This window comes from Dendropsophus ebraccatus, chromosome 8, assembly GCF_027789765.1.
Source record: "Dendropsophus ebraccatus isolate aDenEbr1 chromosome 8, aDenEbr1.pat, whole genome shotgun sequence".
In the NCBI taxonomy this organism is placed as follows: Eukaryota; Metazoa; Chordata; class Amphibia; order Anura; family Hylidae; genus Dendropsophus; species Dendropsophus ebraccatus.
Window position 1 is genome coordinate 13,356,755 of NC_091461.1, and position 142,569 is coordinate 13,499,323.

At 43.5% G+C, this 142,569-nt stretch overlaps 1 protein-coding gene and 1 long non-coding RNA gene across 4 annotated transcripts; one reads left to right on the forward strand and one right to left on the reverse strand.

The window, feature by feature from the left end:
* The first annotated feature begins 34,330 nt into the window (after nt 1–34,330).
* CLCN1 (chloride voltage-gated channel 1) lies at nt 34,331–110,596 on the forward strand. 3 transcript variants are annotated; one of them, XM_069979826.1, is made up of 23 exons: nt 34,331–34,389; nt 72,841–72,979; nt 73,130–73,261; nt 73,854–73,982; nt 76,411–76,544; nt 77,967–78,044; nt 81,283–81,361; nt 81,980–82,105; nt 82,625–82,709; nt 82,792–82,893; nt 83,140–83,224; nt 84,174–84,320; nt 86,695–86,764; nt 86,874–86,984; nt 89,644–89,857; nt 95,017–95,150; nt 98,060–98,259; nt 101,630–101,702; nt 107,965–108,047; nt 108,199–108,234; nt 109,030–109,134; nt 109,314–109,400; nt 109,695–110,596. In XM_069979826.1, exons 1-23 carry the CDS (start codon nt 34,357–34,359, stop codon nt 109,986–109,988), a joined length of 2,676 nt encoding a protein of 891 aa, XP_069835927.1. In that variant the 5' UTR covers nt 34,331–34,356; the 3' UTR covers nt 109,989–110,596. The 3 variants fall into 3 exon arrangements, with proteins under 3 accessions (XP_069835927.1, XP_069835926.1, XP_069835925.1); XM_069979825.1 differs by lacking the exons at nt 34,331–34,389; nt 81,283–81,361 and adding exons at nt 42,746–43,242; nt 80,186–80,264; XM_069979824.1 differs by lacking the exon at nt 34,331–34,389 and adding an exon at nt 42,746–43,242.
* On the reverse strand, nt 81,708–118,977 carry LOC138799065 (uncharacterized). Its single transcript, XR_011364214.1, has 3 exons — nt 118,916–118,977; nt 118,431–118,521; nt 81,708–82,084 (listed from the first exon to the last, which is right to left on the reverse strand). It is a non-coding gene; the product is annotated as an uncharacterized lncRNA (long non-coding RNA).
* Between the last annotated feature and the right edge of the window lie 23,592 nt (nt 118,978–142,569).

Below are 142,569 nucleotides of genomic sequence, written 5' to 3' on the forward strand. Positions count from 1 at the left end.
GGAGCACAGGGGGGATTATTACTATGGGGGAAAACAGGTGGGATTATTACTATGGGGGGAGCACAGGTGGGATTATTACTATGGGAGGGCCAGAGGGAGAGGAAAAGGAAATTGACGCCTCAGATCAAAGAAGGGGGGTGGGGTACACAGGGGGTCTATACTATGGGGGGGCTACACGGGGGGAGGGCTATCCTATATGGGGCTATTACTATCTGGACTGCACAGGGGGATTATAACTATGGGGGGGGAGCACAGGTGGGATTATTACTATTGGAGCTGCACAGGGGGGAATTATAACTATGGGGGGAGCAAAGGGAGGATTATTACTATGGGGGAGCACAGGGGGGATTATTACTATGGGGACAGAGCACTGGGGGATTATTACTATGGGGATAGAGCACAGGGGGATTATTACTATGGGGATGAGCACAGGGAGATTATTACTATATGGGGGCACAGCAGGGGATCCTATATACAGGGGGTAACACTCGTACCTACTGACATCACTGCACACAAAAAGTGGAAGTTGTTGTAAAAGTGTGGAGCCTAAGATGTTTGTCTGGCAGGTTCTGAGGAGATGAATTGTACCTGGAAGAAATCTGGTGGTCTAGGCCAGAAGGAGAGGAAAAGGAAATTGACGCCTTAGATCAAAGAAGACGTCACCTGTGAGTCACTAAATTGGGGGGGGGGGGGGGGGGGGGAATGCTTTTAGCAAGTTTCGCCCTGTAGTCCAAATTACCTAGAAACAGCCCTGGAGACAGAATGTCTGGGACTTGTTTATTTGAGCCGTCTCAGACGTGAAGGGGGAGGAAGGGAAGACAAAGGGAAAAGCTCACACACAGATTTCTGTGTCTTCAGCAGAAAGCATGATGGGGGTAATTATACAGTCAATGAGTATGTATTATCTGAGGTCCATTAAGCTCATCAGCTGATCGCTCTGAGGCCTAGTGTGAACAAAGCCATATCCAACATTATATTAAAAAAAAAAAAAAAAAAGAGTAGACATCTTGCTTTCTTCTTTGGTGTCATACAATCATGTCAAGAAAGGTGATGGAAGGACAGAGGGGCCCCCCGTATCTTACCACCCAGATGCTGCTGTCATCCTTCTGTGGCATCTAGGGGGTTAAATGGCTTAAATTCTCTCTACTACACTACAATCATACTACACTATCTGACATTGGGATATACCGTACAGGAAGGGGTTAAATAAAGCCGGATACATTATAACAATTTACAGGCTTTGTATCTATTTGTAACAAATTGCAAGATCATCAGAATTCCTTAAAGCTACAGGCCTCATTTAACCAGTTTTCTGCCAGATATAGCCTCTGGTTTACCTGACCTCCGTTTTGTCAGGTGTCTGACGCCTCATTTCATGGTGATCAATTACTTCTAGGAAATGTCATTCTACTATAGTGTTGCCATATTTCTTTTAGCTTCCTCTTTACCCATGTCCTTCTCAATTCTGTTTGTGTTCCTCTAATTTTAAGGGTTTCTTAGTTCACCCTACGTAGGCTTTGGACATGTGCGATGTTCCTAACAGCAACTTTATAACCCTGTGACTGGCCTTTATGCTACCCTAATGTCCCAGCAAATGGTGTGTGACAGGAGAGCTGACCGTACAATGTGAGCATTTCAGAATATTAATTATCCTTAATCATGGCTAAAAACAACAACAAGTAACGACAATGAGCATCTATCCACATCATCATTGTGTATATACCTATAGTAAAGACAAACAATAATAGTTTATAAATAAATATAGTTTTAACCAAACATAAAATGTTGGCAATTTGGGTGTAAAAGGGTGATTTTCGTTGAGTGAAATGTTCATCTATTGGCGTCCTTGGATGAACATCACTCCTAATCATGTTTTGTTCAATCACTAATGTTGCTATCTCACTAGGAGCTAATTCCTCCCTCACCCCACTTCCTCTCCATAGGCTTCCATGGGCAGCTGTAACCTGATCCCACAGTGAGCTGATCCATCTCAAAATGGAATTCACCATTTTTTAAAAGAAAGAATGAAAAGATTGTCATGAGGGACTAAAGGATCCTTACAAGTTGCAAAACAGGCATTTTTCTCTAATAAGATATATTACATTGTTTTGCGTATTCACTTGTTTTATGCAAAGATTGTTAAAAACAAAACAACAAAGACCCTTTAAATATCACTGCCATTGCCTCATGAATGGTGGAACGCAACATTTCAATAATTTGCCGTGCTTGGAGCCACTAAAGTTCAAGATTGTCAAACAACTGGAAATGTTGTCTTTGGCATTGTTGTATTCCAGCACTCCCCTACTGAACCAGTGTTTAGACTCTTTAAAGGGGCACTCCAACATCAGGTAAAAAAGGAAAAAATGATGCCTAAAGTCAAACCAGACTAGCTGCTGTATTCACTGCCTGCTCCTCTGCTTGTGGCATTGCTCGGCATAAGGCAGTATATTATAAAGACACATCATTTCCCCAATATATTCCAATAAAGATATATATGTATGCACAAGCCAAAAAGACAGGAATGGCTGCACATCGCACCCATGGCTGACACGAAAGCTTATTCAGCTACATTTAAAACCAACATCAGAAGTTAGTATATAATTTGGCCAAACCATATTGCCTCATGTACCACGTGCAGGTCTTCTGATACACATGAGTCCCTAACCAAAAAACATCACTGTGCCGGTCAGCGACCACAATCCCCACAAAACGTACGTAAGATATATATGTATATAACGGGAGATGGTGATGTAAACTGGAGGAGCTCCTAGAGATGGTGACATCACTCAGGAGGTGCGGCTTGTGCTCAAAGATGAGATACAGCCAGACCTCCTATGACAACGGAGGATGATCATAGAGGGAGGAGCCAATAAGCTGGAGACAATACCTGAAGATGACAGGACAACACAACTTCCTGTCAGGGATGAATCATGTAAAAGGACACTGAAGCCGGTGCTATTAATGATATTACTATATTAGTGACTTATATGTCATGATTCATTTTCTGATACCAGAGTACCCCTTTAAGACTAATGCTGGATTAATAGGAATTCCAGGGCAGTCTTTATTAAAGGGGAACTCCAGCAATTTTATTTTTTTTCAAATCAACTGGTGTCACAAAGTTATACAGATTTTGAATTCACTTCTAGTTAAAATTCTCAAGTCTTCCAGTACTTATCAGCTGCCGTATGTCCTGCAGGAAGTGGTGTATTCTCTTCAGTCTGACACGGTGCTCTCTGCTGCCACCTCTGTCCATGTCAGGAACTGTCCAGAGCAGCAGCAAATCCCCATAGAATACCTCTCCTGCTCTGGACAGTTCCTGACATGGACAGAGGTGGCAGCAGAGAGCACTGTGTCAGACTGGAGAAAATACACCACTTCCTGCAGGACATACAGCAGCTGATAAGTGCAGGAATAACTTTCTGACATCAGTTGATTTGAAAGAAGATTTTTTTTTTCACTGGAGTTCCCCTTTAATGGACTCTCTCAGTAGTCGGTGTAATGTGGGGCCAGCTGTATTTACACGCAGCTAAATATACACGTGAGGAGTGAATGATCTTCCTTCGTTTTCTACATGAACGACCCAGCGCGGTGGCATTTCCTGAGTTGGCACCAGGGCCCATCCACCCTGATGCTAAGATGTGGCATTAGATGTTCCAGTTACTCGGCTCCGCTGATATGGATAGTGTGCCAGCTCTGCGGGGGGCAGCACTATATATAAAGCCGCAGCATGCTTCCACTCAGCATGCACGTTTGCAAAAACAACACACTACCCCGTGACTCTGATCAGCAGAAAATGAGAACAGGGAAATCATCAGAGGCTGTTATAGCAGAGCTATGTGTCACAGGAGGCTGTTATAGCAGAGCTATGTGTCACAGCTGAAGCAGGACTGAGATATTCATAAACAGCACAGTATTCTTCTAGTTTACAACAGTTTAGTTTTACAGATGTAGCAATGAGTCAGGTCACCTGAGTGTCCTAGTGGGCAGTATTATAGTAGTTATATACACAAGGTCCAAGAAAATATCAGGTGGCTCTGCTGCAGCCCACAAAGTGCACAGTCCGCATGGGGTGACTTTTGGTAAGCAGTTGGGTAATGGTCAGGAGTGTTAGAAGTATACAGTGGTGCTCAGCTTCAGCTAGGTATATAGTCCATAAAAATCTCTCAAGTACAGAGAAGCACGAAAAAAGACGTGCAGCACTCACCAGTAGTAGAAATCTTCTTTATTTCATATCAAAAAAGATAGTCCTGGATCAAGGCAAAACAATCAGCCGGTGGGCTACAGCATGTTTTGAGGGAACTTTATTTAGCTGTAGCCCGCCCTGTCAGTCCAACATCTGACTGTTTTGCTTTGATCCAGGACTATCTTTTTTGATATGAAATAAAGAAGATTTCTACTTATGGTGAGTGCCGCATCACTTTGTTCGTCTTTTTTCGTGCTTTTCTGTACTTGAGAGATTATACTAGTTATATTCTTGTATATAGTGGACAGTATTATAGTAGTTATATTCTTTTATATAGGAGCAGTATTATAGTAGTTATATTCCTGTATATAGGGAGCAGTATTATAGTAGTTATATTCTTGTATATAGGAGCAGTATTATAGTAGTTATATTCCTGTATATATGGGGCAGTATTATAGTAGTTATATTCTTGTATATAGGAGCAGTATTATAGTAGTTATATTCTTGTATATAGGAGCAGTATTATAGTAGTTATATTCTTGTATATAGGAGCAGTATTATAGTAGTTATATCCCTGCATATAGGGGGCAGTATTATAGTAGTTATATTCCTGTATATAGGAGCAGTATTATAGTAGTTATATCCCTGTATATAGGAGCAGTATTATAGTAGTTATATTCCTGTATATAGGAGCAGTATTATTGTAGTTATATTCTTGTATATAGGGGGCAGTATTATAGTAGTTATATTCTTGTATATAGAGGGCAGTATTATAGTAGTTATATTCCTGTATATAGGAGCAGTATTATAGTAGTTATATTCCTGTATATAGGAGCAGTATTATAGTAGTTATATTCCTGTATATAGGGGCAGTATTATAGTAGTTATATTCCTGTATATAGGAGCAGTATTATAGTAGTTATAGTCTTGTATATAGGAGCAGTATTATAGTAGTTATATTCTTGTATATAGGAGCAGTATTATAGTAGTTATGCGGTTCACGGAAGAAAAAGAGCGCTGCACCTCACACCTATGGCTGATACTAGTGCCGCTAGGCTAAATAAAAAACACATCAGAATTTTGTGTATGAATTGATCAAGCCATACTGCCCCATGTACCTCGTGCCGGTATCTGATACACATGGGTCCCTACACTAAGTCCACACCGTGCCAGTCAGTGGCCACCAACCCCGCAGGCGCGCATAGTCAGGATTTGGGAGCCATGGGACGGCCCTGCGACCCCCATGCCACAGGACCAGACCCAAAAACACCACACCAGAACCCGGCCAGCACCGCCGGCGGAGAAGGTCGCCCCCAAAGAGCACAAGTCTGGATGAGGTATTGCGCTCACCATAGCTGCTGCCTAGGGGCACCAGTATCAGCCATAGGTGTGAGGTGCAGCGCTCCTTTTCTTCCCTGAACCGTATTTTGTTTCTCTCTTTTCTCCGTGTATTGCACTCCTCCTGGTTAGACCCACATGACCGCAATTAGCAGGAGACACCTGAGTGCACATGGTTTTAATCCCTCCTGTCTTTTCCCATTCTGTTTGCTGCAGCTATGGTGAGCGCAATACCTCATCCAGACTTGTGCTGTTAGGGGGCGACCTTCTCCGTCGGCGGTGCTGGCCGGGTTCTGGTGTGGTGTTTTTGGGTCTGGTCCTGTGGCATGGGGGTCGCAGGGCCGTCCCATGGCCCCCGTTCCCTGACTGTGCGTGCCTGCGGGGTTGGTGGCCACTGACTGGCACGGTGTGGACTTAGTGTAGGGACCCATGTGTATCAGATACCGGCACGAGGTACATGGGGCAGTATGGCTTGATCAATTCATACACAAAATTCTGATGTGTTTTTTATTTAGCCTAGGGGCACTAGTATCAGCCATAGGTGTGAGGTGCAGCGCTCCTTTTCTTCCCATATTAGGATATGTCTGTGCTCACATGTCTGGACCCTATGTCTTCCCCATTCTGTGAGAGCAGCAATGGTAAGTGTAATACCATATCCATACTTGTGTCGTTTGGGGGCAGCCTTCCCCGCCGGTGGTGCTGGCTGGGTTTTGGTGGGGCTTTTTGGGTCTGGTCCTGTGACATTGGGGTTGCAGGGCCGTTCCATGGCCTCCCTTCCCTGCACGTGCACGCTTTGCGGGGTTGGCGGTCGCTGACCGACACGGTGTGGAGTTAGCGTAGGGACCCGTGTGGACCAGAGGACCTGCGCGGTGGTACACGGGGCAATATGGCTTGATCAATTCATATACAGACACTCTGGTGTTGATTTTTAATATAGGCCTAGCGGCATTAGTATCAGCCATAGATGGGATGTGCAGCCGTTCCATTCTCTCCAGTTCGTATTATAGTAGTTATATTCCTGTATTTAGGGGCACTATTATAGTAGTTATATTCTTGTAAATAGGAGCAGCATTATAGCAGTTCTATGCTTGTATATAGGAGCAGTATTATAGTAGTTATATTTCTGTATATAGGAGCAGTATTATTGTAGTTATATTCCTGTATATAGGAACAGTATTATAGTAGTTATATTACTGTATATAGGAGCAGTATTATAGTAGTTATATTCTTGTATATAGAGAGCAGTATTATAGTAGTTATATTCTTGTATATAGGGGGCAGTATTATAGTAGTTATGGAAACTGGAGAGAAAGGAACGGCTGCACATCCCATCTATGGCTGATACTAATGCCGCTAGGCCTATATTAAAAATCAACACCAGAGTGTCTGTATATGAATTGATCAAGCCATATTGCCCCGTGTACCACCGCGCAGGTCCTCTGGTCCACACGGGTCCCTACGCTAACTCCACACCGTGTCGGTCAGCAACCGCCAACCCCACAAAGCGTGCACATGCAGGGAAGGGAGGCCATGGAACGGCCCTGCAACCCCAATGTCACAGGACCAGACCCAAAAAGCCCCACCAAAACCCAGCCAGCACCACCGGCGGGGAAGGCTGCCCCCAAACGCCACAAGTATAGTAGTTATATTCTTGTATATAGGGGGCAGTATTATAGTAGTTATATTCCTGTATATAGGAGCAGTATTATAGTAGTTATATTCTTGTATATAGGAGCAGTATTACAGTAGTTATATTCCTGTATATAGGGAGCAGTATTATAGTAGTTATATTCTTGTATATAGGAGCAGTATTATAGTAGTTATATTCTTGTATATAGGAGGCAGTATTATAGTAGTTATATTCCTGTATATAGGAGCAGTATTATAGTAGTTCTATTCTTGTATATAGGAGCAGTATTATAGTAGTTATATTCTTGTATATAGGAGCAGTATTATAGTAGTTATATTCTTGTATATAGGAGCAGTATTATAGTAGATATATTCTTGTATATAGGGGGCAGTATTATAGTAGTTATATTCCTGTATATAGGGGGCAGTATTATAGTAGTTATATTCTTGTATATAGGAGCAGTATTATAGTAGTTATATTCTTGTATATAGGAGCAGTATTATAGTAGTTATATTCTTGTATATAGGGGGCAGTATTATAGTAGTTATATTACTGTATATAGGGGGCAGTATTATAGTAGTTATATTCCTGTATATAGGGAGCAGTATTATAGAAGTTTCTCAGTGTATAGGTTTCCGGGTTCGGTGCAGTTTGCAGGTAGTGTCGGGATTACATACACAGTGATGTCAGAGCCTGCAGACCTGTGTCATCGTTCTTCCCCTTTTCTCTAGGATTGCGTTGAGGGTTGCTGGGTATCTTGCTGTTGTTCCTGTGAAGTTATTCCTCATATCTCCGGGGTGACAGCTTTGTGGAGTCGGGTTGATTTATAGCCATAATTGATGTCCCATAGATCTTATAAATCAATGCGGCTCTTACCCAGCATGCACTCTAGTAAACACTTAAAAACTCATTGATGTCTAAGCCACTGCGGCTATTAACCCTTCCTTATTCACTGATTTCCATTTTTTTCTTATTTTTATAGACATGTATGGCATATTGAAATGCTGTTCCTATCACAGATGTCTCTTTGTTGGGCGTCCACTTGCATAGATCTTTACCAGTTGTGCAGATCCTTAAAGTGAACCTGTTTATTGTGAATCTCCGTTGGATGATGGGGTATATGCAGGGACGGGACATGGAGTTTTGGTGCCCTAGGCAGAGAAGGCAAATGGCGACCCCCCACCCACACACACACACAGACACACAGGAGCATGCTGGGAGCTGTAGTATTACCATAGCCATACAGGATCATGCTGGAACTTGTAGTTCTACCACAGCCAAACAGGATCATGCTGGAACTTGTAGTTCTACCTAAGCCACACAGGAGCTTGATGGGAGCTGTAGTTCTACCAGGTGGATGCTGGAAGTTGTTCTACCAAAGCCACACAGGGGCATGATGGGTGTTGTAGTTCTACCACAGCCACACAGGATCATGCTGTGAGTTGTAGTTTTACCTCAGCCACAAAGGATCACGCTGAGAGTTGTAGTATTACCATAGCCACACAGGATCATGCTGGGAGTTGTAGTTCTACCACAGCCAGACAGGAGCATGCTGAGAGAGTTTTAGTTCTACCTCAGCCACACATGATCATGCTAGGAGTTGTAGTTCTACCACAGCCACACAGGAGCAGGCTGTGAGCTGTAGTTCTACCTTAGCCACACAGGTGCATTTTGGGAGTTGTAGTTTTACCTCAGCCACACATGAGTACTAAGACACACACACTCACTCACAAACTCCATTAGCATACACAGATACATACATATACTCACCCACAAAGCAGTAGCAGTGAAGGATCAAACTACTCATCTGTCTCTGTTGGGAGGGGGCGGGGGTTGGGGCATCTGTCTACCCCCTCCTGCTTGGCTCCAGACATCATGTGACATTGGTCAGAGGCTTATCTTCTGAAGACAAAAAGAAGAGAGGAGGAGAGCAGGTGCCTGCCTGACGCAGCGGGGCTGGAGCCTTCAACAACTGTAGGGCAGAACAGAAAAGGGATGCTGCCGCGGGTGAGGTCAGGTGGGGGGATTTTTAAAAGTGGTTAAAATTGCGCCCCTTGTAATTCAGCAGGAGATGGTGCCCTAGGCCATCGCCTACCCTGGCCTACCCTTTGTCCCGGCCCTGGGTATATGGAGCTCAGACATTAGTGGATCTCAGACTGGTAATACTCCATAGTCCAAGGTGGACAGTGAGTCCTAAAGACATCAACCCTCTCAGGCCCACCTATTGACTTCTGCCTTTAGCCATCCTCGTAATGTGCAGCCCTCCAGCTGTTGCAAAATTTCCCATGATGCTTGGAGCGCCAACAAAATATTCTCACTTTATTGGGCTTGTACCCTCTTGGTATATGTTTTATTTATATGTGAATTGTTACTTATATGACTTTCTCTTTTGTTACAGTATTCATTATTATTAGAGTTAGAAAATGTTTAAAGGGTTTTTCCCAGACATTTTCATTGATGTCTGACACCCCCCATCATTCAGCTGTGTGGCAGAGCTATGCCATTTGAATATAGAGTGAAAGGAGCTGGAAGCAGACAGCGCCATAAATTGTGTAGTGGCCATGCCGGGTTACTGCAGCTTAGCACCTATCTCGCCAAAACTGCAAACTGGAATCTGATTGGTTGCTAGGGGCAACTAAGCCAGTTTCACTTTACACCATGTTTGATAAATCTCCCCCGATTCATAACCCTATTACACATACTATCCACCTACTTTTGGACCACCCTGTATATATATTTAGACACAGCTCTATACTTAGGTTTATCAGTGAGGTTGCAGCATCTGGTTTCTGTGATTCATGAAATCCCGGCACCCTTCCTAGTGGAGCCTTCTATGACCCTACATCGGTGAGCGGGACCAATATGGTGCGTGTAGTCCTCCAGATAGATACCAATAGAGGCACCTACAGCAGCTCCAGGGTAGATACATGTAGAAGTTTTAGTCAAATCTGATATAAAAGCGCCACCTTTCTGAGCAACAACGGTACAACATAGCCAGACACCCTACATACAGGGAATTATACATAGAAAATATGGGTGGACTCTATAAAAAATAATATTTCTTTATTCACATTTGGGCTATGTTCACACTACATATATTTTCGTAAAACTATGGCCTGATTGCAACAATGGTCGTGATTAATACGAAAATATACGTGACGTTGCTGCCTATGGTAATATATATATATATATATATATATATATATATATATATATACATACACATAGTATAGACTCCAGCTGGGATCCCTAGTGCCGCCGCAAGAAACTGACAAGTCAGTTTTCTGCTGACGCTATTCATTGAATAGCTGATGCACGAAACCCTGTCGGTGCACACAATGAAGCGCGAGGCTCCGGCCGCCTGCTGCATAGTGTGCAGTGGAGAGTTCTGATGCGGATGCACATGGATGCGCCCGCATCAGAACTCAGCGGCGCTAAAGATCACTGCAGTACCGGCCGGGATGATCTTTTCTGAGACCGGCCGTTATGTGACCTGGCCGGGTCAAGGAATGGCCGGTCTCTTACACCCATCCCATCACACCGATCTCAATATATATCACCGGACATGCATGACTTCTCTCACCCATCGTACTCCAGCGGCTCCCCTGCACTCACAGTCCCGACGTACGTTTTGTAACTTCCTCAGGGAACCCTATATACGTATAAGGAGATGGGACTAGGGTGAGCTTCTTTCTTACATCTGTTTGTCAACACAGAGGCCAATGTCTGTCTGACTTATAGCCCTATTTCACGGAACGATTATCGTTCATAGACTCGCTCCAACGACCGCTCGTTAACGAGCACTTAACGTTTTTTTTAAGCGAACGATAACACATAATACGTGTTGGAACGTGAACGATATCTGTAGTGTAACAATTTTTTTGCGGTCGTTGCATCGTTACATGGTCGTTTAAAACGTGGGTAAATGTAGGTAGACATTTCAAGAACGACTAAAGATTTTTTATTCAACGAAAAGATTAGTGAATTATTGTTGAAAGACCAACGATTTTTTTTCGACATGTTGAAAAAAAATAGTGAACGACTCAACGAAGATTTCGCTGTTGTCGTTCGCTCGTTTACAGCTATTCCACAGAACGAATATCGGTAACAAACGGTCGTTTGAACGATTTTATGAACGATAATCATTCTAAAAAGTTCCGTGGAATAGGGCCTTAAGCTGGAGCTGCTTACTATAGCGCCCTCTACCTTCCTGCTGAAAAGAGACTGGGTAAGCTCCGCCCGCCTTCCAGCGGTATCCTGCACTGTTGTGTGTACATGGTACATACATTCATAGTAATAGTAATAGAAAATGGGTTGAATGAAACATCATAAAACAGGGATCCTAGTAGGACAATGCAATACAGAAAATACAGTCCTATCCAGAAAATAATTCATTAATGAAAACATTATAGGAAGCCCCCTTAAAGGGCAACTTTTTTCAAATTAAGTGTTAACAGAAAGTTATAGAGATTTTTAATTTACTTCTATTTAAAAACCTCCAGTCTTCAAGTACTTATCAGCTGCTGTATATCCTGCAGGAAGTGGTGTATTCTTTCCAGTCTGACACAGTGCTCTCTGCTGCCACCTCTGTCCATGTCAGGAACTGTCCAGATCAGTGGAAAAACCTCTCCTGCTCTGGACAGTTCCTGACATGGACAGAGGTGTCAGCAGAGAGTACTGTGTCAGACTGGAAATAATACATCACTTCCTGCAGGACATACAGCAGCGGATAAGTACTGGAAGACTGGAGATTTTTAAGTAGAAGTAGCTTACAAATCTATATAACTTTTTGGTACCAGTTGATTAGAAAACAATCCCTTTTTGCTGGAGTACGTGCTTTAACTCAGTGGGCAGTACGGTGGCTCAGTGGTGGCTCTCCCTGATTGAAGGGGCTTCCTCTGGACTTTAGATAGTCACTGACGACTGACGATAATAAAATTTTTACTAATAAAAAGTTAAATGTTTTCCACATTTTTAATTCACGCTCCATCCGCCCACCACCCAGGGGCTCAGTCCAGGTTCTTCTCTATTGATTTAGCATTAATCCTGGGGAAGGTTCTGACTTTGGAGCTTATAATACTGGATGTGATGCGGACGTCACTTGTTAATGTTTTATCTCCGGTCGGCCTCGCTGGGGGGCCGGGCCGTCCCTCCGCACATTCCTGGATGATATCATACAGCCCCTTTCCCATAGCCTTCCCTACATGATACATTAACCCAGGAGCCCTGGCATGTCCATGATGGATGCCGACCGATCCCTCTGTGAAGCCGCCTATTCCCGTCACCTCTGAGAGTAACATTCCCAGTGAAATAAACAATGCTTTCTGCTGGGCTCATTACCGCCTCCTGGTGGCCAATGCACTGCGGGACGGGAAGTGACAACAGGACTGAACGCGTTTCAGGCCTATAAAACTGGTTGTCACTGCGACCATTACACTGGTTTTCTATTCATGGTTTTCTACGCACAACTGTCAAGAATTGGCGAACCAGATCAATGCGACGTATCATGGGAGAGATTTATCAAACATGGTGTAAAGTGAAACTGGCTCAGTTGCCCCTAGCAACCAATCAGATTCCACCTTTCATTCCTCACAGACTTTTTGGAAAATTAAAGGTGGAATCTGATTGGTTGCTAGGGGCAACTGAGCCAGTTTCACTTTACACCATGTTTGATAAATCTCCCCCCTTGTGTTTACACTACATCTCCCACTATGCAGTGCAGCAGACATGCTCTGTGCTGTAAAGGAACTGAACAAGCAGGGGGTGCAGGTGTAAACACATTGCTTATAACAATCACTGATTGACACTATCCAACTGATCAGTAAATAGCTGTCTGCAGTAAAGGCATCGTGGATGTAGCAGAGCTCAGTGTGTTGTTTGAATATACAGTATATATAATATGTGATTTCTTAGGGTATGTGCACACTGAGGAAATTTGACGGAAAATCCGTTGCAGAATTTGCCGCTCTCACGGGCGGATTCCGTCATCTGTCTAAAGGATAAACACATTAATTCTTTAGAAGAATGAAGGAATCCGCCTGTGCATAGAATGGAGTCTATGACACGCACGCGCTACGGCACGAGCGTCGAATTCTGATTTTCTGTCAAATTTCCTCAGTGTGCACATACCCTTACATAGAAACTTTCAGCATTATCTCAGCTTTGATAAGATTAGGATTCAGAGCTGAAGTAACGATTTCAGCTCTGCTACATCCACGTGCGAGATGTGATACCTCGCCGTAATGGACACTATGACAGTTCTCCATAGGGCTGCGGGACTGTACGGCATAGTGACACATGGTTATTCCTGGGTGCCCATGTGACAAGTCGGATGTCTCAAATGACAAGTGATGTCTCGAGCAGCAGGTGACGTCTCTTGTGACAACCGGATGTTTCCCTGCACTACCAATGTTAGTGCCCCCCCCCCCCCCCTTCTTCAGGCACTTAATGAGATCTCTGTAGAGGGTCCTGTTTTAGGCGGGGGGCTGAGCAGATCTCAGCAGCATAAGAGCTGGTACCCTCCACTGCCTCTGGTTATGCCTGTGGTTGATGTGCCTACCAGAACCCTCACATACCAGCATACCCTGGTGAGTGCCATATAAGATGCATGGGGGGGTTAGGGGGTCCTCCCAGGTGCCATGAAGATGGGCACCCAGGAACATTTACCCTCCGTGCCACAGCTGTTGCAAAACTACAACTCCCAGCATGCATTGAAAGCCTTGACGTTGGAGAATATGCAGTATCCAAACAGGGATATTCCATTAGGACAGGATCTTTGGTCCGGTGCTGACATGTGGATGTAGCAGAGCTGAATTTGCCATTAAAGTTTTTGGAGTTGAATGTCTATGAAATGTAATGGTTTTATGCCAGTGGTCGTTTGCCAGCAGTCCCATGTAAACTCATCGTGATGTTGCCCTACGTTTTTCCAAATGACCGATTCGTCTCTGCTGTGCGGAGGCTTCTTTTAAAGCTTGCACTACGTCATCCCAGTTTAAGTTGTGTTAAATATATGAAATTGTTGCGCGATATGTAAGGAATTTGTACAATTTTATTCAATTTATTTTTTTTGTTGTGTGGTTGTTATAGCAATTATTATGTAAAAAAATAAATAAATATATATATATATATATGATAAAAAAAAAATATATATATATATAAATATATATGTATATATATAATGTGTTTAAAAACCTCACTACGCTTAAACTCCACCCCTTTGACACTAAAGCCACGCCCCTTTGCCAGGAGAGGTACACAGCCTTGTAATAAAGTCTTCCCATTGTTTCTTCTGCAGAAATCTGTCACTATGTTATCCAGGGTTATCACCACTCTTTGTGTGTGATAGTGCATCTCAATTTCAGTTGTAATACCACACTTAACCTGAGGATAAGGGTGGCGCTGTTCATGGGAGAGAAAAAAAGCAGGCTCTCCAGGATTAGTAATATATAGCTGCTTTTTTACTCCAAGAACGGCGCCACCCCTGTCCTCAGGTTAAGTGTGGTATTACAATTAAAATAGCCAGGATTTTAATTGAAAATAGAAGTTTTACAAGAAAAAAATATTCCTTATTGGAAGAAGCTGGATGACAACCAATTATAGCTCTTCCAGTGATTGTCACTCTGCCTGTCCAGCACCCTGAATTGTAAATTTGCCTGGAGATGAATACCCTGCTGTCACCTTAGTAAGAAGATTTACCATTCAGGACTCTGGAAAAGCTGAGTGTATGGAATTTCAGACACGTTTACAAGCACATGTGATCCTGCTGGCTTCTATCCGTGCCAATGGTCCAGGAAGCTTGAAGATACTCTGTACCTTATTTATAGGAGGGATGATATAACCGAAGAGGATGTGTGCCAGGCAGCTGCAGGAAAGCCTTTATTTATTTATTTTCCTGGATTACATGTGAAATACACAGAACAGGGCGATGGTATCCAGATATGTGTGAGTGGTGACCCTGGGGGCCTGCTGGGATTTGTAGTGCTGGTGGTCACAGTACCAGGAGAGGGAGCTCCGGCTCACAGTGACATTGCGGTGCATTAAACCAAAAACGTCTTTTTTTTTCCTAATCAACTGGTGCCAAAAATTTGCAATTTACTTCTATTAAAACATCTACAGTCTTCCAGTACTTATCAGCTGCTGTATGTCCTGCAGGAAGTGGTGTATTCTTTCCAGTGTGATACAGTGCTCTCTGCTACCATCTCTGTCCATGTCAGGAACTGTCCAGAGCAGCAGCAAATCCTCATAGAAAACCTTCTTCTGCTCTGGACAGTTCCTGATATGGACAGAGGTGGCAGCAGAGAGCTCTGTGTCAGACTGGAAAAATGCACCACTTCCTGCAGGACATACAGCAGCTGATAAGTACTGAAAGACTGACTTTGTTAATAGAAGTAAATTAAGAATTAAGAATCTCTGGCACATTCTGATACTAGTTGATTTGGAAGAATTTTTTTCCCACTGGAGAACCCCTTTAAATGGTGGTAGCAGTTGGGGTACTCCCAACGGTAGCATGTCTAGCAGTTGTGATGCCCGGGAGTGTAATAGCACATGTGGGGGTGGGGGGCTTTCTAGCTGTAGTGCAGTAAGACATCTATGGGGGGTGATAGGAAGACTATGCACCACTGAGCTCCACTGTATACTGGCGGATTCAGGTGTTTAGGAGAATGTGATGTGATGGCCAGGACAGTCCCGGCCGGAAGGCTGTGCAGGTACCAGAAATGCAATGAGGCCCTTGTACACCTTATCCTCAGTACGCTGCAGACTTTCCCATTTTATCAGTTCCCAGAAGGGAAGCCCCCGGAAAGCTCTGATGATGTAACATTTCTTATCTGGATCGTTACCGTGAGTGACAGGTTACATTTCCGGAGCTTTCTCTGGGTAATTCACATCTCTATTGAGTCCTTTCCTCTATCTGAGCTTCTCCAGAATGGTGGTAGCACTGACAGCTAATGCACATGGTCATTGGGGCGGCTGTCAGCAGCACCACCACTCTGGAGGAGGATCAGCAGGAGAGTCACAGACAGGACCAGTTTATATAATGGAATCATCACCAGTAGTTGGTTACAGTAACCAAGATGGGAATGATCAGGGACAGTAAATAGTGCAGTAAGGATAATGATCATGAATTGTAGAGGTTGTAGAGGGTAGGTACCCCGTCGCCGCCATCCCAGGTGTCCTACAAAGTGTCTATGGCTGAAGCAGTCCCTCACCATCTTACTTTCTGTATAGTCACCCATTTCTGGTGATTGTTCTGTCCTTGGTGCGTCGGCCATTCTCAGGACATACAGGAACGTTTCATAAAGAGCAGTATGCGGCCTGAAGTCTTTGGAGGGTCACCTCACCCCTCCTCCCTGACCGTCCCGCGGATTATTAGGAATATTATAAGGGATAATCTCCTGAATGAAGAAGCGATGACAGAATTCTTATACGTCTCGGATCGGACACTCCAGACGCTCCGGCCCCGAGTCTTCTTCTTCTTTCAGATATTTGCTTTATCTCAGTCCCGGTGCTGTCGGTGGACCACACGTGGCACAATGGACTCAGAGCCTCATATAGTCATCAAGGTAGAGTATGTATCTTCATGGTCCATGTGGTGTCCTTGGCTTCAGGTCTCTTAGCGGACTGTCTCTTTGGTGGTTACATAGCTGTCTCTTAGCGGACTGTCTCTTTGGTGGTTACATTGCTATCTTTTGTTACATTGCTGTCTCTCTGATGATGTTACATTGCTGTCTCTCTGATGATGTTACATTGCTGTCTCTTTGGTGATGTTACATTGCTGTCTCTTTGATGATGTTACATTGCTGTCTGTTTGGTGATGTTACATTGCTGTCTCTTTGGTGATGTTACATTGCTATCTTTTAACAGGCTGTCTCTTTGGTGATGTTACATTGCTGTCTCTTTGGTGATGTTACATTGCTGTCTCTTTGGTGATGTTACATTGCTGTCTCTCTGATGATGTTACATTGCTGTCTCTCTAATGATGTTACATTGCTGTCTCTCTGATGATGTTACATTGCTGTCTCTTTGGTGATGTTACATTGCTGTCTCTTTGATCAGGGCCTGCACCAGCACAGGACTTACCCAGGCAAATGCTGGGGCCCACAGAGGGAGAGGGGCCCGGTGTTCTGATGTTCGGCCCACTCACTGTAGTGCAGAGTGAAAGCTGAACATCAGAAGACACAGGAGACTGAGCAGGACCTGCACAGAGATAGAAAAGGGTGAAGGACCTGATCACATGACCTGAAGGTCCTCAACCTCACAGTGTGGAGATCAGCCTGACAGAAGAGAGAGAATACTGAGCTGTAAGTGCTGTGTGTCAGTGTCAGTGTCAGTCTGTCAGTGTGTGGAGTGTCAGTCAGTGTTTTTGTCAGTGTCAGTAAAGTGTGTTTGTGTATGTTAGTGGTGTCTCTAGTGATTGTGCATAGTGGATGGATAAGGGGCCCGCTGAGGTTCTGTTGCCCCAGGGCCTGTAAAAACCTGACACGGGCCCTGTCTTTGGTGATGTTACATTGCTGTCTCTCTGATGATGTTACATTGCTGTCTCTCTGATGATGTTACATTGCTGTCTCTCTGATGATGTTACATTGCTGTCTCTCTGATGATGTTACATTGCTGTCTCTCAGCAGGCTGTCTCTTTGGTGATGTTACATTGCTGTCTCTTTGGTGATGTTACATTGCTGTCTCTCAGCAGGCTGTCTCTTTGGTGATGTTACATTGCTGTCTCTCAGCAGGCTGTCTCTTTGGTGATGTTACATTGCTGTCTTTCTGATGATGTTACATTGCTGTCTCTCTGGTGATGTTACTTTGCTGTCTCTCTGAGATGTTACATTGCTGTCTCTTTGGTGATGTTACATTGCTGTCTCTTTGGTGATGTTACATTGCTGTCTCTCAGCAGGCTGTCTCTTTGGTGATGTTACATTGCTGTCTCTCTAATGATGTTACATTGCTGTCTCTTTGGCATACCTCCCAACCGTCCCGGATTTCGCGGGACAGTCCCGTTTTCGGGGTTCTGTCCCGCGGTCCCGGAACGGCCCCCCGTGTCCCGCATTTTAAGTGGCCCCAGCGAAAAAAACAATAAATCAGTTACTCACCTGTCCTCCGGTCCCAGCAGCTCCTCTCCCGGCAGAATGCGCACTCCCGTCATCCTCCGGGGCGGGCAGCGGGGGTACAGAGTCACTAACTGTACCGGAAGTGACCTGCTCATGAATCACTTCCGGTACAGTCAGTGTCTGTATACCCCGCTGCCCGCCCCGGAGGATGACGGGAGTGCACGCTCTGCCGGGAGAGGAGCTGCTGGGACCGGAGGACAGGTGAGTTACTGGTTTATTGTTTTTTGCCGCTGGTGCCACACTAATGGGGGGATTGGCTACTCTGTGGGGCGCTATATGGGGTATTGGCTACTATGTGGGGGGATTGGCTACTATGTGGGGCACTATATGGAGGGATTGGCTACTATGTGGGCACTATATGGGGGGATTGGCTACTCTGTGGGGCGCTATATGGGGTATTGGCTACTATGTGGGGGGATTGGCTACTATGTGGGGCACTATATGGAGGCATTAGCTACTATATGGGGGGCATTGGCTACTATGTGGGGCATATTTGGGGGATTGGCTACTATGTGGGGCATATATGGCGGCATTGTTTACTATGTGGGCATATATGCGGGGATTGGCTACTATGTGGGGCATATATGGGGGATTGGCTACTATGTGGGGCACTATATGGGGGATTGGCTACTATGTGGGGCATATATGGGGGCATTGGCTACTATGTGGGCACTATATGGGGGATTGGCTACTATGTGGGGCATATATGGGGGCATGGCTACTATGTGGGGCACTATATGGGGCATTGGATACTATGTGGGGCACTATATGGGGCATTGCTACTATGTGGGGCTCTATATGGGGGCATTGGATACTATGTGGGGCACTATATGGGGCATTGGATACTATGTGGGGCACTATATGGGGGATTGGCTACTATATGGGGCACTATATGGGGGCATTGGCTACTATGTGGGGCTCTATATGGGGGCATTGGATACTATGTGGGGCACTATATGGGGCATTGGATACTATGTGGGGCACTATATGGGGGATTGGATACTATGTGGGGCACTATATGGGGGATTGGATTCTATGTGGGGCACTATGTGGGGGATTGGATACTATGTGGGGCACTATGTGGGGGATTGGATTCTATGTGGGGCACTATGTGAGGATTGGATACTATGTTGGTCACTATATGGGGGATTGGATAGTATGTGGGGCACTATGTGGGGGATTGGATACTATGTGGGGCACTATGTGGGGGATTGGATACTATGTGGGGCACTATATGGGGGCATTGGATACTATGTGTGGCACTATTGGGGGGATTGAATACTACGTGGGGCACTATAATGGGGGATTGGATACCATATAGGGCATTTTTGGCGGGATTGGATACTGTATAGGGCACTATTCAGTCAGCAGCATGTGGTGACTGTAGGGGAGTGGCTATGGAGGGTTGATATAGGGGCGTGGCTATGGAGGGTTGCTATGGGGGTGTGGCTATGGAGGGTCGCTATGGGGGCGTGGCTATTGGGACCGCGGCGCACATGTCCCTCTTTGCTCTTTGCAAAAGTTGGGAGGTATGTCTTTGGTGATGTTACATTGCTGTCTCTCAGCAGGCTGTCTCTTTGGTGATGTTACATTGCTGTCTCTCTGATGATGTTACATTGCTGTCTCTTTGGTGATGTTACATTGCTGTCTCTCAGCAGGCTGTCTTCTTCTTCTTTGTATACCTATAGCCTCGTGGCCGCTTTCTGAACTGTTTACAAGATGTTCAGCGGTCTTCAGACAGTTATAGCCCCCCCCCCCCCCCGGCTCTTCTCATTTGTTGCTTTAGTAAATAAATATATTCCGACACAGCATCATTATGGTAGCGGAATCTCTTTTATTAAAATTCTGCATTGTGACCGTCCTCGGTTATTCCCCCTGGTAATGTAGGAATAAAGTGACAAATACCATCCATTCCACAAAGTCACCAAAAGGTGGCGCTGTAGCAGTAACTGTATTTTATTTGCAGTAAAGTGTCACTGTCGTGAAATTATTTTTTGCAGAAATCAATAGTCCAGGCGATTTTAAGAAACTTTGTAATTGGGTTTATTAGCCGAAAAATGCATTTTTATCATGAGAAAGCAGTTTGAAGCTCTCCCCCCTGTCTTCATTGTTCTCCTATGGAGAGAGCTAAATAAAAGACCAAAACAGGACAACAAAGAGTTGATCTACAAATACCTCAACCTTTATCTCTCTGACAGTCAGCACTGACCTCTCTGAGCTCTGATTACAGCTGTCACCCAGCTCCGTGCCTGTAATCCTCTGTTCTCTGCTTTCTGCTGTCAGCTAACTCCCTCCTCCCCCCTCCCCTCTCCCTAGAACAGACTGGGTACGTCTGATGCAACAAGTCACAATTTCCTGATTTGTTGCAGTGGATGGAAAAGAGGAGGGAAGGGGGGGGGGGGGGACCTGGGAAAAGGCTTTTTAACCCTTTAAGGACAAGGCCAATTTTCGTTTTTGCATTTTCGGATTTTCCTCCTTGTGTTTAAAAGGCCATAGCACTTGCATTTTTTTACCTAGAAACCCACGAGCCCTTATTTTTTGCGTCACTAATCGTACTTTGCAATGACAGGCTGAATTTTTGTATAAAGGACACTGCGAAACCAGAAAAAAATTCAAGGTGTGGTGAAATTGAAAAAAAAAAAACGCATTTCTTTTATTTGGGGGGAATGTGTTTTTACGCCATTCACCCTGGGGTAAAACTGACATGTTATGCATGTTCCTCAAGTCGTTACGATTAAAACGATATATATAACATGTATAACTTATATTGTATCTGATGGCCGGTAAAATATTCAAACCATTGTTAACAAATATACGTTCCTTACAATCTCTCCATTCCCAGGCTTATAGCGCTTTTATCCTTTGGTCTATGGGGCTGTGTCAGGTGTCATTTTTTGCGCCATGATCTGTACTTTTTATCGGTACCTTGATTGCGCATATACGACTTTTTGATAGTTTTTTATTACATTTTTTCTGGATTTGATGCGACCAAAAATGCGCAATTTTGCACTTTGGGATTTTTTTGCGCTGACGCCATTTACCGCGCGAGATCAGGAATGTGATAAAATAATAGTTCGGGCGATTACGCACGCGGCGATACCAAACATGTTTATTTATTTACTTTTATTTAAAACCTGGGAAAAGGGGGGTGATTCAGACTTTTATGGGGCCATACTGGCAGCCACACTGCGGGGGTCCCGATCGGTAAGTGACAGGGGACTCCCCCTGTCACTTACACTTAAACGCCGTGGCGTTTAAGGAGTTAATGTCACGCTGCAGCTCCGGAGCGTGCTTCATAGCTCAGGACGTACTGGTACGTCCAGGGTCGTCTGGGGGTTAAAGAGTATGCTATGATATATGCAGGGAGAGAAGGGGGCAGCAGCGACATCCACCCCCCCTGCCGTATCTCCATAACAGACAATACTCACAATGTAAGTCTATGAGGCTACATAGTGGGAATTAGTGGCCAGCCGGGGAGTGGATCACACTGCTGCCTCGCTATCTCTCTGGCTATGTCTCCTCAGCAGTGAGACCCACTGTGATCAATAATGTTCCATATGTCTGATAACCTGTCAAAAGTTTACTTTTTGACAGGTTCTTTTTAACTTTATTCTCTGGGTGTATGCCACAATACTATACTATGTGTATCTATGGTCACAAAGTTGCCACTGTAGCAGTAACTGTATTCTATTGGCAGATATTAAAGTGTAACTGTCTTTTAATTTTATTTATTTATTTATTTTTTTTGCAGAAATCAATAGTACAGGCAATTTCAAGAAACTTTGTAATTGGGTTTATTGGCTGAAAAATGCATTGTTATCATAAAAAAGCAGTTTGAAGTTTTCTTCCCTGTCTTCATTGTTCTCTATGGAGAGGGGAGGGGTGGAAGGAGATGAGGCACCAAAACAGGACAACAAAGAATTAATTTACAGCTACATCACCGAGCTATCGCCTCTGACAGTCAGCACTGACCTCTCTGTCCTCTGAATACCGGCTTTCATACAGCTTCCACTGTGTAATCCTTTGTTCTCTGCTGCCAACTAATCTCCCTCCTCCCCCCTCCCCTCTCCATAGGTTACACAGAGTCGAAATTTCCTGATAATGAGCAGTGAATGAGAGAAAGGGGGGAGGGGCTGGGGAAAGTCTTTTTGAATGCAGATAATGGCATATTTGCCTAATAAACCCAATTACACAGTTTCTTAAAATCGGCTGAACCATTGATTTCTGCTACAGGTACGTTTAGGATCGTCTACGGGTGTTCAGAGCGGGGACGCGCGGTCCCGGGTGCCGCATGTAGCCTGGGACAGCGGCTATTAGCGGGCACGGTCCGATCGCTGTGCCGCTAATTAAGTAATCACACTCAGCTGTCAAAGTGGAAAGCTGCATCTGTTTACTTGCTTGAAGCCTTCCCTGGTGTCTAGTGGGGTGGATCGCCCCCTCGGGACGTTGTCCCGGAGGAGCGATCCACACATCCGGGACCAGCCGGGTTCTGCGCCATTATGCTGTTTCCGGCTCGGCACTCGATTGCTTTCGGCTAACCCTAACCCCAGGGAGGAATAACCCTAACCCCAGGGGGAATAACCCTAACCCCAGGGGGGAATAACCCTAACCCCAGGAGGAATAACCCTAACCCCAGGGGGAATAACCCTAACCCCAGGGGGGAATAACCCTAACCCCAGGGGGGAATAACCCTAACCCCAGGGGGAATAACCCTAAACCCAGGGGGGAATAACCCTAACCCCAGGGGGGAATAACCCTAACCCCAGGGGGAATTCTAGTATAAGTGTCAAAAAACAAACAAACTGTTATTATTAATAAAAAAAAAGTTTGAATCACCCCCCTTTTCAAATGTTATAAATAAAATAAATAAATAAACATGTTTGCTATCGCCGCGTGCGTAATCGCCCGAACTATTAATTAATCACATTCCTGATCTCGCACGGTAAACGGCGTAAGCGCAAAAAAATCCCAAAGTGCAAAATTGCGCATTTTTGGTCACTTCAAATCCAAAAAAATTATAATAAAAAGCGATCAAAAAGTCGTATATGCGCAATCAAGGTACCGATAGAAAGTAAACATCATGGCGCAAAAAATAACACCTGACACAGCCCCATAGACCAAAGGATAAAAGCGCTATAAGCCTGGGAATAGAGTGATTTTAAAGGGAACCTGTCACCCCCCGTGCCGGGGTGACAGGCTCCCGACCCCCCGTTAGAGCCCCCTATACTCACCTAATCCCGCCTGGTCCCGGAGTCCAACACCCATAGAGAATGACAGGAGAGTCCAGCGCTTCGTCATTCTCTATGAGCGTCGGACTCATCTCTCAGCGCGCGCGCCGGGCTGCAGCGGCTGAGATCTTCATCACTCGACCACCTCCAGAAGCGGGACCCGGCGGGATTAGGTGAGTATAGGGGGCTCTAACGGGGGGTCGGGAGCCTGTTCCCTTTAAGGAACATATATTTGTTGACAATGGTTAGAATTTTTTACAGGCCATCAGATACAAGAAAAGTTATACATGTTATATATCATTGTAATTGTAACGACTTGAAGAACATATATAACAAGTCAGTTTTACCACACACAATGGTTTCACAGTGTACTTAATGCAAAAATTCAGCCTGTCATTGCAAAGTACAATTAGTGGCGCAAAAAATAAGGGCTCATGTGGGTTTCTAGGTGAAAAATGCAAGTGCTATGGCCTTTTAGGCACAAGGAGGAGAAAATGAAAACACAAAAATTGAAATTGGCCGGGTCCTCTAAGGGTTAAGGCTTTTACGGATGCCGGGGTGATGAGGTGTTACTTCCCAGCTCCGCAGCCTCATTGCTCTTTGCTGACCAAGTGCAGTGATGGAAAACGTGGCTTTCTGCACAAAGAACAGAAGGGGGGCATATTGAGGGCTCGTAGTGTGATTTGCATAGCTACAGCGCCACCTAATGCTCAGATTCTGTACTTGTGCCCTGAATAGAAGTGTTAATAACAGAAGAGGGATGTGCCACCATTTATATATTTTTAGGTAGGAGGGAGGATACTTAAAGGGATACTCCGGCCCACCTTACTTCCTGCAGCTCTGCTGCTGGAAGTTTGCCATTACGGTATGGCTGCATTCCAGCTCCGCCATTCTGTGCCGTGACTTCCGCTGCAGTGGGCGTCTCCTCCTCGATCTACAGATGAGGGTATCTTTAGATGTTTGTGTGCCGTGCTCTAACCATATTCTCGCAATGCAGGAGTAGGGCACCCAAGTGTCTGAAGATGAGGGCGGCACATGGTGTTAGAGACACCCACTGCAGCTGACAAAGAACGACGACGCTGGAACGCAGCCGTAACATCACACTTCTGGGGACACGGCCATGCTGGGTGCCAACCAGTGTGACATCTGTAATACCATGCTGGGTGCCAACCACTGTGACATCAGTAATACCATGCTGGGTGCCAACCAGTGTGACATCTGTAATACCATGCTGGGTGCCAACCAGTGTGACATCAGTAATACCAAGCTGGGTGCTAACCAGTGTGACATCAGTAATACCATGCTGGGTGCCCACCAGTGTGACATCAGTAATACCATGCTGGGTGCCAACCAGTGTGACATCTGTAATACCATGCTGGGTGCCAATCAGTGTGACATCAGTAATACCATGCTGGGTGCCAACCAGTGTGACATCTGTAATACCATGCTGGGTGCCAACCAGTGTGACATCTGTAATACCATGCTGGGTGCCAACCAGTGTGACATCTGTAATACCATGCTGGGTGCCAACCAGTGTGACATCAGTAATACCATGCTGGGTGCCAACCAGTGTGACATCTGTAATACCAAGCTGGGTGCCAACCAGTGTGACATCTGTAATACCATGCTGGGTGCCAACCAGTGTGACATCTGTAATACCATGCTGAGTGCCAACCAGTGTGACATCAGTAATACCATGCTGGGTGCCAACCAGTGTGACATCTGTAATACCATGCTGGGTGCCAACCAGTGTGACATCAGTAATACCATGCTGGGTGCCAACCAGTGTGACATCTGTAATACCAAGCTGGGTGCCAACCAGTGTGACATCTGTAATACCATGCTGGGTGCCAACCAGTGTGACATCTGTAATACCATGCTGAGTGCCAACCAGTGTGACATCAGTAATACCATGCTGATTGCCAACCAGTGTGACATCAGTAATACCATGCTGGGTGCCAACCAGTGTGACATCTGTAATACCATGCTGAGTGCCAACCAGTGTGACATCTGTAATACTATGCTGGGTGCCAACCAGTGTGACATCAGTAATACCATGCTGGGTGCCAACCAGTGTGACATCTGTAATACCAAGCTGGGTGCCAACCAGTGTGACATCAGTAATACCATGCTGGGTGCCAACCAATGTGACACCAATGTGACATCTGTAATACCATGCTGGGTGCCAACCAGTGTGACATCTGTAATACCATGCTGGGTGCCAACCAGTGTGACATCAGTAATACCATGCTGGGTGCCAACCAGTGTGACATCAGTAATACCATGCTGAGTGCCAACCAGTGTGACATCAGTAATACCATGCTGGGTGCCAACCAGTGTGACATCTGTAATACCATGCTCGGTGCCAACCAGTGTGACATCAGTAATACCATGCTGAGTGCCAACCAGTGTGACATCAGTAATACCATGCTGAGTGCCAACCAGTGTGACATCAGTAATACCATGCTGATTGCCAACCAGTGTGACATCTGTAATACCATGCTGGGTGCCAACCAATGTGACATCTGTAATACCATGCTGGGTGCCAACCAGTGTGACATCTGTAATACCAAGCTGGGTGCCAACCAGTGTGACATCAGTAATACCATGCTGGGTGCCAACCAATGTGACACCAATGTGACATCTGTAATACCATGCTGGGTGCCAACCAGTGTGACATCTGTAATACCATGCTGGATGCCAACCAGTGTGACATCAGTAATACCATGCTGGGTGCCAACCAGTGTGACATCAGTAATACCATGCTGAGTGCCAACCAGTGTGACATCAGTAATACCATGCTGGGTGCCCACCAGTGTGACATCAGTAATACCATGCTGGGTGCCAACCAGTGTGACATCAGTAATACCATGCTGAGTGCCAACCAGTGTGACATCAGTAATACCATGCTGATTGCCAACCAGTGTGACATCTGTAATACCATGCTGGGTGCCAAAAAATGTGACATCTGTAATACCATGCTGGGTGCCATCTGTAATACCATGATGGGATACCCAACTCTATATGATATAAATAGTGAGGGACAGTCCTGTTGGGGGGATCTCCCAGTATAGGACGGGAATCTCCTGCTCTGCGGTGACGTCTGCTGATCCTTCAGGGATTTGAGCTGTGAGGGATCTGCAGTCAGTATAACGCTGAGTCTCAGGTTGCAGAAGTCCCAGCTCAGCCTGCAGCTATCAGATTATCCGGAACTTTCCCTGCTCTATTTCCAGAGCCCCTCACCACCATGTCCCTCATCCGCTCTGTATTTCCTACTCTACTATCTATCTCCTATCTATCTATCTATCTATCTATCTATCTATCTATCTATCTATCTATCTCCTATCTTTCTATCTATCTATCTATCTATCTATCTATCTATCTATCTATCTCCTATCTTTCTATCTATCTATCTATCTATCTATCTATCTATCTATCTATCTATCTCCTATCTATCTATCTATCTATCTATCTATCTATCTCCTATCTATCTATCTCCTATCTATCTATCTATCTATCTATCTATTCAAAAGGATCGCCCACAGCACTCCAATACGTGATAAAGAAACAGTGTTTATTTAAACATAATGTGCAGCACAGCACAACAGTTAAGTGCGCAACGTTTCAATGACCTCCGTCATCTTTTTCAAGCCTATCTATCTATCTATCTATCTATCTATCTATCTATCTATCTCCTATCTATCTATCTATCTATCTATCTATCTATCTCCTATCTATCTATTTATCTATTATCTATCTATCTCCTATCTATCTATCTATCTATCTATCTATCTATCTATCTATCTATCTCATATCTATCTATCTATCTATCTATCTATCTATTATCTATCTATCTATCTCCTATCTATTATCTATCTATCTATCTATCTATCTATCTATCTATCTCCTATCTATCTCCTATCTATTATCTATCTATCTATCTCCTATCTATCTATCTATCTATCTATCTATCTCCTATCTATCTATCTCCTATCTATCTATCTATCTATCTATCATCTATCTATCTATCTATCTATCTATCTATCTATCTATCTCCTATCTATCTATCTATCTCCTATCTATCTATCTATCTATCTATCTATCTATCTACTATCTATCTATCTCCTATCTATCTATCTATCTATCTATCTATCTATCTATCATCTATCTATCTCCTATCTATCTATCTATCTATCTATCTATCTATCTATCTATCTCCTATCTATCTATCTACTATCTATCTATCTATCTATCTCCTATCTATCTATCTATTTCCTATCTATCTCCTATCTCCTATCTATCTCCTATCTATCTATCTATCTATCTACTATCTATCTTTCTATCTATCTATCTCCTATCTATCATCTATCTATCTATCTCCTATCTATTATCTATCTATCTATCTATCTCCTATCTATTATCTATCTATCTCCTATCTATTATCTATCTATCTATCTATCTATCTATCTATCTCCTATCTATTATCTATCTATCTATCTATCTCCTATCTATCTCCTATCTATCTATCTCCTATCTATCTATCTATCTATCTATCTATCTATCTATCTATCTATCTCCTATCTATCATCTATCTCCTATCTATCTATCTATCTATCTATCTATCTATCTATCTCCTATCTATCTATCTCCTATCTGTCTCCTATCTATTATCTATCTATCTATCTATCTATCTATCTATCTATCTATCTATCTATCTATTATCTATCTATCTATCTATCTATCTATCTATCTATCTATCTCCTATCTATCTATCTATCTATCTATCTATCTATCTATCTATCTATCTCCTATCTATCTATCTCCTATCTGTCTCCTATCTATCTATCTATCTATCTATCTATCTATCTATCTATCTATCTCCTATCTATCTATCTATCTATCTATCTATCTATCTATCTATCTATCTCCTATCTATCATCTATCTATCTCCTATCTATCTATCTATCTATCTATCTTTCTATCTCCTATCTATCTATCTATCTATCTATCTATCTATCTATCTATCTATCTATCTATCTATCATCTATCTATCTCCTATCTATCTATCTGTCTGTCTATCTATCTCCTATCTATCTATCTATCTATCTATCTATCTATCTCCTATCTATCATCTATCTATCTCCTATCTATCTATCTATCTATCCAGTGTCGGACTGGAGTGCCTTGGGCCCACCAGGGGAAATCATTCTTAGGGCCCACCCTTCAGCCACCATACTTATCTATGGTAACATTAATAAGGGTCCAGTTACACGGCGTGATTTGGGGCAGTATGGGGCTGCAAATGATTGCTAATCAGCAGGGCAGGAATACATAGAGATGTGCAGCCGACAGCAATGATTTTTACAGCCGCACAAAAGATCAAATCAGCCGACTATGGGGCATTTGCTTGTCAGCTGATCTCTGACACTTTTACATGGGGCTTCCTAGGAGCGCTTGTTACCGATAATTGGCCGGTGTAATTGGGCTATAAGACAATTTCCTTTGTATGATAACACTGTATACTACTGTATGCTACCAATAGCACCAGTATATAAAGAGCAAATATCCCCACACATATTACCGCCATACTATTACTGACCAGATCCTGTATACTGAGACTGATTTTACCAATAATACCAGTATATAGGAGGGAAATATTATCACCATACATATTACCGCCACAATTACAGCCATACTGTTACTGACCAGATCCTGTATACTGAGAGTGATATTACTAATAATACCAGTATATCAGAGGGAAATATTATCACCAAACATATTACCGCCATACTGTTACTGAACAAATCCTGTATACCAATAATACCAGTATACAAGGGGAAAATATTACCGCCACACCACAACCAATACCATCACTATATTGTTACTGACCAAATCTAGTATACTAAGAACAATAAAAAACTGTACCGGATTACAAGCAACAAATACCACCACATACTGACAAATACCACCACATACTGACTAATACCACCACATACTGACTAACGCCACCACTGCTACTGACTAATACCACCACATACTGACTAACACCACCACTGCTACTGAATAAGATTCACTGTACACAGATCACCATCACCTCACCCAGTCATATAGAGGTAGACACAGCTCTACACAGGCTCTATACACCATATACATTACAGTGCAAATATATCAGGTGACTCACAGGGGACGTCTTTTCTGATCGGAGTTCTTCCCTTTTCATCTTCTCCATTCGTCCTGGGCCATAATGAGAACTTCTATGAGCCACGAATCCACAGAATCTGCCAGAGAAACATATTAGGCTCCTCACTATGTCACCATCCTCATCTCTCTACAAACTGCACATCTGTATTGGCCACTGTACGCCCTCACTCTATATATATATATATATATATATATATATATATATATATATATATATATATTCCTTACAGTATATGGTCCCCCCTCTGTTGTCCCCCTTATAAATGGCACCCCATATTGTCCATCCCCCATATAGGTACCCCCCTTATGCTGTCCATCCCCATATATATAGCCCCCTCAAGTTGTCCTTCTTCAATATAGATATCCTCATGTCCATTCACCCCATATGGCCCCCTCATGTTGTCGATTCCTCAGTAATAGCCCCCTCATGTTGTCCATTGCCCCCTATAGCCCCCTCATGTTGTCGATTCCTCAGTAATAGCCCCCTCATGTTGTCCATTGCCCCCTATAGCCCCCTCATGTTGTCCAACCCCCCATAGCCCCCCATGTTTTCCATCTCTCCATAGCCCCCTCATGTTGTCCATCCCCCCATAGCCCCCTCATGTTTTCCATTCCCACTATAGCCCTCTCATGTTGTCCATCCCCCCCTATAGCCCCCTCATGTTGTCCATCCCCCCTATAGCCCCCTCATGTTGTCCACCCCCCCTATAGCCCCCTCATGTTTTCCATCTCCCCCCTATAGCCCCCTCATGTTGTCTATCTCCCCCCATAGCCCCCTCATGTTGTCCACCCCCCCCTATAGCCTCCTCATGTTGTCCATCCCCCCCTATAGCCCCCTCATGTTGTCCATCTCTCCCCCACCCCCCTCATGTTGTCCATCTCCCCCCCCCCCCTCATGTTGTCCATCTCTCCCCTCCCCTCATGTTGTCCATCTCCCCCCCTCTCATGTTGTCCATCTCTCCCCCCCCCCATGTTGTCCATCTCTTCCCCCTCATGTTGTCCATCTCTCCCCCCCCCCATGTTGTCCATCTCTTCCCCCTCATGTTGTCCATCTCTCCCCCCCCCCATGTTGTCCATCTCTTCCCCCTCATGTTGTCCATCTCTCCTCCCCATGTTGTCCATCTCTCCCTCACCCACCTCATGTTGTCCATCTCCCCCCCCCCCCCATGTTGTCCATCTCTTCCCCCTCATGTTGTCCATCTCTCCCCCCCCATGTTGTCCATCTCTTCCCCCTCATGTTGTCCATCTCTCCTCCCCATGTTGTCCATCTCTCCCTCACCCACCTCATGTTGTCCATCTCTTCCCCCTCATGTTGTCCATCTCTCCTCCCCATGTTGTCCATCTCTCCCTCACCCACCTCATGTTGTCCATCTCTCCCCCACCCCCCTCATGTTGTCCATCTCTCCCCCACCCCCCTCATGTTGTCCATCTCTCCCCCACCCCCCTCATGTTGTCCATCTCTCCCCTCCCCTCATGTTGTCCATCTCTCCCCCACCCCCCTCATGTTGTCCATCTCTCCCCCACCCCCCTCATGTTGTCCATCTCTCCCCCACCCCCCTCATGTTGTCCATCTCTCCCCCACCCCCCTCATGTTGTCCATCTCTCCCCCACCCCCCTCATGTTGTCCATCTCCCCCCTATGATAAAAAAAACAAAACCGAAACTCAACTCACCTGTCAACACGCTCCCCCGTCGTTGGTCTCTTCTCCTCTGTTCCCCGACAGACGAGCAGCTCCTGGTCCTGGACAGCGCCATCAACACCGAGCTCCGTACGCGCCGCAGCGGCTGGGACTTCCGGTATGCGCTACGTGAACCGGAAGTCCTAGCAGCCGCACAGCGCACAGAGCTCAGTGGTGATGACGCTGCCGGGACCAGCAGCTGCTTATCTGTCGGGGCGGCAGCACCCTTGTGATCGCAAGCTTGCGATCACAAGGAAGGGAAGGTGCCGGCCAGCTATCGGCGGCTGAGTGGGCCCCCCAGGAGCACGGGGGCCCCCGATGCGGGGGGACCGTGCTCCCTGACTGGGGGGCGGGGCCTACTCCTGCTTGGGGCCCACCGGGGGTTTCCCCGGTCCCCCGGTGGCCCAGTCCGCCCCTGTATCTATCTATCTATCTCCTATCTATCATCTATCTATCTATCTATCTATCTATCTATCAGCCAGCAATATTGTTACATATTAGTTCACTTGGTAATTTTTCACTTTCATAGAAATATAGGTGTAGACTATAGAAATTATGTAAATTTACAACAAATATTTTTTTTTACTATTTATATATTTTGATGTGTGATGATGTGATATTATGAGCCAGTTAGATATATCTAGAAGTCTGTTGGATTTTTCCCCTTCTTATCCGGCAAGGAGCCTGTATATCTCTGCAGAAAGGGTTGGTGTCTATGGCTTTAAAATGCTCTGCTCTTTCTATATGAATTACATAACATGTTACAATTGGATGTAATAGGGATTAGTGATATATCATCTATGTCGGGTAATTATTTACTAAAACCCAATATTCTTGTTGGTCTGGGAGGAGTTAGAGGTTAACAGTTAGCATTTCTATTGGTTTACAGTGGATCCCTTCCTAGCTCCTACCTCCCTGTATAGCATTAGATATTATAGCAAAATAATACAATTTCTTGCAGCCGCCACTAGGGGGAGCTCACTACATACAGATGTATACAGCTTCTATTTTACTGTAATCGGGTTATAAATCCATATTTATAGAGCTCCCTCTAGTGTAGAACGTTATGTAATGCATTGATAAAATAGGGGGCATGTAAGGACCTCCATCATTTCCACCATGTATGCATCATTTATTGTCACCCGCTATTTTTGTACATTCAGTATAGTTGTCAGCCACACCTGTGGGGCTCGTTTCTGTGTCAGCCTGCGCTCTCTTATCACCTCTCTGCAGTTATCTCACTCAAAGATTTAATTTCCCATTTCTCTTTATCCACATTCAGCATTGCAGCTAACCTGGGAACCAGCCCCAGTAATGCATGTTAGTGTGGCGAGGTAGTGAGCCTCATAGAGATTCCAATACACCGTGCAGTCATATAGTTACAGCTGCACAGTCCTATCCCCTCCCTGCACTCATCTCTATGACCATAGAGAGAACTGTGTAGTTATACAGTTACAGACGCACAGTCCTCTCTACCCCCTCCCTGCACTCATCTCTATGATCATAGAGAGAACTGTGTCCTCTCTATTTCCTCCCTGGACTCATCTTTATTAACATAGAACTATGTGGCCATACAGTTACAGCTGCACGGTCATCTCTATCCCCTCCCTGCACTCATCACTATGATCATAGACCTGTGTGGCCATACAGTTACAGCTGCACAGTCATCTCTGTCCCCTCCCTGCAATCATCTCTATGATCATAGAACTGTGTGGCCATACAGTTACAGCTGCACAGTCATCTCTGTCCCCTCCCTGCAATCATCTCTATGATCATAGAACTGTGTGGCCATACAGTTACAGCTGCACAGTCCCCTCCCTGCACTCATTTCTATGGTATAGAGAGAACTGTGTGGTTCTGTGGATGGAGCGGCTCCCACATACATTACTGCATCACTCACACTAGCCGCAAAGCTTAGAGGGAACATTGCGACTGATGCATCCAAAACTTAGGGTCCTATTCCACGGGCCGACCAGGGCCGATCAACAATGTAAACGAGCGCTCGTTTACTGGGCCTATTCCACGGCCAAATAATCGTTACCGATGTCCTTGCAGCCCTTGTTTCATACTTTATTTCACCAGGCTGCAGTTCTTCTCCTTCTCCCGGTCCCTCGCAGCAGCAGCTTCGGATCGGCCGGTCTGAACTGACAGACGCTCAGGCAGTCACTGGCCGCGGTGGTCCTGGCCAATGATTGGCTGAGCGATCTTTCAGCTAAGACAGGCCGATCCGAAGCTGCTGCTGCGAGGGACCGGGAGAAGGAGAAGAACTGCAGTCTGGTGAGGTAATGTATGATGTTTTTAAATCGTCGCGCACCGCTATTCCACGTAGCGATGTGCGGGTGGCGACCGATAATTTGAGGTTTGAACCTAAATAAACGATCAGCCGATGACACGATCATTGGCTAATTGTTCTCTCTATTCCACTTTCCAATTCCAATTATCGCTCCTTGGAATAGGCCCCTTACAGGTGGTGTCCGGCAGCCATGAAGAGACATTGCTCCAGTTGCACCAGTGCTTTACCTACCGCTCTGCCCCCTGTAGCTGCATCTCTAAGCAGGGTACTGCCATATAATGTATGAGATACACCACATGACAGTTCCCATGAGCAGCCACAAGCACAACACTCTCCAGGTCCCCAGACCACTCAGGATGTGCAGTATACGTCTGACGTCTGTCAGTGACAGGTGATGACTGTGTGATATAAAACCATTGGGAGGAAGACGTGGGATAACAGGTACCTGGGTGGGAAGTCACCGCCGCTGACAAGGACGCAGGTAAAATCAGGCCATAAATCATAGAAAGGTCAGATGTCATTCCTGGGAGAAAGGGGAGCGTTCTCCTGTCCGGGGAGGGAGCGGTCACTGGGTGATATATAGGGGGGGGGGGGGGGGGGGGGGAGGTACAGGTGAGGTATCGGATATAAATTACAGAGAAATAACCAGAGACACATAATAAATACAGGAATGAGAGAGAAGTGACTGCAGGAAGCCATGTCCGCCAAAGCTCTGCTGCCTCAGGTCTGGGTGAGTCACTATGAAATCACAAGGTTCATCACCTTAAAGGGGTATCCCACCTCCAGCATATCTATCTATTAAAGGGGTATTCCACCTCCAGCATATCTATCTATCTATTAAAGGGGCATTCCACCTCCAGCATATCTATCTAGCTATCTATCTATCTATTAAAGGGGCATTCCACCTCCAGCATATCTATCTAGCTATCTATCTATTAAAGGGGTATTCCACCTCCAGCATATCTATCTAGCTATTAAAGGGGTATCCCACCTCCAGCATATCTATCTATTAAATGGGTATTCCACCTCCAGCATATCTATCTATTAAAGTGGTATTCCACCTCCAGCATATCTATCTAGCTATCTATCTATTAAAGGGGTATTCCACCCCCAGCATATCTATCTATTAAAGGGGTATTTCACCTCTAGCACATCTATCTAGCTATCTATCTATCTATTAAAGGGGTATTCCACCTCCAGCATATCTATCTAGCTATTAAAGGGGTATCCCACCTCCAGCATATCTATCTATTAAAAGGGTACTCCACCTCCAGCATATCTATCTATTAAAGGGGTATTCCACCTCCAGCATATCTATCTAGCTATCTATCTATTAAAGGGGTATTCCACCTCCAGCATATCTATCTATTAAATGGGTATTTCACCTCCAGCACATCTATCTAGCTATCTATCTATTAAAGGGGTATTCCACCTCCAGCACATCTATCTATCTATTAAAGGGGTATTCCACCTCCAGCACATCTATCTATCTATTAAAGGGGTATTCCACATCCAGAATATCTATCTATCTATCTATCTATCTATCTAAGGGGTAGTCCAACTCCAGCATATATCTCTCTCTATCTTTTAAAGGGGTACTCCACCTATTGGAATGTCATAGTATATTTGCTATAGTAGCACTCAATGTACTCTTATAGCAGCTTATATAGACGCCTCCAGATGTGGACCTTAAGATGAGGGTTTTCGGTAGGATTTACCTTGCAGACCTGGAATCACTCTACATGCACAGGACCTGACCTACGCTGCGGATTATACATGCAGAACATCTCAGTTTATGTTGTGGATACATTGATGGTTTTTAGCAAATTTTATCCATTAAGTTTAATAGGGAAGTCAAAATGCACAACCAATGAATTCTGCTCTGCAAAATCAAGAACTGCAGATATTAAAGGGATACTCCAGTGATTTTTTTGTTTGTTGTTGTTTCAAATCAACTGGTGTCAGAAAGTTACCCAGATTTGTAATTTACTTCTTTTTAAAGAATTTCCAGTCTTCCCATACTTATCAGCTGCTGTATGTCCTGCAGGAAGTGGTGTATACTCTCCAGTCTGACACAATGCTCTCTGCTGCCATCTCTGTCCATGTCAGGAACTGTCCAGAGCAGCAGCAAATCCTTATAGAAAACCTCTCCTGCTCTGGACAGTTCCTGACATGGACAGTGGTGGCAGCAGAGAGCACTGTGTAAGACTGGAAAGAATACACCACTTCCTGCAGGACATACAGCAGCTGATAGGTACTGGAAGATTGAAGATAAATTAAATAGAAGTAAATTACAAATCTATATAACATTCTGACACCAATTGAATTAAAAGAAATAAAAAGTCGCTGGGGTATCCCATGTACATTAATGTGTTTGTGCTCTTTTTCCGCTAATACTTCACCAGTTTATGATTAGCCTTTGGTGGCTAATTTATAATTTAATTGCTCAGCTGTCCATCTTGGCTACCCTAGGGTAGTTTTTTATCCAAGCAGTTTTAGGCAAAAATTGTGCAAGTAGTGATCAATGCATGTGCGCCTAATTGTAAATTTATCAAAGTGTTTAATTGATTACAGCAGGTTAGCACACGGGGCGCTGAGGATGAAGGTAATTTTCTTACTTCATCCTCAGTTTTTTAGGGACTTTGTAGTTTATTAGATGCACTAATGGTGCGTTTACACAGAGAGACAGATTTTTGAAGCCAAAGCCACGTATGGATTTGCAAAAAGCATAGATCCCAGTCTTTCCTTTATGACCTGTTCCCTGTTTATAGTCTGTTCCTGGCTTTGGCTTTAATGATCTTTTAATGAAGTTTTGCCCCCAGTGCACCAAACCAGCTTATCGAAATATGTAATAAAGTACCGAAACGCATCAAGATAAGAAGATTAGGTTCATCCTCAGCACCCTGTGCGCTATAGGGACATAACAGCAGGTTAAGATGTCTCTAACCTGCTAAAAGTTTCTCTTTAAAGGGGTTTTCAAGGATTGAAAAAAAGCGCTGCTACTTTCTGGCAACAACAGCGCCACCCCTGTCCTCAGGTTGTGTGTAGTATTACAATTCAGCTCAATTCATGTCAATGAAATGGAGATACAAAACCCCCACACCCAAACTGAGTACAATAGTTATGCTGTATTGGAAGAAAGTAATCCTGGATAACCCCTTTAAGTTTTTTTTCTTTTGCAGTTTTTGGAGCCAAAGCCAGGAACAAATTAGTGATGGAGTATTAAAACTCTATTCAAATTAAAACTTGGTTTCCCCTATCCATAGGCCACAGAGACCCCCATCAATCCTGAGTATGGGACATGATGAAGCACCCTATCCATATGTGGCCGTCATACAATGTCTATGGGGCTTAAAAACCTGTGTTCAGCGCTCCATAAGGAATGAATGTGGCGGTAGCTTATAATCGGTGAAATATAAGTATCAGGATGTGTTCACACAGTCAGGTTTATAGATTGAGTTTTGAATGGAACGTGTGACACACACCAATGCTTGTACCAGGTAATGTCAGATTGGATTTATGTGGATAGAATGGCAGAAATGATGGCGGGTGCGCCACAAATAAATACACAGGACGCCAAGTCAACAAGACACAAAGAGCTGTATAAACCCAGAGATAAGAGAACTGTATGGAGGACTGAACATCAAGGAGCTGCCTTACCTGTGTAATAATATATAATAGAAAGCAGCGTAACAAAAACCCAATGCAGAAATACTGCCCCAACCCCAGAGAAGGTTCTACAACCAACCATGCATGGAAAACTGCAATACAACAAACCATAGGCCATTGTATCCAGTGTAGACAATGCTCTGTGAGCTCTACAGCCTGGACCCCCGACTGATACATTGTACATAGCTAGTCCTGCTCTCAGCTGTATCCAGTGTAGACAATGCTCTGTGAGCTACAGGCTGATACATTGTACATAGCTAGTCCTGCTCTCAGCTGTATCCAATGTAGACAATGCTCTGTGAGCTCCACAGCCTGGACCCCCGACTGATACATTGTACATAGCTAGTCCTGCTCTCAGCTGTATCCAGTGTAGACAATGCTCTGTGAGCTCCAGGCTGATACATTGTACATAGCTAGTCCTGCTCTCAGCTGTATCCAATGTAGACAATGCTCTGTGAGCTCCACAGCCTGGACCCCCGACTGATACATTGTACATAGCTAGTCCTGCTCTCAGCTGTATCCAGTCTAGACAATGCTCTGTGAGCTCCAGACTGATACATTGTACATAGCTAGTACTGCTCTCAGCTGTATCCAGTGCAGACAATGCTCTGTGAGCTCCAGACTGATACATTGTACATAGCTAGTCCTGCTCTCAGCTGTATCCAGTGTAGACAATGCTCTGTGAGCTCCAGACTGATACATTGTACATAGCTAGTCCTGCTCTCAGCTGTATCCAGTGTAGACAATGCTCTGTGAGACCCTCACACAGTATATAGGGCATTCTTCTATCTGTAACCCCCATCAGGTTTTGCTGTGACCCCTTCTAACCAATTCTCATCCACAGAAACATCTCCACCTACTTTATTGTTGGCAGCAGCTACGTTGTTGATTCCTTTGTTTCTGCATCAGACACACTCATACACACACACATACATACACACAGACAAACACGCACACACATACACACACAGACAAACACACACACAGACTCACACACACAGACATACACAGACAGACACTCAAATACATACACACAGACACACGCACATACACAGACACACACATACATACACACAGACAAACACGCACACACATACACACACAGACAAACAAACACACACACAGACTCACACACACAGACATACATAGACAGACACACACATACATACACACAGACACACGCACATACACAGACACACACATACACACACACAGACATACACAGACACACACGCACCCACACAGACATTTACACACAGACACACACATACATACACACAGACACACGCACATACACAGACAGACACACACATACATACACACAGACACACACACAGATACACACACAGGCACACACATACACAGAGACACACACACAGACACACAAACTCTTGGACTGAAGAGGCTGACCATACTTGGTGGATGAAGGAATTGGCTAGCAGAGCAGCTAGGTGGCATGGTGAATTAGGGCCCTATTCCACCGGACGATTATCGTTCAGATTATCGTTAAATCGTTTGAATCTAAATTATAATCGTTCGGTTGAAATGCAGTTAGCGATAAACGACCGAACAAGAAATCGTTGATCGCTTTATAAGGGCCCTATTCTACCGGACGATTATCGTTCGCATAATCGTTAACGATTAACAATCTCAAACGACCGCTATTGCGAAAGACCTGAAAACGTTCACTCATTTCCATGGAACGATAATCGTTACTTATGATCATATATGTGATAGTTTTTCTTTGCTATTGCGTTCGTATCTACTGCGAACGACCGAACGACGTCTTATTCAATGCGAACGATTTGCGAACGAGCAACGATAAAAATAGGTCCAGGTCTTACAAAGCGATCAACGATTTCTCGTTTGGTCGTTAATCGTTAACTGCATTTCAACCAAATGATTATCGTTTAGATTCGAACAATTTAACGATAATCTGAACGATAATCGGCCGGTGGAATAGGGCCCTAAGACCTGGACCTAATTCGTTCGCAAAACCTTTGCAAATCGTTCACATTGAATAAGACGTCGTTCGGTCGTTCGCAGTAGATACGAACGCAATAGCGAAGAAATAGCAAAGAAAAAACGTTCGCAAATACGATCATAAGTAACGATTACGGTTCCATGGAAATGAGTGAACGTTTTCAGGTCTTTCGCAATAGCGGTCGTTTGAGATCCTTAATCGTTAACGATTATGCGAACGATAATCGTCCGTTGGAATAGGGCCCTTACTTACTATCTGTCTGAGATAGGAAGGACTGTAGCTCCCAGAACAATGTTATTTCATATCCTAGACGTCTATACCTCCACAGATACTCTTACTGCCCCCCATACACTCCATGTTGTGATAACATTGCCCCCTTAAGATCACACTACTTCTGGCTGATGAACCATCACTGACCCCCCATTGTCCCTGCTTAGTTCTCCCATGTAGGATGCTATTATTCCAGTTTATACTGTCGCTTTGTATTCCTTCTGAGGAGCCTCTGTTCTCTTCTGACTCCGCCATGACCCTTTATCCGTCATTGTTCTGTTTGTTAACCCGTTTCTTGTTAAAAATTAAATAAAGAATGAAAAATGATGGAATTATAAATATTGGAGATGCAGAAAACTGTACACAAAGGAGGTGAGTGATACTTCCTACCATCAAAGTTCAAGCTTATTATTTATCCTGTACTGATCCTGGGGCATAGCTAGGATTCATAGAAAAACACTGTATATGGCCCCATGTATCCTGTACCCCGCCCCAATACTCACCTGGCCTGGTGCAGTCCCCATGAATCCTGTGCGGTACTTAGAAAGTAGTTGAGCTAACTGTGACGCCAATTCTGTGGTGTACGGCTAGGGATGTAAGTTGTTGTGACGCCAGTGCTAGTCCAGCAAACAGGTGTGATATTGGTACCTGCATTGTAGACCGGTTTGTGTCCTCAAATGGTCGGTAACCTGCCAGGCTGTAGTGGGTCCCTTGGACACTTATCACGGTCCGGAGTGGCAACTGACCCACCCGGACTATCAATACCGCCACCCACAGAAAGGGTTAAAAATCTCTAGCTGCATCTATACACCTAGGTGTCTAGCCTAGACAGCGCTGCTTGTCCCTGTCAGGTGTCCTGGCACCAGCCAGGCCCTGGCTTAACTACTGCAGGAACAGCTTTTTTGTGTCTTCCTTCTCTGAGAATCTGGTAAGAACTTACTGTGCACTTCCTCCACCGTGTAAATCCTCTTACAGGGGCTTATAGTGTGCTTCCTTGTGAGTGGTGGGGATGAGTGTGTGCAGGAGAAAGGAGAAAAGAGATTGGTTAGAAGTAGAGATCACCTCCTATTGGTCAATAATAAACACATGGTACACATAAAACATTAACCCAATACTGACTTCAGCTGTGCAACACATACACTTAGAAAACACTAACATCTAGTGGCAAAACTTTAGAATAACTCATTTTTCATCCTGAAAGAAGAATCTTTTTGAGAACCTGGGAGAAAAAAACTCTGAGGGGACTGCGCTGGGTCGGGTGAGTATGTGGGGATTCTTTTGTGACTGGAGGTGGAGGGGAGACTGGCAGGGCTGGAAGCCAATGGCTTATTGCTCAGTCAGTCATTATCCTCCAGAGCTGCACTCACTATTCTGCTGGTGGGGTCACTGTGTACATACATTACATTACTGATCCTGTACTGATCCTGAGTTACATCCTGTATTATCCTCCAGAGCTGCACTCACTATTCTGCTGGTGGGGTCACTGTGTACATACATTACATTGCTGATCCTGTACTGATCCTGAGTTGCATCCTGTATCAAGGGCGTAGCTAGGATTCATGGGGCCCCATAGCAAAAAAAAAATTAAGGGGCTCTCCCTCTCCCCTGTGCACAACACAAAGCACTGGCTGCAGCCACAAGAGTGACTGGCAGAGCAGAGAGCCAATGGCTGCTTGCTCTGTCCGTCCACAGTTTTTACCTATATAATGGCCCATTAGAAGGCCTTATGGGTAAATACATAGGCGCAGGAGCAGACTACCTTCTGCTTAACCCCTTATGTACTGCAGTGTGTAAATGCCCCAAAGTTCAGAAGACAAGGAGATATCTGCTTTACTGCTGGTGCACTGATAACCCCTGACCTCTGCACATTTTCCTACTTGATTGCAGCTGGAGAACAGAGGTCAGAGCTTATCAGTGCAGTGAAGCAGAGATCTCTGTCTTCTTCTTGTTAACCCCTTTTTGTGTTGCAGCATGTAAGTAAACATTGGGTCACTTACACACTGCAGTACATAAGGGGTAAAGCAGGAGGACACACGCTCTTACCTTCTCCCCCGGCCCCCCCCCCCCCCCCCCGCACAGGGCCCCATAGCAACTGCCTACCCTGCCTCTATGGTATCCCAAAAAAATGTAGAGGAGACTGCACATCCAAAAGAAATCTTCACTTTAATCACACCAGTGCAACGTTTCAGCTATGCAAGCAGCCTTTCTCAAGCACAGCCGAAACGTTGCACTGGTGTGATTAAAGCGAAGATTTCTTTTGGATGTGCAGTCTCCTCTACATTTCTTTTGGATACCTATATGGAACGAGGTCCGGTCCGGTAAGACATGCACCCAAGCTCATACATTACTTAACTGGTGCTGCTTAGATTTTTTCTTTGGACTACCCTGCCTCTATGGTAGCTACGCCACTGTCCTGTATTATACTCCAGAGCTGCACTCACTGATTCTTCCTGATTCTGGCACGTGTCAGTCTTGTGCCCGGACCGCTGTCAGTATATAATATTGTTCCTATGTTTATTAAGTCATAAAACAATTAATACAGCTTCTTAATATGACTTCTTCCCCTTTCCAGTGTTTGTATTACTGGGATAGTAATAAGGATTATAATCCTCCATGATAAGACTCCTGTGTAGATATGTGGGGGCCAAACCATTTCCCCAGTCCCCCCACTAGCATACATGTTCTCCTCGGGCGCCCTATATCTCCATAGGAAACCTGTATGGGTCATAGATAATGGAGGCTGCAGACACTTACTGGGGCTGAGTTGCAGTACCAGACACAGCCTGTAGGTAGGGGTGGAGCTGTTTCTGGAAGCATTTGGTGCTACATCTGTAATCTCCTCCCCTCTCTCTGCTGGCTGTACATGTCTATGCTCCCCTCTTAGCCCTCATATAGCACAGAGCTCACAATCTGTAATTATTAGGAAAGGATACAATGTATCTAATCTGTTTGTGTGGATACATTGCGGCTCCTTCCACCTTCTTCAGTTTCTCCTGCCTGTTCCCTATCTCTCCTTCCTCGCTTACTGTCTGGCCATCTCACTGATATTTAATATCTCAGGTTTTGCAACAGGTCATGTGACATGCTATATATATCTATATATCAGTATACCTGGGTTTGCACCGTAAGCCTGCTCCCTCTTCACCAGCTCCTTCCCAGAGATCCAGGCTTGGAGTGTGAGGAGTCCAGAAGATTACCCAGGACTTGTATTAGGAGATAGAAGAAGAGACATTAAGACATTGAGGAGGAGAGGAAAGTCACCGAGCCGAGACCTCTGGAAACAACCTGTGAAGGGTAATAGGCATTTAATGAAGGGCTCAAGAGTTCCAGAAGAAGCCACCAGACGTCTCATGAGAGAGACTCACTTACAAGGACATAGAAGGCGAATGAGCTGCAGTGATAGATAGTCTTAGACTTCTTATAGATGAGAGGCGGTCAGTAAAGGGAACGAGCATAGGCGGTCATTGAGAGTCCGGAGGCATGGAGAGGACCGAAGCCCCCAAAGAGTCACAAAGCAATGGCCGCAAGTCAGGGTGGTGGGGCGACGACCCCCAATACCAGTATATGCAACTACGGGAAAGCTCCAGCTATGGGATTCCCAGCCAGACGACTGCGCCAATGCAAGAGGGAACAGGGGAGCACCCCCCAAGTCAAGCCAAGGTAAGGGGGCGGGGGGTCATGGCTATGGGGCTACAGGGCCCATGGAAAGGAAGGGTTGACACGGGGAATTATGGGCGGTGGAAGAGAGTGCAGACAGCAATGGCGGAGAGTTTCCTTGGAGAACTGGAAGTTAAGAGCTCAAGGCTTATAAAATAAGAAGATGGCACTGTATATATAAGTATATATGGGATTTGTGGAGAGCATTGGGGATAGCTACCCACGGGATATTGGGATGTATGGATAATACAAGAGAATGAGAGTGCATCAAATAATGAGATGGCTCTGAATATATGAGTATATATAGATGTATGGCAATAGTGGAGAGCATTGGTGATAGCTACCCATGGAATATTGGGATGTATGGATAATACAAGAGAATGAGAGCTCATCAAATAATGAGATGGCTCTGTATATATGAGTATATATGGGATAAGTGGAGAGCATTGGTGATAGCTACCCATGGAATATTGGGATATATGGATAATACAAGAAAATGAGAGCTCATCAAATAATAAGATGGCTCTGTATATATGAGTATATATGGGATAAGTGGAGAGCATTGGTGATAGCTACCCATGGAATATTGGGATATATGGATAATACAAGGGTATGAGTGCTTATCAAAGCTGGGAGCACCGCATGTTATAGAATGGATAAGATATGTGGAGAACATGATCCCTAAGAACACACGGGTGTAAGACAATACATTAGTTGTCAAATAATAGGATAGGATTGTATGGGTATACGGAATACGAGTATATGGGGTTTAGGGTTAGCAATGGATACTGGTGAAAGGACCTTTAAAGACTGAAGACTTCTATGGATAGGACTGTTAATGTGGTGACACATAGGATTATAGGACTGTATGGCGGCTATGTTACCACAACGTATATTTTCGTAGAAACGAGAATTATGAGAATATATGTTGCATTGCTGTCTATGGGATCTTGGCCGCAGTGTATACACATAGTATACGCTCCGGCCGGGATCCCTAGCGGCGCCGCAAATAACTGACATGTTAGTTTTCTGCATCCGGTATTCAGTGAATAGCAGCCGCACAAAACCTGTCAGGGCACACAATAGAGCGTGTGGCTCCGGCCGCTTACTCTATTGTGTGCTGTGGGGAGTTCTGGTGCAGGCGCGCATGGATGCGCCCGCATCAAAAACTCTGCAGCCCGAAAGATCATCTGGCCAATACTGCAGTACCGCCCGGGATGATCTTTTCAGGTCACAGAACGGCCGGTCTCTTACGCTATGTGAACATAGCCTATATGTGGGAATATATAGGATTGTATGGGATATAATGAATAGGATTATATAATATAGGACTGTACATGTGGGAATATATGGGATTGTATGGGATATAATGAATAGGATTATATAATATAGGACTGTACATGTGGGAATATATGGGATTGTATGGGTTATGCTGGTTAGGGTTATATAATATAGGACTGTACATGTGGGAATATATGGGATTGTATGGGTTATGCTGGATAGGGTTATATAATATAGGACTGTACATGTGGGAATATATGGGATTGTATGGGTTATGCTGGTTAGGGTTAGAGATTAGACATTTGCAGAAGCTTCTCTTGGATTGTCGCCAACTCCAGGAGCCAAATTCTTTACAAGATTTGCCGGATGTTTGGATAAGCCCAGTGCACTATGGTCCCTATGGGACAGCACTGCAAATATACAGAACTTGATTAAAGGGATCTTACACATTTATATAACTAAAGTTTAATCACGGTATACAAAATGTTCCACAGCTTTCTAATATACCTTTTAATTTTCAAATCCTCACTATACTGTAGCTCCACAGCCTGGGCTCCAGACTGATACATTGTACACAGCTAGTCCTGGGCTCAGCTGTATCCAATGTAGACAATGCTCTGTGATCTCTACAGCCTAGACCCCAGACTGATACATTGTACATAGCTAGTCCTGCTCTCAGCTGTATCCAGTGTAGACAATGCTCTGTGAGCTCCAGCCTGATACATTGTACATAGCTAGTCCTGCACAATACTCTGTGATCTCTACAGCCTAGACCCCAGACTGATACATTGTACATAGCTAGACCTGGGCTCAGCTCCATCCAGTGTACACAATACTCTGTGAGCTCCAGACTGATACATTGTACATAGCTAGTCCTGCTCTCAGCTGTATTCAGTGTACACAATGCTCTGTGAGCTCTACAGCCTGGACCCCAGACTGATACATTGTATATAGCTAGTCCTGGGCTCAGCTGTATCCAGTGTAGACAATGCTCTGTGAGCTCCAGACTGATACATTGTACATAGCTAGTCCTGCTCTCAGCTGTATCCAGTGCAGACAATGCTCTGTGAGCTCCAGACTGATACATTGTACATAGCTAGTCCTGCTCTCAGCTGTATCCAGTGCAGACAATGCTCTGTAAGCTCTAAAGTATTTTTTCTTTTAGTAGAACAAAGTAAAAGTAAAGAAAAGTTTGGTATTGTAGTGACCGGTAGTATGCAGTTAGCGTCTCACTCACATACAGTAAAATTATTGCCCCACAAAAATGCACAATTTCCTTTTTTCTTAAAAATTTTTTGTAATATTATTTTTCTGCCTGCTCTATACATTATATGGTAAAATAAAAGTTTCAAAAGTACAATTTGTCCTGCGAAAAATAAACCTTCAGGTTATGTGCACACAAAGTAAGGGCCCTATTACACCAACAGATTATTTTACAGATTTTTTTTGAGCCAAAGCCAGGAACGGACTACAAACAGAGAACAGGTAATAAAGTAAAGACTGAGATTTCTCATCTTTTCAAATCGATTTCTAGCTTTGGCTTAAAAAAATCTGTCAGATAATCTGTTAGTCTAATAGAGCCCTAAGAGACCTGCCGTTCCGTGAGCCGGCTGGATGACGGAGCGGCCGGTCTCTGAAAAGATCATCCCGAGCGGTACTGCAGTACCGGCCGGATGATCTTTGCAGCCACTGAGTTCCTCCTTAGTTGTCCCGTCTCTGTGTTTCCCCCTTATTTGTCCCGGCTGTGTGTTTCCTCCTTAGTTGTCCCGGCTGTGTGTTTCCCCCTTATTTGTCCCGGCTGTGTGTTTCCTCCTTAGTTGTCCCGGCTGTGTGTTTCCTCCTTAGTTGTCCCGGCTGTGTGTTTCCTCCTTAGTTGTCCCGGCTCTGTGTTTCCCCCTTAGTTGTCCCGGCTGTGTGTTTCCTCCTTAGTTGTCCCGGCTCTGTGTTTCCCCCTTAGTTGTCCCGGCTGTGGGTTTCCTCCTTAGTTGTCCCGGCTGTGGGTTTCCTCCTTAGTTGTCCCGGCTCTGTGTTTCCTCCTTAGTTGTCCCGGCTGTGTGTTTCCTCCTTAGTTGTCCCGGCTTTGTGTTTCCTCCTTAGTTGTCCCGGCTGTGTGTTTCCTCCTTAGTTGTCCCGGCTCTGTGTTTCCCCCTTAGTTGTCCCGGCTGTGTGTTTCCTCCTTAGTTGCCCTGGCTGTGTGTTTCCTCCTTAGTTGTCCCGGCTGTGGGTTTCCTCCTTAGTTGTCCCGGCTGTGTGTTTCCTCCTTAGTTGTCCCGGCTGTGTGTTTCCTCCTTAGTTGTCCCGGCTGTGTGTTTCCTCCTTAGTTGTCCCGGCTGTGTGTTTCCTCCTTAGTTGTCCCGGCTGTGTGTTTCCTCCTTAGTTGTCCTGGCTGTGTGTTTCCTCCTTAGTTGTCCCGGCTGTGTGTTTCCTCCTTAGTTGTCCCGGCTGTGTGTCTCCTCCTTAGTTGTCCCGGCTGTGTGTCTCCTCCTTAGTTGTCCCGGCTGTGGGTTTCCTCCTTAGTTGTCCCGGCTGTGTGTTTCCTCCTTAGTTGTTCCGGCTGTGGGTCTCCTCCTTAGTTGTCCCGGCTGTGTGTTTCCTCCTTAGTTGTCCCGGCTGTGTGTTTCCTCCTTAGTTGTCCTGGCTGTGTGTTTCCTCCTTAGTTGTTCCGGCTGTGTGTTTCCTCCTTAGTTGTCCCGGCTGTGTGTTTCCTCCTTAGTTGTCCCGGCTCTGTGTTTCCTCCTTAGTTGTCCCAGCTGTGTGTTTCCTCCTTAGTTGTCCCGGCTGTGTGTTTCCTCCTTAGTTGTCCCGGCTGTGGGTCTCCTCCTTAGTTGTCCCAGCTGTGGGTTTCCTCCTTAGATGTTCTGGCTGTGGGTTTCAAGTTATTGTCATGCAACCAAGTTATTGTCAAGTTATTGTAATGCAACCACCCATCTCCACTGCTTACTTAGGCTAGGTTCACACTGCGTTTTCAGCATCCGTTTAACGCATCCGTTTTTTGCAAAAAACGCATGAAAAACGGATTGCAAAAAACGGATTCATTTGTGTGCATCCGTTTTTCCATTGACTTCCATTATAAAAAAAAAACGGATCCGTTTTTTTTGACGGACCAAAACGGACAAAAAAACGTTGCTGACCCTATTTTTCTGGACGTTGAAAAAAACGAATCCGTTAAACGGATGCTGAAAACGCAGTGTGAACCTAGCCTTAGGGAAGGAGGTCGTGGGCCAGAATCTTGGGATACATGGCCCCATCCATTCTCCCTTCAATACAGTTCAGTCATCCTGTCCCCTTGTATGTGTGATGTATGTATGAAGTCCCCCCCCCCTCCCTGCACTGTTTCACGGGTTATGACTGTGTTCTTGGGGTTGTACTCATCCTTCTTCTTCCATCAAACATAGCGACTGGAATTAATACCAAAATGTTCTATTTTGGTCTAATCTAAGCACATGACCATCTCCCATGCCTCCCACTGGATCATCCATATGTCACATGTGTGGGTGTGACATGTGCGGGCCTTGTGTGGCCTTTAGGATTTTAACCCATGACTTCATAGTGTGTTATTAACGGTAATCCATGAGAGTGTGGCCCCTGCTCTCTTCAGGTCAGTGATCAGGTCCTCCCGTGTAGTTCTGCGCTAATTCCTGACCTGTTTCAGAATCATCCTTACCCCACAAGGCGAGATCTTGCATGGAGTCCAAGACTGAGGAACATTGACCATCATTTTGTGTTTCTTCCATTTTCTATTTATTGCTGTTACCGTTTCACCAAGCTGCTTTCTTATTGTGCTGTAGCCCATTCCAGCCTTGTGCAGGTCTACACCTCCGTCCCTGGGGTTCTTAGACAGCTTTTTGGTCTTGGCTGCGGTGGAGAGGTTGGAGTGTGTGGACAGGTGTTTTTTATACAGGTAACAGGTTTAAACAGGTGCAATTAATGGAGATAATGAGTGCAGAGTAGGAGGAGCTTCTTATAGGGAAACTAATGCTGCGTTTACACGGAACGATTATCGTTCAAATTTTCGCATAAACGATCTCATTTTAGCAATAATCGTACTGTGTTAACACAGCAAACGATTAAACGACGAGCGAGAAATCGTTCATTTTGATCTTTCAACATGTTCTTAAATCGTCGTTCATCGTTTGCTGAAAATTAGCAGATGGCTTCGTGTAAACAGTCTTTCACCGATTTACCCTATGTAAAAGATGGGTTTAAGCGATCTTAAAAAGGATCGCAATAACGATTTTTCATACGAATTTTCAAACGATTTATTCGTCTAAACACTGATCGTTATAAAAAGCAAATTGTTGCTTTAAAATCGTTAAACGATCGATTGGGCGAATTATCGCTCCGTGTAAACGTAGCATAACAGATCTGTGAGAGCCAGAATCCTTGCTGATTGGTCGGTGATCAAATCCTCATTTCATGTAATAAAATGCAAATGATAGATTCAATCTCTCACAGGTGAAGTGTACCTACGATAAAAATTACTTACCTGTCAGGGACTGGAAGGTACGGACAGGACAAGACAATGGGCCCTAGGTCTGAACCCGCCCACTGTCCCTACCTACTTGCCTCAATCGGCCCTTGGCGGCCGCGGACAACCACAAAGACGTTCCCTATACTGAGTATGTGAAACACAGAACGAGACAAACCGACAAACACAATATCGGATACTGAACAAGCCAAGTCAGAACCAGAACGATCAACGCAGTACAAAGTCAGCAAACAATCGGATAGTCAAAGGTCAGACGGGAGGTCAGACAACAATTCGAGCAAACAGAGGGAGTTAGGACGGGCAGGGCCGTCTTAACAGCATTATGGGCCCCTGGGCAGAGGTGCGAATTGGGCCCCACCCCCCGCGGCCGCCGCCATCAAACCCCCCCCCCCATCTTTGCAACCCCGCCCCTAGCCAGTACAATTACGTACAATAAAAAATACTGATTATTGTTAACATAAACTTTAATTCACAATACAGTCTTTCAGCAGCGCAAAAACAAAAAATAACCGTGCGTGCCGCCTCACCAAACCAGAGCAGGTTGGCTTCAAAGTATCCAAAAAATGCAATGGAGACAGCACTTCCAACAGCAATCTGCAGGGTTTATTGTCACACCAGTGCAACATGTCTCATATATACAGAATACAGGGAAACAACATGGTTTATATATAATATAATAGTCATGTTGTTGCCCCTCTGTCTATATGAGACATGTTGTTTTGCCCTTCTCTATATATATGCCAGATAACAAGCAACAAATATTACCACCGCATACTGACTAACACCACCGCATACTGACTAACACCACAGCTGCTACTGACTAATCCACTGTACACAGATCACTATCACCTCATCCAGTCATATAGAGGTACCCAGCTCTACACAGGTTCTGTACACCATATACATTACAGTGCAGATACATCAAGTGACTCACATGGGACGTCTTCTCTGATCGGAGTTCTTCCCTTTTCATCTTCTTTTCCATTTGCCCTGTGCCGTTATGAGAACTTCTCCGAGCCACGAATCCACAGAATCTCCCAGACAGACATATTAGGCTCCACACTCTGTCACCATCCTCATCTCTCTACACACTGCACATCTGTATTGGCCCCTTATAGATAGCTCCCCCTGTATTACCCCCTTATAGATGGCTCCCTTGTATTCTCCCCTTATAGATGGCTCCCCCCTGTTACCCCCCCCCCCTTGTATAGATGGCTCCCCCCTGTATCCCCCCCTATAGATGGCTCCCCCCTGTATCCCCCTGTATCCCCCCCCTAATATAGATGGCTCCCACCTGTATCCCCCCTTGTATAGATGGCTCCCCCCTGTATCCCCCCCTTGTATAGATGGCTCCCCCCTGTATCCCCCCTCTCGTATAGATGGCTCCCCCCTGTATCCCCCCCTATAGATGGCTCCCCCCTGTATCCCCCCTATAGATGGCTCCCCCCTGTATCCCCCCCTATAGATGGCTCCCCCCTGTATTCCCCCTATAGATTGCTCCCCCCTGTATCCCCCCTATAGATGGCTCCCCCCTGTATCCCCCCCTATAGATGGCTCCCCCCTGTATCCCCCCCTATAGATGGCTCCCCCCTGTATCCCCCCTATAGATGGCTCCCCCTGTACCCCCCCTATAGATGGCTCCCCCCTGTATATGGCTCCCCCCTGTATCCCCCCCTATAGATGGCTCCCCCTGTATCCCCCCTATAGATGGCTCCCCCCTGTATCCCCCCCTATAGATGGCTCCCCCCTGTATCCCCCCCTATAGATGGCTCCCCCTGTACCCCCCCTATAGATGGCTCCCCCCTGTATCAACCCCTATAGATGGCTCCCCCCGTATCCCCCCCTATAGATGGCTCCCCCCGTATCCCCCCTATAGATGTCTCCCCCTTATTCCCCCCCTATAGGTGGCTCCCCCCTGTATCCCCCCTATAGATGGCTCCCCCCTGTATCCCCCCTATAGATGGCGCCCCCGTATTCCGACCTTATAGAAGGCTACCCCTGTATCCCCCCCTATAGATGGCTCCCCCTGTATCCCCCCTATAGATGGCTCCCCCCTGTATCCCCCCTATAGATGGCTCCCCTGTATTCCCCCCTTATAGATGGCTCCCCCTGTATCCCCCCCTATAGATGGCTCCCCCCTGTATCCCCCCCTATAGATGGCTCCCCCTGTATCCCCCCTATAGATGGCTCCCCCCTGTATCCCCCCCTATAGATGGCTCCCCCCTGTATCCCCCCCTATAGATGGCTCCCCCTGTACCCCCCCTATAGATGGCTCCCCCCTGTATCAACCCCTATAGATGGCTCCCCCCCGTATCCCCCCCTATAGATGGCTCCCCCCGTATCCCCCCTATAGATGTCTCCCCCTTATTCCCCCCCTATAGGTGGCTCCCCCCTGTATCCCCCCTATAGATGGCTCCCCCCTGTATCCCCCCTATAGATGGCGCCCCCGTATTCCGACCTTATAGAAGGCTACCCCTGTATCCCCCCCTATAGATGGCTCCCCCTGTATCCCCCCCTATAGATGGCTCCCCCCTGTATCCCCCCTATAGATGGCTCCCCCTGTATCCCCCCCTATAGATGGCTCCCCCGTATTCCCCCCTTATAGATGGCTCCCCCTGTATCCCCCCTATAGATGGCTCCCCCCTGTATCCCCCCCTATAGATGGCTCCCCCTGTATCCCCCCTATAGATGGCTCCCCCTTATTCCCCCCCTATAGATGGCTCCCCCTGTATCCCCCCTATAGATGGCTCCCCCCTGTATCCCCCCCTATGGATGGCTCCCCCGTATTCCCCCCTTATAGATGGCTCCCCCTGTATCCCCCCCTATAGATGGCTCCCCCTGTATCCCCCCCTATAGATGGCTCCCCCCTGTATCCCCCCTATAGATGGCTCCCCCCTGTATCACCCCCTTATAGATGGCTCCCCCCTGTATCCCCCCCTATAGATGGCTCCCCCCTGTATCCCCCCCTATAGATGGCTCCCCCCCTGTATCCCCCCTATAGATGGCTCCCCCGTATTCCCCCCTTATAGATGGCTTCCCCTGTATCCCCCCCTATAGATGGCTCCCCCGTATTCCCCCCTTATAGATGGCTCCCCCGTATTCCCCCCTTATAGATGGTTCCCCCCCTGTATTCCCCCCCTATAGATGGCTCCCCCCCTGTATCCCCCCTATAGATGGCTCCCCCGTATTCCCCCCTTATAGATGGCTCCCCCTGTATCCCCCCTATAGATGGCTCCCCCGTATTCCCCCCTTATAGATGGCTCCCCCGTATTCCCCCCTTATAGATGGCTCCCCCCCTGTATTCCCCCCTTATAGATGGCCCCCTGCACAGCAGATAAAAAAAACAAACACCCAACTCACCTACCAGCGCTCCCCCGTCGCTGCTTCCTCTCCTCTTCTGCCCCCGGCTGATGCGTCGCTCCCCGGGGGATTCTCAGGGAGCGCACACATCCGGAAGCTCAGTGTGCGCCCAGGCCGGGACTTCCGGTACAGGAAACCCCAGCGACGCGCACTGAGGTTCCTGTTGCGTGCGCTCCCGGAGAATCCCCCAGGGAGCGACGCATCAGCCGGGGCCGGATTTCCTCTTGCGGTCGCAAGAGAAGGGGAAGGGGGGGCGCGCAGGGCCGTCTTACCAATTGGAGGCGGCAGCCTGGGGACCCTTGCGTCCTAGGGGGCCCCTGCCCGCTGTGACAGCGGGCAGGGGCCCCCTAGGACGCAAGGGCCCCCGGGCAGCCGCCTACCATGCCCAATGGGTAAGACGGCCCTGAGGACGGGGACTGCAGGACTAGACAAGGGGGAGCTGGGACCAGGGTATTAACCTAATAGCCAGCGATCAGAAACTGACCGCTGGCTCTTTAAATACAGGACCAGGAGCCTTGACCAGAACGTAATTGGTCCAGACTCCAGAGTCCAGACAAGAAACACTTGAAAAGACTGCAAGCTGGGTGGCAGCGGCGTCTGAGCCTGACTTTGCTCAGCTGAGTGATACTTTGCTCAGCTGAGCGGCCGCACATCACTGGAGCCCGCGGCGCCCCTGGTAACCAGGGACTCCGTCAAGTCTCCATGACATCATGTGGCCCCGGCCAGGAAGTCGGTTTTGCGATCCAGCCAGGACAGACGTCGTTATTTATCCCCACTGTATATATTGCAGGCTTATATCTTATAACCTGGGTATCTTCTGTATATAATTGTATATGTACAGCTGGTATAACCTGGGGATCTCCTGTATATAATTATATATATACAGCTGCTATAACCTGGGTATATACTGTATATAATTATATTTGTACAGCTGGTATAACCTGGGGATCTCCTGTATATAATTATATATGTACAGCTGCTATAACCTGGGTATATACTGTATATAATTATATTTGTACAGCTGGTATAACCTGGGGATCTCCTGTATATAATTATATATGTACAGCTGCTATAACCTGGGTATATACTGTATATAATTATATTTGTACAGCTGGTATAACCTGGGGATCTCCTGTATATAATTATATATGTACAGCTGGTATAACCTGGGTATATACTGTATATAATTATATATGTACAGCTGCTATAACCTGGGTATATACCGTATATAATTATATATGTACAGCTGGTATAACCTGGGGATCTCCTGTATATAATTATATATGTACAACTGATATAACCTGGGTATCTCCTGTATATAATTATATATGTACAGCTGGTATAACCTGGGTATCTCCTGTATATAATTATATATGTACAGCAGGTATAACCTGGATATAATTATATATGTACAGCTGGTATAACCTGAGGATGTCCTGTATATAATTATTTATGTACAGCTGGTATAACCTGGGAATCTCCTGTATATAATTATATAAGTACAGCTGGTATAACTTGGGGATCTCCTGTATATAATTATATATGTAAAGCTGGTATAACCTTGGTATCTCCTGTATATAATAATATATGTACAGCTGCTATAACCTGGGGATCTCCTGTATATAATTATATATGTACAGCTGGTATAACCTGAGGATCTCCTGTATATAATTATATATGTACAGCTGGTATAACCTGGGTATATTCTGTATATAATATATATGTACAGCTGGTATAACCTGGGGATCTCCTGTATATAATTATATATGTACAGCTGGTATAACCTGGGAATCTCCTGTATATAATTATATATGTACAGCTGGTATAACCTGGGGATCTCCTGTATATAATTACAGCTGGTATAACCTGGGGATCTCCTGTATATAATTATATATGTACAGCTGCTATAACCTGGGGATCTCTTGTATATAATTATATATGTACAGCTGGTATAACCTGGGGATCTCCTGTATATAATTATATATGTACAGCTGGTATAACCTGGGTATCTCCAGCATATAATTATATATGTACAGCTGGTATAACCTGGGGATCTCCTGTATATAATTATATAAGTACAGCTGCTATAACCTGGGGATCTCCTGTATATAATTATATATGTACAGCTGCTATAACCTGGGGATCTCCTGTATATAATTATATATGTACAGCTGGTATAACCTGGGGATCTCCTGTATATAATTATATAAGTACAGCTGCTATAACCTGGGGATCTCCTGTATATAATTATATATGTACAGCTGGTATAACCTGGGGATCTCCTGTATATAATTATATAAGTACAGCTGGTATAACCTGGATATAATTATATATGTACAGCTGGTATAACCTGAGGATGTCCTGTATATAATTATTTATGTACAGCTGGTATAACCTGAGGATCTCCTGTATATAATTATATAACTACAGCTGGTATAACCTGGGTATCTGGGTTTCTATTGTAACCAGCTACTTCTAGTGTGGCGGGAGCGTCAGGTTTTAGTTTTGTCCTGTGAAAAACCTTCATAAGGGTGCGCGACACTTAAATTAATTTGACGCAAAAAAAACAGACACAACCAACACAAAAAATTAAAATTAAAAAATAAAAATGGAGGCATTGTTAGTAAATGAGGCCCATTGTGTCAGTGAAGCTGCCTCATAGTAATATTGGCGGATACTTATCAAACCTTGAACGGGGGAGCAGTTGCCCATAGCAACCATCACTTTCCAGAGGTTTTGAAAAATGAAAGCTGGAATCTGATTGGTTTCTATGGTAACTGCTCCCCCGCACAGGACTTGATAACTCTCCCCCACTGCCTTTGTTGCCCATAGCAACCAATCACTGCTCCGAAGCTGATCTCTGATTGTTATGGCCACAAGGGCCAGTTTAGGCTAGGTTCACACTGCGTTTTCAGCATCCGTTTAACGCATCCGTTTTTTGCAAAAAACGCATGAAAAACGGATTGCAAAAAACGGATTCATTTGTGTGCATCCGTTTTTCCATTGACTTCCATTATAAAAAAAACGGATCCGTTTTTTTTGGCGGACCAAAACGGACCAAAAAACGTTGCTGACCCTATTTTTGTGGACGTTAAAAAAAACGGATCCGTTAAACGGATGCTGAAAACGCAGTGTGAACCTAGCCTTACTAGTCGCCTATCACCGGTGTCTCCAATATCCTACAGCACAGACAGCCTACCGTATCCTCACGTTATGTTACACGTCCAGTCATAGAAGTCACATTATTACCGATGCGTATCCTACTGGAGCGCACCCGCCATTCTATTCAGAGTCACAATGGACGATTGATTACCATCCGTAATAATAACAACACATACCCTAATACCCCCACAAGTGGTGTAATGGGCCGGACCATGGTTGCTGGGAGATTATTATTATGTCATGTATAAAGTATATATGTATACAGTAAGCAGGGCCTGTATGAGGGACTCCACAGTTGTTTGTGTCTTGTAGTCGTGGAGAGGAGACGGCTGGAGGACACCTGGGATCAGTATGTAGCAGCTGTCCCTGTGTGAGTCCACAGCCATGGCCGGGCACCCGCTCTAAAGGGGCCGCAATCACTGCACAGCAATCTACTGTATACAGGTTCAGGGTAAAATTTCTATTCGGGGGCCCTCACATATCCTTTTTGCGTGGTGTTTTTTAGGCCTTTAAAAAAAGTAAAATGGCAGAAAAGCTGCCAATGCGTTTTCTTCCATGTATTTGCTTTTTTTTTCTGCCATTTTTTCTGGCGTTTTTTTACTTTATGGGTGAATGATCTTTGTTTGTGGTTTAGGCGTTTTTTTGTGCTGTACTTTTTTTTCCTTAACCATCACATGACCAGGCTGCTGGACCACAAAAGGGGCCAAAACACACAAAAAAAAGTGCCATATGCACAGCAGTGGTGTTTTTGAGACAACCAGAAGATTCATGTTGAAGTCTATGGTAGATAAAAATGCCACAGTTTGCAACAAAAAAAAACTCCATACCCTCAGCATGCCGCTTTTTGGAAAATCTGCTAAAGAGCCTCAAAAACTCTATGTGTTTTTTTTTCTACATGACAGTTTCCAAGTGATAGTCCTGCGGTCCATAGCTGACATCCTTGACCACGCTTCCCGGTGTTCTCCTGGCTTCTGACCGCTGCCCGCAGCCGTGGAACTTCAGAACCGCTCAGCCAATCTCTGGCTGAGACAGGACAATGCCACGGCCAGTGATTGGCTAAGCGGCCTATCACTTCAGAGACTGGCTCTGAAGTTCCAATGGCGGCTGCGGTCAGTGGTCAGAAGCCAGCTTATGTATATTGGTGATCAGGTCGTGTAATACGGCCCTAAAGTGGAACTCCAGGTAGAGGTTAAAAAAAAAAAAACTTCTGCAGAAGCATATAGCATTACTTACCTGTCTATCCCAGTTTTGAAACTGCCAAAAATCCATTTTTTTTTTTTTTTTTTTTTTTTCTGCATTGTGTTTCTGTCCTTACTGGTTGAGCAGTTCCCAGAATGCAATGCTTTCCCTCAGCTGATCATCACAGCCCCCACCCACGCCATCAGTAAAATTAGTGCTGCACCTGCTTCTGGTCGGTTAGAGATGGCTGATTACTCAGGGGATTGGGGGATCCAGCCACGCCTCCTGTGACATCACGCCCTGCTCCCTGTCTGCATCATCAGCCTGTGCTCAGCAAACACACACAATGTGAGACAGAGGCATGGAAGATTTGTCTCCTAAGGGGGGGGAGCAGAAGGAGCAGGAGACAATGTGAATTGGCACAGAGGCCATTTTTTTCACTTCCTGGATGTCTATCAGCTACCAGTGTGGCAGAACCGTACAGATACAGTAATACATTGTATAGGCACATCTATAGAACTTTTAATGTACTTTTAATAGAAAGCAAGTTTTTCTTATGCGGAGTTCCCCTTTAAGGAATCAATCACACATCTGTAGTGCGGCTAGGGGAGGATTAACTTTACCATAGGCCCCGGGCTGTTCACCAAGCCTGGGCCCCCCCACCCCACTGTAACTATGGCAGCACTAGCCTGGCGTTTATAGTACAGGATAGATAATGTCATGATGTCCTGATTTGTGCAAAATTACCATAAAAAAACAGTGATTTTTTGCAAATCATGGCGGAAGTGTAGCCAGGAGACAGTACACCATTGAAAATATAAGTCTTTCTGGGTGGTCATGGGCCCCCCAGGAGCTCAGGGCCCCTGGCTGCCGCCCAAAACGCCCCTATTATAATCCACTACTGAGTGCGGCCCGTAATTTTTATTATTGATTGATTGGAGCTTCCTTGAAATTGAAAATATTGGTGACATCCTGCGCCTTCTTCTTGGCAGATGTGGATGAAGCCATGAGCACACGTGGCGGCCAGTCGCTGAATGATTCTGCTGGTAATACCTGTGCAGCCGCCGCTTTGTACCTAGTTTCACCTGTCTGTGTGTCTATTGCAATGTTAGGCTATGTTCACACAATGTACTTTTTATGAAAAATATGCATATCAAATCATGCTAATAATTTCATTATGAAAAGAACGTCCGTTGTGTAAATTGAAAACAACGGCCTTTCTTTTCATAATGAAATGATTTGCATTGAAGTTAGTTCAAACAAGGGCCGTTGTTTGTATGTTGTGTGCACATAGCCTTAGAATGCACCCCACATGAAACCCACCCAAAATGCGCGTGTGAGCGTCGCCTCGGCAGCATAGTTTCCTCTCCCGTCATCTTAACTGGATCTATATTTACTTACTGTGCTATATCAGGCCTCCAATAACACAGCTCATAAACCTGTCATTCCAATACTGATACCTGACAACAGAGCGGCCAGACTAAGGGAACGGCCTCCTACATAGTGCTGGGGACGCCATACTATGGCCAGGATTAGATTTATGTTATGTGGGTGTCACAGGATATGAGAAAACAGCATAAATAGTTATATATGAAAATAATAATAATATAAATTAAAATTAAAAAATACATATTAAAATGCAATAGTAATATGCAGCGCTATGATGTAATACAATATAATAAACTTCTGTACAATATTATATAATACAATATAATGCGGTATAATATCTTACACCGCTATATAACATAATGTAATATTAATATGCAATGTACAGTAATATAATACAATACTATACTCTATACAAATATACACTATAAAATAATAAGATACAATGCAATGTAGTATAACACAATATAGTATAACGTATATTAATACAACATAATAACACATAAAATAATGGAATTTCATTCTATATAATGATAATATGCAGAATATATTAAAACATAATATGATGCAATACACAGTAATATATTTCAACATGAAAACACTATAAAATAACATGAGATGCAATAGTATGATGTAATAATGTGCTTCAATACATTGCAATATCTTATAAGGTAATATGAATCATAGATATATTATGCCATACTGCAATTAATTACCACACTCTATGATGTAATAGGATGCACTGCAATATAATACAACACAATGCACTGCTATACAGTATAACATAATACGACATGGAGAGAAAGGAGCTGCTGCACCTCACACCTATGGCTGCCCCTAATGCCTCTCGGCTACATTTAAAAACCAACGCCAGGATGTTGGTATATAATTTGATCAAACCATATTGCCTCATGTACCACATGCAGGTCCCTGGATCACATGATCAATGTCACATGACCAAACCCAAAGGGCCCCCACAAACCCAGCAGGCACCACCGGCGGAGAAAGCTGCCACCAAGCTACACAAATGTGAACATGGTCTTACTACTCACCATTGCTCCTGCAGGTAGAATGGGAAGAATTTTAGGTACTGCTAACTGAGGTCACATGGGTCTTACCCAGAGGAGTGCAAACACTCAGAAAAGGAAAATATGACGGAGAGAGAGGAGAGCTGCTGCACCTCACACCTATGGCTGACACTAATGCCTCTCAGCTACATTTAAAAGAGGGGGCCCTTTGGGATTGGTCCTGTGACATTGGGGTTGCAGGGCCATTCTATGGCCTCCCTCCCCTGCTTGCGCTCGCTTTGCGGGGTTATTGGTCGCTCACCGACACAGGGTTGTGTTAGTGTAGGGACTCAGGGGACCTGCACGTGGTACATGAAGCAATATGGTTTGATCAAATTATATACCAACATCCTGGCGTTGGTCTTTAAATATAGCCGAGAGGCATTAGTGTCAGCCATAGGTGTGATGTGCAGCGGCTCTTCTCTCTCCACACAGTATAACATAACACTATACAATGCAGTATAATACATAATATAATATATACGGTGTATATTGGTGTGCAGGAAGTAAGGTCTCATTCACATGTCTGTAGCTACAGACCACACTATGGATTTGCATCTGTAGTTGTCTGCAATTGCACAGACACATTCATTGGTAAATGGGGATCTGTGCTGCAACTGCCGACCAGTCATTTTCCGGGACAGGTGGCGGCCCGTAACAAGTACAGGTGTATGAATAGGGCCATCCAAATAAATGGCTCTGTAGTCTGTCCCCAATTGTGGCACCATGGCCGATTTTCTGTATGTGTGGATGAGGCCTAAGTGAGGAGGGGTTACTAAGCTAAGAGGTTCTCATTGGGTGACTTATATTAGACGCAATATATATTAGACATTAGAGACGGGTGACAAAACATTTATCAAGCTCTCTGAGATGGCGCCAACAGATTCCGCAGCACTTTACAATTTGTGATGGACCTTTTTTTTAGTGATGCACAACCCATCATTTCCCCAGTTGTCCATTATGACCCCTGAGGAGATTACATCTGTGACGAAACATGCGGGGATTCAAGGATTCCCACTCCCGGCTATCAGTCCTTGTTGGTGACATCGCCCTCATCTTCTCTAACTCTTTGTATAATGTTTTTGCACTTTCTTTAATGTTTTTACATCTGTTTTTTTTTTTAGAGATGATCAAACAGGGCCGAGGTTCAGGTTCGTACGAACTCGAACCATCGGCATTTGACTCCCGCTGCCTTCCCATTCCGTGGGAAAGGTGGAGTATTGTTTTGTTGTTTGAAGGTGTATGTATTATTTGATGCTTTTATTGATGTTTTTTTTTTCTATGTTTCTTTGGCTGGGTCAGTTTTTTTAACAGTTTTATGCGAAAAACGAAAACAAAAATGAATATATTTGTGTGCATCCATTTGGATCCATTTTCCATCTACCCCAGTTTTGTGTACACTAAAAAAACAGATGTGTTTTGATCGGTTTTATCATCCTTTTTTTTTATTTTTTTTTAATAATGGAAGTCAATGGAAAAACAGATCAACAGATGCACACATATTACAAAAACCCAGTCTAAAAAAGACCATTTTGTGCTATATTTACATAAGAGTCTTCAGGGGTATCTGGAGGAATTTTTGTTGCAGCCATTCATTTATACTTTTTGTTGTGCCCGCCCAGTTTTTGTGGTTCATTAGGTTGTCACGTATCCCCATGGCAATAGTAATCTATACTCCCATACTAAATGGTTTTAGCCAACAAGATGGCTACTGAAGAGCCCCGCTGCCCCCCTCCAGTGCACTGTGACGTCTTACACCGCCCATTGGAGTAATGAGGTTTGTTTTATTTTCCTGGTGTCCTGGGGATTTGGGGTAAACAGCGTCCGGAGCCAGATGACAGTGCTGAGCTCGCTTCATTCCTCATCCTCACTGCTGGGTATTTATAGCCAAGAGATTTACATGAACCTAGAGGCCTCAGCTGAACCGGGAGCCAGGCCAGATCTACTATAGTGATAGTGCCCAACACCGGAGGAGGCCGCAGCCGTGATCACCCATAATCCCACCATACATGTGCCCACTAACTATAACTGTTACATCTATAACTATAGCTTACCAGCTGCAAATATCCACAGGATCTATCTATCTGTCTCCTATCTATCTCAATTGACGCCAGCACGGTAGTAGTACACAGGTGTGATGTTGGTACCTGCTTTGTATGGCCAGTTAGTCTTCAAATGGTCGGTAACCTCCGGGCTTGTTGCGGGTCCCTTGGGCACTCGTCACGGTAACCTGGAGTGGTAGTTGACCCACCTGGAATGTCGGTACCCCACCCACAGAGAAAAGGGTAAAATAACCCAAGGTAGACAGTGGTGTGTGTGTGGGTGCAGGTGCATTAATACAAGACAGACCCCGTGCGTTTAGTATAAAAATAGAACAATTTACTGGATAATGTTGCAAATAGACAGTACATGCTATGCAGATGCAAGCTTGGGTGCTGGCAATACTTAGTGCTTTTAGGAGTAGGTGCTTGAAGAAAGTAAGAGTTTTGGTAGAAGTAGTAGTGCTTTGTAGAGGTAGAAAGAAGAGGAGAGGAGTTGCCAGAGGAGCCCTTGCCCAATGTACATCCTGTACTTTGCCTGAACTGAAGAGTAGATATAAGTAGATAAGTGATACTCGTACTCACGTTTATACAATGTCTGCCCCCTAGTATCGTAGAACCCATTCTAGGTGGGTAGCACAAGCCCCAGTCATCAGTTAGTAGGTGCCTGAGACTTCCTAGTCGACCTGCGCTGTGCAGTAGGATACGTAGACCTTTTACTCTGGTAGCTTTGTCCTACTGGGGTCAGCTCCTCTTGGTTCAGGAGTCTGCCCTGCACTTTTTAGAGATGTTGCTGGCGTTGACTAGGGTTTTCCTAAGAGGCTACTCTTCCCTTAAGGTAGCTTAGTACCGCATAATAGAAAAAGTGGTTTGTATAGAGGAAATCTTTAGTTGCATCTGTCTTCGGTCCCTGTCAGAGGTTATGACCACAGCCGCCAGGCCCTGGCTTAACTTCTGCAGGAACTTGTTTCTGTTGTGTCCTCTCTCACTAGAAACTAGGTGAAGACTGACTCACTTCCTCCACAGGGACATTTGTGTATCCCCCTGTGAGTGGTGGGGCTGAGTGTGGGTTAGAGAAAGAGAGAAAAGGATAGGATAGATAGAAAAGCACCTGTGAGTGGTCACCATAGAAACACATGACATAAAACTGTAAACCCATTACTTCAGCTGTGCATAAGGAATACAAATAAATAATAGTGACACCTAGTGGGGAAACTAAAGTACTACATACACCACTTTTACCTGAGTGCACGACTTACTGGGGTGCATATATATAACAACACCCATGGTAGGACACCACATAATAGGCCCAATAAGTGTATTAGGCTCCTCAGTCTCAGGTGTATGCCCATGAGTGCCATATCCATGGATGTGCACCCACAGGAGTCACAGGCATTGTGGACCACTCCCCCCTCGGGTGTCAGATTGGTGTCAGTTTGCACACGTGTTGTATAAAAGATGACTGCTTGTGGTTAGATATACATTTGCATTCATACAAGTACATGTTTTAGTTAGACATTAGGTAGCATGCGGGTGTACACATGTATATATGTATATATCAGCTGTATCATGGATATTGATATATCCATCTATTGATCGGAAGACTTCAGGTGAGAGTTGAGGCTGTAAAGAGAAAAGTGCAGAAATCTCTGTCCTCGCCATAAATCCTTATCTCGTTTTTCATTAAATATGATTTAACCCCGGGGAACTGGACAGAAACTATTCAGGCTTTTCAGCCTCTTGGCGCCAATAAAACTATTAGGTGTTTATAGCAGATACAAGTTCTTTACCTTCTATTGATGCAGTATTACTGTAAGGTCAGCTATATCGATCTCTATAGAAATCGTACAGGAGAAAATAGCTATATACTCCATCAGCGATGCCACTTAAAGTCAACTTGTTGTCTCGCAAGATTGTAAAAAACTGCCTGGTTTAGTTACATTAACCCTTCAGAGTGGTGACAAGATGGTGTTAACGTTGTCACTGCTGTTACTGTTTGGTGCACAGCCATGGTGCACAGCTATTTACCATTTTCTCCATTTTAACCCCTTAACGACCGCGGGTGTAAATGTACGCCCCCAAAGCCCATGCCTTAACGCAAACGGGCGTACATTTATGGCCGCGGTTTCCTCGATTGCTGTGTGTACACACGCAGCGATCGGGGAAGATGGCCTGCTATAATGTATAGCAGGCCATCCCTGCTTGTCGGCGCGGGGGGGGTGATTAACCCGGAAAGCAATGGCGGTCGGTGCTGTCCGAGAACGGCACTGACCGCCATTACTGTTAAAAGTCCCGATCACGGCGATATAAGTTGCCCAGGAAAGGGTTAAATACCTGCTCTGGACACCTAGGTAGCTGAGGTGTCCACAGCAGGTATTGACCCATACTCACCTGATCCAGCGCCCCAATCGCATCTTCCGGGTCCCGATCGCGTCCTCTTCTTCGGCTTTTTCCGGCGGTCCCCTTCGGCAATCGTCGGCTCCAGCGTTGTCAAACTTTGTCTTTTTCCAGAATTTGCGTTCTACTGGATTTTGGAGGTTGGATTTTGGAGGTTGGATTTGGCCAGAATGGATGATAAACGCCATGTCGCATTTACAGAGCCCTCGTGCTGCCAAAACACTGGAAACCCCCCACAAGTGACCCCATTCTGGAAACTACACCCCTCAAGGAATCTAACAAGGGGTGCAGTGAGGATATGGACCCCTTGATGACGGCCACATTTGTGCCGTGAAAATTAAAAAATGAAAATTTTCCTTTTCACATCACATTGTTCCACATTTGTGCCCGTCACCAGTGGGGACCATATGCTCACTGCACCCCTTGTTAGATTCCTTGGAGAAACTGCGCTACACATTTTTTGGGGTTTTATTCCTTTTATCCTTTTGTGAAAATGAAAAATTGAAGGCTAGAACAACGTTTTAGTGTAAAAAATAAATTTTTCCTTTTTTACGCCACACTGTTCTGAAAATCTGTGAAGCACCCGTGGGGTCCTGATGCTCACCGCACCCCTTGTTACATTCCTTGAGGGGTGTAGTTTTCTAAATGGTGTCCCTTTAGGGGTGTTTTTTATGTTTTGGCACCCCAGAGCCTCTGTCAACCTGAAGTGGTACAGTCAGAAATGACCAAATATAACGGAGCCATTGAAATTCACTAGGCGCTCCTTTATATCTGAGGCTTGTGGTTGTGTCAAATAGCGCAATAGGGCCACATATGGGGTATTTCTATAAACTGCAGAAGCGGGGCAATCAATATTGGGGTGCATTTCTCTGGTAATAGGTTTATAATTATGAAAGATATTGGATTACAATAAAATCTCTGCACAGAAAATTTAAATTTTCAAATTTCTTACACACTTAGCTTTTATTTTTCTGACTCCCCTAAAGGGTTAAAAAAACTTTCTGGATATGCTTTTGCAGAGTTTGGGGGGTGCAGTTTCTGAAATAGGGTGCTTTGTGGGGCTTTCTAACATACAGTCCCCTCAAATACACTTTATGGCTAGGTTCACACTACGTAAGTTTCCGGCCGTAGCGCGCTCCGTGAATAAGCGTCTGGAGATTTACGTAGTTTGCGTACAATGAAAAGTATGGGATCTACGGCTGCACAGTTCCCACTACGTACGAATTTACGCCCGGATCGTACGCGGCGCCGTAAAAAATGAACCAGACAATTGTTTCGGGACGGAAATGCTGTAACTTATGCCCGTAGCGTAACATGCGGTCCCGTACGGAGTGGTGATTTCTTCTTTTTTCCACTTTGATTTGCTGATCCAAAAGGTTCGGGGCTAGCCGAAGACATCCCAGTAAAATACTGCTGTCAGATCGCTACGTACGCCGCTCTGGAAGCGTACGTAGCTTACGGGCATAAGTTTGTGGACCGTACGTAGCCGGCCGCAACTTGCGTAAATCCCGGCCGGAGTTTTACACGTATATGTCCGGCCGCCAAAAATATGCGGCCGGACATATACGTAGTGTGAACATAGCCTAAACCTGAACAGGTCCCTAAAATATCTGATTTTGAAATTTTACAGAAAATTTGGAAATTTTCTGCTAATGTTTTAAGCTTTCTATTGTCTAAAAAAAGTGATAGTTTAACCCTTTTCTCGCACGAGGACGTAACTGCACGGTGACCCCACTCTGAACCGCCGCGATCCCGAGTGCCTCATGTAGCCCGGGTTTGCGGCTATTAGCGGGCACGGTCCAATCGCTGTGCCCGCTAATTAGATAATCGGAGGCAGTTGTCAAAGATGACAGCTGCCTCCGATTACCGGATTCAGCCGTTCCCTGGTGTCTAGTGGGGGAGATCGCTCCTCTGGGACGTTGTCCCGGAGGAGCGATCTCCGTTACTGAAGCCAGCCGGGGACCGCTCCAAGATGGCGCCGTCCTCGGCTCGGCACTCGTTTGTTTTCGGCTGCAGCAGCAACAATCTCAGAATCAGCCGAATAGGTAAAAGCATTCCCAAGTTATTAATGAATAAAGTGACACAGGTCATATTCATAAAATTTGCCTCGGTCCTTAAGGCCATTTTAGGCCCGGTCCTTAAGGGGTTAAGGGGTAGAACCAGAACTGAGCTGTTGGACATACAGGAGCTTCCCCCATCTTCTCTGGCCAATTACAGCACAGCACTTACTCCTCTCTGCTATACCATGATTATCACTGGCATTATTTGAGGGGGATGATTTACACAGTATATTATTATGGATGGCATGTGGAGGGAGAATGGGTTACTGACATACTAGCATTCAAGGTGATATGTAAGTAGAAATAAAATAAAAAAAATAATAATAACCAGCAGCACAGCATGGAAGGGGTTACACCAAGGAGTGAACTGCTGCTGCTGACAAGCTAAAGGGAAGGGAACTGACATGTAGTTACACTGGTATTTACAGAAGGAACAGCTGCATGGAGCTTTATGGGTGGTCAAATATAAAAGAAAGAAACCTTTGATTTACCTTTCAGGAACAGTGTAGATTTTCAGCAAGCAGACTGTCTCAGCTTGCACGTACACAGCCCAATCTTCAGTCAGGGTCTCTTCTTCTTCCTGCACATAACACATGCCAAGCCCTGCACTCACTTCCTGTTTTCTGACCAGATTTAGCTGTTACTAGAGACAGATTTTCCCTAACAACAGGCAGCGGACAGCAAATTCCACCAGCAGTAGTTTAACAGTAATTTGGGGATATAGACCATATAAAGCAACCACCACAGCAATAACAAACATGTGCAGCATACGTTATTAGGGTCTTGTAGTCCCCCCCACACAGAATAATATTGATGTAATCCATAGCAGTGCTTGCATTCTCCTGTGGTGGCGCTGCATCATAATTAAGCATAACACAGCCGATCGGTGAAGATCCCAACAGCGGGATACCTTGTGATTATTGTCAGGGGACTCTTCTATTGAAAAGGAATTGTCCAAAGCAGACCACCCCTTTAATGGTATAACAACAACTATTAAAAGAGGTTGTCCAGCAAAAATCTTTTTCTTCCAAATCAACTGGTTTCAAAAAGTTATATAAAATTGTAATTTACTTCTATTTAAAAATCTCCAGTCTTCCAGTACTTATCAGCTGCTGTATATCCTGCATGAAGTGGTGTATTCTTCCCAGTCTGACACAGCGCTCTCTGCTGCCACCTCTGTCCATGTCAGGAACTGTCCAGAGCAGCAGCAAATCCCCATAGAAAACTTCTCCTGCTCTGGACAGTTCCTGACATGGACAGAGGTGGCAGCAGAGAGCACTGTGTCAGACTGGAAAGAATACACCACTTCCTGCAGGACATACAGCAGCTGATAAGTACTGGAAAACTGGAGATTTTTAAATAGAAGTAATTTACAAATCTATATAACTTTCTGAAATCAGTTGATTTAAAAGAAAGAAAAAAGATCACTGGTGTGCCCTTTTAATAATAGCAATAAATCATACCCGGCCTGTGCAGATACCAGAGGTACATTGTCTGCATAGAAGAAAGGAATGACAGCGGTGGAGTGGAAGGGGGCAGGAATTTTTAGTACAGTAATAACAGATGGACTAATTGGATTTACCATGAATTAGATGCCGTTCATGCTGGAAACTGTAGATGTTTCTATACTTAGTAACAGAAATAACTGGGATGACTGATAATGGAGAATAATCTCATTATTATGATGCTGTCAGGAAGGAGATTTTCCTCCTGAGATTAACAAAGAGCGTGCCAGTCATTCCTTCTTCTGGATCAACAGAGCCGGAGCACTGAAGCTAAGTTATGGCTTAGCTCAATCTTGTGAACAATGTGCAAGCTTTCCAGGAATCTACACCATTTCTCATCCATTCTAACTATGGACATAGAGGAAAACAACCACTTTATGTAGGACTGGGGCAGATATGGGTTTTAGAACGTTTTCTCCACCGCTTTCTATAACAGAGGAGCTTATGTCTGGTCCCAGGGTGGATTTACCATTAAGACTATGATTGCTCCGGTTCTGTTACCTCTGTGTAATGGATGTAATCACCTTTATTATTCAGGGCCCAGACTTGTCTCAGTCCACCCTTGGTTAGGTCTGTAGAACCCCTGCTTGTGTGGGCTGATAAAAGACCAGTAAAGATCAGTAAACTACTGAAATTCATACTGATTTGATGGCCGATTTGGATTCACACAGGAGCAGGGACACCTGTCAACAGTGTACAGGAACAGGAACTTCACTCAAAGTCAGCCCAACAAATTGTGTGAGGGCCCTATTACACGGGCCAATTATTGTGCAGAAAATTGTTACCGTACATTGTTCGATTTTAAATGATAATCGTCCCGTGTAATTGCAGACAATGATCGAAAAATTTGCGTAACGTTGATCGTTGATTTAGATCTGACCCTAAAATCATTATTATTTGTTTGCTAATAGTTCACTGTAATTCCACACTTGTTCGCTGTAATTCCGCATTCGTTCCTCCTTTTGCTGAAACAATTGTAACCAACAATTATCATTCTGTGTAATATCGTTTGCGATCGTTTATAGTTAAAAATTGCTACAGCATTGTATGTCTTACCACTCCGCATTCATGAACAGGGACTCCTGTCAAAGGCAGCCCAATGAAAGATGTGCCCAACCCTGTGTTCTTACTGCTCAGTGCACAGAAACAGGGACTCCTGTCTTTGAATCTCTAAAAATTTGGATTTGGATGAATCGAAATGTAATCCCTCCCCAGTTGAAAGTTCGGAGTCCTTGAAAACATGCATACAGCCATAGGCATGCTGCTTGACCCGACTTATGAAGTAACTATTTATATAATGGGGGAAGAAGGGGTTAAAAAATAGAAATCTGAGTAAAATAGGTTTTCGATTAAACAATTCGCAATTAACAGTGAACATCTGGCCGCTCAGTGTACAGGAACAGGGACTCCTGTTGTGGTGTCCTACCACGGGTGTTACGATTATATACACCCCTAGCAAAAGTCTGTACTTATTGTACGATTGTGGTGCTGAAAGTAGTACTAAAGTTTTCCACTAGATGTCGCTGTATTATATGTGTGTATTTGGAAACTGCACAGCTGAAGGATGTAAAGGGTTATTGTTTCTCTATGTGTCACCTGAATCTGCAGACCAGTAGGAATCTGTTTTTCTTCTCTCCTATCACCTCTCTTTTTATTTCTTCTGTTGCACTCTTCACCCACTCACAGCGGGCATTGGCTACGCTAGGAGGTAGGTCACATGGGTGGAAGAGGTGCTAAAAGTCTTTCGTGTTAGGCATTGTGGAGAAAGGACGCAAGCTAGATAACTCTCCACAGTGGTTCTATCTGAGCCCTGGCCCTCTGCCAGGTCCCCGTACCCTCAAAAAGCTGTCTTAGCTAGTACCCTGTATGGGAAGGACTTAAGACAGTATACCTCCAACAACTTTCCCACTAGAGTTGCTACACAGCACTATGCACTGTTAAAACCTCTTAGGAGAGGACAAGCCAGAGACAACCTCAACCCACGCCGAGTGTCACATTGCAGGATAGTATCCACGAAAGCCAAAGAGCTAGGAACTGATTTAGATAGAGCAAAGTTGCACAAAGCCTAGGAACTCTATCTAGCAGCGCGGGTGTTAGTAGGGACCCCTGAGCATTCCGCTCATCCCAGGTAACAAGGTCTGGGGCCTGTGTCACCCTCTAGGAAGGTTCAGCCGAGTCTGGTGGGCATAAGATGGTGTGAAGACTAATTCAATGTCAATACAAGGGCACAGGTGTTCTTCTTCTTCTTAGTATTCCACCTCATCCTCCAACATCCCGGCAGAGCACAGTACTACATGGATTGAGACTCTTACGGCATCCCCCTCTCGCTACTTTGTTTTTTGTATCGCTCAGTACACAACCCAGTCAACACGACTATATCCTACACTGCACTTCTACTTCAGATTTGGTTGCCGTATTCTCAAGTATTTATTTGGAACTATTGTCAAGTGTGTTATCAAGTGCTTTATCCAGAGAAACATCATACTGTTCTGTATTACCTGCTGTACATTTGCAACTTCAAGTAAACCAGCCTTATTCACTCTAAAGAGACTCTGTGATTTCTCGTTTTCCACCTACACAGCACACACCGCAGCCTTGGGACACTTCCCCTTTCTGTGGGTGGCAGTTCCGAGGGTCACTACACCGCTCTGGCCATCTGTGATCATTCAAACCCAAGGGACCCAGTAGCAACCCAGCAGGACACTCACCACAGGGGAAAAGGTACAACCGACCTTCAAAATTAAAAGCAGGCGTGCCATCACACCTGTCACAAAGTAAGACTTCAAGGTCGGGCTGTAGCTTGGCCATCCATCATAGAAGTGGCGTCACACCACAACACCTAGCCGCTCCTCCGACACAACATCTCCGGGGGTACACCACACTGTCAATATTAATTTCAAGTGAAGGTTAAAAAAAAAAAAAAAGAAAAAAAAAAAAAAAAGGGGATGTGGGAGGAACCAGAGGAACTAGCAATTTGCCCGGGGGAAATCTCAGAAAATTCAGATTTGGATGAATCTAAATTTTGAATAAATTCCAATCATAATAAACCAATTTGCAAATCTCTAGTTGACACATATCCAAATTTACGAGCATGTCTCCACTCTACACAAGCTGCCCTGCTACCCTGCTGACTAGCCGCTTGTGTAAACGCCTGTAGATTTATTACTAGTTTGAGAAAATATTTACTGTTTTTTTTTTGTGTTACTGTCACATATTTTGTGACAGTGTATTTATTGTGACTCCATTGCACACACATCACAGGTACAAGCCCAATGCACCTCACCCAGATCCAATCTGGGCTCAAGAGCTTACAACTGCGCTGACCCCCATTTACTAAAGTTACATGGAGCCACATGGGGATGTACAGGGTTACCCAGCCACAAAGCCATGATGGTCCAAAGCATCAATAATGGGGTCATCTTCCAATGCTTCAAGGATTTGTCTTACCAAACACATGGAAGAGGCACCCAATCTCAAATTGTGAACAAAGCGACACAAATTCTCATTTTCGGGAAATATATAATGTAACAAAGCAAGGAATGCAGAATGCGGGTGTTATCCGTCCTCTTCATTGGTCTATTACCGACTGTAAGGACTTTAATTTATAATGCGAGTCTGCTCTTGCCATTTGCTGTTGACCTTTCCGCTGCGTCGTGAGTCCAGGCCGGAGTTCATTTATTAAAGCTTCATTTAAAAAGTTGTTAAAAGGTCGGAGAAGCAAAGAGCCTGGATATTTGGTTAAACGGATTGGAAATGGGAAATCTATTTGCTAGAGGGATAAGTGTATGTTTCTGTAGGCATCAAGTTATTTCTCCACTGCCCCTATACTAAAAAAATAAATAAAAGTGACATGAATTGCAAATAGATTAGATTTTTTTAAGAACCTTGGGGGAGATTTATCAAACATGGTGTAAAGTGAAACTGGCTCAGTTGCCCCTAGCAACCAATCAGATTCCCCTTTTCATTCCTCACAGACTCTTTGGAAAATGAAAGGTGGAATCTGATTGGTTGCTAGGGGCAACTGAGCCAGTTTCACTTTACACCATGTTTGATAAATCTGCCCCCTACTGCTTTGTGTACACAGCTCCTATCTGCACCCATGTGTCTCCATGGTTATAGGTTACATACCCAGTGCAGTTATGTTTTACACTCACCATATTAAAGCGAATGTACCATCTCAGGTACTGAAGAATTTTTTTCTTCAGCACTGGGATCCCGGTGTTGTGGTCCTTTTTTTTTTTTAAACCGCCACCCATTTCCGGCACTCGACGCCGTTTACTGCTTGAGTAATGGCTCAGCTTGGAGAACTGGGGGCATGCCCGGTGCCCCTCCCCCCAATGCAACTATAACCCGAGGGGAGGGGATATCCGTCACACTGGGGGCCACCTGGCCTGCCCCCAGTACTCAAAGCTGGGCTGGTGCTCAAGCAGAAAACGGCGCTGAGCACAGTGGTTTGAAAAAAGGACCGGACTACTGGGATCCTCGCACCAGCACCAAGCAGATACTTAAAAAAATACATTTTCAGTATCTGTGATGGTACATTTGCTTTAAATGGCTTCTGAACCCACTGATATTGGTCACAGTTACTGACCATCTGTTGCGTACAGTTTTCCCTGATGCCAGATGTTGTGGGAGAGAAGGATCGGCCCTATTGGATTTGAACCTACACATCCTTTTGTTCTTGTGAAGATAAGCTGCCATCAGTGCGGTCTATTATTGCCCCTTTCCTCCTCTAACGGCCGAGCTGAGTGTGCATGTGTACGGACAGGCCGAAAGAGGCAGCTGTTGGCCAAATGAGTGTTTGATTGATAGCTATAAGATATATACGGTCACATTTACTCTATCCTCCTGTTTTACTGCCTGTAGTTTGGCAAGGAGAGGAGACAGAGGGAGTGGTGTAATGACTACACAGGGTTTATTTGTAGTCTGTAACTATGGAGACACATAAATATGCATAAAATTTTTATGATTTGTAATCAAGATTTTTTCATTTAAAATTTTCTCCAAATCGGAGCACAAATACGGTTTCAATAATGGTTGCCAAAGTACACACACCCTTCCATGCTACAGTTATGAATGATTTAGGTGGATTCATCTAGGACAGGGAGGCAGCACCAATAAATCTTTAAAAAAAGTCAAAAGTAGAGATGAGCGAACTTTTCAAAAGTTTAGTTGAGCAGGTTCGACAAACTTTTTTTTTTTTAATGTTGCGGCCGCCATCTTGCCAAACTTGTTCTGAACTTTGAAAAAAGTTTGTTTTGATAGCGAACCAAATTTTTTTGCAAAGTTAGAAACGAACTTTGGTTTGGCAGGCTCAGTTCGCTCATCTCTAGTCAAAAGGACTAAATGTTTGGTCAACTTTTTAGCATAAAAAAAAAATTCCACCTTTCAGGGCTCAAGTTTCCTCTGCCATATTTCAGGAGATCAATATTATCAGAAACATCTACGTTAGAGGGGGCAATGTTGCAGATTGTGGATTTGGCCCCAAAAGGATGGAGTTTCCTCTAGAGTATCACATTTGTGCACTGGATGTTATTGCCTCCTCCGCACGCACTATAGTTATTCTGCCATCTACATATAGAGAACTTGGTCTGGTAATGGAGGATAGACCCTCCATTAAACCCTTATTAGTTGGCCATCAAATACGGTTCCGGTTTGTCTTGTGTCTCCTAACAGACCTATGGCCACTATACAGAGGAACTCTCTCAGTTTGCCCGTAAGGAAGCCGTCAGATTACTACAAGAGAAGCAGAGTGCAAGCGCGAGCGCCTCCAAGCCCCCTGATGTGCAGAAGCAGTGTTACTCCAAGTGTCACGGTGAGAATGCATCCACTTCAACAACTCGCTCTTACTCCTATGACAAATGCTTAGACCCTTATAACCTCGGCAATCAGATGATATCCCCAGATGTTATAATATTGCTTGTAATAACTTCCATATTCATTACATATGGCTCCTGTCTTACAGCTTGTGCACAGCGGATAAAAAAATATTTCATCAAAAAGTTGGGAGAGGACTGGATATTCCTTGTTCTTCTTGGTCTTGTCATGGCGTTGGTGAGCTGGAGTATGGACTATGCCAGTGCAAAGAGTATACAGGGTAACGCTGCCTATGTAAATTATTAGTACTTCATGTAGCACTGTTCTTGGTTATCGACAAGTTGTATCTTCCATTTCTGTTGGATGCAGAATTTAAAGGGGTTATCAAGCGCTACAAAAACATGGCCACTTTTCCCCCCTCTCTTGTCTCCAGATTGGGTGGGGTTTCAAACTCAGTTCCATTGAAGTAAATGGAGCTTAATTGCAAACCGCACCTGAACTGGAGACAAGAGAGGGGGAAAAGTGGCCATGTTTTTGTAGCGCTTGATAACCCCTTTAAATTCTGTTATTCTTGCTGCTTGCTTTATTGGTGTCTTCAAAGGGGTTTTCCAGGTTATTACATTGCCGATCTATCCTTATGATCGAATGATGTCCTAATCTCAGGATTCCCACTGATCGGCAGAATGAATGGGTTTGAGCTGCAGTACCTGACACAGCCACATTGGTATGGACGGCACTGTGACATGTACTGCAGTAAAGAAGTCATAGGCCATCCTTCTAAGAATAAGACAATGTTATTCTAGAAAACCTCCATAAATGTAATGACAATCATGTCCTATAACATCTCACCATATCCCTGTATATTTTCCCAGTATATAGGTGGATGTATAAGGGAGCGTCTCACAATGTCTGGTACCAGTATATGGCCTGGGTGTCCTACCCTCTTGTCCTTATACTATTTGCTGCAGTCTTTTGCCACCTAGTGTCTCCACAAGCCATAGGTAAGTAGCTCTCACTGTTGGCCGCCATAGTCCATCTGCTATTTTCATCATTACTTCTTGTATATCAGCATGTCACATGGAAGGTCTCTTAGTCCTTCAATATTGATCCCATATCAGCATGTCTTATAGAGTACTTAGCAGAAACTTCTCCGAGGGGTCAGCTTTGTGGACGCTCAGGGTAACTGGAGACTGTGTCAGCTGCCTTTGGACACCACATTTATCATTAAACTCTATCTTGGTGTGAGTCACTTATCCAGCTAAGAGTATGGTCATCCACCACATCATGTGTCCCTACACAACCTCCTAGCCCCACCTTGAATCTAATACACGCAAAGATCAGTAGAGACGGGAACAAGTCCTTCTTTGCAAGGCAAAGTCTCTATCGTGAAGTGCCCACGATTAGAAAAAACTTTTGACACAGCCTGCTGCAGCCATAGCGCACACCACACACACACACTCGGCTTGCTGCAGCCATAGCACACACACAGCCTACTGCAGCCATAGTGCACACACACACACAGCCTGCTGCAGCCATAGTGCACACACACAGCCTACTGCAGCCATAGTGCACACACACACACAGCCTGCTGCAGCCATAGCGCACACCACACACACACTCGGCTTGCTGCAGCCATAGCACACACACACAGCCTACCGCAGCCATAGTGCACATACACACACACACACACACACACACACACACACACACACAGCCTGCTGCAGCCATAGTGCACACACACAGCCTACTGCAGCCATAGTGCACACACACAGCCTACTGCAGCCATAGTGCACATACACACACACAAACACACAGCCTACTGCAGCCATAGTGCGCACACACACACACACACACACAGCCTGCTGCAGCCATAGTGCACACACACAGCCTACTGCAGCCATAGCGCACACCACACACACACTCGGCTTGCTGCAGCCATAGCACACACACACAGCCTACCGCAGCCATAGTGCACATACATACACACACACACAGCCTACTGCAGCCATAGTGCACACACACACACACAGCCTGCTGAAGCCATAGCGCACACCACACACACACTCGGCTTGCTGCAGCCATAGCACACACACAGCCTACCGCAGCCATAGTGCACATACATACACACACACACACACACACACACACAGCTGCAGCCATAGCACACTGAAGAAAAACACACAATCTTCTCCCAGAGAGAAAACACTACACTGGGGACTGAGGTTACTGCTACACTACTTATGTCTTCTCCTCCTCCTCTATATTAAACAGGATATCTTCATATTACACTGCTGCTCATATACAGTCATCCAGCATCCAGGAAGAGAACAGCACAGATCTCCCCCCACACAATGGACTCTTCCAGCTCAGAAACAAACTGCCAAATAGTGACTAACAACTTTTCCATGACCACCCTTTTGTAATAGGGCCAGTGTCCTATTAGAATGTTGCTCATAATTCATATTCATGAGCAAAACTTGTAAAATTCATATCGAAATTCAATTCTACATTTTTTAAAGATTTTTTTAAAGCTGCAGTCGGCATATTTTTTCCCAACTCCAACTCCGACTCCAGCCAAAACTAGCTCCAACTCCGACTCCATGACTCCGACTGCACAGCCCTGATGGTGCCGGTCTATTCCTGAGCACCATCTCGCACCAGTGCACTGGGGCAGGCCCACCGGCCACCAGTGTGACAAGACCCCCTCCTCTCTGTGACATGGCTCCATTGATTCTAATGGAGCCGCCTTACAGGAGGGATGGTCTCATCACACTGAGAGCTGTCCGGCCCTCTCTAGTGCCAGACCAGTGCTCAGGAATAGACTTGCACCATGCACAGGAACCAGGTGGCAGTTCAAAAAAAAGAACCACAGCTGGGGCATCCTGGTCTGTGCTGGTCTGTTCGTACAGAAAACACAAAGTGATGTACCTAGTGGTACATTTGTTTCAAAGTAGGGTCCTGGTTCCCCAGATCATCTAATTTCCCCATGTTTGCATCATTTTCATTTGATATAATAAGGAATAAGAATACAATCCCACAATCCCACAAATTACTTCCAACCCCAAGAAGCCCAAGAAGTCATCGACATCATTTTTTTTGCACAGTCTTTCACCAGTTTTTTTTCCTCCAGTCACTTGGTTTTTCATCTCTCTCCTTCATGCATACATTAGCATTGGATACAAGAACTAATGTGTAAGTATAACTCAAAATTAGACTCAACCATAGGATAAAAATGTAACACCGACAAAAAGTAGAAAGTTAGAAAGTATAAGCACCAGTAAGCATTGCTTGTTTTATCGGAAGTTTGTAGCCATCCGAAAGGTCTTGACTTTAAGAAAATTTAGAATTTTGAAAGTCTTGAATCTCGTTGAATTGAATTCCATGTAGGTTTTGAGGATGACGGTTCTAATAACTTCTATTTCTTATAAGGTTCTGGCATCCCGGAGCTGAAAGTTATTCTCCGAGGTGTTGTACTAAAAGAATACTTGACTCTTAAAGCCTTCGTAGCCAAAGTGATCGGGCTGACGGCCTCTTTAGGGAGCGGGATGCCGCTAGGAAAAGAGGTAAGGTGTAGCTTTGGCTATCACACGGCAAATCACATTATCCGAAGTAAGATTTGTAAGGAATAAGAGCCAAATTTTTTTTTTCATTGATGATACAAAAACAATTGACATAAATGGGAAATTCAACTAACCTCATCTTCTTCTCAATGTCCAGTGGCGGCCATTGTGTTGTGGCCATTGTGACATACTGTATTGGCAGGATTCACTGTTTAAAGGAAATTTTTTATATTAAAATCTTATGTATTTTGTTTTAGCCTCATTGATTAGATGGCAGCCTGTAGAAAAGAAATATTTCATTGTTCTTTTATAATAATTTTTTTTTTTTTTGTAATAAAAAATATTCCGAAGAGGCCTTACTGGACATCCACGTTCTTTCTTTATAGCCTATATAGATAATACAGCTCTTTTGTGTGCTTCACAGCTGCTGAACTAAATGGGAGTCAATTAATTTTCTCATCCTTTATAATTAATGAAATGACTCTGCTTATACTATCCCAGTCTATACAGTAAAGCTGAACAAAAACAGGAAGTGTTTGGTGGCCATTATATATTATCATTTTTATAATAAATTATAATAATAAATACATTTTCAAATTATAATAATGAAAAAATATTTCAAGATGATACGCCCCCTTTAAAGGAGACCTGTAACCCCGGCTGCCGGGGTGAAGGCCGCTCGACCCCCCGCTGAAGTCCCTTATACTTACCCCTTCTGCGAAGATGGGGTCTGGGACTTTGTGGAAGGGGTAAGTATAAGGGGCTCCAGCAGGGGGTCGGGCGGCCTTCACCCCGGCAGCCAGAATGACAGGTCTCCTTTAATGTTGAATAACATGATACCACAAGAGGAACCATCAACGCAAAAACTGCCTGTGTCCAATACAAACATTATCGGACGTTCCTGTCCTGGATTTCAGCTTCATGATAACTCCATCTATAAATAATACACTGGGCAGGAGTTCTGTCACTTGATAAGTTGTGATAGAGTCGAATAGATGAGTGGGAGGGATGGAGGGATTCCCTATCAGGTGCCCTTGAAATTTAATTCAGCAAAAACTTAAGAGCCAGCTGCTGCCTGTTCTGTAATGGCTGGAGGAGAAAGACCACAGGGGCCTAACGAAAAGAAAGACCACACTCTTTCAGCCTACCATGCCCCCCATCCCCACACTACAAAGGAAGGGACAGTAGTGAAAACTGGATGTCATCGCTCACAAACCGATATAACTAAAAAACGATAGAAGTTGACAGGACTAAACATGGTATGGGAGTATACCAATGTTTCTGTATGGAATATCCGAGACACTAGAAGGAACAGTATGCACCCATAGCAGGCCATATGCTTCCTATCAAAAATATACTGGAAGAAGGATTTCTCAGAAATAATAGTAAATTGTTGGTATTCATACCCATATCTTTATGTTCCAGGGCCCATTTGTGCACATTGCGAGTATCTGTGCCGCCGTCCTAAGCAAATTCATGTCTGTGTTCTGTGGAGTCTATGAGGTAAGGAGCTGAAGTGAACTGACTTGTATTTTACCGTAGCCCCTTGTTTGCCGTCCACTGATTGGCTTTTTGCCCCCTTGGCTGGTAATGGCTGCTATGGCCTCCAAATGCCTTGGCTTTGAGTTATGTATAGAATGGGTTTAGGTGGTACTAATCTGATAATGCATTGTATTTTACCACTTTTGATATATGTAAATGACATTTTGACCCATGTATAGTTAATACTTAGGGGGAGATTTATCAAACATGGGGTAAAGTGAAACTGTCTCAGTTGCCCCTAGCAACCAATCAGATTCCACCTTTCATTTTCCAAAGTGTCTATGAGGAATGAAAGGTGGAATCTGATTGGTTGCTAGGGGCGACGGAGCCAGTTTCACTTTACACCATGTTTGATAAATCTCCCCCTTAGTATTTTTTTTTTGCCATTTACATTTTATTATGTAACTTAATTTGTACTAACAGACAAAAACTGGTGACTATTGTGTTTTACACCTTTACTCCTCATTATATCATTGCTACATTTACGTAATTAAAACATAACCCCACTGATAGCAAAAAAGCTTAAGATTAGAATAAAATTGCTCTGAATTGGTGGGTATTCCTCCTGATTCCAGATTGGGCCCACTGGAGAGAGGACTTAACCAACTTTTTTTTTTTATCATTGGCTATTGGCACATTTAGTGAAAGTTCACAACTTGCCTCTTTCTTTCATAAAATGGAATCTAGCATTAACATGACCCCTGTATGAGCAGATCGGCATGTAGATTCTGAGCTCAACAATGTTCTCGGTTTCCAAATCGGTTGGGCAGTTCCAAAGATATGGGTAAGAAACACTGTATGCAAATGAGTTTGTTTGGTGCACTGCAGACAGTCCCAGTGCCCTGAGGGATTGCTGGAACCGCCTTCGGTGCACCAAGCAGTCCAATTAGCATATAAGGTTTTTTTGTTAATATCTTTGGAACGCCACAACCGATTTGAAAACTGAGGACATTGTTGAACTCAGCATCACATAGCCAATCTGCCTATATGAAGAGTCTAGTATGGACTATGTTAATGCTAACTGAAAAAGCTTGGCCCAGTTTTTAATTAAATTTTGGCACATTGTTTGCAAGCAAGGGTCCTATTAGACAAGGCAATTTTTAACAATTAACTATTGCAAACTAGATTGTTTATCGTTAACCTGAAATCGTTCATCATATTACAAAGAACGATAGTGGTTAGGTACAATCACTACTACAATTGTTACTCCATCAGATCCCAGCAAATGAAGGAACGATGTGGAATTACACTAAACGATTAGTGAATGAATGTAGCATTACAGCGAACGATTAGGGAAACGTTAACAATGATTTTGGTGTCAGCACCAACACAAACGATGAATGATTTCTTATTGGTCGTTCGATCAATGCCTGCATTTACATGAAACGATTATTGTTTAAATTTGAACAATAAAACAATAATCGCCCCGTGTAATAGGGCCCTAAATGTGTCAAAATTATTGAGAATTGCAAGCAAGGGGTTTTCCAGGACTATATGAATGACGATCTATTCTTAAGATAGGCAATCGAATGTCGGCACCCTACCGATCAGAAATCGATGACCTATCCTGTGGATAGGTCATCAATCATGTAGCTCTGGTGTCCATCGGGGTGTCTCCGGTGTCCATCTGGGCTCTTCGAACTGATTGCAGAGCCCGATGGTAGCCAGGGAAACCGGAAGCCTCGGGCTGGGTGCGCGGGGGAAGGCTGGGTGCGCGGGGTATGTGCCCGTGAGCTCTGCCCCCCCTCTCTCCCCTGCTGCTGTTACAAGATAGTAACAGAGGCAGGGATCAGCGGAGAGGGGGCAGAGATTTGGCCATCAGCTAATGGGATCATTATTATCCCATAAGCTGATGTCAAAGCACGACCTGGGCATTGAGGCATCAAAGACCTCAGGTTGTGAAAGGGTTAACCATTAGACCGGAGGATACACACAGCCTATGTTTTGCAGTATCTAGAGAGCCACAGGATGGAGAGCATTACAGGGATTCTAATCAAAAATCATTGTGAAATATTTCAACTATTGTATGAAGACAACATTTAATAATAAATGCATCTATGAACTGTAACGTACATTCACATATATGTAACACCCTCACTCAGGACCCCTACCGAAGTCTGGATCTTTTGGCCGCTGCCTGTGCTGTGGGGGTTGGATGTTGCTTTGGTGCACCTCTTGGAGGCAAGTGCTGCCTATAAATGTTAACCTAGTTTCCCCGCATCTATGATGGCTTTCTTAACCTCTGACCTTTATTCCCCCTTACCGCTTCTGTCGACCTGAGGACGCTACATGAGAAATAAAATGGTATGAAATGGTAATTCCAGTCAGTATGGTTTCCATTCTGTTGTGAGCCAACGGAGAATGGTCCAACTAAGAGTTGGCTAAAATCAAGCTCAAGGTTCTTCTGAACTATCAAGCACGTGTTGTTTTACAAAACTAGGGTCCTGTCCTTGGCTGGTCAAGTTTTTAATGGTTAGGTCAAGAAATTAGAATTGGTAGAAGGTTAGTGAGTCAATAGGTTCCTCAGAAAAGAAAAGAGTTAAAGAGTTCAATCTTGAGCCAGTAAATAATCCCTGTAAGTCTAAAGACTCAGTAGAAGACCTTGACTATAAAGATCAATCACATGTATCGAGCTCAGCTTTAGCTAGCCTAAAAGTTGCAACTCATGTAGATACCTCCAGAATGACGTGTCCTCATGTTCATTTTATCGTCCGCTCTCCCTGCATCTTGCCTGTGCCCCTATCTAAACACCCCTGCTAAGTGATGTGTTTGGTTTCTGCCCATTTGCTTTTCCTATTCCCCGGGTTGGAAGACATCAGATCCTGGTCACTTGGATCTGGCATCTTCTCCAGCCTAGGGAAAGGTTTCGGCAGCATGCACATACTGTAGCGTTCTATAAGAATCAAGGCTCTCATGAGGTCTTTGCTGATTTTATCTTCTTTTTTCTCCTTTTTTTGTGGTTTGTCTCCTATTTGTTCTCCTTCGCATGTCATTTCTTTTCCCTCTACCCTTAAATGGTTCCATTTTTGTCCATTTCATGCCCCGTTCACCTTTTCTCTCATGTCATTGTCCCACCTTCCACTCTGGCACTTGGCTTACTGGATCCATCACCATGTCTTGCGTCTTTGTGATCTTCCATATCTTGGTGGTCTTGCTTTCTCCTGGTTGTGTCCTGTGGTCACTCATGGCCTATCAGTAGCAGGCGTATTATTACACTGACGTACTCACTGTGGGATGCGCTGTTGGTGTTGGCTGTTGCTTTGGAACCCCGTTAGGAGGCAAGTCCTATTCTTCTATGTTGGGTGGATTGGTGGATTGGTGGATGTATTTTTATTAGAGATGAGCGAACCTCGAGCATGCTGGAGTCCATCCGAACCCGAGCGTTCGGCATTTGATTAGCGGTGGCTGCTGAAGTTGGATAAAGCCCTAAGGCTATGTGGAAAACATGGATATAGTCATTGGCTGTATCCATGTTTTCCAGACAACCTTAGAGCTTTATACAAGTTCAGCAGCTCCAGCTAATCAAATGACGAAAGTTCCGGTTCGCTCATCTCTAATTTTTATGTAATTTTAAGATGTGATTTAAAGACATTTCAATCAGTAGAGGAACAATAGCATCCAGAACTTATTGTGCTCTTGGGATTCAAAGGGGCAGAAGTGGTCACTTGTGTGCTGTGCTCCTTTGACAATCATTGACTCTGATCAGCTAACCTGGGAGTGCCAGCGGGTAGTATATGGACCCATAGAAGGTCCATGGCCTTATTTGACTAACCTCTCCCAGGATAGCAGAAAAGGTTGTTCAAAGCCATTGTCACTAAAGACTTAGCCTAATAGTTATTATTGATTATGGAGTCATTAAAAGTTATTAAACTTAGTTGCTGTGAATTGTTGTATAGGTGTCCTGTTTAGCATTGAGGTCACATCCTCCTACTTTGCGGTGAGGAACTATTGGCGTGGATTCTTTGCAGCAACCTTCAGTGCCTTCATCTTTCGGGTCCTTGCTGTATGGAACAAGGATGCAGGTTAGTTGATACATTCCTTTTACCAAACACCTCAAACATAGTGAGAGAATACACAGTAAATTATGTGTCTCCATGGTTACAGACTACAGACAAACCCTGTACGTAGTCAGACCCTTCCATTAGTCTCTATATTATCAAATCTGCTCATCTACATATATTAATGGGGTTTCCCACAAACAAAACTTGTACCCTATGCACAAAGCAGGTGATAAGCTTGAGGTTGGGGGGTCCCCAAGAGAGCAAGGGTGCTATGTTTAAATGGGTTTGCATTCAGGCAGGCATGGTACTGCTCCATTTAACTCTATAGGGTTGACTGAGATAGTCAGGTATCTGAGCCCAACCATAACAGAGGGCACTGTGCCTGCATTATTGTGAATGGTGGGGTAGCTAGTGGCAGGACCCCATTAAACAACACTTATAACCTATCCCTAGAATACATGATAAATGTTGTTTATAAGAAAACTCCTTAAATATTCTTCAGGTCTTGCAAGGAATATAACAGTTACTTGTCTCTTTCAGTCACCATTACTGCCCTTTTCCGCACTAACTTCCGTATGGAGTTTCCCTTTGACCTCCAGGAGTTACCAGCATTTGCAGTGATTGGGTAAAAGCCTCCAACCTTTTAGTTGAATTTTCAGGAAACCATTAGATATTGATATCACTACAATAATATATTTCATGTGCAGGATCTGTTGCGGTTTCCTTGGAGCCTTTTTCGTCTACCTGAATCGACAGGTGGTGCTTGGAATCCGCCAGAACCAGACCCTGAGCAGTTTTCTGAGCCGTTAGTAAGTATACCAGACAATTATACAAGTATACAAGTCTATTCTCTTAAATTTCGAATATAATTGGATTTCAAATATAAATAACCCTCCTCCCTTTAAAATCACATGCCCAAATATGGCAGAAACCACTCCCTCATGACCAACTACATTGGGTAAATAAAGTTGCTTTTTCTCTCCTCCTTCCTAATATTGGTATTGATGGTGAATTGATACTAAATTATCCATTTTTATCTCTTTGTGTTTTCCAAGTCGTTTCATGTATCCGGCTGTGATTACTTTCTGCATTGCAACCCTCACTTTCCCAGGGGGCTTTGGGCAGTTCATGGCTGGAGAGGTAAGTCAACAATTAAAATGCCCCAAGTCATGTACAAGCTTGTAGAGATTCAGTGATACGTCCTATGTCCATGTATTGGTCATTTGGTGCCAATGTAGAGACCAGTCCATGACATCAAGAGATTACCGCCTGGGCTCTACGATCATATATTGATATAGTCTGTGTTCTCTGTTCCTAGCCGAGACCCATCTGAGAGTTAGTTTCTGTAGCTTCTTCTCTCTTGACCTATAAGTCATAAATGTATTAGAGATTGAGGCCATAAGTATCTTCCTGGGGATTTTAGCAGTATTTTAAGTTGGTGGTCTGCACCTTGTGGTATGGTCTGGAACTCTGGGGTGTCCTATAATGTCCATGTCTGGATGCAGGTGTAGTGTCTGGCCTGATGTAAGTCATGTAGAGTCGGCTCCGGCAAGAGGTCCGCTAGGAGCAGAGGAGCCCTTGTACAGACTTTCCTGAAGATAGTCCTTCCTTTTTGAGTACAAATACAGGATTTGAGTAGATTCCTTTTCAGTGTGGACTGGAGACCACGAGTAGGTGTTAACTAGGAAGAGAGGGTTGGAGTTGGACTCTTTCCTCTTCCAGTAGAAGCCAGTCTGAAGGAAGGTCATGTGACCAACGTCTACACTTTTATGCAGCACATAGGTCACCATTGCATGACTTTGTACCTCAGTGTATGCACATACTAAGCATTGTGGAGCATACAGCATATATTAGACTTGTTTACTGCACGATAACCAATGTCATATTTTATGTCTCTTCCATTATACCTAATAAATAAATAATAAAGTCATATCTGAGTTTTACCGTGTCTCAAAAGAGCAAGTGAACCTCTATAGATTGTCCGTCTCTCCTCTCACTGCCTGTCTCTAGCTCTCTGTCTATGTCTCTGGCAGGCTGTCTTGCTCTCCCTCTTATTGACTCTTTCTGTCTTGCCTGGATGGTCTCACAGCTTATGCCTCGGGAGAGCATCACCGTGCTATTCGATAACCTCACCTGGACCAAGTACATGAATAACGCCTCAATACCTGAAAATTCTAACGCCTTCATCCGCTCCAGAAACGTGTTTCTCACTCTGCCTCTGTTCTTCATCATGAAGGTAAGGTCCACTTTCTGCCATTTATACAGTATTCTATGGATCTGAATCCTTTAATCTGCCAAGAGATATATGAGCCACACATTGCGCCTACAGAAGCTTTTAGGACATCTCATTCTAAATCTAGGGCATAAATATTCGTTAATATATATTATAGATTATAATTATCAATCTATTGTCCAATTGCATCAGTATTGTCCCCATTCCCCCTCCTCCCCACTGTCAGAAGTACTGTCCCTATTTCCACCCTTTCCCCACTGACAGAAGTACTGTCCCTATTTCCACCCCTTCCCCACTGACAGAAGTACTGTCCTTATTTCCACCCCTTCCCCACTGACAGAAGTACTGTCCCTATTTCCACCCCTTCCCCACTGACAGAAGTACTGTCCCTATTTCCACTCCTCCCCCACTGACAGAAGTACTGTCCCTATTTCTGGTTCGATGTTTTTATTGAAAGATTTTTCATTTACAGCAATATTATGACACAGTGACATAGTGGCATAAAGAATAACAGTGTACAATCATACAGTAACAATATGTTCTTTACAAGCACAGCACTAACCGTACTGTCCCTAATTCCACCCCTACCCCACTAAAAGAAGTACTGTCCCTATTTCCACCCCTTCCCCACTGACAGAAGTACTGTTCCCATTCCTACCCCTCCCCCACTGGCAGCAGTACTGTCCCTATATCCACCTCCCCACAAACACTGGCAGCAGTACTGTCCCTATTTCCACCCCTTCCCCACTGCCAGAAGTACTGTCCCTATTTCCACCCTTTCCCCACTGCCAGAAGTACTGTCCCTATTTCCACCCCTTCCCCACTGGCAGCAGTACTGTCCCCATTCCCACTCCTCCCCCACTGACAGAAGTACTGTCCCCATTTCCACACTTCCCCACTGGCAGAAGTACTGTCCCTATTTCCACCCCATCCCCACTGGTAGAAGTACTGTCCCTATTTCCACCCCATCCCCACTGGCAGCAGTACTGTTCCCATTCCCGCCCTTCCCTCACTGACAGAAGTACTGTCCCTATTTCCACCCCACCCCCACTGGCAGCAGTACTGTTCCTATTCCCGCCCTTCCCCCACTGACAGAAGTACTGTCCCTATTTCCACCCCATTCCCACTGGCAGCAGTACTGTTCCCATTCCCACTCCTCCCCCACTGGCAGCAGTACTGTTCCCATTCCCACCCTTCCCCCACTGACAGAAGTACTGTTCCCATTCCCACCCCTCCCCCACTGACAGAAGTACTGTTCCCATTCCCACCCCTCCCCCACTGACAGAAGTACTGTTCCCATTCCCACCCCTCCCCCACTGACAGAAGTACTGTTCCCATTCCCACCCCTCCCCCACTGACAGAAATACTGTCCCTTTTCCATACCTTGTCTATTCACCTCTTCCCCACTAAGAGCAGCACTGACTTCCTAACCCCATTACTCCTGTCCTCACTCTTATTGGCAGAACCATTTAACCCACCCATTCTCCCCATGTCACCAAGTAACCACAGGAGATCCTGGAGGTAGGAGGGAGAGAGTCCGACCAGCCAATACTTCCTCCGCTGCCTCCAGACTTCTGTGACATTGTCCTCTGGGTGCTGGATGTGTGACCTCATATGACCAGGGTTATCTACCTCCAGCTTTATAACAGAGGTGTTAACCCTATCATATGTTCCTAATGTTTTGTTTTTTTTGGCTTTATCTAGGGTTGGGTTTTATGGACCGGGAACCATCATAACCTCATCATTATGTTCTATGTAATAATTTCCGCTGGTTTAGGATCTCCGTTATTTACGGCTTGGATTACACATATTATTTGTGCCAATTTTATGGTCTCATCATCATAAATCAACACAGGTCTAATCTTTAGAGACTTATATAGCGATGGAAAAGCCATAAAGCACCGAGCTGCAAACTGACATTTGAGAATTTTACATTGTCATTTTGGAAAGAACATTGTCTATAAATATGACTCTAATTCATTATCTGGGCCATGTGACTAGACATTATAGAGCCTATATCTAGACTAAGTCTCTATTACGGAACTGGACTTAAAGGGGTTATCCAGCATTTTAAAAAATTGGCCACTTTCTTTCAGAGACAGCACCGCTCTTGTCTCCAGTTTGGGTGCAGGTTTTGCAACTTAGTTCCACTGAAGTGAATGGAGCTTAATTGCAAACCACAATTAACCACTGAAACTGGAGACAAGAGCGGTGCTGTCTCTGGAAGAAAGTGGCCATGTTTTTCAAATGCTGGATAACCCCTTATAAAATGTTAGATTTTGTCAAGATCGATGTGTATGTGATGTGGTAAGTGTCCTCTGATGTGATGAAGGGAGAAGAAGCTCCTTTACATTTGTTGCCTTCCTTCCTCTTCCAGTTTCTGATGTCCGTCATTGCCACCACGATGCCCATCCCCTGCGGAGCCTTCATGCCAGTCTTTATATTAGGTGAGGATGATGTACAGTGGGAATGACTGGTCGCCCTGAGGGAAATCTTATATTCTTTTATTTATTGTACAATTATATGATGTAACACTGTATAATATCTGTCCTATAGGAGCCGCTTTTGGGAGAATTGTTGGAGAACTGATGGCCTTCCTCTTCCCCAATGGAATTCTCTTTGATGGGATTGTCTACAAGATATTACCTGGAGGCTATGCTGTGATAGGTAACACCTTACTGATGGAGAAGTAGTTATACTGGTTGTCAATCATCTATAAGGATCTATATAATATTCACTATACAATCTATCTATTATCTATCTATCTATTTGTCTATCTATCTCCTATCTATCTATCTATCTATCTATCTATCTATCTATCTATCTATCTCCTATCTATCTATCTATCTATCTATCTATCTCCTATCTATCTATCTATCTATCTATCTATCTATCTATCTATCTCCTATCTATCTATTATCTATCTATCTATCTATCTATCTATCTATCTATCTATCTCCTATCTATCTATCTATCTATCTATCTCCTATCTATCTATCTATCTATCTATCTATCTATCTATCTATCTATCTATCTATCTATCTCCTATCTATCTATCTATCTATCTATCTATCTATCTATCTATCTATCTACCTACCTACCTACCAGTTAGTTCCCTATATACCAGGCCATAGCGGCTGTGTGTATCTGGATGTATTCCTTCTATCAGTGAGCGGGCTGCGGGTCATTTTGGTGCCAATATTTGATGCCAAACAAAATACCCTCAGCTCTGAGAGTTCCTGCCCTGGGGATCTGGCATTCCTCACTAAGTTTAATAGCGGTTTATTCAGTGTGGGATTCCCCTGGCTTCTGGGCTTTGGCTCCTGATAGAAGGCGGCATTGTTATAGTGCGGCAGCTGTGTGCAGGAGTGCAGGCATGGGCACAGTCACTGTACGCTGCTCTGCACAAATATCCTGAAAGACGGTGACGCTGTCAGGGAATGTACAATGCAATACCCTGAAGAAGCTGTACTGTGAATTCTGGTATTATGTACGGACTCAAGGCAGTTGTATTGTATATTGTTAATTAGTGAGTAGTGCTATGTATTACCCCTGAGGAAGCTGTACTGTGTATTGTTGTAGACAGTTGTACTATGTACTGCATATTGTATCTTAGTGTTCTGTACTACGCATTTCTTCCCTGGAAGCTGTACTGTGCATTGTTGGTTGTCAGGTTCTACCAGGTATTTCCTCTAAAGAAGATATATTGTGCACTGTACTATGTACTTCCCCTGAGAAAGCTTTACTGCATATTGTACCTTAGTGATCTGTACCGTGTATTTCCCTAAGGATGCAGTACTATGCATTGTGGCTCAGTGATCTGTACTATGCACTTCCCCTGAGGATGCTGTACTATGCATTGTGGCTCAGTGATCTGTACTATGCACTTCCCCTGAGGATGCTGTACTGTGCATTGTGGCTCAGTGATCTGTATTATGCACTTCCCCTGAGGATGCTGTACTGTGCATTGTGGCTCAGTGATCTGTACTATGCACTTCCCCTGAGGATGCTGTACTATGCATTGTGGCTCAGTGATCTGTATTATGCACTTCCCCTGAGGATGCTGTACTATGCATTGTGGCTCAGTGATCTGTACTATGCACTTCCCCTGAGGATGCTGTACTGTGCATTGTGGCTCAGTGATCTGTACTATGCACTTCCCCTGAGGATGCTGTACTATGCATTGTGGCTCAGTGATCTGTACTATGCACTTCCCCTGAGGATGCTGTACTGTGCATTGTGGCTCAGTGATCTGTATTATGCGCTTCCCCTGAGGATGCTGTACTGTGCATTGTGGCTCAGTGATCTGTACTATGCACTTCCCCTGAGGATGCTGTACTGTGCATTGTGGCTCAGTGATCTGTATTATGCACTTCCCCTGAGGATGCTGTACTGTGCATTGTGGCTCAGTGATCTGTACTATGCACTTCCCCTGAGGATGCTGTACTATGCATTGTGGCTCAGTGATCTGTACTATGCACTTCCCCTGAGGATGCTGTACTGTGCATTGTGGCTCAGTGATCTGTACTATGCACTTCCCCTGAGGATGCTGTACTATGCATTGTAGCTCAATGATCTGTACTGTGCACTTCCCCTGAGGAAGATGTATTGTGTATTATTGCTAAGCTGTGCTTCTCCTGAAGAAGCTGTAGTGTACTCTGTTGCTGAGTGGGTGAGAAATCTGTACTGTACATTGTTGCTGAGTGAGTTGTATTATGCACTTCCCCTGAGGATGCTGTACTGTTCATTGTTGCTTAGTGATCTCTACTATGCACTTCCCCTGAAGAAGCTGTATTGTCCACTGTTGCTGAGTGAGTTGTACTATGCATTTCCCTGGGGAAGCTGTAGGGCATATTGTTGATCAGTGACCTGTACTATGCATTGCCCCTGAGGACGCTGTACTGTGCATTGTTGCTGAACTGTGTTTCCCCTGAAGAAGCTATGCCGCTGGGTCATTGCTGGCTGGGTTGTGACGTGCATTAATGTCACTATTCAGTGCACAGTTAGGGAAGTCGTTCTGGTGTTTTATACAACTATGTATCTGAGATAGAAAGAGCATTGTGCTCACCCTGCATTGTGTTGTTTACATGGGCGGGGCTACAGTATGATAGACAGCTTACATGGGCGGACTACGGTATGATAGACAGCTTACATGGGCGGGGCTACAGTATGATAGACAGCTCTGTCACAGGTCAGTGCAGACCCCTGTAGAGTACAGAGTATATATATATCCTTATTCATCTACTATTGTTGTTTACACGCCAGCTTCTCATCCTCACGCTGTTTTGCCTGTCACCCCCCCCCCCCCCCCTTGTCTGTTTCCCAGGTGCGGCAGCACTGACAGGAGCCGTCACGCACACAGTCTCCACCGCTGTCATCTGCTTTGAGTTGACGGGCCAGATCTCCCATATTCTCCCCATGCTCATCTCCGTCATCATGGCCAATGTGGTGGCTCAGAATCTTCAGCCCAGTCTCTATGATTCCATCATTCAGACCAAGAGACTGCCGTATCTGCCCGACCTGTCCTCGTGCCATGTCAGGTGGGACACAGCGTGTATATACTCTATATACAGTATACCTAACGTAGTTATGCACAGACACCAACATTTTTGCAAGAACTCAAGAAATCAACTGGTATCCGAAAGTTATCCATATTTGTAAATAACTTCTACTTAAGAAGTCTTTTAGTACTTATCAGCTGCTGTATGTCCTGCAGGAAGTATTCTTTCTACAGTGCTCTCTGCTGCCACCTCTGTCCATGTCAGGAACTGTCCAGAGCAGCAGCAATTGGGGGGCGATAGTTATAGATTTTGGACCCCTAAAAATTGAGTGGCCAAGACAAGTGCCTCTGCTCCTTCCTTCCCACAGTATGGCGATGGTACATGTAACCACAGATCTAGGAGCGCCGCGGTATATATCAGCTCCAGTGCTATATATTACTATTGGCTGAGAGATATTTCTAGTGAGCGCAGGAGAGGATAACATGACACCAGACATCTCTGGCAGCGGCTTATCTCAGCAATAACAATGGATCACACGCGTTGACATGCTGATCCTTTTTTTCCCCAACATATGCTAAATGAATGTAGGCAGAACATTGTCTACATATTATATAGTCAGCTTAAAGGGGAACGGTCAGCTAGAAAAGACGGGCAAACTGCTGCTCTTAAAGGGACACTCTGGGGAGATTTTTATTTTTTTTTTTTTCAAATCAACTGGTTGCAGAAAGTTATATAGATCTGTAATTTACGTTTATTTAAAAATCTCCAGTCTTCCATTACTTATCAGCTGCTGTATGTCCTGCAGGAAGTGGTGTATTCTTTCCAGTCTGACACAGTGCTTTCTGCTGCCACCTCTGTCCAGAGCAGGAGAGGTTTTCTATGGGGATTTGCTGCTTCTCTGAACAGTTCCTGACATGGACAGAGGTGGCAGCAGAGAGCACTGTGACAGTGTGACTGTGACATAAGTGTGACAGTGCCCCCATAAGTGTGACAGTGCCCCCATAAGTTTGACAGTGCTCCCATAAGAATGACAGTGCCCCCATAATAGTGACAGTGCCCCCATAAGTGTGACAGTGCCCCCATAAGTTTGACAGTGCTCCCATAAGAGTGACAGTGCCCCCATAAGTGTGACAGTGCCCCCATAAGTTTGACAGTGCTCCCATAAGAGTGACAGTGCCCCCATAAGTGTGACAGTGCTCCCATAAGAGTGACAGTGCTCCTATAAGTGTGTCAGTGCCCCCATAAGTGTGACAGTGCCCCTATAAGTGTGTCAGTGCCCCCATAAGTGTGACAGTGCCCCTATAAGTGTGTCAGTGCCCCCATAAGTGTGACAGTGCTCCCATAAGAGTGTCAGTGCCCCCATAAGTGTGACAGTGCTTCCATAAGAGTGACAGTGCCCCCATAAGTGTGACAGTGCTCCCATAAGAGTGACAGTGCCCCCATAAGAGTGACAGTGCCCCCATAAGAGTAACAGTGCCCCCGTAAGTGTGACAGTGCCTCCATAAGTTTGACAGTGCTCCCATAAGAGTGACAGTACCCCATAAGTGTTATGGTGCCCCCATAAGACGGACAGTGCCCCCATAAGTGTGATGGTGCCCCCATAAGAGTGAGAGTGCTCCCATAAGTGTGACAGTGCCCCCATAAGTGTGACAGTGCCCCCATAAGTGTTATGGTGCCCCCATAAGTGTGATGGTGCCCCCATAAGAGTGACAGTGCTCCCATAAAAGTGACAAGTTCCTGACATGGACAGAGGTGGCAGCAGAGAGCACTGTGTCAGACTGGAGAGAATACACCACTTCATGCAGGACATACAGCAGCTGATAAGTACTAGAATTCATTTATAAATCTCTATAACTTTCTGACACCATTTCATTTGAAACAATTTTTTTCTCAGGAGTACCCCTTTAAGTGTCATAAAGGCATTCTAATCTAAATGTATACTGTATAGGAAAGAACAGCAGGGGGCGCTGTACTGGGCCAATGCAAAAAAATAAAATAAAAATAATTGCATGCTTTTTCCCCCGTTTGGATTTGCTTGGCAATATGGTACGCCTCTGTATGACTATGTGTCAGAGACGTCTGTCAGGGTTATATGTTGAGAAATCTTATCTCGCCGATTTTGGCTTAAAACACAGTGGTGGAGATTTATCAAAGGGCGTAAGATATAGACTGGTGTAAACTGAATACCAGTTCTGTACAGGGCTGACATAATACTGCCATATAGTGCCCAATGGTGAACACATCCCAGCAGCAGCTCGTAGTGCCCGCATATGATATAGATGTATGTATGATATGTTATATGATAATATAGATGTATGATATATAGTTACAGCCAAGAACCCCCATACATAGCGGCTAGAGTCCTGTAATGACTGGAGTGCCCCCATAAGTGTGACAGTGCCCCCATAAGTGTGACAGTGCCCCCATAAGTGTGACAGTGCCCCCGTAAGTGTGACAGTGCCCCCATAAGTGTGACAGTGCCCCCATAAGAGTGACAGTGCCCCTATAAGAGTGACAGTGCCCCTATAAGAGTGACAGTGCCTCCATAAGTGTGACAGTGCTCCCATAAGAGTGACAGTGCTCCCATAAGAGTGACAGTGCCCCCATAAGAGTGACAGTGCTCCCATAAGAGTGACAGTGCCCCTATAAGAGTGACAGTGCCCCTATAAGAGTGACAGTGCCCCCGTAAGTGTGACAGTGCCCCCATAAGTGTGACAGTGCTCCCATAAGAGTGACAGTGCCCCCATAAGAGTGACAGTGCCCCCATAAGAGTGACAGTGCCCCTATAAGAGTGACAGTGCCCCCGTAAGTGTGACAGTGCTCCCATAAGAGTGACAGTACCCCATAAGTGTTATGGTGCCCCCATAAGTGTGATGGTGCCCCCACAAGAGTGAGAGTGCCCCCATAAGAGTGACAGTGCCCCCATAAGAGTGAGAGTGCTCCCATAAGAGTGACAGTGCTCCCATAAGAGTGACAGTGCCCCCATAAGTGTGACAGTGCTCCCATAAGAGTGACAGTGCCCCTATAAGAGTGACAGTGCCCCTATAAGAGTGACAGTGCCCCCGTAAGTGTGACAGTGCCCCCATAAGTGTGACAGTGCCCCCATAAGAGTGACAGTGCCCCCATAAGAGTGACAGTGCCCCTATAAGAGTGACAGTGCCCCCGTAAGTGTGACAGTGCTCCCATAAGAGTGACAGTACCCCATAAGTGTTATGGTGCCCCCATAAGTGTGATGGTGCCCCCACAAGAGTGAGAGTGCCCCCATAAGAGTGACAGTGCCCCCATAAGAGTGAGAGTGCTCCCATAAGAGTGACAGTGCTCCCATAAGAGTGACAGTGCCCCCATAAGTGTGACAGTGCTCCCATAAGAGTGACAGTGCTCCCATAAGAGTGACAGTGCCCCCATAAGTGTGACAGTGCCCCCATAAGTGTGACAGTGCCCCCATAAGTGTGACAGTGCCCCCATAAGTGTGATGGTGCCCCCATAAGTGTGACAGTGCTCCCATAAAAGTGACAGTGCCCCCATAAGAGTGACAGTGCTCCCATAAGTGTGACAGTGCTCCCATAAGAGTGACAGTGCCCCCATAAGTGTGATGGTGCCCCTATAAGAGTGACAGTGCCCCCATAAGTGTGATGGTGCCCCCATAAGTGTGACAGTGCTCCCATAAGAGTGACAGTGCCCCCATAAGTGTGACAGTGCTCCCATAAGTGTGACAGTGCTCCCATAAGAGTGACAGTGCCCCCATAAGTGTGACAGTGCTCCCATAAGAGTGAAAGTGCCCCCATAAGTGTGATGGTGCCCCCATAAGAGTGACAGTGCTCCCATGAGAGTGACAGTGCCCCCATAAGTGTGACAGTGCTCCCATAAGAGTGACAGTGCCCCCATAAGAGTGACAGTGCCCCCATAAGAGTGACAATGCCCCCATAAGTGTTACGGTGCCCCCATAAGTGTGATGGTGCCCCCATAAGAGTGACAGTGCTCCCATGAGAGTGACAGTGCCCCCATAAGTGTGACAGTGCTCCCATAAGAGTGACAGTGCCCCCATAAGAGTGACAGTGCCCCCATAAGAGTGACAATGCCCCCATAAGTGTTACGGTGCCCCCATAAGTGTGATGGTGCCCCCATAAGAGTGACAGTGCTCCCATGAGAGTGACAGTGCCCCCATAAGTGTGACAGTGCTCCCATAAGAGTGACAGTGCCCCCATAAGAGTGACAGTGCCCCCATAAGAGTGACAATGCCCCCATAAGTGTTACGGTGCCCCCATAAGTGTGATGGTGCCCCCATAAGAGTGACAGTGCTCCCATAAAAGTGACAGTGCCCCCATAAGAGTGACAGTGCTCCCATAAGTGTGACAGTGCCCCCATAAGTGTGATGGTGCCCCCATAAGAGTGACAGTGCCCCCATAAGTGTGATGGTGCCCCCATAAGACGGACAGTGCCCCCATAAGAGTGACAGTGCCCCCATAAGTGTGATGGTGCCCCCATAAGAGTGACAGTGCCCCCATAAGAGTGACAGTGCCCCCATAAGAGTGACAGTGCCCCCATGTACATGTATGGTCCTCATTGTTACCACAGTGAGGTTGCGGTTACAGAATCTGTCAGGGATATCTTATCTAATGTCTCGGTATAGAGATTCCCATTATATCTTATTATAACCTCGGCCTCGCTTCATTTTCTAGAAAGTAGTTATTCTGCAACTGCGTCTCGGGGGGACTCGCCTCCGATAATGAGAGGATTCCCGGGGGCTCCCAGGCCTGCCGCCTGTAGGATTTATTGTATCTGTGTCTATAAATACTCACAGGGATCCTCTGCCAGATACGTGATCATGGCCGCGAACGCTGCGAGCTCTGTCCACTTGGAAAAATCTTAAAGGGACAGTAGTAACAACCCTTAAAGGGACAGTAGCATGTTTAACAACCCTTAAAGGGACAGTAGCATGTTGAACAACCCTTAAAGGGACAGTAGCATGTTTAACAACCCTTAAAGGGACAGTAGCTTTAAATGGAAAAGAAATAAACTTAAAGGGACAGTAGCACTTTATGAACACAAAGGGTGACCTGCTAGTCCTATGTGCTGAGAGATGCCAAGAGAAACAGAAGAGAATATTTATCAAACTAGAGTCAAGATTGAAGCCATTTTTAGTTTGTTACAATTTAAAACTTTGAATTTATTCTAATTCTTTCATTTTGTTCTGACAGCAAATACAACATTTTTGTGGAGGATATTATGGTGAGTGAGATTCGGTATGTGTCTTCTCACTGCACCTACAAAGATCTTCTTAATGTCCTGAAGACCTGCTCTCACAAAACGCTGCCCCTAGTGGAGTCAAGAGGTAAGACAACTTAAAGGGGGACTCCAGCAATTTTTTCCCCCTTTCAGATCAACTGGTGTGAAAAAGTTTTACAGATTTGTAATTTAATTCTCTTTAAAAATCTCCAGCCTTCCAGTACTTATCAGCTGCTGTATGTCCTGCAGGAAGTGATGTATTCTTTCCAGTCTGACACAGTGCTCTCTGCTACCACCTCTGTCCATGTCAGGAACTGTCCAGAGCAGGAGACGTTTTCTGTTCCAATATATTTTATTTTATTTTAGTTTGACAATTATTAACAAGTGTACAACATTAAACAATACATTGTACAGATCAATTCAAAGAAAAAGTACAATAACCGTAATAAACAAGAATAGGAGTGTTACATCAATAGGGTTATTGCCAAAAGCTATAGCCTCCTCATACTTATAGGTAGTATTATTTCTTGAATGATATCTTCAATAGTAGGTATGGAAGGAAATTTCCATTGTCTCGTTAGCGACAGTTTCCCAATTGTTGCTATTTTGCAGAATAAAATACGATGAGGTGGCGGTAAGATCAGATGAATGTTCTGGAACAAAAGTATTAGTTGAGGTATAAAGGGTATATGATATGTAAGTATTTTAGCTAATAATGTATATTTCACTCTAATATTTTGCTATCTGTGGGCAATACCACAGAATATGTTGTAATTAGAAATGAGCAAATAGTGAAATATTCAAAAATTCGATATTCGTATATTCAAAATTCCAATATTCGTATATTCGATCAAATATCGAATCCCATTATAGTCTATGGGAGAAAAATAATTGTGACTTTGAATTCATTATTCGACCACTAGGAGGTCACCAAGTGCCCAATGACACGTCAGGAAATGATGCCAACCCCTCTGGATGCATATGGGACAGCAGGGGAAGCATGTCTGGGTACATCTAACTTTTGGGGGTCCCTTTCTACCCAAGGGCCCTATTACATGGGCCGATTATCGTTTGCTAACTATTGTTTGTTAATCGTTCGCTGTAATTCCACATTCGTTCGCTCAAGTTCCGCATTTGTTCACTAATTGTTCAGTGTAATTGCACATGGTTCATTGTTTTGCTGGGATCAGATGGAGTAAACGATCATAGTAACGATTGCAATAACGATCGGAACTTACGACTATAGTTCTGTGTAATATGGTGAACGATTTCAGGTTAACGATCTGGTTTGCAATTGTTTATCGTTTGTCGGTAAATGTTAAAAATCACTGTCTCAAAACACTTTCTTTTAGCCCTAACGAGGGCTTTTGGGGGTCCCTCCCTGCCTAAGGGTCCTATTCCACGGGCCGATGGGGGCTCGATCAATAATGTAAACGAGCGCCGATCTGCTAGATCAGCGCTTATTTACTGAGCCTATTACATGGCCCGATAATCGTTTAGCGAGGGCTGCAGGGACATCGTTACCGATGTCCTTGCAGCCCTTGTTTAAACACCATACATTACCTAACCATGTTGCAGGGCTTCTCCTGCGCTCCTCTTCCTACCGGTCCCGCGTGCAGCAGCAGCTTTGGTGCAGCCTGTCAGAGCTGATAGAACGCTCAGCCAATCACTGGCCACGGCGGTCCTGGCCAGTGACTGGCTGAGTGGTCTTTCAGCTAAGTCAGGCTGCAAAGAAGCTGCTACTGTTCGCGGGACCGGGAGGAATAGGAGCGCAGGAGAAGCCCTGCAACATGGTTAGGTAATGTATGCTGCTGGTGAAATCGTCGGTCGCCTGCTGCACATCGCTATTCCACACAGCGATGCGCGGTCGGTGCCCGATGATTTTAGGTTTGCACCTAAATAAACAATCAGTAGATGACACAGTGATCGGCTGATTGTTCTCTCTATTCCACAGAGCGATAATCGGCCGGATCGGGCTGATTCAGCCGATTATCGCTTTGTGGAATAGGCCCCTAACTTCACCTAAAAGCTTTCTCTCCCTGGTATACAGTCTCTCCCTCTCTAGCTCCAACCAGCAAGTGACACGATTCTGAAATCACTATTCTTATATTCAGGAGGTCACATGGTTTAGCCAGCCAATCACAGTTAGAGGTTTTTTTTTAAGTCCTGCCTATTCCTAGTGCATTTCCCTCCCTTTAAAGTTGTGTGTCTCCTAGATAGTAGAAATGCCTTATGCTGCGTTTACACGTAACGATTATCGTGCGAATTTGAACGATAACGATCGAGTTCGAACGATAATCGTACGTGTAAACGCAGCGAACGACGAGCGAGAAATCATTCATTTTGATCTTTGAACATGTTCTTAAATCGTTGTTCGTCGTTCGCAAAAAAATTCGCAGATCCTTCCGTGTAAACAGTCGTTCACCGATTTTACCTATGTGCGAGATAGGCTTAAGCGATTGCAAAACGAATTTTCCGTACGTTATATCATTCCATCGTGATAAAAAAAATCGTTACTTTGAAATTGTTAATCGTACGATCGGGCGAATTATTGCGTGTAAACTAATCTTAAGTATTTATATAAATCTTCTTTGGTAAGATCATAATTATGTTGTAAATCTAAGAAAGAGTGAAGGACGCCTTGAAACAATTGGTTTGTTTCTATTAGGCCTTTTGACATCCAGGAGGAAATGTACCACTTTCTGCAGGGCATATGGTAGCTGATAGGTATGGGAAGATTGGAGATTTTTTAATAGAAGTAAATTACAAATCTATATAACTTTCTGACACCAGTTGATTTAAAAGAAAAAAAAAACTGGAATTTTTTTTTACACTTTTGAGGGATCTGGTTATAGAGGAAATTCTTAGTTACATTTGGCTTATGGAATCCCCACTATTATATGGTGATTATAAGCAGGAATTGTTACTTATACAATTATGGGAGACACCAACAGGAGGTGCAGCACAGGGGAGTACTCTCCATGCGGCTTCCTATAATATAGCCCCTTCTTGCAGAATGTATGGTTCTTCTGGGATCCATCGAGAGATCAGAGATCGAGGATTTATTGAACAGAGTCCTCAGTAAGGAGAGAAGACTCCGTATGTCGTCACCCCCCTACAAAGGTCAGAGGATGGCACAGACCCAGGGCAAAAGGGACTCTTTCCGATACGTGGATGATGAAGAAACTGGTGCCGAGGAAGAGGAAAAGAAAGAGGTGAGGAGAAGAGAAAAACTACAACATACAACTACAATAGTAATGTACAACACAGCCAAGAGGAAGCTTAGTGTTGGTTCAGGACTATAGGAGCCAGGTGGATGGACCATGCATAGAGGGAAACCATTGTGTAGGTGGGACAATAGAGATAGTATAGAAAGTCGGGAGAAACCAATGATACAGTATAACATTGTAGACGTAGATGTTTTTCCCAATGATATAATGTAGGTTGTAAAGGTATTTTTGGCTATTACTTATGTGCCTTGTGCTATCAGCTATTGGTGCCCTACAATAAAGCAAGGTTTTCAGTGGTTTATGCCGTAACCTGGGCTTGCAAGGTGTTGTTAGCAGTGGGCTAGGTGTGGTGTCACAGTGGCCAGGAGTGGTAATGCCCACCCCCGGGTGTACAAGTACTGGAAGTCCAGCACTTAAACAGAATAGCGTTTACTTGAGATCTTCAGTGTAATACAAAACAGGTGAAATGAATGTAAAACAAAAAAAAATAGATTATAACAAAAAAACAAGAATATAACACAGGGCAGTTAGCTTAAAGGGGTACTCCGACGCTGATAAAAAAACAATCAATCATAAACATAGTTTTTCCACTTACAATCCCTCCTGACTCTGTTCGAATTTCCCGCTGTTTGCAGGTCCCTGAAGCTCCAGTTGGTGGCTTCATTTTTTCTTCACTTCCTGGTTTGGGCTTTCCCATGATGCACTTTGTCTCCTGTGATGTCTAACTGACTCTGTAAAACTGTTAGATGGCTTACATCTTGTTCAGCCAATCAGAGCTGAGCAACCTGTGTCATTTGACAAAGGGAGGCTGGCCTAACAGGGCTTAGACCTGCCTCCCTCTTGATGATGTCATTGTCACAAAATGGCTGCCACAGAGCAGCCTGGGGGTCAACAGTCATTAGGTAAGAATGAGTTTACTTCACTTCCTGGTGGGCGGTTGAGGAGGGAAAAGATAGGGAAGGGGGGCAGATAGGTGATTGAAGCATATTACACAGTTATATAACTTTGTAATGGCTTTCAATTACTGGGAAAAAGCTTTTCGCTGGAGTTCCCCTTTAAGTGATTTAGGAGCAGGTAGTAGGCTGAGTTGAATAGGTTTGAAATGTGTAGCTGAGCTGAGTAGGTTCAGAGTCTTGGGGACATTGCCTAAAGGCCCTATTCTACGGAACGATCATCGGCCGACATCGTTCATGTCGGCTGATCGTTGTGTCGCTTGTTTTTCAAACATGTTGACTGGGATAGCAGAGACCTGCTGCCGTCACCCCGTGGAATAGGAATGGAAGCAGCAGACCGCCGCTATCCTTTATGGGCTGCCCGGACGATCTAGCGATCACCCGGGCAGCCCCCCCCCCCCACACAGCTCCCCGCGGCCCCTCCCGCACTCACCCACACGCTGCCGACACGTGAAATAGCTGCAGCAGCGAGCAGGGAACGAGGAGCAAACGAGCACTGACATCGCTCGTTTGCTTCTCTGCTTCGCCCCGTGGAATAGGGGCCTAAGTAGTGCAGTGCTCTGCCGGGATGGTTTGTAGTGACCTTGTGTGGAAGAATAAGACTCTTGTAGTGTGATAGGTGAGAACAGTGTGATCCCCCAGGATAGTGATTGGCTAACACACAACAGTGAAACAAATCAAGTAACCCTTTTCTCCTTCAGCTGTGCACAAAGAACAGGGGAGAGTGAGACACCAAGTGGTGATGGTGTGAAAAGGCACCCATCATCCCAGAGTGTGACACCTGACAGAGATACCTTTTCACTGGTGGAAGACAGGGCTTAGTGGCACACCCGTTCTCGGACACTGCACTTATCTTCCCGGTGGACGGGCCTTTGGGTAGAGTATAAACGACTGCTCGGCCCGTCCTTGTGGATAACCTCTCTCCTGGGGAGACACTGGCCGACTAACAGCAGACAATTCAGTATCCAGCACTTTCCAAATAGCAGAATTGCCTAATTTAGGACCCATTAAGGCAATTTATACAAAACTGCTGGAAAATTCCGGGGTTTGTTATGTGCTTTTTTTATCCCGCGCTTTAATGGATACTAAATCAGCAATATTACTATTTGGAAAGTGCTGGACACTGAGCTCTCTTCTCTGGGGTTTAGGGAACAGATGAGAAATATTCTATAGTCACAAATAATCTGATAATAGTCCCTGTCTGTATCGTGCATCCATTCATGCTGCAGATTCCGCCGCAGATTGTTCCAATGGAAACATTTACTGTGTGAACATATTCTTAAGGTTCTGGATAAAAAAAAAATATGCATACAGTATGTGTGCATCCGTTTTGATCCATTTTTCTATTGACTTCCATTATAAAGAAAAGGATAAAAATGGATCCTTTTTTTTTAAACACACACAAAAATGTAGTTAACCTAATTTTTGTGTCCGTTAAAGAAAAAAAAAAGGATGTTTTTTTTTTCTTTTTTAGGCTATGTTCACACTACGTACGTAGTTCTCGCCGCAGAACTACGGCCGTAGTTTTGCGGGGTGGGACATAGCTTTATTTGCAATGGGATCCCGGCCGGAGCGTACACACATAGTGAATTGCGGCCGCAGAAAGACCTGTCAGTTCACACAGACAAGCGGCTCTGGCCGCTCGCTTAACTGTGGGCTATGGGAAGCTCTGATGCGGGCGCATGCTGATGGCTTAAGCAATCGCAAAACACTCGCAAAACTATTTCTCCGTACGATATATCACTCCATCTAAACGTTGATCGTTATGAGAACAAATCGTTACTTCAAAATCGTTAATTGTGCGATTGGGTGAATTATCGCTCCGTGTAAAAGTACCATAAGGGTCCATTTACACAGAAAGATTATCTGACAGATTATCTGCCAAAGATTTGAAGCCAAAGCCAGAAACAGACTATAAACAGAGATCAGGTCATAAAGGAAAGCCTGAGATTTCTCAGGCCCACTGAGGGTCTCAGCATCAGATGACCCCCTTATCTGTATATGAGACTCATATTCCAGCGGCTTTATTCCGCTGTGTGTTACAGTGTCTGGCGGCGGCGGCTTTATGAAGACTCCTGGTGACTGCTTATTGATGGACCCTGATAGATAAAAGCCATTATGAGGGATGAGGAGGACATCTAGTTATTAAGCGGCTCCGGCTGCAGGAAGTGATAAACAGCCAGGTGTGAAGGAGGTCGCAGCATCTCCATCTGATTATTGGGAATTTCTATATCTCCATCTCTCTGCTCGATGCAGCTGGTTATACAGGGAATGAATATCAGACAGAGCCGCTATTACAATCCCGATCAAAACACGTCGGGGAAAGGGGTGGTGGGGGGCGCCTGGTGGAGAGAGAGCAAAATGTTCACAATTTATGTCTATTTTAATTTTATTCCCTATAGGCAATCGAGCAACGCAACGGTCCCCTGACCCCAAATAATTCAGGGGAGACACCGACATCTCCTCCAGAGCCAGGTAACACCCTGAGTGACTATAATAACTATTCAGGGGAAGACATGAATCAAAGTCTCAGGTTTAACCTTTTGCTTAAGTCATATAATGGATGGCATTAGAGGTGTTAGAAACATAGTATGCTGAGAAGAGAAAGAGTTGCTGGTGCTGCTTGTTCAGGGTCTTGAAGATGCTAACCCTCTCCCACCGCTGCACAGTAAAATAACGTCGCTTCAGCCTATGCCTGATGCTGCTATGCCTGATGCTGCAGCAACGTTTATTAATGATCGAGGATAACACAGACGCAGAAGCTGTGCCTGTGTCATCCGCAGCGGGTCCCAGCTATCAGTGATAGCCGGGCACCCGCTGCAACTCTCAGAACTGCTAAGAGTTAACCCTATAAATACTGCGGTCAGTACGACCGCAGCATCTATAGGGCTTCTGACAGAGAATTCTCCCTCTACAGAGGGAGAATTCTTTGTCCGGTGTTCATCGGGGCTCTGCGAAGTGATTGCAGAGCCCCGATGGTAGCCATGGAAACTGGAACCGGTTTCCTGGCTACGGAGGCTGGCGGGGGAGGGTGGGAAGTAGGGCGGGCGGCTGTGCGCTCTGCCCCCTTCCCTCTGTCCCCTGCCGCTGTCACAAGATTGTAACAGCCCAAAGTGCAGCAAAGGTAACAGCATCTCACAAGGAGGATAAGATAAAAAAGTAGTTGTTTATTCCAGCATGGCACCAATACAACGTTTCAACCGTAATGGTCTTTTTCAAGTATTAAAGACCATTGCGGTTGAAACGTTGTATTGGTGTTATGTTGGAATAAACAACTACGTTTTTATCTTATCCGCCTTGTGAGATGCTGTTACCTTTGCTGCACTTTGGACTGTTTTTTGCCCTATTTGGACACTAGGGTTGGTAACTATTGCATTCCGTACTAATTTGTTATATATTTATTTACTAGAAAATGTACCCGGCGCTGCCCGGGTATAAAGTGTCAGTGTGTTAATTAGATTTGTTCTAAGGTGCCCAGGAGGCCAAGCTAAAGGTATTGTTTCATCTAAGTTATTCAGTGGAATTAGTGTATACCTGTAGTGCATAGTTGGAGGGGTTCTGTATACCCACAATGTATAGTTTTTAGGGGTCTCGCATATCTGTAGTGCATAGTTGGGGGGGCTGTATACCTATAGTGTATAGTTGGGGGGTCCTGTATACCTGTAGTGTGTAGTTGGGGGGGCTGTATACCTGTAGTGTATAGTTGAGGGAGGTCCTGTATACCTGCAGTGTACAGTTGGTGAAGGTCCTGTATACCTGTACTGTATAGTTCGGGGGTCCTGTATACCTGTAGTATATAGTTGGTGCTGTATACCTGTAATGTATAGTTGGTGGAAGTCTTGTACACCTGTAGTTTATAGTTTAAGGGTCCTGGATACCTGTAGTGTATAATTGGTGGAGGTCTTGTATACCTGTAGTATATAGTTTGGGGGTCCTTTATACCTGTAGTGCATAGCTTGAGGGTCCTGTATAACTGTAGTATAGAGTTGGTGGAGGTCCTGTATACCTGTAGTGTATAGTTTGGGGTCCTGTATACCTGTAGTATATAGTTGGTGGAGTTCCTGTATACCTGTAGTATATAGCTTTGGGGTCCTGTATACCTGTAGTGTATAGTTTGGGCTCCTGTATACCTGTAGTATATAGTTGGTGGAGTTCCTGTGTACCTGTAGTATATAGCTTTGGGGTCCTGTATACCTGTAGTAAAGAGTTGGTGAAGGTGCTGTATACCTGTAGTATAGAGTTGGGGTAGGTCCTGTATACCTGTAGTGTATAGTTTTGAGGTCCTGTATACCTGTAGTGTATAGTTTGGGGTCCTATATACCTGTAGTATATAGTTGGTGGAGTTCCTGTATACCTTTAGTGTATAGTTTTGGGGTCCTGTATACCTGTAGTGTATAGTTTGGGGTCCTGTAAACCTGTAGTATATAGTTGGTGGAGGTCCTGTATACCTGAAGTATATAGTTGGTGGAGGTCCTGTATACCTGTAGTGTATAGTTTTGGGGTCCTGTATACCTGTAGTGTAAAGTTTGGGGTCCTGTATACCTGTAGTATATAGTAGGTGGAGGTCCCGTGCTCTTGTAGTGTATAGTTTTGGGGTCCTGTATACCTGTAGTGTCCTGTATACCTGCAGGGTCGTATTTACCATTAGGCACCCATGGTCTGGTGCGTAGGGTAGCACCTTGCAGAGGGGCAGTACCCTCCCGTTCAGACTTGCCAGATAATCTTTGGTCAGGTCTTGTATAGCGGTGTTATCCAGTCACAGTATGGCGGTATTGGTCAGGTCTGGTATGGCAGTGTTATTCAGTCACAGTGTGTCGGTATTGGTCAGGTCTGGTATGACAGTGTTATCCAGTCACAGTATGGCGGTATTGGTCAGGTCTGGTGTGGCAGTGTTACCCAGTCACAGTTTGGTATACCTGTAGTGCCCTGTATATACATGTACTGTATAGATGGAGTAGGTTGCCCTGCATATACATATACTGTATAGATGGAGTAGGGGGTCCTGTATATACATGTACTGTATAGATGGAGTAAGTTGCCCTGCATATACATATACTGTATTGATGGAGTAGGGGGTCCTGTATATACATGTACTGTATAGATGGAGTAGGGGCTCTTGTATATACATGTACTGTATAGATGGAGTAGGGGGCCCTGTATATACATGTACTGTATAGATGGAGTAGGGAGCCCTGTATATACATGTACTGTATAGATGGAGTAGGGAGTCCTGTATACATGTACTGTATAGATGGAGTAGGGGGCCCTGTATATACATGTACTGTATAGATGGAGTAGGTTGCCCTGCATATACATATACTGTATAGATGGAGTAGGGGGTCCTGTATATACATGTACTGTATAGATGGAGTAGGGGCTCCTGTATACATGTACTGTATAGATGGAGTAGGGGGTCCTGTATATACATGTACTGTATAGATGGAGTAGGGAGTCCTATATACATGTACTGTATAGATGGAGTAGGGGCCCTGTATATACATGTACTGTATAGATGGAGTAGGTTGCCCTGCATATACATATACTGTATAGATGAGTAGGGGGTCCTGTATATACATGTACTGTATAGATGGAGTAGGGGCTCCTGTATACATGTACTGTATAGATGGAGTAGGGGGTCCTGTATATACATGTACTGTATAGATGGAGTAGGGAGTCCTATATACATGTACTGTATAGATGGAGTAGGGGCTCCTGTATACATGTACTGTATAGATGGAGTAGGGGGTCCTGTATATACATGTACTGTATAGATGGAGTAGGGAGTCCTGTATACATGTACTGTATAGATGGAGTAGGGGGCCCTGTATATACATGTACTGTATAGATGGAGTAGGTTGCCCTGCATATACATGTACTGTATAGATGGAGTAGGGGGTCCTATATACTTGTACTGTATAGATGGAGTAGGGGGCCCTGTATATACATGTACTGTATAGATGGAGTAGGGGGCCCTGTATATACATGTACTGTATAGATGGAGTAGGGGGTCCTGTATATACATGTACTGTATAGATGGAGTAGGGGCTCCTGTATACATGTACTGTATAGATGGAGTAGGGGGTCCTGTATATACATGTACTGTATAGATGGAGTAGGGGGTGCTGTATATACATGTACTGTATAGATGGAGTAGGGGGCCCTGTATATACATGTACTGTATAGATGGAGTAGGTTGCCCTGCATATACATATACTGTATAGATGGAGTAGGGGGCCCTGTATACATGTACTGTATAGATGGAGTAGGGGGCCCTGTATACATGTACTGTATAGATGGAGTAGGGGGTCCTGTATATACATGTACTGTATAGATGGAGTAGGGGGTCCTGTATATACATGTACTGTATAGATGGAGTAGGGGGTCCTGTATACATGTACTGTATAGATGGAGTAGGGGGCCCTGTATATACATGTACTGTATAGATGGAGTAGGGGGTCCTGTATATACATGTACTGTATAGATGGAGTAGGGGGTCCTGTATATACATGTACTGTATAGATGGAGTAGGGGGTCCTGTATATACATGTACTGTATAGATGGAGTAGGGGGTCCTGTATATACATGTACTGTATAGATGGAGTAGGGGGTCCTGTATATACATGTACTGTATAGATGGAGTAGGGGGTCCTGTATATACATGTACTGTATAGATGGAGTAGGGGGCCCTGTATACATGTACTGTATAGATGGAGTAGGGGGTCCTGTATATACATGTACTGTATAGATGGAGTAGGGGGTCCTGTATATACATGTACTGTATAGATGGAGTAGGGGGTCTACCAGTTATTACTGTGGATGTTGTGAGGCAGCTTCCCTAGCAACCATTGCTCCCTGTGATAATGAAAGCAGTAATCCTATTGGTTGCTAAGGCTCCAACTGCCGTGTCTGCTGCAGCTAATTATATCACCTGTGTTTGCAGTGAGGAGATTTTCCCATTCATCTCTATGGGGTGCCGCTCTTCCCCCTCCCCCTCCCCTCCTGTACATCTGGCGGGGACGGGACCTTCCCGGGCACCCAATGTATCTGTGTGCCAAATTTGGGGCCAAACGGTTCAGGCATTTGGAAGTCTATTTGGGACAGACAGACAGACAGACTTTGATTTTTATGATATAGATTAAGACTGGCAAGTCTAAGAAGAGGAGTGCTATAGTATTTTTCTATTTTTGGAAGATTGTAACAGCGGCAGGGGACAGAGGAGAGGGGGCAGACATAGGGACATCAGCTTATGCGATCATTATGATCCCATAACCTGATGTCCAAACACGACCTGGGCATTGAGGAATCAATGATCCCAGGTCTAGAAAGGGTTACCTGATGTAAAGTACCTGATGACACCTACATAGAAAGACTAGGCTTGGTTAAGTCTAGAGAAACCCAGTTGTGCAACCAAATCCTCTGTGTGGTGGTGACTGGTGGTGCTTGTGCTTCTGGTCACTTCTGGGTTGCAATGTGACCTTATTCATTCGACTGAGTGGTGGAGTTGGGTATCCAGGCAGCGCGGCAAGCAGCAAGATGTGGGGATTCATGGGGGCTCGTCCGGGATTCAGAGTGTAGCCCTAGCATTATAGGTAGTGGATTGCCTGTTAGTAACCAAGCTTCAGACTATGCTGGGATTTCCTGCTGTGAGAGGCAGAAAGAGCCGCTTTATTTCAGGTAAAGTACGGATACAGAGCAGTTTGCCAAGTTGTTGTAGAGAACACATAAAACCTATAAGAAAATGTTCAGGAATCCCACTTCTTAAAGGGGTATACAACTCAAACATAACTTTTGATATGTTGCTGCCTATGGTAGGACTAACAATTCCTCCCTTATTATCTTTTCAGTCTCCTTCCCCCAGTTCTCAGCTGCTGCTTTCTGCTGAGGACACAAAAATCTATGTGTGAGCCTTTCAATCCGTATCCCCCCTCCTCTCTTCTGAGACAGATGATGTAAACAAGTCCATGACAGGCTTTATCTGCAACACTGAAGCTTCTTTGTAAAGCTGGTAGGGTTAATCACGGTGAGTTAATTAGCAACTTAATTTAGAATAACCCTCCCAGTTTTACAAAGAAGCTACAATGTAGCAGATAAAGCCGATGAGGAACTTGTTTACATCATCTGTCTCAGAAGGGGGGGAGACAGAGAGACAGGCTTACACACAGATTTATGTGTTTTCAGCAGAAAGCAGCAGCTCAGAACTGAGGAAAGGAGACTAAATAGATAATAACAAGTATGGAAGGAATTGTTATAGGCAATGTTATTTCTGTGTGTCTGACAGTTCAGTATTCTGGGACATGTAATAAATTGGGTCCTGTCAGGTCTTATTGATGCTCGGTTTAAAGGCCCTATTCCACGGAACGATTATTGTCCGTATTCGGCCGATATCAGCCGCTACGGACGATAATTGTCCCGTGGAATAGAGTGCAACGCTCAGCCGACATCGTTCATGTCGGCTGATTGTTGCAGTCGCTTGTTTTTGAGAGCGCTTGTTTTTGAGAGCGCTCGTTTGCTCCTCTTAACGACCCATGTAATAGGCCTTTAAGGAATTTTACTGTATCACCGTCTCAGATTATGAGCCCTCCAGTCAATGTGGAAATTTGATGGGAAAATAAAGTTCCAGACATCCTTTATGGTGCCAGTGCGGTCATCCATCCCCTTGAGCCACCATGTTTGTAGAAATACATAACCTGACTTTCTTTACATTTAGAATTAGTAAATTCTGATTATTTTTTTCCAGACAGTTGCTGTAAGAGGTTTCACGCTTCACTCGCTAGAATCTTCTGTTGTCCTAAGGAGGAACAGCCTGTAGACCCTCCAAAGGTCAGCCGGGGACGTTTGGGTGGGAATAAGAGAGAGACTCCCGTCATTATATACAATCATCTCCTGATACCTGGGATCATGTACTGTACCCGTAATCTTACTGGGACAAGAGGACAAGGCTCACTGTTTCTTCTTTTCTGATTTTTTGCAGGAATCTGAGCCTGAAGACCCAATGACACCAGAGGAGGTGAGAGCTGTGTAGTCATGTAATGCTCCTTCCAATCTTCTTGGGATCCAGGTCTAGCTCTGTCCTCCATGCCTTACCTATAGATCCTCCACCGCTCGTTCCTCCATCCTAAGTGCTAAGCTGGAGCAGGAGGACCTCACAATTTCTATCACACATCAGCTAGCAGGTTATGGTTGGAGATGATCGAACAGCGGAAAATCTTAGGTTCTATAGAACTCGAACCTTGTTGAACCTTCTGCATTTGATTCCCAAAACCTTCTCGGTCCGTGGGGAAGGAGGAGACAGCCCAAGTACCGCCTGGAATTCCGGGATACAGCCTATTACCTGGGCGGTACCTGGGCTGTCTCCTGCTTCCCCACGGATTGGGAAGGCATCAGGAATCAAATGCGGAAGGTTCGACAAGTTTCGAGTTCTATAGAACCTAAGATTTTCCAATGTTTGATCATCTCTAGTCATGGTTAGGAATAGGAGGAGTAGTGGACATCAAGAAGATCAGCATGATGGTCAGGATAGCTTTAGGTTTGGTGCTGAATTGACAGTAAAAGAAGAGCTATATGGATATAGGATATAGAGAGGCCACTCCAACGCTGGCCATAGAGTGACCCGTCAGACCAGGTGACCCCCAAGTCAAGTAGGTTTTTATAGACACATCACGACGCAGTGTATTACAATATCCTGATATGTTGTTCCATGGAGTGGTTCTGTCCATATCGAACACTACCAGACATGGTCCTCATCCTTCAGGGCCACCATGTTGACAGAGCACATCTATAATAAAAGATCTCTCACTTTCAGATTGAAGTCTGGGAACAACAAGAGCTGGGGAAGGTGACCTCCTTCGATAGCTGCCTGATTGACCCATCGCCATTTCAGCTTGTGGAGAGGACGTCACTTCATAAGGTTCTGTATCTCACTAATGTTGGTTCTATAGTTGGCAGATATGTCCATCTTCTTTTTCTAATATTAGTCTTGCACCTTGTTTTTACGTGCCGATACTTGGAAAATGCGTGCCGGGATTCACATTTCAGATTTTTGTGGGAAGATCTTGAATGTTTTTGTGTTTTCTTTCTCCTCCGCAGACGCACACGCTCTTCTCTCTTCTCGGCCTTAGCCAGGCATATATCACTAGTGGAGGAAAACTGAGAGGAGTCATCGCCCTTAAAGAGGTGAGAGAAAGATTAGAGGGGCATCCGTGAGAGCAGTAAACATGGCCGTAACATGACTGCTGCTAAAAATACTTTTGCTGCCATACTCAGCAAGTCTTAGTCCAGTTGCATCCAGAGCTGTAATCAGAATTCTACTGACTGCTCTAGTAATAGTGGGGTCTGCTAGCATATCCAGGTACTAAAAACTGCATTGGCTGTAGAACAGTTAAAGGAAGGACGGGAGCTAGTAGATCCATCAGTCGCATTAATAAAACTCAGCATGAGTTACATCAGATTTTTTCATCTTTCCGTTAGCTGCAAAAAGCCATTGAGGGGACGGCCCAGTCCGGTGTCCGCCTGCGCCCGCCCTTTGCCAGTTTTCGTGATGCCAACCGCTCGCTGTCTCGGAAGGAGTCCCAGAGAGTGGTTCCCAAGGCTCCTCCATCCCCTGACCCTTCCATGATACCTGATGAACCCACCATTTTAGTGACTTCTGATGTGACCCCAGACTCGGAGCTGGATGATCTCTCCGGTCAGGGTTCGGAGAATGTATCGCAGATCCTGAGTGACTTCCAAGTGCTTGCAGAGCAGAGTGAGGAGGATTTGTAACCCCCGCCCATAAAGCCTTGGGGGCCAGGATGGCTCCTCCTCCATTTTGGACGGCACGGCTGGTGGAGTTGGATCTCTAAAGGCTCCTAGAATGGAGGTGACTGCACTCGCATGCCTTGGGCCGTAGATCCTGACGTTTGCTCTACATACTTACATTAAGTACACTGGAATTACTGCTCATATTATAACATTGTCATACAAGAAACATAAAGGGAGCCGCAAGCCTTCTTATAATGTTCTTCAGGAACGTCAAGAAGGAATAACCTCAACTTACGTCAACGCTCTGCATTCCTCAACAAGAAGCCGACTTCAACTACTACTACAACCACCAGCATCCATTAGACCTCTGCTATACCAATATGGGAATCTCATCATCTCCACCTTATTGGAATGCCAGTCGACACCCCCCGAAATGTTATATAATAGCCCATCATCGATGAGCAATACATGGATGGACATGTTAAGGTTGGATGAATAGTGAGACATGGGGTTAGTGCTCCAATAATTGGAGTTATGGATTCCCAGACAAAACTGTCCTGTCACCCATGGCAGCCATTGATGACCCAAATTTCCAAAAAGCTTAGAACACAATGGGGGAGATTTATCAAACATGGTGTAAAGTGAAACTGGTTCAGTTGCCCCTAGCAACCAATCAGATTCCACCTTTTATTCCTTTGGAAAATGAAAGGTGGAATCTGATTGGTTGCTAGGGGCAACTGAGCCAGTTTTACTTTACACCATGTTTGATAAATCTCCCCCAATGTGTATTATTGGTTGTATGTGGCAATAACAATGTCTGTCCTGGTTTGTCACTCAGTTTTCTCCAACCTTTGGCAAAACCACAAGTGCTAGCCACAGTTTGGGGAACACTGCAATAGGGGGAGCAGAAGGAGCGGCTGGAGCCAGGACATGGTACCTACAGCCCCTAAAAACACACCAGTATTATAGATAGGACACAATAGGCCGGAGACCTTTTATAGATTTTGTATTGGGGCCCAGGAGCTTCACACTGCACCTCTGCATCACACTTAAAGGGATTTTCATATCAATTGGGACTAGAAAATTATGTAAATTTGTAGTAGGTCTTATTGAGGAAATCAGAGGTATGGAGAGTTACTCATCAGACAGCGATCTATGGAAAAAAGTGCAAATCAAATCTACAAATTATATAAATTTATGTAGTGCAGGATCAAAGCTCCTGGTGCCAACTAAATATCTTGAACCTTCTGTTGGGACCCCTGAGAAAGGCCTTATTCTCACGTATACTGTATATGGACAATGGGTTACAGAGTAGACTTCGGAACGCCCGACATCATCATTCATAGTGAACTCTTCATGCTACTGTACTGACACAGAAGCGCGAAAATTTAAACAGTAAGGCTGCATTCCCACGTTCCGTGATCCTTACGGATCACGGACGTGGAATGCCAGTACCGGAGTCCCCCCGCGCCCGGACAGCATCTGTAATTAGATGCTGGGAGCGGGGAAGACTGTATTCATAAGCGCCGCGCTGTAGTAACAGCACCGCATGGCTGATTCATTACAGCACGGCGCTTATGAATACAGTCTCCCTCCGGACTCCGGTACATGCATTCCACGTGACGGATCACGGAACGTGGGAATGCAGCCTTATGGAGTTCACTGCATCATAATGAATCATGATGCTGGGAGTTCCAAAGTCCGTTCTGTAGCACATCATTCGTCTATATCAGGGGTGTCAAACTCAAATACACAGTGGGCCAAAATTAAAAAATTGGACAAAGTCGTGGGCCAACCTTGATAATTATTGAAGTGCGAATGCGGTGCTCCTTGCACTGTCAGAGCAACATGCGGTAGTCGTGGTACTGTCAGTGGTGTGTGTTTCCCAGCGCTGTGCACTCCCCAATAGTCTCATATAGTAGCCAGCCCTCCCCAATAGTCTCTTATATAGTAGCCAGCCCCCCCATAGTCTCTTATATAGTAGCCAGCCCTCCCGAATAATCTCATATAGTAGCCACCCCTCCCCCATAGTCTCTTATATAGTAGCCAGCCCCCCCATAGTCTCTTATATAGTAGCCAGCCCTCCCCAATAGTCTCATATAGTAGCCAGCCCTCCCGAATAATCTCATATAGTAGCCACCCCTCCCCCATAGTCTTTTATATAGTAGCCAGCCCTCCCTCAATAGACTCTTATATAGTAGCCTGCCCCTAGAACAGAGTTGTTAAAGGAAACCTGTCTCCTGTGGATGCACCCCCCCCCCCCCCGAACCCACCCTACCCCTGGATACAGCCCCCCATACTTTCCCCAGCCTGCCTGTCCCGCTCCTGATGCCGATCCCACTGCGGAGATATGGCCGCCCAATCATCTTCTCATGCAAGTATGGGGGGTCATATCCAGGGGCAGGGTGGGTTCAAGGGGCTGTCCAGGGGTGACAGGTTTTCCCATTAGCTTGGATTCACCTTTTCTGCTGCCCAGAGACCACAGGAGGCGCCCAGTGCAGGACATGTGTGATGACGTCACTGCTCTGCAGGCGCCGGGACACCTCTCACATACTCCAAGGCTGCAGGCTAAAAACTACCTGTGGCCTACAAGATTATAATATGGGCGGTCTGAGCGGCTGTCCAGACCACCCATATTATAATCTAATGCGATGGCGGGCCAAAAGTAATGGCACTGGGGGCCAGATTTGGCCCACGGGCCAGACTTTAACATGACTGGTCTATACGGAACGTGCCTGGAACATGTGAATGTAGCCTCACACTTGAGGTATGCCAACGTCTAACACAGCATACCCTGCCATATGCATTGATTTCAATGTACTGAATTTTTTTTTGTTGGCCTGTCAAGTGTAAGGTACGGAAGTTTTTAGTGAACTAAAATAGCTATCATCATCATACTATATACTACATACTGGAGTGCTTAAATAATATCAAGATTTTATCACATTCGACTAGATGGAGGTCTATCGGCTGCCCATCGATGGCTGGCATGGTTCACTGCTAAATGCCCTTCTTATGGGTGGGGATAAGGACTGGGAGGTATTTAGGATGAATGTTGGAATAATTGACCCCTTTCCGGTGCTATGACCTCAACTTTTGGGTCATCCAGTTGTTTTACATGTTATACCATCGGAAAGTTTTGAAAATCTTCTTGGTCATTTTTCTGAATTGAACAGCTGGTGGTACTGTATGACTATGTATAATGTCTGATCAGCCTATGTGTGATGGGCACTCAGAGGAAGGACTTCATACCCTACCCATTGCTCATCATCACTTCCAATCCCCAATCTTCTGGATGTTGCTGGTCGTCATACGTTGGAGTCGGAGAGAAATAAGGACACGCAGAGTCTTAACGTTTAATACAATAGCAGCCATCTTTATAGTGTTCTCATGCAGCAGCCGACTGTCACTTCACTTGAGTCCATTGAAGAGATTGCAAGGTACGCTGCCACGCTGCGGAGCACTGTACACTTCGATGGGTTTATCAAGTCTTTATGGTCTTATTTTTCTACTAAGATGCAAAATGCTTTTGTAGAATCTTGCACTTGTTGATTTTGTGAGATGAACAGATCAGTAGAGTTATACTATACATGTTCCTTAGAATGACCAAGGCGGGAGACTATTATTATACTGCGTCCTTTGTACTGTCACTGTGGGGAGATTTCTTAAAGGGGTTATCCAGCACTACAGAAACATGGCCGCTTTTCCCTCTCTCTTGTCTCCAGTTCAGGTGTGGTTTGCAATTAGGCTCCATTTACTTCAATGGAACTGAGTTACAAACCCCACCCAATCTGGAGACAAGAGAGGGGACAAAGTGGCCATGTTTTTGTAGTGCTGGATAACCCCTTTAAAACAATGGCAAAATTCACCTTATCAAGTGGGGGATGAATAAAAGGAAAAAGCATCTCCGCTGCTGCAAAACTACAACTCTCAGCCTACAGCTGTCTATGCATGCTGGGAGTTATAGCTCTGCAGAAGATTGGAGACCACCAATCTAACTTGCCCTATTCCACCAACAGATCTGATGTCAGATTATCCGCCAAAGATTTGAAGCCAAACCCAGGAACAGACTATAAACAGAGATCAGGTCATAAAGGAAAGACTGGATTTCTCCTCTTTTCAAATCCACTCCTGGGTTTGGCTTCACATCTTTGGCAGATAATCTGTCGTCAGATCTGTTGGTGGAATAGGGCCTATAGATTGTGAAATGCAGAGAGCATGCAGTTCATAGGGTTCACCACTAGATTGTCCTCTTATAGGTATTGATAATCAATATTCTGCTGGGGAATGTTATTAGATCCTTGACTAATATGGAAGCTATTTCTAGTGTTCAGGTGGTATTGCCACTTTCAGGTAACTTTTCATTAGAAGTTGTGTGTACATGAGGAATAGCACTATTTCTGGCTAGAATGTATACATATATATTGGATTTTTTTTAAAGCAATTTTCCCCTTTTATAGGCTCCATTTCTAATCTTAAGTTGTCCGTAAACTACTGGGTGTAGACTAGCTGCTATGATGTCGCCATACACTACACAAACAGAAGATGACCCTGCTCCCCTATATCTCTTTAGTGTCCCCACAGAAGTAGTAGACTAGCTGCTACGATGTCTCTATGCCCTGAACACACAGAAGAGGATCCTGCTCCCCTATATCTCTATAGCACACCCTCAGAAGGAAGAGACTAGCTGCTATGATGTCTCCATACACTGTATACAAAGAAGAGGGGATCCTGCTCCCCTATATCTCTATAGCACACCCTCAGAAGGAAGAGACTAGCTGCTATGATGTCTCCATACACTGTATAGACAGAAGAGGAGATCCTGCTCCCCTATATCTCTATAGCACACCCTCAGAAGGAAGAGACTAGCTGCTATGATGTCTCCATACACTGTAGACACAGAAGAGGGGGTCCTGCTCCCCTATATCTCTATTGCACACCCTCAGAAGGAGGAGACTAGCTGCTATGGTGTCTCCATACACTGTATATACAGAGGATCCTGCTCCCCTATATCTCTATAGCACACCCTCAGAAGGAGGAGACTAGCTGCTATGGTGTCTCCATACACTGTATACACACAGAAGAGGGGATCCTGCTCCTCTATATCTCTATAGAACACCCTCAGAAGAAGAAGACTGGCTGCTATGATGTCTCCATCCACTGTATAAACACAGAAGAGGGGATCCTGCTCCCCTATATCTCTATAGCACACCCTCAGAAGCAGGAGACTGGTTGCTATGATGTCTCCATACACTGTATACACACAGAAGAGGGGATCCTGCTCCCCTATATCTCTATAGCACATGCTCAGAAGGAGGAGACTAGCTGCTATGATGTCTCCATACACTGTATATACACAGAAGAGGATCCTGCTCCCCTATATCTCTATAGCACAACCTCAGAAGGAGGAGACTAGCTGCTATGATGTCACCATACACTGTATACACAGAAGAGGGGGTCCTGCTCCCCTATATATCTATAGCACATGCTCAGAAGGAGGAGACTAGCTGCTATGATGTCTCCATACCCTGTATACACAGAAGAGGGGATCTGGCTCCCCCCTTTTCTTTTTTTTTATAATTATTTTTATTTATTTTCCAAGACATACAACCATAGACAGGTAAAGAATGCATTACACGAATGCATTAATAAATAAAGGAGTCCAACTTCTTTTGATCCTTCACTTCTCAACCAACTTATTGCCTTATTAATATCCTAACCGGCCATGGTGACAAACAACATAATCAACATACAATTCACCCTATTCGGGGCTACAATAGGTGGGTCAACACAAAAACCAAAACATACAAAACGCAAATATCTCTATAGCACACCCTCAGAAGGAGGAGACTAGCTGCAATAATGTCTCCATACACTGTATATGCACAGAAGAGGGGGTCCTGCTCCCCATTATCTCTATAGCACACCCTCAGAAGAAGGAGACTAGCTGCTATGATGTCTCCATACACTGTATACACAGAAGAGGATCCTGCTCCCCTATATCTACATATAACCTAGAGCTTTCAGCAGCTTCTCTGTGTTTCTTTGTCTGTCTCTTTCTGCTGCTAACTCTTCCTCTCCCTCCTCCCTTCCCCTCTTCATAGACTTCTATGGGCAGCTGTAACTTGATCCCTCAGTGAGATGATCTGTCTCAAGACAGAGTGAATGATGAGGTTAGAAAAGGAGCCTGATACTAGAAGAAAGAGACATATTTCTCCAATAAGATATATTACAAAGTTTCTTACTTGTATTCTTGTGCTATTCTTGTGTATTCACTTGTGCTATTGATTTGTGCAAAGTTTGTTGTAAGATTAGTGCCAATTTAAGTGATTCTAAGTCGCCCCCAAATCCATTTGTATGGGTCTCGATGCCATAATACCGTGCATCAAAGACATCGCCTTCTACTTTGAATGGAGCTTTCCCTTGAGAACTCATCCACCCTCATAGCAGTGTAGCCGAAGAGAAGCAGACAAGCCCCCATGCCCTTACCTCTGAACAACATGGAGCTCTTACTAAAATGTGTTCCCATTCATTGGGACATTTGGAAACATACTTGCGACCTATGGAGCTCTGCATCCCTTGATATGTTGATAGGAGTCCAACCAAACGGGTGGCCGCCATTACCTAAGGGTACGTGCACACTACCGAATTTCTGCTGAGACTTCAAGCGGATTCCGCCGGGCGCCCTCAGCTTGAAGTTCCGCCTGTTCCATAGACTCAATGGTACTTGCAGTTGAATTCTCCCGAGTGCCCAAAGAATTGACGTGTCAATTTTTTGGGCAAATGGCGGAATCCACCGGCAAATACCATTGAGTCTATGGAACGGACGGAACTTCAAGCTGAGGGCGCCCAGCGGATTCTGCTTGAAGTCTCAGCGGAAATTCTGTAGTGTGCATGTACCCTATAGCAGTAAATAGCAATGTCCTTATTCTGGGCATTAGTGAACATCATTGATGGCCGTCATTCTTTAAAAGGATGATGTCTATTGGTTTAGTTGCCCCTTGACGCTGATTTCTTCCTATTTCAATGGTGCCCTCTATCACTTACTGTCTCCTGGTCTAGAGATGTTCATGTATACGCCTGATAGTCGTTGCATTATTATCGATGGGAAAGTAAAATATTTTATAATACTGAGGTGGTTGTGTTATTTTTGGGTCACATAAGCTCCAGCCATTCTGAATGACCCTGCTATCACAAGTCCGATGGGTAAGGGATATATCCTGTGTGTTACATTCCATTCAATGGGGTTGGTCAAGATTCACACAAATCAGCATAAAAAAATATATATATATAAAAATAAAAAAAATAACAATAACCTCCCCATGCACAGTGGTGCCCTTGTTAAAGTGAGCACAGGGACTGTTAAAGGAACTCTACAAAGACACAAACAGCTCCCTATATCTCAGCTTCTTGGACCTGTATTAGTGTGACAAAGAGGAGTGGAATACTGGGGTTCAGTGCCTCTCTTTTTACTTCTAGTCACAGAGGGATATCCAAAGCAGCTCGCTGGTGTCACCTTTTGGAGGTAGCGTTCAAGTTTATGCTCCTCTAGGAAGCTCCAGTACATGACCGGGAAGAAGCCGAGCCAGAACTTCCCCAGAAGGAAGGGTAACCCATCTGTAGACAACTGTTTTGGGGATCTTGCCTTTTGGACTGTGGGTGTTATATGAATACAGATTCGCTTTAAGGAGACCCTTAACCCTTTTGGCCCACGACCATAGGCTTCTCTGGAGCCAGCCAGCCCCCTGCTTTGGACAGACAGACATCCCCAAAAAAGTTATCTACAGATGGGTCTCTTCTTCCTTTGGAGAAGCTCTGGCTTGGCTTACAACTATGTACTAAAGGGAAATCCTACTCCACAAGGTGGCGCCAGAGCGCTGCTTTGCATATCCTTCTTCCCAGAATTCTCAATGGACCATTAATGACACATGAGTCTCCGAACACTTATATAGTACATCCAGTCACAGGGACAGATAAACCAGCTGTACAGTGCTAAGGCAATACAGCACCTCATTTCTCAGCTTCCTGGACTCCAGGTGGTCAATGCTGACTGAATCCATCAGTTTCCATGGCACTGGCTGACTGCGACAACTTTACGTTTCCGGGACATGAAATGTAGTAGCAGGACCTTCCCATTCAGCCAATTAGGAGCCACAGTGGTGTCCCATCTCAGCCCGTGATTGGCTGGGCAGACAGGTCCTGCTCCTGCATCTTCTCTGAAAACCAGGAGGAAGAGGTGAGAAACAAGGGGACTAGGGTAGGTAAGTATCATATATATATATATATATATATATATATATATATATATATATACACAGGTGCTATACAGGTCCAAGAAGCAAAGGAATGGGGAACTTTTTGCTGGTGTCTTCACATTGTAGAGCTCCTTTAAGAGTTCTTGGAAGTTCTATACAGTCTGAAGACAGTGGAAGAGATGAAAGCGACTTATATCCAGTGACTTACAGGTGACGTCTTCTCTGATCGGAAATAGTTTTGCTTTTGCATGTCCATCCAGCCCGGACTGCCAGGACGATCAGCCTCATCTCCGCACAACCTGCCAGACAAACACCTTAGGCTTCTTACCCTTAACATCTTACCCTTCCCCATCTGTACTGCCCAAACAGTAATACTGCCCCCTTCATGTCCCAGGCAGTAAAGTGGGTAGATAAGCCCCAGCAGGTAGTTCACTGAGTATATAGGGCCCCAGTAGGTAGTTATCCCAGTATATAGGCCCCCAGGAGATAGTTCCCCCAGTATATAGGCCCCCAGTAGAAGGTTCCCCCAGTATATAGGCCCGCAGTAGGTAGTTCCCCCAGTATATAGGCCCCCAGTAGGTAATTCCCCCAGTATAAAGGGCCCCCAGTATATAGGCCCCCAGTAGGTAGTTCCCCCAGTATATAGGACCCCAGTAGGTAGTTTTCACACTATACAAGCCCCCAGTAAGTTACCTCAGTGTATAGACTCCTAGGGGGAGATTTATCAAACATGGTGTAAAGTGAAACTGGCTCAGTTGCCCCTAGCAACCAATCAGATTCCCCCTTTCATTCCTCACAGACTCCTTGGAAAATGATGGTGGAATCTGATTGGTTGCTAGGGGCAACTGGGCCAATTCTACTTTTCACCATGTTTGATAAATCTCCCCCCTAGTATGTAGTTTCCCCAGTATATACAAAAAAATAGATAACTAAAATCCCTACTCACTTTTCCTCCCCGCTAGTAGGAGGCAGTTTCCTTCCTGAAACTATTTGAGGGGCTTATAAGGGACTACATCCAGGAGTATGTAGAGGCTAATAGTATTATAAGTGATAACCAGCATGGTTTTACTAAGGACAGAAGCTGTCAAACCAACCTAATATGTTTCTATGAAGAGGTAAGTAGAAGCCTGGATGGCGGCGCGGCTGTGGATATAGTGTACCTGGATTTTGCAAAAGCGTTTGACACAGTTCCTCATGGACGTCTGATGGGTAAGTTAAAGTCTATTGGTTTGGAAAATTTAATGTGTAACTGGATTGAAAACTGGCTTAATAATCGTACCCAGAGAGTGGTGGTCAATGATTCCTACTCCGAATGGTCCCCGGTAATAAGTGGGGTACCCCAAGGGTCAGTACTGGGCCCTCTTCTTTTTAACTTGTTTATTAATGATATTGAGAATGGAATTAACAGCAATGTTTCTATCTTTGCAGATGACACCAAGCTTTGTAGTACAGTACAGTCTATGGAGGATGTGCAGATGTTACAGGATGACTTAGACACTCTGAGTGTTTGGGCGTCCACTTGGCAAATGAGGTTCAATGTGGATAAATGTAAAGTTATGCACCTGGGTACTAATAACCCGCATGCATCATATGTCCTGGGGGGAGTTACTCTGGGAGAGTCACTGATGGAGAAGGATCTGGGTGTACTTGTAGATAATAGACTACAGAACAGCACACAATGTCAGTCAGCTGCTTCTAAGGCCAGCAGGATATTGTCATGCATTAAAACAGGCATGGACTCTCGGGACAGGGATATAATATTACCGCTTTATAAAGCTTTGGTGCGGCCCCATCTGGAGTATGCCGTCCAGTTTTGGAACCCGATTCATAAAAAGGATGTTCTAGAGCTGGAGAGGGTACAAAGACGGGCAACTAAACTAATAAGGGGAATGGAGCATCTTAGTTATGAGGAGAGATTAAAAGAATTACATTTGTTTAGTCTGGAGAAGAGACGTTTAAGGGGAGATATGATTAACTTATTTAAATATATAAATGGCCCCTACAAGAGATATGGGGAAAAGATGTTCCAGGTAAAACCCCCTCAAAGGACAAGAGGGCACTGCCTCCGCCTGGAGAAAAAAAGGTTCAAACTCCGGAGGCGACAAGCCTTCTTTACCATGAGAACTGTGAATCTGTGGAACAGTCTACCACAGGATCTGGTCACAGCAAAAACAGTAGAGGGCTTCAAAACCGGCCTAGACAAGTTCTTAGACCAAAATAATATAGATGCATATGTATAGAACATATCACCCCTCCCCCTTCCCTGTATCCATCCCCTCCTTGGTTGAACTTGATGGACATGTGTCTTTTTTCAACCGTATTAACTATGTAACTATGTAACTATGTAACTAACTATGTAACTCAGTAGAGGTTTGGGGTGTGTCTTCCTTCAGACACGCCCATGAGGATCCCCCCCCATGCAGTTGAAAGAGGTTTAAGGGGCAGCTAGAATTCTGACCCTGTCCCCTTACCTGTACCTCTGATTATGCAGATCCTAAAATCAGCAGCAAAAAACAAACCTAAAAACCTGACATCTCCTAGACATAAAAAAGCAGACACTTACGTTTACTATTGTTATAATTATGGACGTAAAATAAAAACACGGCACAGTAATAGCAAGTAAAATATAAAATGTGAGATTTTAGTGTTAAAAATAAGTAAACTGAAAATGAGTAAACTTTGAGACTTCTGCACATGAGAGGCAGAGGTGAAATAGTAATGACTTCTTCGTATTGTATCCTCCTCCTCCTCCTCTTCAGATTGTCCTCTTTCTTTGAGGCCGTGCAGGGAATCATCCTTGTTTTATTAACATTAATTACCTTGGTTTGGTCCGGCTTCCTCCTGTAATCCGCCTGGCCTCCTCTCCGTGCTAATATTAGAACATTGCGCTCGGCCTCCTCCTGCATTATTCATGGCTGTACTGGTCAGGTACTGGTTTAATTAGAATTGTCTGCAAAGATCATCTGAATTGTGTAAAATAATATGAGGGGGACGTTACCCATACGGGGAATAGGCAGGCACTACAGGTGCTGGAAATAATACTGGGTGACCACCATAGGATTACATTGGCTCTCCAGCTGATGCAAAACTACAACTCCCATCATGCCCGGACAGAACATTCATGTGGACATCATGGTCTGTCATAGGGGGATGGTTAAAATGAGAAAATGTCCAGGACCCCCCCCCCCCCCCCCACATCTAGGGGAATGTCCAGCGACAGCTGAAATATTCATTGACCTTTGCATCATCCTGGACCACTCAAGAATGTTAAATTCACTTTTTACTGCCCTCGGCCACCAGGGAACATAAAACTAATCCCTTTACTGCCCTAGACCACCAGGGAACATAAAACTAATCCCGTACTGCCCTAGACCACCAGGGAACATAAAACTAATCCCTTACTGCCCTAGACCACCAGGGAATATAAAACTAAACCATTTACTGCCCTAGACCACCAGGGAAAATAAAACTAATCCTTTTACTGCCCTAGACCACCAGGGAATATAAAACTAAACCATTTACTGCCCTAGAACACCAGGGAATATAAAACTAAACCATTTACTGCCCTAGACCATCAGGGAACATCAAAGAAGTCCAATTTATTACCCCAGACCACCATGGAGCATAAAATTAACTATTTACTGCCCTAGACCACCGGGGAGCATACAAGTCAGCCAATTACTTCACTAGACAAATAGGGAACTTAAAATTGACCTCTTTACTTCAGGGAGATAAGATTAACCCTTAACTGTTCTATACCATTGAGGATAGAACAGCTAAGCTGAGTTAAGGCCAGGACTGGTTTTGGAGGGGTGATTGATTGCTCTGAGCATTTAAAGTCTAAGGGAGTCCCCCTTCTGGGAGTAAAGTGAATTGATCAGTGGGGGAGTTAAATTATCCCCTTCATTGCCATAGACCATTGTGGAATAAAAAAACTAAAGGGGTTTTCCCAACGGAAAAAAACAAGCTGATCGGTGATGGGTCTGACTGCCGGGAATACACCAAGCACAAGAATGGAAGAAAACTGTAGGCTTGTGGATGGTGCAGAGAACTGTACATAGAGTAATGGGGGGTGGGACGACAATATCACCTTAAGGCTGGGTTCACTCTGCTTTTTTGCAGTACGGATGAAAAAACTGAAGCATTTGTGTGCATTCATTTTTCCATTGACTTTCATTATATAAAAGAAGGAATAAATAAAAAAAAGATGAATATGCATCTTTTTTTTTTTTAGTGTACACAAAAATGTGGTCAACCACGTTTTTGCATACGCTGTAAAAACCAGATATGTTTTGATCCGTTTTTTTTTTTTGTTTTTTTTAAATAATGGAAGTCAATGGAAAAAACAGATCAAACCAGATGCACACAAATACATCCGATTTTTGCATAAAATGGATGGAAAAAAACGACTGTAAGGGTGCCTTCACACCTACCGTATCGCAGCAGAAAATCCGCAGCGGATCCGCAGCAGATCCGCAGCAGATTTAACTAAATGAATGAACACAGCATCAAATCCGCACTTACAAATCTGCTGCGGATTTGCAGCGGATTTGACAGTGCGTTTTTAATGCTGTGTTCATTCATCTAGTTAAATCTGCTGCGGATCCGCAGTGGATTTTCTGCTGCGATACGGTAGGTGTGAAGGCACCCTAAAAACTCAATTCTCTGCCTAAGACTCTCAGGAATTTTAAAATTCTACAAGAAGCTGCTACTGCCCCTGACTGACTCCCAATATTCCACAGGCCTCGTACCTACTTCACGGCCGTCCTATATAATACAGTCACCCTTGTACCCACAGATCTCACATATAAAGATAGGAATAACCTCAGGACCTCAGAGAGTGGCACCTTAATATTATCAGTATGTGTAAATTCCAGGATCACCATGATATCATTTCTTTACCTTTTGTTTTGTTGTCTCCATTGTTATCCTTCATTGTCTGCTATAGGAATGGAAAGTCATCTGTTAATAAGTTCTGGATACACACACAAGCCTTAATGGCATCTGTCAAACGCAGTTAACCCGCTTAGAGGGATTGTTCACCATTTTCTCCAGTCTGACACAGTTCTCTCTGCTGCCACCTCTGTCCATGTCAGGAACTGTCCAGAGCAGCAGCAAATCCCCATAGAAAACCTCTTCTGCTCTGGACAGTTCCTGACATGGACAGAGGGGGCAGCAGAGAGCACTGTGTCAGACTGGAAAGAATACACCACTTCCTGCAGGACATGCAGCAGCTGATAAGTACTGGAAGACTGGAGATTTTAGTAAATTAGAAATCTCTGGCACCTGTTGATTTGAAAGAAAAAAAATGTTAGTGAACAATAGTGATGAGCGAATACTGTTCGATCGAATAGATATTCGATCGAATAGTGAGATATTCGCATATTCGATATTCGTATGAATATCCCGCGAATATTCGATATATATTCGATAAGCATTCAAATCCCCCAGCTTCCCGTTTCCCCCTTCAAATGGTCAAATAGATGTTTTTCACTAATCGAATACTTGTTCCCATAGACTTTAATGGGAATCGAATATTCGAATGTCTCACTATTCGCTCATCACTAGTGAACAACCCCTTTAATGACTATGTGATATACATTGTATATATATATTTATATATATCATCAGTTTGTTGACTGTTTCGCATTAAAAATCAATATTCATTATACATATATATATATATATATATATATATATATATATATATATACACATACACACAATGAGGGAGATTTATCTAACATGGTGTAAAGTGAAACTGGCTCAGTTGCCCCTAGCAACCAACCAGATTCCACCTTTCATTCCTCACAGACTCTTTGGAAAATGAAAGGTGGACTCTGATTGGTTGCTAGGGGCAACTGAGCCAGTTTCACTTTACACCATGTTTGATAAATCTCCCCCAAAATATATCATTTATAGTTCTGGAAATCAATCATATGAATTGCAACCAATATAATAGAATAATAATAATAATAATAATAATAATAATAACTCTTCCCAGTAATAATAATGGCACGGACACGGTGTGGGTCATTTCTCTAGGCTTTATTCCGTGCACCCTCCCGCATGCTGTCTGACCAAGACTCACCCAGTATATAGGTTCTCCTGCGTGCGTGAGTGTGTATATATACATATACATTTGTCTTTATATATGTATATACATACATGTCTTATAGATGTATAGACTGGGAGCCCAAAGAAGCACAAAATGAAAAAAAAATAAAATAATAAAAATTACATTCAAAGGTAAAGAAAAAAAAGAGACAATAGAAATCCATGTCAGGAAATGGGAAATCAAATCAAATGTCTCCACCACAGAACCCTGCAGAGCATCGCAGCCAAGGAGACTTCTGGAGATGGCTGCACCCACAGGATGGAGGGGAAACCGCCTGCAGTGAGTGACTTGACGCAGAGCATTGCTCCTCTAAGACACTTGCAGATGGCTGCACCCATGAATCAGCAGAATGGACAGATATGCAGAGCATTGCGCCTTCTAGAAATCTGCATAGCATAACCTAGAAAATTCCCTTCTTTGGACCTCAACAGAGCATCAAGGCTTTTTATTAATTTTTTTCTCCCCTCAGTATTTTGGGATTTCTTTAATCTAGTGACTGTAAAACTGGGAGGAAACCAGTGACCAAAGGAAAAACTCCGGCCGCTCTCAATGGGATCCCTTTTCTCATATATCAGTAGCTATCACTGGTTACTGACGTGTTTTACAGCCAGGAGATGGTTCCCCTGTACAGGAGATGGATCCCCCTGAGGTACACCCCCCACGCAGAGGGTTGATCTTTTTGGCCTGATTACTCTATGGGACAGAAGGTCTGACACATCCTGGATAGAACAAAGAATAAGTCGACGTGTCTTACTGTGATCATAAAAAAACTACTACGATGAAAAGGCCGACCCAGTGAATAAGCAGAATTGTTTGTTGTTGTGTTGATTTTTCCTAAATTTGGGGAATATCCCACTCCCTTGGTTTTATTAGAAAGGAATCGCTGCTTTGGGACTTTGTTAGAAAAATCCCTTTAAATAAGTTAAGTAATCCCAATGATGTTCTAGATAAGTGTTTATTTGTCCAGCAGCGCCACCACAGGACAAAGTAAGTATTACACAGTGTCCATTTACAAGATATGTGAAAATATATAAACCTCCTGTATTAATTCTATTACAAAGGGAACAACCTAAACCAAATCAATCTTCTGTTCAATGCCGAAGAATTTTTTTAAGGCTTTAAAAGTACTGTATATAGATTATAGAATATAGAAATACAGACCCATACTGACCGGGTACAAGACTGGGAGACTTTAGAAGACCGCGCCGGGGGGAGTCATATAATTACCATTTTACCATTGGTCAAAACTTGAGTCCCTATAGGATTTAACATTAGCCCCAAATTGCTATTTTCTAGGGCCCACTCAAGGATGAGATGCCTGGGAGAAACCTGAATTAACCATAGACCCCTACACTTCCAGACCACCAGGGAATGTATAATCTATTCACTACCCCAGACCACCAGGAAAAGTATAACCTCTGCATAACCTCAGACCACCAGGGAATGTATAACTTCTTCACAACCCCAGACCACCAGGGAATGTATAACCTCCTCACTACAAGACCACCAGGGAATGTATAACCTCCTCACTACTAGACCACCAGGGAATATAATTTAACCCCTTCTGTGCCCTAGACCACCAGGGAATGTATAACCTCTTCACTACTAGACCACCAGGGAATGTATAACCTCTTCACTACAAGACCACCAGGGAATGTATAACCTCCTCACTACAAGACCACCAGGGAATGTATAACCTCCTCACTACAAGACCACCAGGGAATGTATAACCTCCTTACTACAAGACCACCAGGGAATGTATAACCTCCTCACTACTAGACCACCAGGGAATATAATTTAACCCCTTCTCTACCCTAGACCACCAGGGAATGTATAACCTCTTCACTACTAGACCACCAGGGAATATAATTTAACCCCTTCTCTGCCCTACCACGGCCAATTTATTTTAATAAGGTTACAAGAAGCATCCCCAGAAGCATCTGAATTAACCATTGCCCCTTCCCGTCTGTGGACCACCAGGGAATGTGAATACAACATCCACACTGCACAAGACCACCAGGAAACTATTCTGCCTTCACATTTCCAAACTACATATATCGCTTAACATCCTTCACAATCTACAATAGAAAGGCCGCACCTTCTGGGGGTCCTACCTTGTCCCTGCCCTGGACCACCGCACAACTATTTGGCATTTGCTGTTCTAGATTTGCATTTTTGGGCAAAGGGAACATAAAAAAGAACTATAAAGAGTTACAGTAGACAGAAAAAGTCAGATCATAAAGATAAAGTAGCTGTTCACAGGAAAACGTTATTAATAAAGAGGAATAGTAAGGAACGTCAAAGGGAAATCTGAGTCAGCGTCAGCGGCCTACATGTTTCCTTTCCCTCTAACAGATGCATCAGTGTAGTCTAATACAAAGACAGAAAGCAACATCATTCATCCCTGCATTGGGTGATGTCATTCAGTGTGAACAAGGGCTCCTCTCACTATAGGGCCACACAGGATCCGATTCCATTATTACAGATGTAGCAGAGCCGAATCGGTCAATGAACCGAGTTCATTGTTCACACTGACAAACTCAGCTCTGTAATTGGTATATATGGGTAGAAAGCTGGTTATAGACAATATGGACGGCCTCAGGATAACCAATGTTTTGATATAATTAATTTGTGATTTCCTATGTCTACTAAAAGAACAAGAACGGCGTGAATGGAAGTATTGCACGATTTGACTTGGACTGTCCATGTAATTTACAGACATGCTGGGATGTTTCCTGTAACCTCTCTAGTCATTTTAGTTCACGGGGACCCTCTCTATTATCTCAAGGTGGGCTTTCCAAACCAGATAGCCCCTTTAAGAATCTAACATGTATTGTTACTAGTCATCATATGACAACACATTGTGTAATGTTAGTATACATTATGCAATTATTATAATACGGGCAATTACAAGTGCGGAATGAGGGACCATAGTTGTCCCACATTGCATCACAATAATTAATTCATGTATTATTTACTATTCTAATGGGACAACTGAGTTATTCATAGAATTTTAAGGGCAATTCCAGTTACAGTTATACTTACATTTATAAAATCTGAAAGATTAAATAGTATAAGCTCTCTGGTATGCTCATTATTGCCCCCTGTGAAGCAATATAATGTATATCAGTTGTGTAAGATGAATGGGAAGGGAGTGACAACTAGCCAGAGCTCAATTCTATGCCAGAAAACTGATTGTCATTCTTTAAGCCCCTTTAACCATGAGCTATCCAATTTCCACCATTTTCCTTATACTAAATGCTCAACTATAGTACAATATTGCCCCCTATATACAATACAACTGCTATAATACTGCCCTCTATGTACAAGAATATAACTACTATAATACTGCCCCCTATGTACAATGTAACTGCTATAATACTGCCCCCTATGTACAAGAATACAACTACTATAATACTGCCCCCTATGTACAAGAATACAACTACTATAATACTGCCCCCTATGTACAAGAATATAACTACTATAATGCTGCCCCTATATACAGGAATATAACTACTATAATACTGCTCCTATATACAGGAATATAACTACTATAATACTGCTCCTATATACAAGAATATAACTACTATAATACTGCCCCTATATACAAGAATATAGCTACTATAATACTGCTCCTACATACAAGAATATAACTACTATAATACTGCTCATATATACAAGAATATAACTACTATAATACTGCTCCCTATATACAAGAATATAACTACTATAATACTGCTCTTATATAAAAGAATGTAACTACTATAATCCTGCCTCTATATACAAGAATATTACTACTATAATACTACTCCTATTTACAAGAATATAACTAAAATAATGCTGCCCCTTATATACAAGAATATAACTACTATAATACTGCTCCTATGTACAAGAATATAACTTCTATAATACTGCTCCTATGTACAAGAATATAACTACTATAATACTGCCATCTATATACAAGTATACAACAACTTTAACACTGCTTCTATATACAAGAATATAACTACTATAATACTGTTCCCTATATACAAGAATATAACTACTATAATACGGCTCCTATATACAGGAATATAACTACTATAATACTGCTTCTATATACAAGAATATAACTACTATAATACTGCTCCTATATACAAGAATATAACTACTATAATACTGCTCATACATACAAGAATATGACTACTATAATACTGCTCCTATATACAAGAATATAACTACTATAATACTGCCTCCTATGTACAAGAATATAACTACTATAATACTGCCCCCTATATACAAGAATATAACTACTATAATACTGCCCCCTATATACAAGAATATAACTACTATAATACTGCCCCCTATATACAAGAATATAACTACTATAATACTGCCCCCTATATACAAGAATATAACTACTATAATACTGGTCCTATATACAAGAATATAACTACTATAATACTGCCCCCTATATACAAGAATATAACGACTATAATACTGCCCCTATATACAAGAATATAACTACTATAATACTGTCCCCTATATACAATAATATAACTACTATAATACTTCTCCTATATACAAGAATATAACTACTATAATACTGCTACTATATACAAGAATATAACTACTATAATACTGATCCTATATACAGGAATATAACTACTATCCTACTGCCCTCCATAGGCAAGAATTAAATTGCTATATTACTGCCTCCCATTGACCGGTAAAGAAAGTCTACAGTTTGGAGAACTTTCTTATGTGAAGTGAACTTTTTTCTCTCAAAGTTGAGATATTTTCTTGCACTCTTTGTAAGATGTAAGTGTTACCAAATATAGAGAATGTTGATACAAACAATATAATACCGCATCAGGACAGTGAAGCATGTAATGTTCAACCCAGAGAGTTTTTAAAAATATTTTCTCTTGCAGTACCACTGTTTGCCACTTTGTCAACCAGCTGTCTTTCCCATAGATATCAATGCAACAGCGCCACCAGCTATTTGCAATCATTCATCTTTGCGACCAATCCCCTGCTGCTGAAGCTTCCCCATTTCTATTTCTATTTTCAAAGTTCTGGCATTTTATATTGTACAATACAATACAATATTATTGTGTTGGTATTATAGACTGTACTGGTACCTTAGGCTATTGTGGTCTTTTCTAATGTACTGGTATTTGAGCACGCTCTTATATGTTATTTAGTATTTGTATTTTAGATTGTATTTTATAGTCTTTTGCCAAGTAATTTTGTACTGGTGTTAAAGACTATACTGGTATTTTAGGCTATTGTGGTCTTTTATATCACACTGATATTTGAGAATTTTCTGGTATGTTTTTTAGTATTTTTGTGTTAGATTGTATTTAATATTCCTCTGGCGTGTAATGTTGTACTGGTATTTTAGGCTATTGTGGTATTTTATATTGTACTGGTATATGAGAATGCTCCGGTATGTTATACAGGTCTAGTATTTATGACTATATTATATTCTTCTGCCATTTAATGTTTTACTGGTATTTTAGGCTATTATGGTCTTTTAGATTGTACTGGTATTTGGGAATGTTCTGGTAATTTATATTGTATTGGTATGTTAGTATGTTCTGGTATTTTATATAGTATTGGTATGTTAGTATGTTCTGGTAATTTATATTGTATTGGTATGTTAGTATGTTCTGGTAATTTATATAGTATTGGTATGTTAGTATGTTGTGGTAATTTATATAGTATTGGTATGTTAGTATGTTCTGGCAATTTATATAGTATTGGTATGTTAGTATGTTCTGGTATTTTATATTGTATTGGTATGTTAGTATGTTCTGGTAATTTATATTGTATTGGTGTGTTAGTATGTTCTGGTATTTTATATAGTATTGGTATGTTAGTATGTTGTGGTAATTTATATAGTATTGGTATGTTAGTATGTTCTGGTATTTTATATTGTATTGGTATGTTAGTATGTTCTGGTATTTTATATTGTATTGGTATGTTAGTATGTTCTGGTATTTTACATAGTATTGGTATGTTAGTATGTTCTGGTAATTTATATAGTATTGGTATGTTAGTATGTTCTGGTATTTTATATTGTATTGGTATGTTAGTATGTTGTGGTAATTTATATAGTATTGGTATGTTAGTATGTTCTGGTATTTTATATTGTATTGGTATGTTAGTATGTTCTGGTATTTTACATAGTATTGGTATGTTAGTATGTTCTGGTAATTTATATAGTATTGGTATGTTAGTATGTTCTGGTATTTTATATTGTATTGGTATGTTAGTATGTTCTGGTAATTTATATTGTATTGGTATGTTAGTATTTTCTGGTATTTTATATTGTATTGGTATGTTAGTATGTTCTGGTATTTTATATTGTATTGGTATGTTAGTATGTTCTGGTAATTTATATTGTATTGGTATGTTAGTATGTTGTGGTAATTTATATAGTATTGGTATGTTAGTATGTTCTGGTAATTTATATAGTATTGTTATGTTAGTATGTTCTGGTATTTTATATTGTATTGGTATGTTAGTATGTTCTGGTAATTTATATTGTATTGGTATGTTAGTATGTTCTGGTAATTTATATAGTATTGGTATGTTAGTATGTTCTGGTAATTTATATAGTATTGGTATGTTAGTATGTTCTGGTATTTTATATAGTATTGGTATGTTAGTATGTTCTGGCTGTTCTGGCAGAGTTCTTGTCCTTGCTGTAGTTCTATAATTATATATTTCTCTGTTCCATACTCCATATTGTTCTGCCATATTCTATTGTATTAGCACGTTACTATATTATTACTACGGTATTATGTGCAGGTGATAGCTATTATTGTGCAGCGATGCTGTGACATTGCCGCGGTGTACTCATCCAGCTGTTAGAGCTACTCATGGCCTATATGATAAAGCATTCAGGCTACAGGTTATATCATACAGTACTGATAATATATCCACCTTATAGTATACAGCATCCACTATGCACAGCTTATATCATACAGTACTGATAATATATCCAGCATATAGTATACAGCACCCACTATGCACAACTTATATCATACAGTACTGATAATATATCCACCTTATAGTATACAGCACCCACTATGCACAGCTTATATCATACAGTACTGATAATATATCCAGCATATAGTATACAGCATCCACTATGCACAGCTTATATCATACAGTACTGATAGTATATCCAGCATATAGTATACAGCATCCACTATGCACAGCTTATATCATACAGTACTGATAATATATCCAGCTTATAGTATACAGCACCCACTATGCACAGCTTATATCATACAGTACTGATAATATATCCAGCTTATAGTATACAGCATCCACTATGCACAACTTATATCATACAGTACTGATAATATATCCAGCTTATAGTATACAGCACCCACTATGCACAACTTATATCATACAGTACTGATAATATATCCAGCATATAGTATACAGCATCCACTATGCACAGCTTATATCATACAGTACTGATAATATATCCAGCTTATAGTATACAGCACCCACTATGCACAGCTTATATCATACAGTACTGATAATATATCCAGCTTATAGTATACAGCATCCACTATGCACAGCTTATATCATACAATACTGATAATATATCCAGCTTATAGTATACAGCACCCACTATGCACAACTTATATCATACCGCGCTGATGTTGTATCTTGTCTACATCATACAGCACTGATGTTATATTTACTGCTTACATCTTACAGTGCTGATAGTATATACAGTCTATATCATACAGTACTCATGGTATATGCCACTTATATCATACAGTACTCATAGTATATACATCTTATATCATACAGTACTCATAGTATATGCCACTTATATCATACAGTACTCATAGTATATACATCTTATATCATACAGTACTCATGGTATATGCCACTTATATCATACAGTACTCATGGTATATGCCACTTATACAGTTCTCATAGTATATGTCCCTTATATCATACAGTACTCATGGTATATGCCACTTATATCATACAGTACTCATAGTATACTGGATGCCACTTATATCATACAGTACTCATGGTATATGCCACTTATATCATACAGTACTCATGGTATATGCCACTTATATCATACAGTACTCATAGTATACTATATGCCACTTATATCATACAGTACTCATGGTATATGCCACTTATATTATACAGTACTCATAGTATATGCCACTTATATTATACAGTACTCATGGTATATGCCACTTATATCATACAGTACTCATGGTATACTGGATGCCACTTATATCATACAGTACTCATGGTATATGCCACTTATATCATACAGTACTCATGGTATATGCCACTTATATCATACAGTACTCATAGTATACTATATGCCACTTATATCATACAGTACTCATAGTATACTGGATGCCACTTATATCATACAGTACTCATGGTATATGCCACTTATATCATACAGTACTCATAGTATACTATATGCCACTTATATCATATAGTACTCATAGTATACTGTATGCCACTTATACAGTACACATAGTATATACTGTACATCTTATATCATACTGTACTCATAGTATATGCCACTTATATTATACAGTACTCATGGTATATGCCACTTATATTATACAGTACTCATAGTATATGCCACTTATATTATACAGTACTCATAGTATATGCCACTTATATTATACAGTACTCATGGTATATGCCACTTATATTATACAGTACTCATAGTATATGCCACTTATATTATACAGTACTCATAGTATATGCCACTTATATTATACAGTACTCATGGTATATGCCACTTATATCATACAGTACTCATGGTATATACATTTTATATCATACAGTACTCATAGTATACGTAGTTTGGATCATACAGCAATGACACTATACATACAATAGTATACTCTGATAGTATAATACAGCACTGCACTGTAGTATACTTACCTTATATACCACACAGAGCTGAAATCATACAGACATGACAGTATACTCTGTTCATATTATGGATAGTATAAAAAACATATCTCATTGTATACACAGCTTTTATCATACAGACATGTGTGTAATATTTATATCATGTAGACCTGATGTTATATATACTTTATATTATACGGTACCGTTAATGTACACGGCCTATAGGGCACTGGTAGTATAAACAGTATACAGGATTGCTAAACAGCTCATATCATACAGCACTGATAGTATACACCGCTTATATCCTACAGCACTGATAGTATACATAGCTTATATCCTACAGCACTGATAGTATACACAGCTTATATCCTACAGCACTGATAGTATACACAGCTTATGTCATACAGCACTGATAGTATACACAGCTTATATCATACAGCACTGATAGTATACACCGCTTATATCCTACAGCACTGATAGTATACACAGCTTATATCATACAGCACTGATAGTATACACAGCTTATATCATACAGCACTGATAGTATACACAGCTTATATCCTACAGCACTGATAGTATACACAGCTTATAATATACAGCACCGATAGTATACACAGCTTATATCATACAGCACTGATAGTATACACCGCTTATATCATACAGCACTGATAGTATACACTGCTTATATCATACAGCACTGATAGTATACACAGCTTATGTCATACAGCACTGATAGTATACACAGCTTATATCACACAGCACTGATAGTATACATAGCTTATATCCTACAGCACTGATAGTATACACAGCTTATATCATACAGCACTGATAGTATACACCGCTTAAATCCTACAGCACTGATAGTATACACAGCTTATATCATACAGCACTGATAGTATACACCGCTTATATCATACAGCACTGATAGTATACACCGCTTATGTCATACAGCACTGATAGTATACACAGCTTATATCCTACAGCACTGATAGTATACACAGCTTATGTCATACAGCACTGATAGTATACACAGCTTATATCATACAGCACTGATAGTATACATAGCTTATATCATACAGCACTGATAGTATACACCGCTTATATCCTACAGCACTGATAGTATACACAGCTTATATCATACAGCACCGATAGTATACACAGCTTATATCATACAGCACTGATAGTATACACAGCTTATATCATACAGCACTGATAGAATACATAGCTTATATCATACAGCACCGATAGTATACATAGCTTATGTCATACAGCACTGATAGTATACACAGCTTATGTCTTACAGCACTGATAGTATACACAGCTTATATCATACAGCACTGATAGTATACACCGCTTATATCCTACAGCACTGATAGTATACACCGCTTATATCATACAGCACTGATAGTATACATAGCTAATATCATACAGCACTGATAGAATACATAGCTTATATCATACAGCACTGATAGTATACACAGCTTATATCCTACAGCACTGATAGTATACACCGCTTATATCATACAGCACTGATAGTATACACAGCTTATATCATACAGCACTGATAGTATACACCGCTTATATCATACAGCACTGATAGTATACATAGCTTATATCATACAGCACTGATAGTATACACCGCTTATATCCTACAGCACTGATAGTATACACAGCTTATATCCTACAGCACTGATAGTATACACCGCTTATATCATACAGCACTGATAGTATACACAGCTTATATCATACAGCACTGATAGTATACACAGCTTATAATATACAGCACCGATAGTATACACAGCTTATATCCTACAGCACTGATAGTATACACAGCTTATGTCATACAGCACTGATAGTATACACAGCTTATATCATACAGCACTGATAGTATACACAGCTTATATCATACAGCACTGATAGTATACACAGTTTATATCCTACAGCACTGATAGTATACATAGCTTATATCATACAGCACTGATAGTATACACCGCTTATATCCTACAGCACTGATAGTATACACCGCTTATATCCTACAGCACTGATAGTATACACCGCTTATATCCTACAGCACTGATAGTATACATAGCTTATATCCTACAGCACTGATAGTATACACAGCTTATATCCTACAGCACTGATAGTATACACCGCTTATATCCTACAGCACTGATAGTATACACAGCTTATATCATACAGCACTGATAGTATACACAGCTTATATCATACAGCACTGATAATATACACCGCTTATATCATACAGCACTGATAGTATACACAGCTTATATCATACAGCACTGATAATATACACCGCTTATATCATACAGCACTGATAGTATACACAGCTTATATCATACAGCACTGATAGTATACACCGCTTATATCTATCCTACAGCACTGATAGTATACACAGCTTATATCCTACAGTGATCAGTACTGTTGCTGTGCAAGGAGTGTGTATGTTCTCCCCGTGTTTATGGGGGTTTCCTCCTACATACAGATAGGCTAGTTCTTCATTAGATTGTATTATATGCAGCTCATACTATACATTACTGACTGATATTATATATTATTATATTATACTGCTTATACTATACACTACTGATATTATATGCAGCTTATACTATACACTACTGCTATTGTATGCAGCTTACACTATTTACACTATTGCAGCTTATACTATACACTACTGATATTACATAGAGCTTATAATCACATAGCACTCATTTATATAAGATCCTATAATATACAGCAGTAGGATCATATAGCATACTCATCTGATCCAGTGAGATCTGGAATCTGGTCATCATAGGAAATATAGCCATTTATTGTGTGTACTAGACTATGCATGAATCTGTTCCCAAAAATGCGCCATTCCCTTAAACTTAACTTTTCATGTATTCTGATTCTTAAAAAAATTACAAAGAATAATGATTTCTTGCTTAAATTTCCTGTAACTTTACTGAGTAGTCTGGGTCAGTTCATTATCATCAGAGGGAAGGGACAGCAGGGTCATCTCATTATCATTAGAGGGCGGGGTCAGCAGTCTTCTCATTATCATTAGAGGGAAGGGGGGTCAGCAGAGTCATCTCATTATCATTAGAGGGCGGGGTCAGCAGAGTCATCTCATTATCATTAGAGGGCGGGGTCAGCAGTCTTCTCATTATCATTAGAGGGAAGGGTCAGCAGTCATCTCATTATCATTAGAGGGCGGGGTCAGCAGAGTCATCTCATTATCATTAGAGGGCGGGGTCAGCAGTCTTCTCATTATCATTAGAGGGAAGGGGGGTCAGCAGAGTCATCTCATTATCATTAGAGGGCGGGGTCAGCAGAGTCATCTCATTATCATTAGAGGGCGGGGTCAGCAGTCTTCTCATTATCATTAGAGGGAAGGGTCAGCAGTCATCTCATTATCATTAGAGGGTGGGGTCAGCAGTCATCTCATTATGATGAGAGGGCGGGGTCAGCAGAGTCATCTCATTATCATTAGAGGGCGGGGTCAGCAGTCATCTTATTATCATTAGAGGGCGGGGACAACAGTCATCTTATCATTAGAGGGTGGGGTCAGCAGTCATCTCATTATCATTAGAGGGCGGGGTCAGCAGTCATCTCATTATCATTAGAGGGAGGGGTCAGCAGAGTCATCTCATCATTAGAGGGAGGAGTCAGCAAAGTCATCTCATCATTAGAGGGAGGAGTCAGCAGAGTTATCTTATTATCATTAGAGGGCAGGGTCAGAAGAGTCATCTCATTATCATTAGAGGGTGGGGTCAGCAGTTCTCATTATCATTAGAGGGCAGGGTCAGCAAAGTCATCTTATTATCGTTAGAAGGAGGAGTCAGCAGTTATCGCATTATCATTAGAGGGCGGGGTCAGCAGAGTCATCTCATTATCATTAGAGGGAGGATTCAGCAGTAATCTCATTATCATTAGAGGGTGGGGTCAGCAGTTCTCATTATCATTAGAGGGCAGGGTCAGCAAAGTCATCTCATTATCATTAGAGGGTGGGGTCAGCAAAGTCATCTCATTATCATTAGAGGGTGGGGTCAGCAGAGTCATCTCATTATCATTAGAGGGAGGGGTCAGCAGAGTCATCTCATTATCATTAGAGGGCGGGGTCAGTAAAGTCATCATGGGGGTGGGACTGTTCTCAATGACTTTCTTGAGACTCCACTGTATAAGTCTGATACCAAACATTTCTGATACCAAACACTTATAGCTACACTCTCTATACAGACAATACAGAGTATAGAGTGTATATCCCCAATATGAAGCCCACAGGGAACTTAATAAAAAATAAACTAATACCTACAACATTAATATCTGCCCTCCAGAACCCCGTGATCAGCTGTGTGCCAGAGCTGCAATGAACAGTGATCAGAGCTGGATGCAGACAGCGCCATACATTGTATAGTGGCCATTCTGGGCTACTGCAGCTCAGCTCCCATTCATGTCAATTCATTGCATGCAGCACTGTTTATAAGGCGAACCATAGCGCAGATAAACAGTGAATGGCGGTATTATTTGCACTGTATAGCCTCTAGCTAATGTATGGTGGTGTTCTTAGGGAATTGTTTGGTAATATTAGTTGGACATTATATTACCCTTACAGTGCGCTATATGGTAGTATTTAAGGTTCCTTGTTCTTTGATCCAGCCCTGGTATAATGGTTATATCACACTGATATTATTATAGTAAATCATGCTAATATTTAAGACCAATATTACATATCAGCTATGACCCAGGTGTGATATTATATAGCATACATGTAACATTAAACCACTATACCACTGACTTCCTATATAAAACCAATGTAAATCAGGACATCAGTCGGTATTATATGATGGACATGATATACATGATATTATACAGTCACCATAGTACATAGGACACTGGGTATATATCACCGACTTCATTCAGGACGGATCACTATTATATGTTACATATCACAGGTCTGGCGTTATATATGATGGTATTACATAGGACTGCAGGTACATATATGATGTCCATTACATTTACACCACGGACGTTATATTGGGGACTATTATACATCACTCATTGACAAATACATCTGATTATTACATCAAACACGTCTGGTAATATATATGACTGGACCCACACAAAGTATAAGTCTTCATTACATCTAATATTACACTAGCAATGCATCCTACATACACTGGCCAATAGAAACCAGACTCCGTACAGATATAACATTATATATGACACATAGTATACAAGGCAACATACAGGACCGGTCACCATACCTGGATATCATGATATCATGTACATCACTGATGTCATACAGGTCAATGTTACATGTCCTCTATATCATACACAATATATCTGCCTGATATTCTGCTGGGATAGGCTATGTTCACACAATGGTTTTTCAGCACAGTTCAAAATGACTTCCGTCATTTTGAGTCTAAAATAACGGACGTCATTTAGCTGTCTTCCCTACCCTTAGTGCAATGACGGCTGTTGGTACATGATTCTAGTTTGGTTACTAATTGGCTTTTGGATGCGGCTTAATTGAAAAGTCCATTGAATTTAATACTAAAATAAAAAAAAATAATAAAAAAAAAGGCTGAGAACAACTAATAAAAAACGTCCGCTGCTTGCAAAAGACGTCCGAAAATAATGATCATGTTCATTATTCAGTAAAAACGTCCGTTATTCAATACATTATGTGCATTGGACGTCCGTTTTACCATTGACTTCGATTCATTGCCATTGCAATCAGTTAAACAGACGTTTTTTAAAATAGCAAAAGCGGCCGCCTTTTCTTTATTTTTTACGTTGTGTGAGCATAGCCTTACACAGATGTAGCAGAGCTGATTCGACTACATTAGGCACATCACTGTGTTTTATCCCTCTGTGTTGTATTTTTACCAAATAGTGTTCTTGACCTCTTCTTCCTCTTGTTGCTGGGAATAGGCTAAAGTTAAGCAACTATGAGGCCTCACTCCACTGTGACCACCTCTAGCAGCAGGTTAGGAACATGAATATTTGGCTTATTTTTGTTCCTCTAATTCACAGGGACAATGCACACAGTGATATGGGACAATGCACACAGTGATATGGGACAATGCACACAGTAATATGGGATAATGCACACAGTAATATGGGATAATGCACACAGTAATATGGGATAATGCACACAGTAATATGGGATAAGGCACACAATGATATGGGATAAGGCACACAATGATATGGGATAATGCACACAGTAATATGGGATAATGCACACAGTAATATGGGATAATGCACACAGTAATATGGGATAATGCACACAGTAATATGGGATAATGCACACAGTGATATGGGATAATGCACACAGTAATATGGGATAATGCACACAATGATATGGGATAATGCATACAGTAATATAGGTCAATGCACTTAGTGATATGGGACAATGCACACAGTAATATGGGATAATGCACACAGTAATATAGGACAATGCACACAGTAATATAGGACAATGCACACAGTGATATGGGACAATGCACACAGTAATATGGGACAATGCACACAGTAATATGGGATAATGCATACAGTAATATGGGATAATGCACACAGTGATGTCACAGTACAGGGATAATACACAGTGATGTCACAGTACAGGGATAATACACACAGTGATGTCACAGTACAGGGATAATACACACAGTGATGCCACAGTACAGGGATAATACACGGTGATGTCACAGTACAGGGATACTACACACAGTGATGCCACAGTACAGGGATAATACACAGTGATGTCACAGTACAGGGGGGATAATACACACAGTGATGTCACAGTACAGGGACAATACACACAGTGATGTCACAGTACAGGGACAATACACACAGTGATGTCACAGTACAGGGATAATACACACAGTGATGTCACAGTACAGGGATAATGCACACAGTGATGTCACAGTATGAGCATACTCAGTGATGTCACAGTACTGTAATCAATCAGTGACATCACATTACACAGATAATGCACATTATACACATAGCACTAGCATAACACACAAACATCACTGCACAGGGAGGAAACACAGAATGATGTCACCATGTAGTCACCTCTAAGAAGAGATGTCTCCTTAGCTGTCCGATTGTTGGAAGCTGCTATAATTCTGTAATTATCTTAATATGTTATATCAATCAGTTCTGGGATTATAAGGTATGTCATACAGATGGAATACATAACATATACGGAAGACAGCTGGACTATGTTAAAGGACAGAACAGACCCTTGAAGATAATTCTAAGACAACAAATATACAGCCATCTATTGGATGGCCAGAGACAATGACAATTAGCAAGTAAAAATCTACTACTACTACTACTACTACTACTACTACTACTAATAATAATAATAATAATAATAATAATAAATAAAAAATAATCATCATCATTGTCATTATTTTTTTCCAACAAAAAATAATAATAATAAATAATAATAATAAATAATAATAATAATAGAAATATAGATTTAAAAAAAAGCATATCAATGTAAACTGTCTCAGTATCTACAATGAAGCAGTATGCATCATTGTAATGTATAGGCAACTATCCTGCATCAATCCCTAACAGCTGACTGCAAGGAAAGGCAAATAAAGCAAAAGTCTATGGACTGTATTCATGTCAAGTGGGTTCCTATATAATGTAATGGGAAACATTATACTCAATAAACAGAATTTTATATATGTACTTAAAATTACAAAATAATTAAAAAAATAATAATGAAAAAAAATAAATAAATAATAATAATAATAATACCTAAGGTCACTATGTATATGAACAATAATAAGATTGCTGGAAAATATTCTAAAAGTTAATTTTCTTCTTATTCAGACATAGGCATGACTGTAAAACTACATGAAGAGCGTCAGGGGGTACATAGGTAAGGTCCTTGCACTGTTTGGATTTTTTTTTTTTTTACAAGGTTGCCTGGATTTCCCCTTTAACATTCATAGAAACATCAGACATTTTTAAGCAAAAGAGTATGACCTTGCTTAGAACGAAAATACAAATAAGAAAGAAAAGCATAGTGATCATCATTCAGTCCCATGTTTTATGTATATAAAAAAATCAAACACATTGCTGTACAATTAAATGTTGAAAATTTTCAGACATTAAGAAACTTAAAAAAAAAATTTATACAAAGATATATTGCTGAACATTAAAACTTTACATGAAAGTCACTTGGGTCATAAAATATACAGACATTCGCAGACCTGGGACATACGACAACCTCAACTATACAGACATTAAAGGCCAAACATTTAGTAAAAGTGTAAAACCACCATGGACGATTGTTCAGGACGACCTTCAATTAATGAGTGTAAAATCAGATAGATGTCCATGAGTTAATGGTATCTTCAGTATAGAATAATTGTATCTAGATAGAAAAAGTAATAAACCTGATATATCTGCAGAATCCAGGTCTATAGGTCACCCCAGACACCATGTATATGTAGACTGATCCCTAACCATTATCTATGGACAGAAGAAAAAAAGGTCAACCCAACCTGTATCCATGGAAATATAGGAGGTCACCCCATCTGTATTTATAGACTAGATTATGAGGTCACCCCAGTCTGTATGTGTAGACTAGATGATGAGGTCACCTCTGCAGTATTTGTAGTCTGGATGATGAGATCACTCCCATCTGTATGTGTAGACTAGATAAAGAGGTCACCCCATCTGTATGTGTAGTTTAGATAATGAAGTCACCCCCATATGTAAGTGTAGTCTAGATAATGAGGTCACCCCCATCTGTAAGTGTAGTTTAGATAATGAAGTCACCCCCATCTGTAAGTGTAGACTAGATGAAGAAGTCACCACATCTGTATGTGTAGTTTAGATAATGAAGTCACCCCCATATGTAAGTGTAGTTTAGATAATGAGGTCACCCCCATCTGTAAGTGTAGTTTAGATAATGAAGTCACCCCCATCTGTAAGTGTAGTTTAGATAATGAAGTCACCCCCATATGTAAGTGTAGACTAGATGAAGAGGTCACCCCATCTGTATGTGTAGTTTAGATGATGAGGTCAACCCAATCTTTAAGTTTAGGATAGATGATGAGGTCACTCCAATCTGTAAGTGTAGTCTAGACGATAAGGTCACCCCAATCTTTATGTGTAGACAAGATGATGGGGCTACTCCAACCTGTATGTGTGGATTAGATGAAGAGGTCACGCAAATCTGTATGTGTAGACTAGATGATGAGCTCACTCCAACCTACATCTGTAATCTCAAAGTGTAGACCAAATGAAGAGGCCATCCTAACCTCTGTAGATTGAAAAAAATAGA

What these genes read in the sequence shown, in the direction of transcription:
- CLCN1 (XM_069979825.1), top strand. Translation starts at nt 43,063, where the DNA reads ATGGAGAGGACCGAAGCCCCCAAAGAGTCACAAAGCAATGGCCGCAAG. An exon ending in AGCAGTTTTCTGAGCCGTTA is followed by an intron (nt 82,894 to 83,139) that starts GTAAGTATACCA and finishes GTGTTTTCCAAG; the next exon opens with TCGTTTCATGTATCCGGCTG. An exon ending in CATGCCAGTCTTTATATTAG is followed by an intron (nt 86,765 to 86,873) that starts GTGAGGATGATG and finishes TCTGTCCTATAG; the next exon opens with GAGCCGCTTTTGGGAGAATT.